The 134,000-nt window shown below is 38.0% G+C and overlaps 6 protein-coding genes across 11 annotated transcripts; 2 read left to right on the forward strand and 4 right to left on the reverse strand.

Annotated features, from left to right (window-relative positions):
- Window positions 1–9,294: 9,294 nt before the first annotated feature.
- Window positions 9,295–14,389, reverse strand: srd5a2a (steroid-5-alpha-reductase, alpha polypeptide 2a). 2 transcript variants are annotated; one of them, XM_067440947.1, is made up of 5 exons: window positions 13,955–14,389; window positions 12,819–12,873; window positions 11,087–11,188; window positions 9,911–10,061; window positions 9,295–9,564 (listed from the first exon to the last, which is right to left on the reverse strand). In XM_067440947.1, exons 1-5 carry the CDS (start codon window positions 14,372–14,374, stop codon window positions 9,498–9,500), a joined length of 795 nt encoding a protein of 264 aa, XP_067297048.1. In that variant the 5' UTR covers window positions 14,375–14,389; the 3' UTR covers window positions 9,295–9,497. The 2 variants fall into 2 exon arrangements, with proteins under 2 accessions (XP_067297048.1, XP_067297047.1); XM_067440946.1 differs by having other exon boundaries at window positions 12,710–12,873; window positions 13,955–14,313.
- Window positions 14,390–16,936: 2,547 nt separating this feature from the next.
- psen2 (presenilin 2) lies at window positions 16,937–32,692 on the forward strand. Its single transcript, XM_067440936.1, has 11 exons — window positions 16,937–17,089; window positions 18,060–18,224; window positions 22,653–22,861; window positions 24,989–25,130; window positions 25,263–25,330; window positions 27,647–27,867; window positions 29,003–29,101; window positions 29,199–29,249; window positions 29,374–29,493; window positions 30,087–30,202; window positions 32,056–32,692. Exons 2-11 carry the CDS (start codon window positions 18,093–18,095, stop codon window positions 32,209–32,211), a joined length of 1,314 nt encoding a protein of 437 aa, XP_067297037.1. The 5' UTR covers window positions 16,937–17,089; window positions 18,060–18,092; the 3' UTR covers window positions 32,212–32,692.
- Window positions 32,693–34,827: 2,135 nt separating this feature from the next.
- dpy30 (dpy-30 histone methyltransferase complex regulatory subunit) lies at window positions 34,828–39,407 on the reverse strand. Of its 2 annotated transcripts, XM_067440941.1 has the most exons (5): window positions 39,327–39,407; window positions 38,988–39,028; window positions 38,675–38,722; window positions 38,362–38,513; window positions 34,828–35,050 (listed from the first exon to the last, which is right to left on the reverse strand). In XM_067440941.1, exons 1-5 carry the CDS (start codon window positions 39,334–39,336, stop codon window positions 34,978–34,980), a joined length of 324 nt encoding a protein of 107 aa, XP_067297042.1. In that variant the 5' UTR covers window positions 39,337–39,407; the 3' UTR covers window positions 34,828–34,977. The 2 variants fall into 2 exon arrangements, with proteins under 2 accessions (XP_067297042.1, XP_067297043.1); XM_067440942.1 differs by lacking the exon at window positions 38,675–38,722 and having other exon boundaries at window positions 39,327–39,405.
- A 490-nt stretch (window positions 39,408–39,897) lies between these two features.
- On the forward strand, window positions 39,898–53,917 carry spast (spastin). Of its 2 annotated transcripts, XM_067440937.1 has the most exons (17): window positions 39,898–40,401; window positions 43,091–43,174; window positions 44,591–44,674; window positions 45,970–46,050; window positions 46,180–46,340; window positions 46,724–46,866; window positions 47,720–47,813; window positions 48,235–48,309; window positions 48,402–48,473; window positions 51,172–51,247; window positions 51,331–51,422; window positions 51,529–51,608; window positions 51,690–51,732; window positions 52,188–52,267; window positions 52,341–52,411; window positions 52,519–52,559; window positions 53,211–53,917. In XM_067440937.1, the coding sequence occupies exons 1-17, from the start codon at window positions 40,068–40,070 to the stop codon at window positions 53,331–53,333; spliced, it is 1,734 nt and encodes a 577-aa protein (XP_067297038.1). In that variant the 5' UTR covers window positions 39,898–40,067; the 3' UTR covers window positions 53,334–53,917. The 2 variants fall into 2 exon arrangements, with proteins under 2 accessions (XP_067297038.1, XP_067297039.1); XM_067440938.1 differs by lacking the exon at window positions 45,970–46,050.
- Window positions 53,918–54,734: 817 nt separating this feature from the next.
- Window positions 54,735–74,230, reverse strand: ugp2a (UDP-glucose pyrophosphorylase 2a). 2 transcript variants are annotated; one of them, XM_067440940.1, is made up of 10 exons: window positions 73,844–74,230; window positions 73,506–73,633; window positions 70,910–71,017; window positions 64,310–64,495; window positions 60,497–60,630; window positions 59,732–60,029; window positions 56,904–57,101; window positions 56,588–56,830; window positions 55,199–55,303; window positions 54,735–55,116 (listed from the first exon to the last, which is right to left on the reverse strand). In XM_067440940.1, exons 1-10 carry the CDS (start codon window positions 73,857–73,859, stop codon window positions 55,009–55,011), a joined length of 1,524 nt encoding a protein of 507 aa, XP_067297041.1. In that variant the 5' UTR covers window positions 73,860–74,230; the 3' UTR covers window positions 54,735–55,008. The 2 variants fall into 2 exon arrangements, with proteins under 2 accessions (XP_067297041.1, XP_067297040.1); XM_067440939.1 differs by having other exon boundaries at window positions 70,910–71,020.
- A 5,769-nt stretch (window positions 74,231–79,999) lies between these two features.
- On the reverse strand, window positions 80,000–91,614 carry mdh1aa (malate dehydrogenase 1Aa, NAD (soluble)). Of its 2 annotated transcripts, none has more exons than XM_067440943.1 (9): window positions 91,304–91,614; window positions 86,814–86,912; window positions 84,663–84,759; window positions 83,342–83,517; window positions 83,070–83,192; window positions 82,577–82,753; window positions 81,868–81,981; window positions 81,679–81,768; window positions 80,000–80,429 (listed from the first exon to the last, which is right to left on the reverse strand). In XM_067440943.1, the coding sequence occupies exons 1-9, from the start codon at window positions 91,355–91,357 to the stop codon at window positions 80,307–80,309; spliced, it is 1,053 nt and encodes a 350-aa protein (XP_067297044.1). In that variant the 5' UTR covers window positions 91,358–91,614; the 3' UTR covers window positions 80,000–80,306. The 2 variants fall into 2 exon arrangements, with proteins under 2 accessions (XP_067297044.1, XP_067297046.1); XM_067440945.1 differs by lacking the exon at window positions 91,304–91,614 and adding an exon at window positions 87,498–87,653.
- Between the last annotated feature and the right edge of the window lie 42,386 nt (window positions 91,615–134,000).

Genomic DNA, 134,000 nt, shown 5'->3' on the forward strand with positions numbered 1-134,000 from the left:
ACTATATTTTAAGGGACAGCTGCTCAGTTTGAAACCATGCTAGCATAGGCTATAGGATAGCCTACTACTCATGTATAGCATATAGTATACTACTCTAACTATTTCTGCTATAGAAAGATATGGTAAAAGTAGTATTAGTATACTCGCATTATCGTATACGGTTCCAAATTCACCAAGCCCTTAATGCCATAATGACTACAAGGACACTAACTCGTCCATGTAGGCTACTTGAGTAGGTAGGCCTACTTATTTTGAATAGCCTAAGTAATTAAGACCATTTTTAAAAAGTATATTTTATAGTTGCCTATGAATTTGTGTATGTATTCCTGATGTATTCAACATGCCCTAATTAACATCACGGGACATGGCCGGCGTCAGTTACATAACTTCACACATAGTAAAGTGTCCATTGTATGCATGCTAATCCCATAGGCTAATCCGGGGGCCTACTTTTCAGACTGTTTTATGAGCTGGCTACATTGACCGTAAAAAAATTCTGTGAATTCGGACATACTTATTTGGTCACTAGCCTACTTTTCGCCTACTATATGCGAAGTAACCTATAATCGTGTTTTCTAACACTAGCCTACATTTTGTGTAAATAAATCAAGCCCGGTATTATTACTAATAGAGTCGCCTGTTAAGGAAATGTATTAATTTATAATTCATCCTGAAGTATCTTTTTACAAATAAGTGCAAATTGCAATACAAAAAATGAAATAAATAAAAAACATTACTTTTAAATGGGGAAATTTGCCTAGTAATAGTTTTAGACAGGACAGTAATCAGGCTACCTAAGCCTCCATCGTCAGGACCCAAAATGGTGGCGTCGTGAATCAAAAAGCTGAAGGTGAGTGAGAAATTGTTGTAATCATGTGTGCATACTCGACACATAAACAGATATTTAATTGACAACCAGCGTATTAACTTCTAAACATGCCAAAGTAATAAATGAGACCGTTATACAACATTACTGCGTCTGAAGTTCAAGTGAGAGTATTAATTCACATATAGAGAAGAAGAGACCCGGGCAAGTTGTCACTGTAACTGTAGTGAATGTGAACTCAGCGGTATCTCTTCCCCACTGGGCTGGCATTGGTTTATTCATGTGTTTCGTGTCTTTTGGTGTCTATAGACATGAGTAAGCTCCGGAGTTTTTGGCATAACTATAAAGTGCTGATTGTTATGGGCTCTGGCCTTGGCTTGGTTCACTGGGGTTGGTACTCGATCAAATCCAATCCACTGCTGAAGAAGAGCAGGGAGGAGTATATTCCCGAGCCGGGCATCGTGTCGTACATCGCCCCGTCCCCGCCGCCTCTTCCTCCTCTGCCCGAGAAGAGCAGAAAGAGAGAGATCAAATCCAAGGAGTAACTGCAGCTGCTGCTCAAGGTGGGAATTGTTTTATGTTAAAGGGGTGGTTCCGTGTTTTTTTCTAGGCTTTATGTTTATGGGGCGCAGTATAACATGTATTATTACTTCTTCTTTTTTTTAAACGCCATATTTTTCTCATACTTGACCTTTATTCCACACCGCTGTCTCCACTGTGCTTTGAACGGCTCGTCTGCTTCCTGCTTCTATGAAGCCCATCCCTCCGAAAAACGCAATGGTCTTAGATTGGTTAGATGGCCAAATGTAGTTTCCTGTATTTTTATTGGCTGAAGTGCCAAGCACAGGTTGTCCAGAAACGCCGCACCCCTCACCATTACGGGCCGAAGTCACATCTGCGGAGACAGCGAGGGTTTATGATGTCACCAACCCAGGAAGAAGCTTGTTGTAGTCCAAACCGGACGTTTTTTTAGGCATTAAACTGCCGTAACTTTAAAAGACTATCTCAGTTTGCATAGAACTTTCAGCGCTGTAACTTTGCAGATACTGTTTATGCTCAAGCAGCAACATTACACACTCACTAAAGTTAAAAAAGTGAAATCGCATGCAGCCACCCCTTTAACTGATAGTTCAGCGAAAAATGAAAATTCTGTCATTATTTTCTTACTCTGTAAGGTGTTTCTTTCAGTACAACCTTGAGCTCTAACTGTCATTGTGCTGCAAAGATATTCTTTTCCATTCAAGCATGGTAACAAAGTCATACGGGTTTGGAAAGGAGTGAGCGAGTAAACGATGACAATTCATTTTAACTGGCTCATAGATAAGTGTGTGCAGTCTGTTATCAGTCACTGGGTTCATTTGTAGTTGTATACAAAAGAATATGAAATCACACAGTGCTCTTTCCTCTGATGAAGTGTGTGTGTGTGTGTGTGTGTGTTTGTGTTTGTGTGTGTGTGTGTGTTTACTCTTATCTGTGAAGATTACAAGATTTTCTTGATAACTTTAGTTTTGGTCAAAGTGTAGAGTGCAATTTTTATGATGCCACTTCCCTGTTTCTACAAGGCAGAATTCTCATAGCATGTCAAAACAACACACACACACACACACACACACACACACACACACACACACACACACACACACACACACACACACACACACACACTGGCCACTTTAAAAGGCACCCCTTGCTGGTACCGGTTTGAACACCTTTTGCTTTCAGAACTGCCTTAATTCTTCATGGCACAGATTCAACAAGGGGCTGGAAACATTCCTCAGAGATTTTGGTCTATACAGGTCCTTCTCAAAAAATTAGCATATTGTGATAAAGGTTCATTATTTTCCATAATGTAATGATAAAAATTAAACTTGCATATATTCTAGATTCATTACACACCAACTGAAATATTTCAGGTCTTTTATTGTTTTAATACTGATGATTTTGGCATACAGCTCATGAAAATCTCAAAAAATTAGCATATTTCATCCGACCAATAAAAGAAAAGTGTTTTTAATACAAAAAAAATTCAACCTTCAAATAATTATGTTCAGTTATGCACTCAATACTTGTCTGGGAATCCTTTTGCAGAAATGACAGCTTCAATGCGGCGTGGCATGGAGGCGATCAGCCTGTGGCACTGCTGAGGTGTTATGGAGGCCCAGGATGCTTCGATAGCGGCCTTAAGCTCATCCAGAGCGTTGGGTCTTGTGTCTCTCAACTTTCTCTTCACAATATCCCACAGATTCTCTATGGGGTTCAGGTCAGGAGAGTTGGCAAGCCAATTGAGCACAGTAAACCATTTACCAGTGGTTTTGGCACTGTGAGCAGGTGCCAGGTCGTGCTGAAAAACCAAATCTTCATCTCCATAAAGCCTTTCAGCAGATGGAAGCATGAAGTGCTCCAAAATCTCTAGGGGTGACCCCTAATAGTCGAAGATTCGATGCATCGATGTGCAGGACCGGATTCGACCACTGATCTCATGGTCGTATCTTCGCGGGTGTTATGAAACGAGGATTATAGCATTTTGGCAATATAGGTGTGCTCAATATTAGCGTTATAAAGACGTGTCGCGGCGCTGAGCGATCGCCCCTTTAAGGGCACTGGCATTCGACGCCTGTCCACGGCGATTAAATGAATATTTCCCTCAAATCGTGAATGTACATACTGATTTCACCCTGTGCTACAAGATACACTCATCGTGCAGCTCTTCTGTCAGAAGTCGATTCAAAATTGAGCTTGCGCGTATATAATGTTCACGTCTGCCTGGTGTGAGATCCCTGACACACGGCGCTGAGCTTCAGTCCGGTGTGCGACCCCCTTCAGGCACAATCGGCTTAAGAACGTGCATATAAACGCACTCAAAGTGTTCTTTTCCTCTCTAGGCAGGTATTTTTATTAGGTTTATTTGATGTTCTGTGTTTCGATCGCGGCTTTTAAATGTTATGAGAGAACGGTTAATTTACAAATGTGTAGTGTATAGTTTTGATCACTTTATCAAAAGTGGTGGCTGTGTGCCATGTGTAAAGTAAAATAAAATTGTCTTAGCCTCCTGCTGACTAGTGTCCTGCCCTTCCCAACCCGTTTATACCGTTTATTTTTTTCCTGTCTATGGTTTACACACACATAGATGATTCGACTATCGGTTGACCATAGAGAGAGATTCGAAAATTCTGATTTGAATGTGTAAATCCTTAGTCGGGGACACCCCTAAAAATCTCCTGATAGCGAGCTGCATTGACCCTGCCCTTGATAAAACACTGGACCAACACCAGCAGCTGACATGGCACCCCAGACCATCACTGACTGTGGGTACTTGACACTGGACTTCAGGCATTTTGGCATTTCCTTCTCCCCAGTCTTCCTCCAGACTCTGGCACCTTGATTTCCAAATGACATGCAAAATTTGCTTTCATCCAAAAAAAGTACTTTGGACCACTGAGCAACAGTCCAGTGCTGCTTCTCTGTAGCCCAAAAGTGTCTTGACCTGGGGAATGCGGCACCTGTAGCCCATTTCCTGCACACGCCTGTGCACGGTGGCTCTGGATGTTTCTACTCCAGATTCAGTCCACTGCTCCCGCAGGTCCCCCAAGGTCTGGAATCGGCCCTTCTCCTCAATATTCCTCAGGGTCCAGTCACCTCTTCTCGTTGTGCAGTGTTTTTTGCCACACTTTTTCCTTCCCACAGACTTCCCACTGCGGTGCCTTGATACAGCACTCTGGGAACAGCCTATTCGTTCAGAAATTTCTTTCTATGTCTTACACTCTCGCTTAAGGGTGTCAATGATGGCCTTCTGGACAGGGTCGGGTCGGCAGTCTTACCCATGATTGCGGTTTTGAGTAATGAACCAGGCTGGGAGTTTTTAAAAGCCTCAGGAATCTTTTGCAGGTGTTAGAGTTAATTAGTTGATTCAGATGATTAGGTTAATAGCTCGTTTAGAGAACCTTTTCATGATATGCTAATTTTTTGAGATTTTTGGGTTTTCATGAGCTGTATGCCAAAATCATCAGTATTAAAACAATAAAAGACTTGAAATATTTTAGTTGGTGTGCAATGAATCTAAATAAAATGTATGAAAGTTTAATTTTTATCATTACATTATGGAAAATAATGAACTTTTATCGCATATGCTAATTTTTTGAGAAGGACCTGTACTGTCATGATATCTTTACGCAGTGGCTGCATATTTTCAACTGCACATCCATGAAGCTAATCTCTCAATCACATCTTAAAGCTGCTATGTTGAACTGAGATCTGGTGGCTGTAAAGGCTGTTTGAGTTTAGAGAAATCACTGTCATGTTTGAGATGATTTGAGCTGTGATTTTCCATGTTATCCTGCTGGAAGTAGCCATCAGAAGATGATGCACTGTGGTCATAAGGGAAAGGAGATGGTCAGCAACGATGCTCAGATTGGCTATGGTGTTTAAACAATGCTCATTAGGTGTCCTAAGTGTGCCAATAAAATATCTCATCAACAGCCTGAAAAGTTGATACAAGGCAGTATCCATGCTTCATGTTGTTTACCCAACTACCTGAATGTCGCATCTGAAATCAAGTCTCATCAGACCAGGCAACATTTTTCCAATCTTCTATTGTTTAATTTTGGTGAGTCAGTGTGCACTACAGTGTGCGAACTGTAGCCTCAGTTTTTTCTTTCTTTCTCAGAAATACGTGATTATAGTCTCACAATTACGAGTTATAATGTAAGAATTGCGAGATATCAATTTACAATTTCGAGAGTCAATTGTGAGATTAAAAATGACCAAATTACGCAATTACCTTTTCCCCCTTCTTTTTTTAATTCTGTGGTGGAAGCAAGTTTCCATATTGAGTGTCATCTTTTGTGAACGACAAATCCATTCAGTTGATCAACTTGTTAATCATGTTCAGTAACAGGATGTCCAATCAGTGAAATGCTTCTTGACCAATGTTTGGAAAAGTTACTTTGAAAAGTAATGCATTACAATATTATGTTACTCCCTTAAAAAGTAAGTAATTGCTTTACTTAGTTACTTTTTAAGAGAAGTAATGAGTTACATTACTTTTGCATAAATTTTTCTCACCTGGGCTGGGCTTGTTTTTATCATAACAAAAAGTTCTATTCTGGGGGCAAATGTAAAGGCCTTTCTCAAATATAACATTTCCTTTCAAAAAAGGAAATGCAAATTCTTTAAAGTCTTCATGAACTCAAAATCTACCATATTTACTTTGTTTAGCACATATTACAGGTCTTAAGCTGGGTGCACACTGCGATTTTGCCCACGATTTAGCCGTCTGAGACAAATTTAGCAAATCCTAAAAGATTCCTCAGATCCTAGGCTAAAATCTGACGTCTTTGGTCGTCATGTTCACCGGCAGCCGATTAATGACCGCTGCGATCAAATTTTACCTCAGACGAAATTCTGGCAGTGTCAGAAGATTTGGCACAGAATTCTGCAGTGTGACTTCTCCTACGACAACAGTCAAATATCTCCGTTTTTCAAGACAAACTATGACCAAAACGAGTACTAGATATTTCTTTGTAGCCAGCATTTCAGTCCCGCGTGTAATGCAGCTCACTGTCACTGAACGCGTCATTTATTGATGATAGAAAACTCCGGACGAGTTTTCATGCGCGCGTCCGTTTTTAGCGTGCCTTCACTATCGTCCAGTCTGACATTAAAGGGGGGGTGAAACACTCAGTTTCAGTCAATCTTATGTCAATCTTGAGTACCTATAGAGTAGTATTGCATCCTTCATATCTCCGAAAAGTCTTTAGTTTTATCATATTTATAAAAGAAATATGGGCTGTACCGAGTCTTTCCGGAAAAAACCGAGCGCCTGGAGGCGTATCGTGTGGGCGGAGCTAAAGAATGACAAGCGGGCAAAGAGGTGACGTCCTCAAGCATGGAGAAGCCCATCTATCTCAGCTAATACAGATAATGATCCACAATCAAATCTGAGGGAGAAATAAATTGAACAGGAGAAACGGCAACAGCAGGACGTCCGTCTCTGTGGTATGTAAGTTACTGTATTTAATGGCCTCTCCACATTTCTGTGTCTTTACTCGCAGTGTATGAGGACATGATTCGGTTTATGGACTATTGTATGCGACTAAACCTTAGAAGTAGCAGAGAACAACAATGGAGTAACCGTTAGCGCATTTGAATGACGAAGCACGCGATAGTGTCGTTTACTGATGTTTACTCATGCGACGGTAGCCAATAGCAGAGACATTTGAAGCAGTTTAAGTTAACTCACCGTCGAAGCTTTATCGCTGGGACCGCTCCGTCAGAAACACACTTCTTTGGTATGATTTGGTAAAGTCCTGTGACAGCAGTGGCGTGTAAATCCATTTTGAGACACAACTGAAACGATGTTGTCAAGCTTCCCGTCATTTCTGCGTTCAAATCGGTTCAAATGCAGCGCTACCTTCCCGGAATGCTGTGCTGAGGCGTTGAAGTCGTTCGACGTCACCCATAGGAATAAAGTGGAGCGCGGCGCCGTTCACCGACGACTGGATCTGCAGCTGAGAGACTGTTTACAGCGTGCTCTAGTCACGCGCGCGCGCGCACCCTACCGGGAGAAGAGCCCGTACGGCCCATACAAGGACCTTCCGCTCTTATTAACGTCAAATAGACCCATACTCGAAAAAAACTCGCCGAAACTTGTGAGAAACCGGAAGGAGTATTTTTGACACAGAAATACTCCATCAAACGTCCAACATTAGTTTTTGAAACTTTGTCTATGTTTAGGATGGGAATCCAAGTCTTTAAAGGTGTAAAAAGCTCAGTATGCATGAAACAGCATTTCACCCCCCCTTTAATGCCAACTGAGATCTTACAGTGTGACATGGCTTACATCGGGGATCATGTTCGTACAGTCTGACAAGGGACATTCGCAAAGGATCTTGAAAAATCGCACAGTGTGCAGGACCCATTAGGGTGAACAATTAATCTGTCCAAGTTAATACACAAAAGTAGTTTGTCGCGGTAATCTTTAATCTAAATCTGAAAAGTGACTTCCGGTCTGGAAACGGCGTTCCTTCTCAGATGTCGGCAGTTTGACGGCTTAGGTTTGAAAATGTGTAACCGCTCCCCTCAAACCGTTAGTCTGCTATGAGCGAGATGGAGAGGAGGAGCGCTGAAGTAAAACCCTGCCCTCTATTCAATATCCCGTCTCATTTAGCAGCACTGAAGAAAACTCACTTGCTACTTCCGGTTGACTGGGACTTTAACACTTACTTTACCAAAAAAAACAAAAAAAAAGTAATTTTTGCTCCTGGTTTAGCTAAATCATCGAAGATTAGTCAGTACATTGGTCAATATAGTGAGACTAATGTATACAAATATTTGACTTATTTAGCATTTAATTATTGGAGGTTTACTTAGTATTCTGATTTTTTTTATTTCACCAATTTTATTCATTTTGAGGAATATTGAATATTTTTTGTGCTAGTGAGATGTGCAAATGCATGCTCACATTTATTCTAAAACTACAATAACTCATATTCACACACAACGTCTCTGCACTTCTGATTTCTGTTAACATGAGGACATGACAGCTGTCAGTCAGTAAATGGGATAAAAAAGTAACTTGCATTACTTATTTAAAAAGGTAACAGATATTTTGTTGTAAATTTAAAAGTAATGTTACTTTATTAGTTACTTGAAAAAAAAAATCAGATTACGTAACTCAAATTACTCAGTACCCCCAGGCGTGATTGACAGCCTGATATTAGTAGCATTTACACACAATTTCTCAAGAGTGATTAAAGAGCCTGGAAGCCATTGATTTTCAATAAAGCAACAGTGACTGCTGATATAACACAGAAGATAGCACCAAGCAGAAGATAACACTTTTATTGATTTAGCTTTTTCTTGCCTAACCTTCTCAATTGCATTTGCAGGTCCTGAGCTGCACCTCCTCTTCTGAAGACGTGTGTGTGTACAACAAGGATAGAGAAGATGAAAAACCAGAGCTGGCTTAGGAAGAACTGGTTTTGGGTTGCCGGTGGTGTGTTTGCTGGTATCCATTTTGGCACATGGCTCCTGCAGAAGGCCATGAAGAGTTCGGTGCGCACAGAGCGGCAGATCAAAAGCAAAACTGCTTCAGAGGAGTAACGGCAAATTATTTATGGGGCTTGTGTGTGGTTTATCACGGTTAATATAAGTGCTTTGTTGTGCTGTCTGTCTAGTTACAAATTAAAATTACACACTTTGGAAATCATTTGAAAGTAATTCAATTTTCAGTTTAATCTACCGCCATGAAGCATTTACTAAGGGTGCATTAGGCATATTATCAAACAGTATGCATATCGACCGCATTCAATGAAAGTTCAGTGAACTTTGAACAGCAGCTTTGCTCGGTTTGCGTTTCATGTTTGAGCACCAATGACATGACACAGAACACTCATTTATGACTTATATTGTTTTATGACAAGTTCATGCTCAAATGGGAATATGTATATAAATGACCATTCTTCACTATGTACAGATGTAAACAGAGATTTTTAATGGTGTATTTAAAAATAAATACAGACCTTCAGAAATGTCCACTCGTGTGAAATTTGTGTGAGCATGACATGCGTTAACAACATCAGCACGTGCGGTTCTTATTTAGCTTGCGGCGTAAACGTGTTTTCATGTGCTGGAAAGAAATTTTCCCATTTTTAAATGGTTTGTATGGCCGCTGTTACAGCAGAAAAGGGATCACAGCCTTTCTTGACTTTGGGTAATCTTTAAATTTCTCCAAGTAATACCTGTGAAGAAGACAAGCAGGCATTTACTTCCAGGTTGTTAGCATAAGATATAAACCTTCTATTATAATCCATAACTTAACTTTCTGTTCCAGATTCTGGACTGAATTAGTCATCTTTTAAATGTCAAGCTAATGTCATGTACTGTAACGAGTATAAATATTTAAGTTAAACTGTTTATAAATAAGTAATATAATCAATAGTTAAAATAAATGATAATAAAATACTATGATCAATAGCTGAAAGCAGATATCATTAGAAGGCAGCATTTTGGAACAGCCTTCACATCTGAGTGTGCAGGTGTAGGGCACTCATAGATTTGGGAAGAGTTTTGGAGTTGGTGGAGCACCTGTGATGGTGATAGGCTCGTGGCCCAATGGAGCAGATGGTGAACAGAGCGAAGGAGAAAGCAGGAAAGGACCAGCTAGCCACAGCGTATCCACACCATTCAACGATCTCCCCAAAGAAGTTTGCACCGGAGACCAACTCAAACAGTCCTCCTGAAGAAAACACAACTATTTACTTTACAACTGAATTAAGAAATACGGAGTTTCAGTTCATGCCTGGGTCATATTTAACTACAAAAGTAAATTCTGCGTATTAAAATATATAGATCGATCAGGCATAAAATTATGACCACTGTCCTAATATTGCGTTGGTCCCTTTTTTTTTGCTGCCAAAACAGCCCTGACCCGTTGAGGCATGGTCTCCACTAGACCCCTGAAGGTGTGCTGTGGTATCTGGCACCAAGATGTTAGGAGCAAATCCTTTAAGTTCTATAAGTTGCGAGGTGGGGCCTTTATGGATCGGACTTGTTTGTTCAGCACAACCACAGATGCTCGATTGGATTGAGATCTGGGGAATTTGGAGGCCAAGTCAAAACCTCAAACCATTTCTGGACCATTTTTGCTTTGTGGCAGGAGCATTATCTGCTGAAAGAGCCACAGCCACCAGGAATACCGTTTCCATGAAAGGCTGCACATGGTCTGCAGCAATGCTTAGGTAGGTGGAGCGTGTAAAAGTAACATCCACATGGATGGAGGACCCAAGGTTTCCCAGCAGAACATTGCCCAAAGCATCACACTGCCTCCGCCGGCTCGCTTTCTTCCCATAGTGCATCCTGGGGCCATGTGTTCCTCACGTAAGCGACACACACACGCACCTGGCCAGCCACGTGATGTAAAAGAAATGTGATCAGACCAGCCCACCTCAAATCCTTACTCTTGCCCATTTTTCCTGCTTGTAACATTAACTTTGAGGAAGAAATGTTTACTTGCTGTCTAAAATATCCCACCCACGTGCTGTGATGAAGAGATAATCAGTGTTTTCACTTCACCTGTCAGAGCTCATAAGTTTATATATATATATATATATATATATATATATATATATATATATATATATACATACATACAATAAAAGTTTGAAATATATTTCATATCTTTTTTCTTTCGTTTCAATTATTCTAAAATCAGTAGGGATCTTAAATCCCTAATAACTGAGCTCATCATAATCCAATACTGACCTCTAGGGATTTTATAGCTGACCTCTCCCGGTTTCCTCAAGTTTCGTAAAATATAGTCGCTGTGGATGTTGATGGCCATTCCAGAGAAAAACATCAACACACCTGGAAGGAACATTCATTTCATTTGAGTGTTTTTATGATTTGCAACCAATGAAACCACAGCATTAATTGATTCCATTCAAATTAATCACATATTTGATCAAAGAGATCGGTCACACTTTATATCAGGTTATATAAGGTTTACTTGCACAAAATGTTTGGTAGATTCGCTTATTGTGTTCATGTTGTATCACTGGATGCTTGTGCTGCTGTTGAGGTGGATGAAGTTAGGACAGGTTTGGAGTGGGTAGGTTTAAGTGTGGCTTTAGAGAGGGTTAAAGGAAGGGTCAATTATGTAATTATAGACGTAATTTTATGCAGGTATTGGTTATTTAATGTGTCATTGTTATAGTCTAATTATATATATATATATAAGTACTGTGTAATATTGTTTATATTTACAGGGTTAGGGTATGATTTGGGTTTGCTTGACGGTTAATTGCATGTACCGTAATTATGCATAATTGACTGTTATTTCTATGTAAAGTACATGTAATATCTTTAACAAGGACACTAAAATAAAGTGGGTAACACTTTATTTTAAGGTTCAGTTATTAACTATTAACTAGTTGCTTATTATCATGCATATTACTAGGATATTGGCTGTTTTTTAGAACTAATAAAGCATATATTAATGCCTTATTCTGCATGACCTTATTCTACATCCCTTAATCCAACCCAATACCTAAACCCAATAACCTAAACTACAAAAACTACCATACTAACTATTAATAAGCAGTGAATAAGGAGTTAATTGTGGCAAAATTCGTAGTTAATAGTGAATATGTGTTCCCCATACTAAAGTGTTACCATAAAGGGTTACTGTTTTTAAAAATATAACTTTATATATAAGTACAATGTAAAAATATGCATGCACACAATACATTTATATTATTAGAAGGGGTGGTTCCGTGTTTTTTTTCTAGGCTTGGTTGTGTTTATGGGGTGCAGTATAACATGTCTTAATACTAGTTTTTTCTTCTCTTTTTTTTAACGGTGTATTTTTCTTATATTTCACTTTTACTCCACAGCGCTGTCTCCACTGTCCTTTGAACGGTTTGTTTGCCTCCTGCTTCTATGAAGCCCATCCCTCTGAAAAACGCAATGGTCTTAGATTGGTTAGATGGCCAAATGTAGTTTCCTGTATTTTTATTGGCTGAAGTGCCAAGCACAGGTTGTCCAGAAACGCCGTTGTCACCATTACGGGCAGAAGTCACATCTGTGGAGACTAGCGAGGGTTAATGATGTCACCAACCCAGGAAGAAGCTCGTTGTAGTCCAAACCGGCCGTTTTTGTAGGCAATAAACTGCCGTAACTTTAAAAGACAATATCTCCGTTTGCACTGAACTTTCAGCGCTGTAACTTTGCAGATGCTGTTTATGCTCAAGCAGCAACACTACACACTCACTAAAGTTAAAAAAGTCAAATCGCATGCAACCACTCCTTAAAATTATTTCCTACAGTAGTTACAGACTTAATATAAAGTGGGACAGAGAGATCTAAGGGTCTATTAGGAGCTTGTACCAGTTATGAAGCGTGTGTCTCTGTGCCAGTCGGTGTGGTACTGAGTGCAGTGGAGCATGTAGTGACCCTGCAGATATCCATTCACAGAGCAGAAGATGACCGCACTCACCACAATGTGGAGAGGAGACGGTCTGCCTTTGGTCAGTAAGGAATACACAAAGGTCCTGCAGAACAGTAAAGAGTGTAAATGAAACAAGTGATTCTCTTTCATTTCAGCTGGGATGTGAATATACTCTATCATGCTGTATCAGCACAGAGTTGCAGGATATGTCTGCAGGCAAGTCTTATGGTAACTGATTTGATTTCATAAGATTTGCATGGTGGCATTTCCAGTAAATAAGATCTTGTCAGTATCTTTTTGTCAGAAATGTGGGTATATGTGGGCAATTAGCATGAGATTACGTTCCTGTTTAACTGAATGCAAGCATATTTCTGTTTAAGTGAATGTGAAATGGATTGCAAGTACAGTCCTGTTGAACTCAGACTGTCCAGATTATGTTTCAGTCACATACTGACTGCAATGGTTTCTTGGTATCAATGGTATCAAGTGTTGTTTCTTCAGCTCAAATCAGGATAAAAACTGTATTTTTACAAGTTAATGTAGATGTGTATTAGATTTTCTAAACTGTTTATTTATTAATCACGTTCATCTTCATGTAAAAGCAGCTGTAGTTAAATTGCTTTATGAGTAACAAATAATGTGAGTGCGATATTTGCCTTCACTGTGCATAGTTGCTCTGTTATGAGAAGTCAATTGACAAATGCTCACATGTGCCGTTACAAAACATTTTCCTTCCTGTTCTACTGAGCTGAAACTTTACTGAAAAAGAAAAGACTTCTGCCTGCACACCGTTATAAAAAAAACTGTCTAAAAAGACATGTACACATAACAGGGTTTAAAGAAATTAAATAGGCCTAACTGTTCTCTACTCACTGCATATTGTTCAAGAGTTTGTACTTAAAGTATTTTTAATGCACTATAAATGCGCCTTATAATGCATTGTATGATCTCATTGTTTGAGTACATTTGTGCAGGTCATCAAGTCATATGTCAGTTTGTGAAATAATGCTCAAAAAATAATTTACAGATCCTGCTTAACTGAAACTAGATTATGTTTCAGTAACATACTGGCCATCGGTGCTTCTCTTGAACATTTAAGGGCCTAGTCTGTATTCGAATATTTAGCTTGTTAGGGTATTGTTGATTTTAATGCTAATCTATATATGAAATGTGAGTGTTATTACCTTTGAAAGTAGTGCAAGCAAAAGGTCCAGAGCAGTAAATGTCTTCCTGTCCCTGGAAAGCTTTCTGTTGTCAAAAACAACAGCACAGGAACAAGGAATGATGGAAGTTCCTGAACAAACCAGCCTGCCCTGGCTGAGACCATCATCCCAGGGGATTTTGTGTCCACATAACGTCCGTATGGTGTGTGCGTGGTAATTTGCCGCAGGAGGTAAAGCAATCCACCGACTACAAAAGCCCAGCTGCAATAGTGAATAGTGTTTTCCTGGCAAAGCATTGCTTCTTCTGTTGTGTTTCTCAGTGCACTGCAGTGTGCTCTCCTCGGCTTTGAAGAAACCACCCTCATGTAAAACACTTGGGTCCCTCCCACCACATTTTATTGGCTCTGTATGTGCCTGAAATGTACAAGAGCAAATACACATCTCAAGTCAATCCCTCACGGCAGTCACTGTGAGCTGTCCTAAAGTGCTCCTGGATTTTTTAAAGAACTAATGAATTCCTCTGGCACTTTTAGGAGGTACAAAAAGGGTTAAAAAGCTGTCACTGGAGCAGAACCCAGACCCTTTCAAAATATTCCTACAATTTAGCAGTTTTACCCCATTTTCACAGAGCTGAGTCTAAACTAAAAGGCCTCTTTTAACTGCAAGTAACTTGCACTGATATATATTAAAGGGGTCCTTGATTATGAACATTTTTTAAAACTTAAGTTAGTGTGTAATGTTGCGGTTTGGGCATAAACAACATCTGCAAAGCTCGAAGTTCAAAGCACAGGGAGATACAGGGTACATTTTTGTTCCTCTAGGTCAGGGGTTGGCAAGTTCGGTCCTAGAGAGCGGATGTCCTGCAGAGTTTAGCTCCAACCCTACAAAAGCCACCACAGTATAATGCATTAAGTATGTCACCCTTGTTGAGATTCATATGCTGATTATCAATATCTGTGTGCGTCTAAACTTTGTTCCCCCTTAATTGTTTTTAAAAATCAATTTTCAGAATGTCTGATCTTGTGGCAGGAAAACACTGATGATGAATATTATTTATTTATATTTTTAGATGAGTTTAATCTAACATTTTCCTTCATGATCATTTTTGATTATGCTTCTTTTGATTTGAACAGATTATGTTTTGTTAACACTGTAGCAAAAAAAAAAAAACATAAACTCTCATAAAAAGCCAAGAGTCAAATTGTCCAACTAAAGGAAACACTGATCACCATATTTGCAATAAAACATTAACATCTAAACCTCTGCTAATTCTCATTAAGAGCTTTTATAGATTTCTTTCAGGGTTGGATCCAAACTCTGCAGGACAGTGTTGGTCAAAAAATATTTATGCAGTATAGAATACAAAGATTTACATAATACACAAACCAAACTAAACAAACAAAAACAACAAAATATGCCAGAGTATATACACTGTAAAAAAAATCCAACTTATGTTGTGCATGACAAATTCAGCTTTTAAAGTTTATTCAACTATTTAACATGAAAAAAAGTTGAGACAACTCAAACAAAGTTTATCAACTATTTGTCAACTATTATTAGTTGAGAAAACTCAAAAATGTTCTGCAGCTGGTTGCCTTATACTTTTAAGTTTCAACTTGTTTTTTTTCACAGTGTAAACCCTTGATCCATTAATCAAAAAAACTTTTTTTTTTATTTGTTATTAACAATGTTCTCCAAACTGGTGCAATAGTCCTTAGTCTCCTGAAGAAAATGAAGAAAATATGACTTGGATCCTGACCATTTCTTCTATATTGTGTAATTTTCCCAAAATAATAAAAAATTTGTACAATAAAAGTACAATTATTATTATTACTTTCATTGGAATAATACATATATGTAGGCTATATATATATATATATATATATATATATATATATATATATATATATATATATATATATATATATATATATATATATATATATATATATATATATATATATATATATATTGTTTAAATATAACATTTGTTTCAAAAATCACACGAATAATCAATATTTATAAACCTCTCTAACACACTTTTAGCTGGATATATACCATGTAAATGTTTAAATGTAACCTAAAAACTTTTACTTTATTATTTATGATGGCGTTGTTTAAATGGGACCAAATTAATGCAATACACCAAGCTTTATTCCAGTTTATATTTCAAAATATACTGGTCCACAATAAGCTTCTTTGAGTAACTGGTTCCTCTGTTATAATATTCCTAATATGTTTATTAGTACAACTACAACTGTGTTTCAGAACCAAAGAAAGTGTGACTTTTTTTTAATGTATTTATTTTTTTATTTTTTTATTGCATTTCAAACAAAGGCAATGTACAGTCAGAACTGCAAAACATACAAATAGAAACACAAAAACAGTCAGCCAGGGGGAGGCTAAACATTATATAAAAAAATATCAAAGGATTCACAAACAGATACAGTTTTAATTGCTTTCTTATTGTGGGAATGAAGGATAGTATTGATATATGTCTGCATTTCTTTTTCAAGAACCAAAAATAAAGGTTTGGTTTTATTGTACTTACTTTTATGAATATGGAATTTAGCAAAAATTAAAATTAAATATAGTATTCTTTCCTTTTATTTGATGGAATATTATTAAAACCAAATATAACATTTTCTAAACACAAAGAAAAAGTGGGGTCAATGTTGTCAATTATAAATCTGGACAAATCTTTCCAAAATTTTCTTACATGAATGCAATGCCAAAATAAATGAAATAAGGTTTCAGCCAATGTATTGCAAAAAGAACAGTTCAAATTAATATCCTTTTTAAATTTAACAAGAAAATGATTTACTGGGTAGTACCTGTGTAAGATTTTGAAACTTACTTCCTTTATTTTATTTACCAATAAATATTTGTTTGGTAAGGTCCAGATGTCCTTCCATAACAGACCTTCAATCAGTCTATTCCAATAAGCAATACAGTTTGGTCTGGTGAAGAAAGTGTGACTTGTTGTTGACACGAATGTGGACGGATGACGTCACGCGCTGGAGCGTCACGTGGGGTGGTCCGAATCAGCTGATCGGCTTCACTTCCTCATTGAATTTCGGGATGTTTTGACGGAGTCCTTCTGCAAAGAACACTGCTGGATCATCCTTCATGTAAATAAACACCGTCACATTAAAGGTATTTTAGTCTTCTCACCTGTACTATGTTATGGATGTTATTCTCCTCTTGATATGCAGAGAAACTGGGTTTCCAGACACATTAGGAGACGTTGGGAAATCATGGATCATGAATGCTTTCATACGCGGAACATTATTAGGACGTAACAGTGAGATGATTAAAAGCAGGACTGTAGCAGTAATTCACTAAGAAAAATTATATATTTATTTAATCTGTTTTTTGTTTTGTTGTTGTTGTTTTTAAAGATCCATGTTTTCTGAGGTTTTTTCAAGGCATAATCCACTTGCAGAAGTATTGTTATACTTTCACGATGGGAATGTCATATCACAATTTAGTAATAATTAGAGATGCAAACTAAGATATAGATACATATGGATATTATAAATCTATTTTCTTCTGCCTGTTGTATGAAATTGTTCATACTGAAGCTCCAATCTTTAATCCTTAAAGTAACAAGGGAAACCTGATACACCAGCACCATATCATTTACTGACTTACAGTTGACTTGTTACTATTGAAGATTTAAAAAAGGAAAATGTTGTATTTTTTTAATGTCCATTTATAATATCAGTTATCAGCCATAACATTAAAATATTTATTTGTGCATCTCTAAAACTCACATCTTAAAACAGTTCAATGCCTATTTTAATATTAAAATGTTTTAAATATTAAAATATTTTATTTTATATTTTAAATAAGCCCTGATTTAAAAGTAGCTGCTATTCTCAAAATACATTCTATACCGATATTGTTACTGAAATATTGTGCATTATATAATTAAAACAAAAGTACAATAATTTTCCTGTATATAACTGTGTTTGTGACGAATAAAAATCCTGTATAATATCATCTTATTCATATATACCACCATGATACTGTATACCATTACCATGATGCTGAGTTCCTCAAGAAAAAAAACAAGCTATGTTATTACTATGGTTTTTGAAAGCTGTCATGATGCATTTTTTAGCTCTGGGCATTTGGCTTCGGTCACATTCTCTTCATGAATACCTCGGACAGTGAAGAGGACTCTTACAACGAGAGGTCCGCTCTGGTCCAGTCCGAAAGCCCAACCATCCCCACGTACAACCAAGATCACGATGTGTCTCTGCCCCAGGAAACAGACACTAAACGAGTAAGTGGACCTGAGATCTCCCTACTGGCTTTTTATTAAAGTGTTAGACATGTTAGCTTAAAGAACTTAAGTTGCCGTGTGCCAGAATAGAGGTTTTACTTTGCATCTGATTTAAATAATATTTCAGTCATGACAGCTCTCTGAATAGTTTTAGCATGTTATTGAAAATGGCAATGTTAATTAGGCCGTGTGTCCACCAAAGCGTTTTTAGCCAGCTGAAAACGCTAGGCGCTCTGCTGAAAACGCCTTGATGTGAGCGCTTGAGAGTGGTTTTGGCAGGCAGTGTTTTTTTCCCCTCAGTTGAGACTCTTTGCTTGTTGTTATGATACGGAAAATCAGCGGAAGTCTTTCTAATTTCACAGGTAGTTTGTTCCAAGGTTATTATAGTTTTGCTTTTTTAAATTAGTTTTTATTTTATTATCGTTTTCAATTTTGCTAAAAATTTCAGTTTCGTTTTAGTTAGTTTTACAAATGGTTTTGCTAGTTTTAGTTTAGTTTTTATTTTGCAAATACATTTCTATTTAGTTTTTATTTATTTAGTTTCAGTTTTAGTTTTAGTAATTATAGTTTAGCAGAGTTACCATAATGAAGTGTAGAGACCAAATCAAGGTTTTTAATTTCAGCAAAGTTTAATTAACAGATTAGAGTTTAATCTTACTAAACATCCGTAAGTGAAATAACTTGATAAACGAGCATTATTGTTTAAACCCAGGACGGTCTTACAAAACATGCAGTAAAGTTGGGTCTTCACCTTTGAGCAAAAAAGCTTGAGTCAAACTATGACCTATACAGGATCTATCTTAAAGAACAAAATAGATGCAACGTAAAATATAAAAGTAAAAATTATAAATTCCAGACAAACTCACTCATAACAGATGAAATATTGTTAAACAATTAAATGCTTATTTTAATTTCTTCAGTAGTACAATGTAGGCTAGCAGTGTCTACACACTGTTTTGCTCTGTGTGTGTGTGTGTGTGTGTGTGCGTGTGTGCGTGTGTGTGTGTGTGTGTGTGTGTTTTTCTAGCCTGGTGAGGACTTCAACCTGAATGCACACAGACTCATGGGGACTCGTGTCACCGTGGGGACCTAAATTGAGGTCCCCATGGGTACAAAAGCTTATAAATCATACATAATGAGTTCTTTTGAAAATGTAAAAATGTAGAAAGTTTCCTGTGATGGGTAGGTTTAGGGGCAGGGGCAGTGTAGGGGGATAGAAAATATGCTTTGTATGGTATAAAAACTGTCTATATGGCAAGTCCCCACAAAGATAGCGCACCAGACATGTGTGTGTGTGTGTGCGTGTGTGTGTGTGTTTGTTGTGCTATAATTGTAAAGGGGACCAATATCCTCACTTATCTAGTAAAATATTATGATAACTGACTAGTAAGAACATTTGACTGGTCCTCACTAGTTAAAAAGGCTTATAAATCGGCCAAAACATGTTTTTATTTAAATCTAATGTTTTGCACGTTCTTGGGATGGGTAGGTGTAGGGATAGGAATTGAGTTAGGAGATATAAAATATCCTTAACCTGATATAAAATCAATGGAAGTCCATGCAATGTCCTCACTTATATAGTGAAACAAACCTGTGTGTGTGTGTGTATCCTGGCATTCCCTACTTTGTGCGGAAATGTCTCCACACAGATAATAATATTAGTAGTAGTAAATGATTATGATAACACCTTTGAGCCTGTCAATATTATGCAAACATGAAATCTCAAACGCACAGTAGGCTAGTAACGTTATTTGCTAATATAGTTGCTGACTTTTGCGCCTGCGTCTCTCGTTGTGTAAGAAACGGCATTCTAAAGCAGTGAGGTTAAAAGAAGTTCAACGTGCGTCTCATTACCTTGTGTTATTTCCCCTTTCACTGCCACGGACGCATTGATTCTTTGTGAACTCCCGTTTAGGACTGGCTATGTGTATACTGTCTGCACGCGTCCGTCACAGGACAGCGGTTCATCTCCTCCTCAGATCACTTCACGCGCACTAGCGCAATATACAGACACTCGCTCAACCGCCACAGTCAGATTTTCCACCACATTAAATAGGGCTTATTAACAACGAAAACGAATATTTATTTTTGCTAATTATTATTTTATTTCAGTTAGTTTTTTAGTAAGAGTAGTTAGTTTCGTTTAGTTTTAGTTTTTTATTTATTCAGATTTTTAAATTTTATTTCAGTTTACGAAAATGTTTTTTGACCAATAGTTTTAGTCTTAGTTTCAGTTTTCGTTTACGAAAATAACCTTGGTTTGTTCCTGTATTGATTCTATACAGTGGGGGAGGAAGTACTGAATCTCAGTACTTAAGTAAAAGTACAAGTAACCAGAAATATATTTACTTTAGTAAAAGTAAAATGTAAATGTAAAAAATGTAAAAAAAAAAATTCTCTTAATGTCTAATTCTAATAATTAAAAAGAAGAAAACAGTATGAGCGGTGGCATTTTAATTGAGTAAGTTTTGGGTTAATGTAATTGTTCTGACCATCTGTTGCCTAGTTTACATTCTGACTTACAATTCTGGTTATCTGCAAAGTTATCTGAAGCAACATTCTCATCAGCTTTGATGTATTTAAATCTTCATATTTATGATATTTTTACCTTTTATAAAGGGCATTTTCCCCTAATCTTATTAAATATAGGCTTTGCTTCAGCTTTCCCTTTATATTCTTAAATTTGATTAATAAATTAGATTAGAATAAGATACAATAGGGTTGTTACCAATCAAATTAAATAATTAACACTAAAAAATTACAACTGCACTAAATAATGCTATGAGATTGTTTTAACTAAAAAAAGTTAACTAAACCACCAGTAGATGGCGGCTGGTGAATCCTTATGAGAGTCATTGAGTCGATTCGTTCAAACGGCTGATTCGTTCATAAATGAGGCAGTCGTTTATGAATAGGGCATTGAATCTTTGATTCAGTAACGCACTGTTGCTGTGCAATACGTTATGGTTCGGATGTGGAAATCTGATCTTGGAAATATTTTCGCTGCTGAAATAGAGCAAAAGCAATAAAGCAATCAGTAAAATGTAAGTGACTTGATGTTAATTAATTGTTTATGGAACTGTCAAATGAAATCAGTGTCACATTTTCTGTCGTGATGGTATTCAGGAAAACTACACTCGTTGGTCGTGTCATGTGATTTTTTTTTAACTGTTATAAAATATAAAAACTAAACATTTTGAATGTTTAATATAGTATGTTACTGAGTTTCTTTGTGTGAGCGGGACTGATTTCCATTTCTCCTCAAGAGGCTGCGCGAGCCTCAACAGCAACCGTCAAATCATTAGCCTATAACGTACATTATATATTATTTTCCGGGCAAGCCTTAATCTCGAGCCCTGAAACTGATCAGAAAATGTAACGAAAATGTAACAAAACGTTGTAGAAATGTAGTGGAGTAGAAAGTAAAATATTTGCTGCAAAATGTAACGAAGTAAAAAGTATACACTATTTATTCTACTTAAGTAAAGTACAGATACGTGAAAAATGTACTTAAGTAAAGTAACAAAGTATTTGTACTTCGTTACTTCCACCACTGATAAAATTGCAGATATAATGTAAAGTATTTGCTCTGGCTCTTGTTCTAAATCATTTTGTTCCGTTATTATTGCTTGTTGTTATCTCTGATGACGACACGCAGAATGTGGCGGTTGGTCCGTGTTGTGTTTGTCCCGCCCCTCCTCCACTGTGATTGGACGGCTGAGTGAAGAGTGACAGTGATGAGTGCTGTGTTTTACTCAAAGTTGAACATTATTCAACTCTCGGGGATCGGTAAAAAACGCAGAATGCTCAGCATGTGAGCGTGAAATACTCGCTCAGCGCCTCGTTGCGCTCAAGGCGTTCTAAAAACGCGCAGCTCCCATTGAAAACAATTGAAAACGTCAGCCAGCTGCGTGAAAAAATGCTTTGGTGGACACACGGCCTTAATGTATTTGGGCTTGGACTAGATCTGCTACACTGGCGCTACTGCTAATAGATACATAGACTCGCTGACATGAGCATGTAAGATATGCTGCTGCTGCATAAATCATACATAAATCCTGTAGCTGATCTAGGCAGGTGGAGCTGGGGAGGTGGAGGGGTTGAGAGGAACGCAGATACAGGACTAGTTTACAGCAAACACTGAACCAGAGTATTTAAATGTTGAGCAAGCAATCTCATTGGCTGCAGGATCAGCAATGGCCAATCAGGCTTGTGCCATGTGTTAATGATGTGATTGCATGTAAAGGACCGATCCGCCTGCTCCATCGAGAGTGTCTTGACTGAACTATACATTTGCATGACTGAAGGCACGATTATGCTCAGTGGTTTTGTGGCAAATGCATTTTAGTGGACTTTGTTATTGTATACGACTTGCATGTATGCATCAACAAATGGCATTTTTCTCATCCGCATCTTTATTTCCCACAGCGACGGCCGGTCAGCTCAGGCTTGGACGAGCCCGTGCCGGTGGAGAGAGAGAGAGCGGCCACTCCTGACGGAGAGGAAGAGGAGCTGACCCTTAAATATGGCGCTAAGCATGTCATCATGCTCTTCATCCCCGTCACGCTCTGCATGGTGGTCGTCGTGGCAACAATCAAGTCTGTCAGTTTCTACACGGAGAAGAGTGGACAGCAGCTGTATGGGTTTTGTTACCTTAAGAAAAAAAAGAGAGAAAATTCTCCCTCATGTTTTATACCTGTAATATCTCTCTCTCTCTCTCTCTCTCTCTCTCTCTCTCTCTCTCTCTCTCTCTCTCTCTCTCTCTCTCTCTCTCTCTCTCTCTCTCTCTCTCTCTCTCTCCTTTTAAAGGTCCCATTCTTCACTTGTTTTCGAAGCTTTGATTATGTTTACAGTGTGCAATATAACATGAGTTCATGTTTCGCGTGTAAAAAAACACAGTATTTTTCACACAATTGACTTATCTGTACAGCGCTGTTTCCTCTGTCCTAAAAACGGCCTGATGATTTCCTTGTTCTATGAAGTCCCTCCTTCAGAAACACGTAACGAGTTCTGATTGGGCCAGCGCTTCCCGTGTTCTGATTGGATAGCAGCTTAGCGCACTTTCCCCGGAAAGGTCCCGCCTCTTACCATAACGGGGCGATGCACGCGCTGAATGTGCGCTCTTCTCCACGTGGGAGAGCAACGAGACCACGCCCCCTATTTTGCGTGTTCTTGTGGGCGGAGGAACAAACGGTTCTAGTGACGTCAGTCCTGAAGGAAGTGCAGCGGTGTAGTCCAAACCGGCCGCTCGCCGTAGGCTTTGAAAGGGAACTTCTGTTAAATAAAATATCTCGCTTGGCATTGAACTTTGAGCTTTATAATTTTACAGGTATTATTTATGCTCTAACAGCAACATTACACACTAACTAAAGTTTGAAAGACGGAATTGCGAAGAACGGGACCTTTAAATATTTCTTTCATATTTATAAAAAAATGTAAAGCATTTTTTTAAATATTGAAGAAATAAAATATGAAATACAAAGGAACATTTTCTATTTTTAAAGTATTTAAAAATATATTTTAAAGAAGTATTAAAAAAAACATTTCATCTGTAAAAAATATTTTTAAAAAGGGAATTTTAATTCAAAAAGAGATTTTCCTCTTTTTTATGTATTTAAAATAAAAATAAATAAATATTTAAATTATATCATAATATCAGCCATTTAGCAGTTATCCGCCCTAACATTATTATAACTATTGGTGAGCATTGAAAAGAGCATAACTTTTTTTAATGATAACAATTTAGTGACCATCTTAGCCACAGAAAAAGTATCTGCATCCAATATTAACTGATTTAGACAGATACATATGACAATAATTTTAAAGAAATGCTATTATTTGCCTATACCAATATTGTTACTGATATAATGAAAAAAGTATAATTTTTATGCGTACATTGTCTTTTATGTCATTAATGACTCTCCCTAATGTCGTTCCACACCCGTAAGACCTCCGTTCATCTTCAGACACAGTTTAAGATATTTTAGATTTAGTCCGAGAGCGTATCCAAGTGTATGCACACTATACTGTCCATGTCCAGAAAGGGAATAAAAACATCATCACAGTAGTCCATATGAGACATCAGTGGGTTAATTAGACTCTCTTGAAGCATCAAAAATACATTTTGGTCCAAAAATAACAAAAACTACGACTTTATTCAGCATTGTCTTCTCTTCCGTGTTCCTCAAATAAAGAATCAGAATCGCCAATGTTACGGGATTTCAACAGTTTGCCAGTTTGACACATGATCTGAATCATGAATCAATACGCTGATTCATAACCGTTTGAATCTTTATTTGAGGATTGAAAACAAATGCGGAAGAGAAGACAATGCTAAATAAAGTCGTAGTTTTTGTTATTTTTGGACCAAAATGTATTTTCGATGCTTCAAGAGATTCTAATTAACCCACTGATGTCTCATATGGACTACTCTGATGATGTTTTTATTCCCTTTCTGGACATGGACAGTATAGTGTGCATACACTTACATTCAAAGGACAGAAAACTCTCGGACTAAATCTAAAATATCTTAAACTGTGTTCTGAACATGAACGGAGGTCTTACGGGTGAGGAACGACATTAGGGCGAGTCATTAATGACATCAACTTCATTTTTGGGTGAACTAACCCTTTAAATTAAATATATAATATAATATTAATATGTTCTCATCAAATTGCTACGTAAATGATTTCTTATAGCAGGATGCATCACAAAAAAAGTAACAGATTAGAGGATTATTTTAAATTTTTGAATCAATTTTGCAGCATCTACACTCCATTCGAAGAGGATCCGAACTCTGTTGGTCAGAGGCTCCTGAACTCGCTCCTCAACACCATCGTCATGATCAGCGTCATTATCTTTATGACGATAATACTGGTGGTGCTTTATAAGTATCGCTGCTATAAAGTGAGTTCCTCCTTATTTTCTTAAACATTATATAACACTAATGAAGTTCTGAGCTTTTGATTGTGACTTGATGAAACACTAAAAATCATTGTATCTTCTGAGAGGTGTTTTTTGTTTTCTCTGTGTGTGCAGTTTATTCATGGCTGGCTGATTCTGTCGTCACTGATGTTGCTCTTCTGGTTCAGCTTCATGTATCTGGGGTGAGATTCTGCTGAGCTTTGCTTTCTTATCACATCTCTACTGTGTGTAACCCATCTCATACAGCAGCATGTGTCAATGCTGGGCAATATAGCTGAACAAAATTATGTCTCTGTAATTTTGGCCTTTCGATTGGGCTGCATGATTCATCACGATCACGTTTTCTGCTTCTCTCGATTACTAAAGCTTTCACGGCATGTGGTTATTAAGTTTCAAGTTGAATACACTTTAAATCTGCAGCGGCCAAATGGTACAAGTCGTGGCTCTCAGAAAATCAGAAGGAGTTTACACTTTTTAATTACACGTTTCTACAAGCATGTGAAGGCTTTTTACAGAGCAGAATCGTTAATTATGACATAGCGGGAACGCCCCGATATAAGAAGATATGTTAGGACCCCCACCAAAGAAGATGCATACCAATTTTCACGTTTATGGATCATATGGTTGCAGCGTTATAATGTTTTTTTTAGTTGTAGTACCCCATATAGTAGGATTTTTACGAAACTGGGTGTGTGTCCTCAGAAAATTCTGTTCTCTTTGTTACAAGTTTCATTAAGCTTGAATATTGCGTTCAGCAGGCATAGGTCAACTTGTAAAAGTGGAGGTTGCCTGACCAATAAATAACTTTGCAATGCTATAACAAAAACAAATTTACATTTTTTTGTTGTTGTTATGTTTTTGTATGACTTGACTCAATGATCCTGGGGGATTTTTCTATCCCTTTAGGCTCCAAAGTTGCGATCCAAAACAAAAATTGCACCACCTAGTGTCGGATGGGTGTGTGTCTGTGCTCCTGAGTAGCAGTGCACAGTTGGGACCATCCTGCAGTTTTTTGGGGTCTCTACGATTTACAGTCTCTGATGTCATTTTACTTTTAAAGGGTTAGATCACCCAAAAATGAAATTGATGTCATTAATGACTCTCCCTAATGTCGTTCCACACCCGTAAGACCTCATTACCATCATTAAGACCTCATGAAGAAGTTCATCTTCAGAACACAGTTTAAGATATTTTATATTTAGTCCGAGAGCGTATGCAAGTGTATGCACACTATACTGTCCATGTCCAGAAAGGGAATAAAAACATCATCACAGTAGTCCATATGTGACATCAGTTGGTTAATCAGAATCTCTTGAAGCATCGAAAATACATTTTGGTCCAAAAATAACAAAAACTACGACTTTATTCAGCATTGTCTTTTTTTGTGTGTTCCTCAAATAAAGATTCAAACGGTTATGAATCAGCGTATTGATTCATGATTTGAATCGCGTGTCAAACTGCCAAACTGCTAATCCGAATCATGAATCAATACGCTGATTCATAACCGTTTGAATCTTTATTTGAGGATTGAAAACAAACACGGAAGAGAAGACAATGCTGAATAAAGTCGTAGTTTTTGTTATTTTGGGAACAAAATGTATTTTTGATGCTTCAAGAGATTTTAATTAACCCACTGATGTCTCATATGGACTACTCTGATGATGTTTTTATTCCCTTTCTGGACATGGACAGTATAGTGTGCATACACTTGCATACGCTCTCGGACTAAATCTAAAATATCTTAAACTGTGTCTGAAGATGAACGGAGGTCTTACGGGTGTGGAACGACATTAGGGGGAGGAGTTAATGACATCAATTTTATTTTTGGGTGAACTAACCCTTTAAGGCAGAAAAATAAGGGAGAAGAAGAAAATCAATAGATGCCTGGACCCCTACATATGGGGCTCAGAATGAAAGGTTTAAATTTTTTATTTTACACTAAATGACTAAATAGTAATAAACAGCTATATTTACCTTCATGCATTTTTTACTACAGTATTTTAAAGCATGTAATATGATAGAGATTTCTAACATTTATGCATCAGGTGTGTCAGTTTGTGGTCCAGATCTTGTAGTGTCAGTGTAAGAGTCCAGCTCTCTGTAAAGTCTCCTCCAGCACGTCCCAAAGACTCTCAGTGAGTTTAAGCTCTGGACTCAGAGGAGACAATTCATGAGTGAAGATGATTCTTCATCCTCACAACCATTCCTTCAGTCTGAGCTGATGAATCTTGAGATTGTCATCCTGGAATATGGCCATGATGGGTCTTCCTACATGGATGTTTAAATGAAAAGCTGCACACTCCATCAATGAGGGTCAGAAGAACTGATGCCAAACATATAACGTGCTAGAGACATAATAATCACTGCAATAATGATCATCAATCACTGACTCTTAAGCATTTGCCTATTTAAATCCAAACAGTGTCTTTTATTTTGGCCGGGCAGTGTATCTTCCCAAATGTTACAGTAATGCTTTTGTCAAACCCTTTGCTTTTCAGAGAGGTGTTCAAAACATATAACATTGCCATGGACTACCCAACGTTAGTGATGATCATCTGGAATTTTGGGGTTGTGGGAATGATCTGCATCCACTGGAAAGGGCCGTTACGGCTGCAGCAGGCGTACCTCATTGTCATTAGTGCCCTCATGGCTCTCATCTTCATCAAATACCTGCCCGAATGGTCGGCATGGGTCATTCTGGGAGCCATCTCCATATATGGTACGTTAGCCTGAAGATTGATTGGCAGACCTCTAATGCTCTGCTTCTGCATTTGTTCTACAACATCTCCTTCTCTTTCTATACTGTGACTCTCATTCACATTTAAAAGAGATAGTATAATTCATCCTTCCCTCAGGTCATTTTGATCCAAAACTAATTTAAAATTAAAATAAAACATGAAATTGAGTGTTCACCAGAGTGGTCCAAGCCCTTGGGACTGCATTTGAGGAGTTTATGTGGTTGTAATTTAAAAAAAGTATCAAATCCTTCCCCCTTGGGTCAATTTGACCCCCTTAGGATTAAATGGATGGCAAGGAATTCTTCAGTATACATAGAAAATATAGCAAATGCTCAAAATTAAAACTATTTTATAATGTCTACATGTGCATCTGAATGCATACTGAAGAGATAAACTCAAGAACTGACTTAAGGACCCAACGGAGCAGCTCATTTGCTCCATATAGAGCTGTAGGGCCATCTAGGGGCCAAAGTCATGAAATATCATGTTATATTATTTGTTTTCCACAAGATGTCGGCAGAGACACACAAATGTACACAGTGTGAGACATTTTGAGCTGCGTTATGCATGTATTTGAGTTATTTTGAATATAATATATTATTTTGAATTGGATTTGTTACAGGTTGCGAGGGAAGAATGGAGGTTAAAGGGATAGTTCACCCAAAAATAAAACCTATCCTATCATCAGCTACTCGCCCTCATTTTGTTCCAAACCTGTAATCTCTTTCTTTTGTGGAACATTAAATATTTTTTTGAAGATTGTTGATCATTTTGGTTCCCATTGACTTCCATTGTATTGTTAGTCCATCCAGTGGCAGTCCATGGGAACTGAAACCTAAGTTCCCTAAGCTACCAAAATTCTTCAAGCTAAATATTGTATTTTATGTTCATACAGGTTTAGAATGACATGAGAGTGAGTAAAATATGCCAAATTATGAGTTTATTTTTTTTATTTTAAGATGAACTATTCCATTCTTAAAGGTACAGAACATAATTTCTGTAATAAATTAAACAAAAATTTGTGGTGCAAAAATTGCACTCTTGACATTTAATCATTGAAAATGCTCATATCTATGGGATTGGTGCACATGATAATAGCGTGTGTTTGTTTTCCAGATCTGGTAGCGGTCCTGAGTCCTAAAGGCCCTTTGAGGATGCTGGTTGAGACCGCTCAAGAAAGAAACGAGCCAATTTTCCCAGCGCTCATATACTCATGTATGTCCTAAAAACATCATCCCAGATGACCACATGTGTGCTCAGTTTAAGTCCAGTCAAGATGGGTCATGCACTAATAAAAGTTTCTCTTTCTCAGCTGCCATGGTTTGGATGGTTGGAATGGCTGATACTAGTAATCCAGATTTACGTGAGCTGCATTTTAGTTTTTTCTAGTATTTATAGTATTTTTATTGTGCTTTTACAGTGTAAAAAGTAGAATATAATACCCTGTGAACTAGATAATGGGGAATAAGTTGTTGTTGTCTTCTCAGCTGATGAAAGGCAGCGCGGTGAGGGCGGAGCCCGGGCACAGGAAGGGGTGGAGTCAGAGGATGAAGTGGCTCAGGGAGGGAGGCGACGCTATTCGGCAGAAGAAGACCTTGAGGAAGACCGTAAGTGGTTTCCACGTCAGGGTCATACAGATCTTATTCTTTGGTTGCAAGATACACTTTGGTTCTAGCCTGACTTGGTCATACTCAGTTCTAGTCAGAATATGAGTCTGATTCTGCTCCATTGGGCTGTGATTATGGGGCGTGTTTCAACCGAACCAGGAAAGACATCAATTGGATAGACCTACAACCAATCAGAGCAACGAAGTGACGCATTACTTTTGCTGTCAAACGTTTGATGACATGGATGATTACGTTACTGTTCATCATCTGTCCATCATCGTCTAAAGCCCGCCCTGATGATTTCATTGGTCCGAACAGTTTCTGTTCAGGCATAATTACTCCTCTATGGATCAAGTCCAGACCGAACCGCCCGATCTCAAATGTTGTGAGCGGGGCTGAGTACGGCTGGCATCCAGGCCACCTTGCTTCCAAAACTTGTAAATAGGGCTCATATGTACTGAATTCCTTATGACAATGAGGTGAACTAGTTTTAAAAAGACGTCCCATAAAATCAAGGCAAGCTTTACATACAGGTTTAATCATTTTTCTTTCTAATGCCGAGCTGAAATGCCTGTTGGTTGACTTTGACACAGGAGGGGTGAAGCTGGGTCTTGGAGACTTCATCTTCTACAGTGTCCTGGTGGGAAAGGCGGCGGCCACCGGAGGAGACTGGAACACCACACTGGCCTGTTTCGTGGCCATTCTCATTGTGAGTATTTCAACCATACTGTGAGCTTCATCAAGTACAGACTAACGTTCACTACTTTTCGGAAGTTTAGGGTTGATGCATAAAAATAAAATAAAAATCTAAAACACAGTAAAACCAGTAATATTGTAAAATATTATTATAATTTGAAATAAATATTTTACCAGTGATGCAAAGTTGTATTTTCAGCATCATTACTTCAGTCTTCAGTGTCACATCCTCCTTCAGAAATCATTCTAAGATGATGATTTGATGATTTATAATTTTGTGTTAACCGTGGTACATTTTTTCAGGATTTTTTGATGTATCGAAAAGTTCAAAAGAACAGCAATTCATTAAAATAGAAATCTTTAGTAACAATATAAATGCCTTTACTGTCACTTTTGATCAATTTAAAGTGTCCTTTCTGAATGAAAGTTTTCAAAAAACAAACAATCTTTTGTAAATACTGTAGTGAAAGTACAACTGTAAGGAATTACAGTTAAATGTGTCAGAAATATTTTTTAAAGTCACTTTTTAAAGTATCAAGCAAAGCTTTAAATTAAAAAGTAAATAGTAGTGTTTTATTAAAACACACAATTTAAAAAATATATTATATTATTTAGTGCTGTCAAATCAGTCGTGATGTTGAATGGCTGTAATAATGGCGAATATTGAAATAAAAATCCATTTACTAGAGAAATAAGTATCAGTAATACTGGCCTTCATTCATAGTGCTTATTAAAAAGCCACTAAAGGAGTACTTCAGCACTGGGAAGATGAATCTGTGTTTAAACTGGGTCATCAGTGTAGTAGAAATGTGAAATTATTTTTGAATTTGGTGCCTTCTAGATGGAGAAAAGACAGATTTTTTTTTTTTGTCTCATGGGGATGATACAACTGATACAGTATTCTGCTGATACAAAGCATTATGCTAATCGCGGAAGTAACCCTTTAATACCATTATTATTATTTTTAAATATAAAGTCTTTGTTCTTTCTACATTATTTTGTTATTTTTAATGTGAAAGTTTTACTATAGAAAAAACTATTATAAATTAATGTAATGTGCGATTAATCAGGATTAATTAGTTACTTTTTTAATCGTGTGTGTGTGTGTGTGTGTGTGTGTGTGTGTGTGTGTGTGTGTGTGTGTGTGTGTGTGAGACCTGGTAATCCCTACGTTATGGGGACAAAATGTCCCCACAAAGATGGCAATATCCGAAATCCTTGTCCTTGTGTGGACATTTTTAGGTCCCCATGAGGAAAACATCTTATAAATCATACAGAAGGAGTTTTTTTGAGAAAGTAAAAATGCAGAATGTTTCCTGTGATGGGTAGGATTAGGGGCAGGGGCAGCGTAGGGGGATAGGATGTCCAGTTTGTACAGTATGAAATCCATTACGCCTATGGAAAGTCCCCATAAAACATGGAAACACGACGTGTGTGTGTGTGTGTGTGAGTGTGTGAGTGTATATTTTATATACATACATTATATATTTACAAACTGATTCTAGATGCAATTAATTGATTTCACAGCACTAATTATATATATATATAAATATATATATATATATATATATATATATATATATATATATATATACATACAATATTTATAATTTAATCAGTATTGATAAAATAGTGTAATCTAATTAAACATTGGCTATCATACACATTATTTGTTTTACACATTATAGTTCCCATCAAACATTTGGAGTTGCTGCCTGTGTTGAATGCTCCAAATCACTTAGTGAGTTATGCTTACTAGTGAGTAAGACAGCTCACTAGGATTTGAAATGGAGCCTAAGATTTTGTTTTGGGTTTTGATCTCGAGTATTCAGATAACTGGTGAAAGTTACTGTTGTTGTTTTGTAGGGACTGTGCCTGACGCTCCTCCTGCTGGCCATTTACAAGAAGGCTCTGCCGGCTCTTCCCATCTCCATCACCTTCGGCCTGGTGTTCTACTTCTCCACGGACAATCTGGTTCGCCCCTTCATGGACAGCCTGGCAGCCCACCAGTACTATATCTGACAGAAACCCGCTGACACGAGAAGGACTTTATGCGAACATGATGAGTGCCCTTCAGTCATTATGTTTCAACGGGATTCAACTGTTTTTAGTTCTTATAATGCTGAGCTGGTTTCCGATATTTCTGAGACGCTCTCTGTGAGTGAGTGAACGTGTGAAATGCAAAGCAAGCGAACAGATATCAGTTTGATATGAGTTGTCATGCATCTTTGCACTGGCATTTTGGTTTTTATTGAGCAGCGACAGATTTGCTCTTTGGAATATACAGTAGTTTTACTAATTTTTTGTACTTCCTGAAAAGATAAATGACTTAGGAGTGAGACCAGCATCCAGACAGGTGACTTTTTCATGGTATATAATGAAAGAAAAGAATGCAGCTAGATTCAGCCCTAAGAGAGAAGCCTGTATATGTGGCCCACATGAAGCAGATGTTCTGTTACAGCATACACTGGTTACAGCATAATAAACTAATGTCACAAATAGAGGTTTCCTGCATACTTTCATTTTTGGAACCACTAACATTGTGGCAGGTAAAAAAAGCCAATGAAAGTGCATAATGTCGATCTATCATTTAATATATTTGTTGGTCCTAGATAGGGCTAGACAATATTATTTATATATATAATATATATTCACAATTTTGCTGCTGATATAAACTTAGTTTTTTAAAATGCTCCTTATTTGTCATTTACGATTACATTTCACTATGTTGCATTTTGGTATTAAGTTTTTGGTACTAGAAAACACCTACATTTTAAAAACATTTAACATTTTTGGATTGCTGAAAATGATCAGTACCAAACTGCAATTTTTGAAATGTTTTATGTAGCATAAAGTAAAACGTATAGGAAACGTTGAGAGTCTCTTTAAATAGCCTAAAAACCATCAATATTTTTTTTTAATATAAAAATAAAACCAAACCAAACTGCAACATTAGTAGAATGTTTTTGAAGTTTTTAGTGAAATTACAGTACAAATCCCTACAACTGAAGAGCATGGAAGTGTTAATGCAGAGATGCTTTATTAGCGTTTCATGTTTACTGCAGTAGAAAAAATGGCTGTTGAAAATATTTGTTCTTAAATATAAATACATATACACACACACACACACAGGTCAAAAATTGGGAACCATAAGAAAATAAATAAAAACATTTCAAATGTTTTTTAAAGAAGCCTCTTAATCCCACCAAGGCTGTACAGTAAATATTGTGAAATATTATTAAAATGTAAATTAACTGGTTTCTGTTAATATATTTTATAATATAAATTATTCCTGTGATCCAAATCAGAATTTTCAGCATTATGCCAATCGTCATTATATATATATATATATATATAGATTACTGCCAATTTTTCTACTGAAGTAAATATGATATAAATCATATAAATAAAAATATACATACAATATAGTAACATTTCATAATAGGGTCCCATTAATTGACATTAGTTAATACATTTCATAATATTAAACAATGAGCAATACATTTGTTACAATATTTATTAATATGTTAACAGTGAAACAATATTAACAGATACAGCTTTTCATTTTTAATAATGTATTAGGAAATGTTGAAATCAATATTAACACTAATATTAATAAATGATTTAGAAGAATTTTTCATTGTTTGTTAAAAATGATGAAGTGCTACTGAAATAAATTAATGTCAATATATAACTGGAATGTTAATCATCTCAAATGACTAAAATATTATAAAGTTGATGATTTTTATTTCCTAAGCTGTATCACCCAGCCTTAGTCCTGGAACAACATAGTTTTGATTATGTGGATGAATCGCACAATTGTAGGTGCCAGACAGTTTACAAATCCTTTGGTTTACATTTAATCTAGAAACTCTTGCAGGCAATGTCTCAGGCATTGAAAGAAATACACTGGGAATGTGAGCCTCTGCACTCCGTTTATATGTAGGTTTTCTTCTAGACCCATATCAGGTATGCCAGCTCATAGAAGTTGTTGGTGCCTTGCTTTGCTGTTTTTCTGTGCCGTCCAAATTGTGCATGTGATCTAGTGCTCTGAAGCTGCAATACGCTACTGAGACACGTGGACCCAGAAAGGTTCAGGTCAATAACAATGAATTTTTTTCCCCCAGCATCTTCAGTTTAACATCATACTAAATGTAAAGAGGAATCTATAATCACATATTAGCCTGAATTTTCCAAAACGTGTTGGTTGTAAAATGCCCTTTGTCAGCTGTTACCTGAATGAAACAAACCATTGTTTTTACACTGCTTTCATGGACATGGTGATTTCAGCTGCAGAGAAACACATCTGCGAGCGGTTTAGGGATATTTTTTTTGCATATTTGGAAAGTGTCTAATCTTTTTACAGAAGAAAGAAATTATATTTACAGATGACTTGTTTTCATATGTTCACAGGTAAATGGAATTTTTTTCCTCACTTGGTCTTGTTTGTTTTTGTCCTACACTGTGCTTTAGTGTCGTGTAATAAAATATCAAGCAAATAAAATGGGAATGAAGCCCAGCTGGATTTTTGTATCCACGTCTGCCACAGTTTGAATGTAAGTGTAAAATTGAGTGAGTGAGTGAGTGAGTGTGTGTGTTAAGTTTTAGCTGCCCAGAAAACCACACCATTGAAATGTACATCACTGCTTGAACATTTTATTAGAGTTAAAAAAAACTACAGTAACATTGGCAAACAAACAATGTGAAGAGCGTTACATTACATTTAAATTCACAACACAAAAAAACCCAAAAATGGAAATCCTAAGTCTTCCGCAGCACGCTGTGCCTTTAATTCCGTTCCTCAAACTGGGACTTGTTCTTCAGTAAGAATGCTGCTAAAAACTCGATGGGATTTGGAGGCCTGAAGGAAGATGGACAGTGAGATTAGATGCATGTTTTTAATTGATACAAGGAAGGCAATTTAATAGCAAATAGACTAAATATTTTTATTGTATATTCATATAATTTCATGATATAATTAGTCACTGTGTCTGAGGGCTAAATTTAAAAATGGCAGACGCTCTTTTGTAATTTCCCTTCTATTTTTTAGTGGCTTTCAAAAGGTTTCAGGCAGTGGTTCTCAACAAGAGGGGCTCAATATATCCACTTAAACTCCGTGGACCCTGTACAGGGACGGGAATGACATCGCCATGTACATACTTTCCATTTTAAATGTCTGTGGAGGAGCTATGAGGTCATATGTGGCACCATTTGAAAGCTCAGAGTCTCTACTTTCTGGAGATATGCATCACCATTTGATTGGCATTTGATTTACACAAAGTAATGTATTTACACTAAATTACTCTGGTGCCATTTGGCCTATCCAAATTGAAAAGCCTCCCATACACACATACAGTGGTCTAGGTTCAAAATGTTGGTGTCATTTTACAGAAGACCCTTTAAAGTTACATAAAACACTGCTAAAAGTGATAAACATGTAAGTATATGTTGTGTAAGCTGTTATAACCCCCCAAAAAATTAGGCGATTTTAATTTTTTTAAAATATAAATTCAGTTTTGATAGTGTGTAACTCAGGCCCTGTGTGCTCTAGGACCCTGCAGACACTTTTGGGCCGCTTCCAGCATGTATAAATAATTTAATGACACTGGGATATTGCATTTATGTCACTGTATATGGTGGTGGAGGGGGGGGGGGGGGGGGGGGGTCATCCCTTCAGACCTATATGAATAAATCTGGCATACAACATGACACAGACAAACTTCTTTTTTCTACTATTTTCTAGAGTTGAGTGGAAACAGCCCAAACTGTCTGCAGGGTCCTAGACCACACTCAGAAAAAAAAAATGTGCCTACTTTTTGGGGGGGGTTATTACAGCTTAGACAAAATATACTTACATGTTTATGACTTTAGCAGTGTTTTATGTAACTTCAAAGGTTTTGCTGTAAAATGACGGCAAAATTTTGAACCTAGACCACTGTATGTGTGAATGGGAAGCTTTTCAATTTGGGTAGGCCAAATCCAGAAGGAAATCCCAAAAAATGGCCCTGGAGTGTAAGAGGATATAAACCAAAATTCAGTATTAGTTGATAAAAGCAGTTATAAAAGCAATACAAAACCATGTAAGACTACAAGTCATCTGACCCTATGAATTACCCATATAGTTCAAGCCAGGGTTGCCAGGTCCGTGGTTTATCCCTACAACAAACTTTATTTGTAGCACCTCACATCCAATAATCACAAAGAGCTTTGTGCTTTGTTACTTCTCATAATAAACAAAGTCTCAAGCTTTCAAAATCTGTGCATTTTATCACAAAATTCAAACAATAAATGGTGTTTTGGCGCTCTTCAAATGTTAGTTCACCCCAAAATTTAAATTACCCCGTGATATACTCACCCTCAAGTCATACTAGGTTTATATGACGTTTTTCTTTCAGATGAATACAAATAAAGTCCTGGCTCTTCTAAGCGTTATAATGGCAGCGAATAGAGGACATGATTTTGAAGCCAAAAAAAGTGCATCCATTCATCATAAAAGTAATCTACAGAGCGCCATATTTAAAACATTATAAACTAAAACTTATGGATTTACGGCGAAAGAGCAACCCCTGACCTGATGTACAGATGAACATTAAAGCACAGAAGAAAAAAAACACCGGTCACTCACAAAAATTAGAAATCTAAAACGAGATTAGATCTAAGAGAAGGTTGAGTTTGTTGCCCTACCGTATTTGTTTTAACTGGCATCAAAATCATGGGCTAATCATGTCCTCTATTCACTGCCATTACAAAGCTTGGAAGAGCCAGGACATTTTTTGATTGTGTTTTTCTGAAAGAAGAATGTCATATAAACCTAGTATGGCTTGAGGGGGAGTAAATCATGCGATAATTTTAATTTTTGGGTGAACTAAACCTTTAAACGTAACGTGACAGATCTCTGTAGCGCCTCAGTTGAAGCGTCAGCGAGTTATTTTCCTCCAAGAAAAACATGCATGGACATCAGAAGATATGTTAAAATATACAGTAAAAACTTACTGAAATGTCTCATGTGATCACTTAATCAGTGTTTCAACCACGGAAAGGCTTCACTTAAACAGCTTGTGAGCAATACTTAACATTGCACCTCAGGAAAGTTTTCCAAAGTTCAATGTCATAAGTTAGTTATAAAAACACTACAGTAGAGTATTTACTGTTAACTATATTTGTATGCTTGAATGAATTTGTCATGAAGACAAGAGTCTACCTTATAGTTTTCTATTGCAACCTACCTTACATACCTTACTAGTGCAACTGAGTTGCAAACAAACATTTTAGTTTTTTTTATGAGTATAATTATAATATTTGCAAATAAGTAGCAGTCTTAAAGGGGTGGCTGCATGCGATTTCTCTTTTTTAACTTTAGTGAGTGTGTAGTGTTGCTGCTTGAGCATAAACAGCATCTGCAAAGTTACAGCGCTGAAAGTTCAGTGCAAACGGAGATATTGTCTTTTAAAGTTACGGCAGTTTATTGCCTAAAAAAACAGCCGGTTTGGACTACAACGAGCTTCTTCCTGGGTTGGTGACATCATTAACCCTCGCTAGTCTCCGCAGATGTGACTTCTGCCCGTAATGGTGAGGGGCGCGGCGTTTACGGACAACCTGTGCTTGGCACTTCAGCCAATAAAAATACAGGAAACTACATTTGGCCATCTAACCAATTCTAAGACCATTGCGTTTTTCAGAGGGATGGGCTTCATAGAAGCAGGAGGCAAACAAACCGTTCAAAGGACAGTGGAGACAGCGGTGTCGAATAAAGGTCAGATATTAAAAAAATAAGCCATTAAAAAAAAAAAAAAGAAGTATTAAGACATGTTATACTGCGCCCCATAAACACAACCAAGCCTAGAAGAAAAACACGGAACCACCCCTATAAAAAAAATGAAACTATCCACAAAAATCATGCGTGGAAATTTGTTATCAGTGCAGAAATTAAGTATTTCTGGATAACTGCTTAAGATTATTAAAAAAAACAACAACAAAAAAACAAAACAACAAGCATTAAAATAAGATAAAACAAAGAAAAAAATGTTTTTTTTTTTTTTTTTTTTTTTTTTTTACAAATTAGGGGTTTAAAGTTAGAAAGTTTGAGATCCACTGGTTTAAGGCAACCATAATCCACACAAAGGAACGCATATTTTACATCTGGAAAGGTTAGCAAGAAGCACTGATACAGACCTTTCCTTGGCCAGAACCGACAAGCCCTGCAGGAGAATAGGAACCACAGTCTGATCCAGATACGCTCGTGTAGGAAGCGTCTGGAGGGTCTGGGGGTCCACCTTCTGTTTGGTGACTTTTTCAGCGGTTGTTTTCTCATTCTCCACTATTCTCTAGAGGAACACACAGAAGCCTAGGAGTTACAATACAATCGCAGAACTAATCCTTTATTCACATTGCAACCAATTCAGAACTGTTTGTTAAACCAGACCGTCGATATAAATTTATCTTCCTCAAAGTTAAGCCTGTTAAAAGCAAAGTACTGATGTTGTACCTGGATGTTTTCAGTGAGGCCATATTCTGCATGAGGATTTTCTGGGACCTAACATAAACAAGAAACATCTTGTATATTGCTAATGGTCTAATCCTTGTTTTATTTCTCTATCTTATCCCTTTTTAATACATTGTGATTCGTTTATTCATTGCACAGCACTTTGGTCAACCTCGTTGTGTTTAAAAGTGCTCTATAAATGAACACTGATTGATTGATTTACATCAGCTGATCAAGACAAACTGACAAACTGCTTCACTTCAACTGAACCCAGAATGAAATGAAATATTGAATGAAAGTGTGTTATGATACTCACAGGAGTGTGTCCCTCCATGCTCTGCTCAGCATCAGTGTGTTCTGTTGGGATCAAAATTAAATTGCAGTAGTTAGTAAATAACAAGTTTAATAACTCATGGACAGCACTACATTACACACGAGTCGCGCATATGTTGATGAAAAGTCTTATAACGTTACTGTACTAGTGAATGGCGGGATTCAATGAGCCACTGCTCAGCGCCACCAATAACAAACAATCAAACGTTTGCAACTAACTTAAACTCTCCCTACAGTCTGTTAACATTGAAGATATATAAAAAATACAATTACACAATTCATGAGGGTAAAATACACCACAAAGCTCAGAAATAGCACTTACCGTCCGCCATAGTTTGTTGTTGGTTTCTACGCTGCTGGCGTTGCGCATGCGCAAAACAAACGCTTGAATGACGCGAGCGTAGTTCTAAAACAGGCGGGGCTTGTCGGCCCAACATCGCCTCTGATTGGTCAGGTACGATTGTTCTAAATTATTTTGACAATTTTCTGTGTATTTAATTGTGTACAGTGTTTCTCAGTCATTATTGAGATGTAAATAATTTCCTAACCGCTGCTAAAACAAAACGTTTATGGTGTGATCATGTGACAGCTGTTACGTTCACGCCGTTTTTGATTACGATATTTGTACAAATCTCCAATTAATGTAAACAAAGGTGTTTGAATTATTAATTATCATATCCATATTTACATAATGGCAAACGTTGCTGCTGTGAAAATGCTGTTTCGTTTACCAGTATTATATTTAACAATAGTATTTTTTATTTTATTTCTAAAAGCCTTTTACAATCATAGCTTCATAAAATCATGCTTTTTAGTTATTGCTTAAGGTCATGTATAAAATAAAAAGATAGAAAAAGTATGAAATTATAACATTTGTCGCCCAATGCCAGCGACGGGATATGGTCACGTCATTAGCGCGAGACCGTGTTCACCAAACACACAACACTGACTTCCGCGATCGATGCTGGCGAAAACAAACCGGAGAACCGACACCGCAGAGAAATACAACTCTTCTTTATCAAACACCCGGCCCATTATGGTATGGAGAGCCCGAATAGGGTGAATGAATTCTGGGGATAGAGCGAGACAAAGAGGATCCGCGCGTGCGGGACGACGCACCTGCGCACAGGTGTCTGACGGAACCGGCCGGAGTCCGCTGCTGGACCGGCTGCGCTCTTTTATCCGTACTCTCGTCTGGCTCCCGCTGTCCCTGCTGCGAGCTCTGCTCCTGCTCCTCTTGTGCCTGTACCGGCCGGTCCGCCGAACCATGGCGGCGGCAAGGGCCAAAGATCACGGCTCCGACGGCTCCGACGAGACCGGAGAGCTGATACGAAACTACCACAAACAGGCGTTCGAGTTCATTTCTTTGGCTCTGCAGATCGATGAGGATGATAAAGGTATCTGTTTTTATTACTATTCTATATGTGTGTCCATTTACAAATTATTAGCTTACCTAAGTAGTTTGGTCATGTACCGTGGGAATATAAATGTTTTAATAATTTACAATTATTCATTATGAATATATTATTATTATCATTATACAAGGTATTTATCTTTTAGTTATATTAATTTTATTATTTTTATGCACAGTATTTTCAACTGTTTGGGAGTGTTCCTGGTTCTCATTTGCTTGTAACACGTTATGTTGTCAATAAATATTGTTTTTATAGTACTTGCTATATTGTAAGGGAAACTTTTTGTGTGTGTTGTTCTTTAGAGACCCAGAAAAAGGCACTATTTATCTGATCCACTGAATGCCTGTCTGTCTGCCTGTCTTCCTGTCTGTCTGTCTGTCTGTCTGTCTGTCTGTCTGTCTGTCTGTCTGTCTGCCTGCCTGCCTGCCTGTCTGTCTTCCTGTCTGCCTGCCTGCCTGTCTGTCTGTCTGTCTGTCTGTCTGTCTGTCTGTCTGTCTGTCTTCCTTCCTGCCTGTCTGTCTGTCTGTCTGTCTGTCTGCCTTTCTGTCTGTCTTCCTGTCTGCCTGTCTTCCTTCCTGCCTGCCTGCCTGCCTTTCTGTCTGTCTTCCTGTCTGTCTGCCTGCCTGTCTGTCTGTCTGTCTTCCTGTCTGTCTGTCTGTCTGTCTGTCTGTCTGTCTGTCTGTCTGTCTGTCTGTCTGTCTGTCTGTCTGTCTGTCTGTCTGCCTGCCTGTCTGTCTGTCTTCCTGCCTGTCTGTCTGTCTGTCAGTCTGTGTGTCTGTCTGCCTGCCTGTCTGCCTGCCTGCCTGCCTGTCTGCCTGCCTGTCTGTCTAAAACTGTGAATACCATGGTATATGAGCACAGTAATCATTACAGTAGCATGGCATTACCATCTGATACCATCACCTTACCATGGTCTCGCCATGGGACTTTTTGTAAGACTGTCTTATGTTTGGTACTACATTCCAGCACTGTAAAGTAGATTTGGTGTTGGTTTTACTTTCACTTCATCAGTACAGAAGGATCCTGCAAATCAATAATCAAGAGAGAGGCTGGATAATGAACATTTAAATGCAAATTTATTTATTTATCCTGATATATTTTGTAATCATAGCAGGTGAGATGTACACCAAATTCCTTTATAGCCCCCCCCCCCCATAAAACATTATGTATTTGAATAGAGAGAGAGAGAGAGAGAGAGAGAGAGAGAGAGAGATTGATTGATGATTGTTGTTGTTGGTAGATTGTGCTAGTTCTTGCTGTTAAATATCTATCACTAATGTGACCGATAACTAGCTAACCAACATCTAACCCGGTTAACCTTGTCCCATCCAACTGGTAGCCCTGATTAACCCCTAAAATAGTTTGGACCCTCCACAATACGTGCTTAGACCTGCTTAGAAACCATATAAAACCTCCATAAACTCTGTAGTCATTCAGAATCTCCAACGGTTTCAGTTTGAAGTGCTTCGACTCTGGACCGAGGTGACTGATCTGAGATCAGGTGTTGGGCGCCAGTCATGATAACTCGAAGCGGTGTTTGCGGTCAGTAGAGCGCTTCAGAACACAGATCTGCTTGATCCCTGAGGTCAGTAGAGTTGAGGGGCCTGATTCAGGTTGACATGGATTGTCCTCATCAGCAGTCGGATGGAAAATGAGGCCGCGTGTACTGACACCGTTACAACCCAAAGCACTGGCTCAGCTCTGCATGCCTGTCCTTATTTATATCAATGCATCGTGTCTTTTCTTTAGGAGTTTTCACCCTGCATTTAACCCTGAGTTAACATGTCCTTAAACTGTTTTTTTTAACTTACGCATGTCATTTTTAAACTGGATTAGCACCATGCAATGTTTTTAGCAACAGATAGCCAATCATAAACGGCCTTAGGGTAAAATTGCAATAGTCTTTATACAAAAATAACTACGGTCAGAGATCGATGGTCGATACACTAGCATTCAAAAGTTCGGGGTCAGTAAGAATTTTTCTCAACAAAATGTATATTTTTATTAAGCAAGGACGCATTAAATGGATCAAAAGAGAGAGTAAAGACATTTATAATGTTACAAAGCATTTCTTTTTCAAATATCATGTGACATTTTATGCATAAATCAAAATTTTTCATGTGATTTATTGTGGCCTGGATCTGTTCCACTCATCATATGTTGTTTGTCGCTCTGTAGTCTCATCGTGTGCCAGCGGCATCAGTGTAAACAAAGAACTCTGTTCAATAGGTTCATCGGCTGTTTCTCAATCCCGTCATGCCCGGGGTCATGTGGTCGGGTCATGCGTGACTGTTAACACGTACTGTTTTATTTTAAGAGCATCTTTCCATTTTAAGGCTCCTCATAGAGCTTTAACTTATAGAATTGATGACAAAATACAGACAAAAAAATCTATTGTGAATAGTATCTGAATGTTTTGGGAAAGGGTTAGTTCACCCAAAAATGAAAATTCAGTTTTATTCGAAACAATAACAAATTTATTCGACAAGTTCTTGTGGCCTCTGACGTACTCACGAAACACCATGAAGTAATTAATGACAGAATTTCAATTTTTGGGTGAGCTAACCCTTTAAAACCCAGGCGTGTTTTAGGGTTTAATTATAAGTATTTTGTATGTGTAATCCCTGCAGGATGGAGAATGAGCCGTAATCTGTCTAACCTGTTGTTGTAGGTGATAAAGACAAGGCGGTGCAGTGGTACAGAAAAGGCATCGCTGAACTGGAGAAGGGCATCTGTATCCAGGTCACTGGAGCTGGTGAGATTATTCAGTCATATTGATTTCCGTTAGTGCGTAAACAAACTGTGTGATGTGTTTTAATTACATTAGCTTTTACTTCTTATTTCAAGATAGAGTGCAGCCAGTATTATTCTGCAACACAGCCATTTCATTGTTTCAACTATTTTAACAGTTTCCACAAAAATTATGATTGCAAGAGAGTATTAATTGTAATTTTGCTTCCAATGGGCATGTGTGTGCAGGTGCGTGATGTGTGTGTGTGTGTGTGTTTGTTTGTGTTTATTTGACCCTATTCTCTTTAATGTACACTTGTTCAAAAGTTTGAGGTCAGTAAGAAGTCTCTTCTACTCACAAAGGCTGCATTTATTGGGTCAAAATTCAGTAAAAAATATTACAATTTAAAATAATTGTTAAATGTAATTTATTCCTGTGATCAAAGCTGAATTTTCAGCATCATTCCTGCAGTTTTTAGTGTCACATGATCCTCCAGAAAATGTTGAAAACATTTTGGAAAATGTCTTCCAAAACTTTTTGAAAGGATTCTTTGATGGCATTTAATTTAAAATCTTTTATATCATTATAAATCTTTACTGTGAGTTTTGGTCAATTTAATGCATCCTTTCTAAATAAAGCTATTCATTTCTTTTTTTAAATCACCCAAAAATGTAACGTACTATATTATCATCATTTATTCACCATCATGCTGTTCCAAACTCATGTCACTTTCTTCTCTTCACAAATGTGACTTTTTGTGTGTGTGTGTGTGTGTGTGTGTGCAAAATATTCAGTCTTTTCTTTTTTTAAATAAATGACTATCAAAGTCTAAAATTAGTTTCATAGAATCATAGAATTGGCCCATATGACTTATGCAATGTTTCTAATGGCTACATTGTATTTAAAGGTGGGGTAAGTGCTTTCTGGTAACCGATGTTGATCTTTCAAATCACCAAGACAAACACGCCCCTATTTTGATAGCTCTGCCCCACACATACATACACGACGCAGGCCACGACTATGGCAGAATCTGCTGTGCCAGCCGGCCGAAGGCAAGTTATCATCAATAAGTGAAAGCAATGCGTGTTACTATAGTAATCCAGGTCAAATGTTCAATAAAAAAAGACATCCCTTCCATCCCAAAAACACACACACTGTTCTCATGAACAACTCAATAGCATTAACAAAAACATGACAACATTGTCTAGTTATCTAAACTAGAGCTACTTTCATAGTGCTTTATTTGTTTGCCTTTTACTTTCATTATATTCGTCTTGAATTCACCTTTTGTGTTAAATGGAAGAACAAAGAAAGTCAAACCGGTTTGGAAACAACATGAAGGTGGGGAAATGACATATTTTTCATATTTGTCTGAACTATCCCTTTAAGCCTAGATGTTTTTGTAGGACTTGATAGAAGGTCTTCATCTGGCTGTTTTAGGTGAGAAGGCAAACAGATCCAGAAAGCTTCAGGACAAAATGATCAGCAACCTCACCATGGCCAAAGACCGGCTGGAGCTTCTGGGTAAGCGGATACAGTGAGGTGACGAGGTGATGATTTGGGCTGCTGATTCATGAGCTCGATTAAGAGATGATGTCATGTGTTGTGCTTGTGCTCTCTGTCCTGTTCACCTCACACTCTTCTGTGAAAGCCAGTGGGACTGCTCAATGATTCATTTTATATTTGATCAGATAAGGTGAAGTGTTGGTTAATGTCGGTCCATTCACAGAAGGGTGAATGGACCAATGCGACGCTAGGGTGCATCTAGATTTCTAGGCTAGCATTCCACACTTTCTGTGTGTTTCTGCTTTGGTTCTGTGTGAATCTGTCAAGAAATGTACAGAACATTCCTCAACACACCTCAAAAACAAGGGGGAAAATTTTTTTTTTGCTCTAAGAATATGAAGTCTATTTTTTTTTTATCTCCCCCCCCCATCCGATGTGTAGGCTATAAATGTTGTGAAAAAATTGCCTAATAATATAGTATCACAGTAGTATTATAGTATTGCAGCAATGATATTGCACAGCACTAACATCATCTCCTCTGAGCTGCCTGCGGTCCGGGACTATGTCTGTCAGTGCTCGTCAAAACATTTAAGATGACCAATCAAAACAAAGTAGGCAAGCTTTATGTTCACTGAAGGTGCTGAGCGCTAATTCCAGCGCAACGCTTCAGTTAAATGGTCATACAGTGCGAGTCTGCGAGATAAGATGTAGCTAAACTAAGCATTTCATATTTGGTAGCTGTTTTAGGATTGAAATGTTAAAATCTTAAAATGCTCGTATGTAGATCAGAGAAATCAAAAATTCACTGTGTGCGCACGCAGTGGGTCTATAGGCAAAATAATTAAAGCACCTTTGTTTCCTGACCAATTATACGTTAGTAATCAGACAAATGTACACAACATGAAACAAGCACATTAGTGTATAGTTCTGTCACTAGAATTTGTGATTCGAACTTGGTGAAATTTGACTAGCCTGGCTACGGGCCTGATATATATATTTTATTTATATTTTTATTTATATATTTATATAACATATATATATATATATATGTTAAGTAGTCTCTTCATTTTTTCCCCAGAGCTATTAGAGTAATAAAAAGTAAAATGTGCATAATTGTCAGGAAATAATAAAATGGTAGTCTTTATTGTTGAATACATTTCTCTTCCTTTTTTTCTATTTTGAGGTGAAATGTGACCTGGACATGTCTTTCACCCTCTTATAACTTTCTGTTCTTCTTCATTATTTTCCTTTGACGGTTTTGGTTTTCGATGAAATCTCTCCCTCTCTCTGTTTCCTGTTCTGCAATCACAAAGGCAAATTGCGTTCAAAGTCCCCAGCAGAGGGCTGCTCTGATCACAGCAGCTTTTCTTTCTCCAATGGGAACCTGCGTCCAGGTGGGTGTTTTAGGGTTAGCGAGGGGATTCTGGGAGATGTGTGTGCTGCATAAGAAGGCGATCGGAAAGATTCTAGAGTGAGATTTCTGTTTATGTTAGAGTTTATGTTCATGTGTTTTGTTTTTGCAGGCAGTGGAGCAGTTTCCAAAAAGAAGGACACTCTCACAATCTCAAGTCACTCCCATCCGCGGGCCAAAAACCTTCCCAAATCTGGCCAGAACGCAACTGCCCTGCACCGCACGCCTTCAGCTGGTCACAGCGGCAGGATCGGTGCTCAGAACAACCAGAAGGTTCGTGTCGCAGGGGTCAGACTGCAGACTGCCGGCACATTGTAACCTCTTCTGGCCATGTGGCATTTTAAAGTGATAGTTCGCCCAAAAAATGAAATTTCCTGTTAATTTACTCACCCTCAGGCCATCCGAGATGTAGGTGACTTATTTTTCTTCAGTTGAAAATTGTTTTTTAGCTGAAACCATGGCCCTTGGTGATTGGTGAAGTCAATGGGTACCGTAATTTTAAGAGCCATGGGTATTGATTTTGTTTCGCCTGTATGTTAACATTAAATTCAAATTTTTGGGTGAACTAAGCCTTTAAGATTCTGTCTATGTAGGCAGCTCTCTATTTTTGGTACCGTGCACATGTGGATGAATGCTGTTGTCGTTTGGCTTTGTAGGGGCCCTCGGCAAAAGGTGTCAGACATAACGTGAAAGCCAGCAACACTGCCACCGCCTCACCTCAGAGGAAAAGAGACATGAAGAACTTAAAAAATGTGGACAGCAAACTGGCCAACCTCATCCTCAACGACATCGTAGACAGGTAGCATTAGTCCCATGATTGTCAGAAATTGTTTGCATATTAATTTAGAACAAAATATATAGGCCAATATTGCTGTTTATGCTATTATATTGATACATATAAATAATTAAATGCGAACATTCGAGGATAACGTTAGGGGACCGTTAGAGAATAACGTTAGGATAAAATTAGGGGAACATTATAGGATAACATTACGAGAATGATAGAATATAATGTTAGGGGAACTTTAGGATATAATGTTAGGGGATGCTAAAGGATAATGTAGGAGAATGTTAGAGAATAATGATAGGGGAATGTTAGAGGATATAACGTTACGGGAATGTTAGAGGATATAACGTTATGGGAATGTTAGGAGGGGTAATGTTAGGGGAACGTTAGAGGATTGACGTTAGAGGATAATGTTAAAATATAATGTTAAGGGAACATAAGAATATAACGTTAGGGGGTGCTAAAGGATAATTGAGAATAACATTAGGAGAACATTAGATTATAACATTAGGATATAACATTATGGGAAAGTTAGAATATAACGTTAGGGGATGCTAAAGGATAATTTAGGATAAACGTTACGGGAACGTTAGGTTAGAGGATATGTTAGAATATAATGTTAGGGGAATGTTAGAGGATAATGTTAGGAGAACATAAATATTATATATCATTTATGTAAATATAAGATATATTTTTTTACATATAGTTTCCACAAAACCTCTTTTTAACATTGATAATATGAAATGTTTCTTGACACCAAATCAGCATATTAAACAAATATCTAAAAAATATTAAGATAGTTTTCAAGATAATGGAAATGTTGATATTGAGACTGATGGTTTGTGTGGTTTTGTGTCTGTTTCAGTGGGGCAACGGTCCAGTTTAATGACATAGCAGGGCAGGATTTGGCGAAGCAAGCGCTGCAGGAAATCGTTATTCTGCCTGCTCTTCGTCCAGAGGTCTGTCTCCTCACCTGTACACATCTATATCCCCCCCAGACCCCTCCTCCACGTTTTAACTTGTCACTAAGGGAGAGTGCAATTTTTAAAAAAAGGATGGAAGTGGAAAGTTCTGCACAACAGGCACATTAAATCTCACAGATGCAGCCGGAGCATTTTCCATAATGACCAACACAATCTACCGGTTTGCGTCTGACGTGCTTTTTTTGTCTGTTAAATAATGGAGCAAACACCAGGAAATTGATGAGCATAAACCTTAGTAAATCACCTTGCATGATTTATTTAAATACTCCTCTCCCATAAATTTTGCATATGAAAGGGAAATGCATATGCAATAAGGTCAGCCGAAAAATAACTGCCCACTAGTATTGTTAAATTTATAATTTACTTGTCACATGTTCCTGTCTGCTAATCTTCACAGCTGTTCACTGGCCTCAGGGCTCCTGCCAGAGGGCTCCTGCTTTTCGGCCCACCTGGCAATGGGAAGACCATGCTGGTAAAATACAACAAAAAGTATTTTTTTTAGATGAATGTATGTTTGTATACCATAAGAACAGAACGATATTGATCTTTTCCATTTCCTCACAGGCGAAAGCGGTTGCGATGGAATCTAACGCTACGTTTTTCAACATCAGTGCTGCCAGTCTCACCTCCAAATATGTAAGTAATCACAAGATGTTGCATACACTTTAAAAAAAAAAATCAGGTTCACATCTAAATTTTTCAGTTGGCCAAATTGAATTTCTGTGAAATTCAATTAGGCCAAACGAAAAATGTATGAGGAAAATAAGTATTTGAACACCCTGCTATTTTGCAAGTTCTCCCACTTAGAAATCATGGAGGGGTCTGAAATTGTCATCGTAGGTGCATGTCCACTGTGAGAGACATAATCTATAAAAAAAATCCAGAAATCACAATGTATGATTTTTTAAAACTATTTGTATGATACAGCTGCAAATAAATATTTGACCATCTGAGAAAATCGATGTTAATATTTGGTAGAGTAGCCTTTGTTTGCAATTACAGAGGTCAAACGTTTCCTGTAGTTTTTCCACCAGGTTTGCACATACTGCAGGAGGGATTTTGGCCCACTCCTCCACACAGATCTTCTCTAGATCAGTCAGGTTTCTAGACTGTCGCTGAGACACACAGTTTGAGCTCCCTCCAAAGATTCTCTATTGGGTTTAGGTCTGGATACTGGCTAGGCCACGCCAGAACCTTGATATGCTTCTTACAGAGCCACTCCTTGGTTATCCTGGCTGTGTGCTTCGGGTTGTCATGTTGGAAGACCCAGCCTCGACACATCTTCAATGCTCTTACTGAGGGAAGGAGGTTGTTCCCCAAAATCTTGCAATGCATGGCCCCGGTCATCCTTTCCTTAATACAGTGCTATCGCCCTGTCCCATGTGCAGAAAAACACCCCCACAGCATGATGCTGCCACCCCCATGCTTCACAATAGGGATGGTGTTCTTGGGATGGTACCCTTCATTCTTCTTCCTCCTAACATGTTTAGTGGAATTATGACCAAAAAGTTCTATTTTGGTCTCATCTGACCACATGACTCCTCTGGATCATCCAAATGGTCACTGACAAACTTAAGACGGGCCTGGACATGTGCTGGTTTAAGCAGGGACCCTTCCGTCCCATGCATGATTTCAAACCATGACGTCTTAGTGTATTACCAACAGTAACCTTGGAAACGATGGTCCCAGCTCTTTTCATGTCATTGACCAGCTCCTCCCGTGTAGTTCTGGGATGATTTCACACCTTTCTTATGATCATTGAGACCCCACGGGGTGAGATCTTGCATGGAGCCCCAGTCCAAGGGAGATTGACAATCATGTTTAGCTTCTTCCATTTTCTAATGATTGCTCCAACAGTGGACCTTTTTTTACCAAGCTGCTTGGCAAATTCCCCGTAGCCCTTTCCAGCCTTGTGGAGGTGTACAATTTTGTCTCTAGTGTCTTTGGACAGCTCTTTGGTCTTGGCCATGTTAGTAGTTGGATTCTTACTCATTGTATGAGGTGGACAGGTGTCTTTATGCAGCTAAAGATCTCAAACAGGTGCATCTAATTTAGGATAATAAATGGAATGGATGTGGTCTTTGGTTAATTGCAGCTGTATCATACAAATATAGTTAAAAAAATCATACATTATGATTTCTGGATTCCCCCCCCCCCCCCCCCCCCCGAAATTGAAAAATACTTATTTTCCTCACTGTAGATGCGATCAGTCACTAGAAATTTTTCAATTGAAGACATTAATTTTTTTATAGCAGACAATATAAGTTTAAATTTGCCACATTTGGGGTGGTCCTCCTGATTAATAATCTGACCTGCTTTGGGGTCACCAATTTTAAAGCAACACCACGTTTTAAAAACAAATTCTTCAAACGTCTTGACATATAATCACAAAATTACTTGTAATCATTAACAGCATGTTTGGAAGTTACGTGAGAAGTTTGAGGACAGCGCCACCTAGCATTTCAAAGATATAATGCTATAGAAATATGCTATAATGTTTTCTTATTACATTTCTTGGTTTATTCAGATTCGGATATCACATTTGTCATTTTACAAAAATAATTTTTCACTCTTCCTACAAATCTTGTCCAGTTTTCTATAATTGTGGCTCAGATGATCTTTAGACTAGGCTGTACAGAAATATCCAAACTGATTTTTGGTATTCGCAACCATTACGGAGAAACGTTGTGTCCTGAGCTGAGCAGAATTGTTTCATTTGGTTCAACATTTTGACACTATGAACACCGACAAATTGCCACAAAATTTACTAGCGACCGTCAACAGCATGTCCGGAAGTAACGTTACATCATGAGAAGTCAGAAGACAGCGCCACATAGCCTTCAGAAGATATAAGGCTTCTTACCAAAATGCTGATAACGAATGAAAATATTATTGTACAAAATTAGTTTTCCTATCATTTTGGTTTATGCCAATTATGATGATATCCCATGTGTCTTTTTTTTTTATTAATTTGCTTGTCCAGCTTTTTGAAGTATATGAAAAACTGTTTTGTTTTTTTACTATTTCTCCCACAAATCTTTTTGTTCGAAATTGCCTCAGATGTTCTTCGATTCAAACCGTGCAGAAATGACCTGAAAGATTTGGTATTATAAAATGCGTTTGGTCGATCAGATCGTGTCCTTTGCAGCGTCTCGTGCATGACACAGCTTTCTAAAAACACGGCCCTCAAGTTAAAAGAAGTTTAATTTTTAGCGTCTCTTTCTCTATTTTTAATAGCAAAAAATCATTCTGTATGAACCAGCCAAAATAAAGTGTGCCTAGTCTTAAGAAACACTTATTCATGATTCATTTATGTTGTTGTGTGTGTGTTCAGGTGGGAGAGGGTGAGAAACTGGTTCGAGCTTTGTTTGCGGTTGCTAGGGAACTGCAGCCGTCAATCATCTTCATCGGTAAGAGCTGTCAGTCAGACTCATTGTTGCTTCATAACTTGTGTATTGCTGTAAATATGTCATTAATGATGATTTCGATGCAGATGAGATCGACAGTCTGCTGTGTGAGAGGAGAGAGGGCGAGCATGACGCAAGCAGAAGACTCAAAACAGAGTTTCTCATCGAGTTTGATGGAGTAAGTGTGTGTGTGTGCTTCTTATGGGCGAGTTTAACAGGTATTCAGATTCCCGATCACGGGTGACTGATGTGCGCGCGCGCGTGTGTGTGTGTGTGTGTTGTAGGTGCAGTCAGGAGGAGATGACCGTTTGTTAGTAATGGGAGCCACTAACAGACCTCAGGAGCTTGATGAGGCTGTTCTGAGGTACCTTTGACCTGTAATCTGACACTTTATCTCAAAGACTTCATAATTCTGCATCCTCTAATGGACTTGTGTTTCCCACAGGCGATTCGCTAAACGCATTTATGTGGCTTTACCTACAGAGGAGGTATTGTGTACGGTTTTCTCTCACTTCATGAGTGTGAATTTGAATTCAGTTGAACATTTCTATAATGCTGTCAAAGCATTTGTTGTAGACATCAATATTTTGCCACCCAGAATCAAAACGTCCACATTACTTTCAGATGACTTGTACAGATAACTAACGTTAGTGATACCAAAGTTTGGGAGAAGTTATTGTGGGAAATAAAATCTTGCTGAACCCAAACTTTTGAATAAAAATTAATTCTATCAGTGGAGTTTCATTTGTTGACTATGAAAATTGTATAGATTAAAAAAGTTTCTGTGTATGACATTGAGTAATTCAGGCTGAATTAACTGTACAGTTTTAACTGATTAGTGATAACTACAGGCAATAATTAGCGCTCTCTCTCTCTCTCTCTCTCTCTCTCTCTCTCTCTCTCTCTCTCTCTCTCTCTCTCTGTCTGTGTGTGTGTTTTTCAGACTCGTTTGGAGCTGCTCAAGAACCTCCTCAGTAAACACAGAAACCCTTTATCTCAGAAAGAGCTGAGTCAGTTAGCCAGGTAAAATCCAGCTTCATGTTTATGTCGAGTATGAGACTAATGACCGGTGTTTAAAAGAGTTTTATATTTTCAGGATGACTGAGGGTTACTCCGGCAGTGATCTGACCTCACTGGCTAAAGATGCTGCTCTTGGTCCGATACGAGGTATGATTGTGAGATACACCTATTTTATTCAGATGTCCTGCCAAGACATTTTGGTTTAAAGTTGGACATTATCTCAGATAATTGTGTCCTGTTCCTTTTAAACACAGAACTGAGGCCAGAACAAGTGAGGAACATATCACCCAGTGAGGTAGAGACATTTCACTTCTGAATATTAGTGTTATTTTAGTATTATTGAGATTCTATAATACTGTTTTTTTTTTTGCTTGTATAAAATATATATGAAATAAACTAAAAATAAAAAAAGTATTTTATATACACACATACATGCATACATTTTTAGTTTATTTCAGTACTATTAGTTATTAGTTTCTATGACTATTGGTTATTTTAATCAAAGTAAACTAAATGAGTATGGGAAATGTTGGCAACTAGCTGGTATTAAAATAAGTTTTTTTTTTAATTCAATTAACATTTATGTATTGTTTTAAATCTTTTAGATTTAGTTAATTGAACTATAAGAACCCTGATATTATTTCTTTTATTGAAGGGGTAGTTAACCCGGCCAATTATTTGGTGAAATTTTCACTATGTACAGTTTTGTTTTGTTTTTTATACACTAAAGTCAGCTAGTAGGCTGTTCATGCTGATCTTTCCATACAACAAAAATTATTATAATTTTTTAAAAGAAACTTTATATCCAAGATGAAAACTAAGCGCCACTTGCTGGATTAAACATGTTGCATCATGTGACAATGCAACATTCTACACTTGATACATTTACTTTTTTTTGAACGGATGTAAAGTTTCTCTCTCGTGTTCTGGTGTTTTTTTGGTTTAGATGAGGAACATCCGTTTTTCTGACTTTGTGGATTCGCTGAAGAGGATAAAGCGGAGTGTCAGTCCTCAAACTCTGGATCAGTACGTGCGCTGGAACAGAGAGTACGGCGACACAACTGTATGACACCAACACGCACGTGGACCTCCTGGTCCTCCAGAACTGGGAGGAAGTGGAATGTTTTTTTTATCTGGAATAAAAATGCTCTTTTCTATGACTTTACTTTCACATTTTAACCTGGTGACAGACGTTTGGAGCTCAATTCTTGACCGAATCACGCCCAGAGCTCGAGATCTCAGATGATGTGGACTGCAAAGCATTACAAAAGATTCTCTACAAAATCAAAAAACTTTTTAAAGTACAAAGTGTACCTTGATTGCTGTGTGAATTTGTTGATTGGTGTGTTTTGCGCCGTGTAACCGGATAAACTGAATTCCTGCTTGGCGTTGACAGGAAACAATGCGTGCTGAAGTCAATCACACGAGCTGAAGGATACTGGAGATGAAGGATTACATGATCTGTGATTCCTTTTCAGATGTGGATTGACATTGTATGTCAAAGTCTTCTCAAAGAACTAAAAACATGATATTGCTTAATATGAAAATGTTTTTCAAATATGCTGCACCTTTAATAATGTCAAATTTTAGGAGTGAGCCATTGGCCAATGAGTTGATTCATTACAGATTTATATAAAGATTGTGCTGACTTGAGTTGGTGTTGGTTTAAATCAAAAACACTTTTGAACTATTTAAAATGCATTACATTTATAGTAATGGAATATACTTTATTTTATAATATACTGTCACTTGCGCCATTTTCGACACTCCAAAAACAGTAACATTGTGAAGATCGAACACATTTCAATTTGTTTGCCGTAAAGTGAACAGATCTGTTTTTTAAAGGGACGTCTCCTGCGTCCATCCTCTGCCACTTCTGATATTCATCTTTAACCGAGTGAGCTACATAGCAGCAATCCAGCCTTGTTTGAATAAAGGGTTTCTGCCCATCTTAAAAAAGTCTTAAGTCGCCCTTACACAAATGAAGGCCTTAAATCAGGGCTTAAAGAGAGAAGTCTAAATTCATAGTTATGGCCTTAAATGTTGCATGCATTGTGTTTTTTTGCCCTGTTTTCCCAACTCAAGTATATTTGAGATGCAAATGTAAAATGAAGATACATTGAATAACAAAATGAAGCGAGTTTACGCTTAAAACGAGCAGATATCGGTCAATGTGTTTCCCTTTAAATTGAGTTTTTTTGAGCCTTTTGGCAGATATTTGTTCTTGTTTTAAGCAAAACTCACTTTTTGATTAATTTCACAGAAAACTAGACTGTCATTTTATATCTCCATCTTGATTTTAAAATAGACAAGAGCTCTGGACAACAAGACAAAGAAATGGAAAATGAAGGAGAACCACTTTTTTGCAGTCTGATCAAAAGACATATTCAGTAAAAGTTGTTCATATTGAGAGGAGAGGTATTTAAGCAAAATAAATTTGTAAAGTGAATGAAAAAGTAATGGATATCTGTTGAAAGTTGTATTTTCAAACTTCTTTACTTGGTCTTAAAAATGTCTTGGAAAAAGTCTTAAACTTGCATTCATAAACCCTGTGAATACACAGCCCTTCACTGTGTAACTCATTTACAGGGAATGATTGTTTTCTCATAGGCATTTAAGGCTAATCAGATGGACGGCTTTTTGATGGTCACACTCAAATCGGACACACATTTCCACACACACAGAAATGCCTAGGTGAAATATTGGACAGCTAATGTGGTTGTAGTTCGGTGGTTGTAAAGGTCTCAGTGGTCCAGGATGCGCAGGTTTCCTGAAACGATCTTGTTCTCTAGCATCGCTCCAGCCGGGATGTCGATTCTGTCTCCATGATTGGCAATAATGATAACCGTTCCCTGTTGTACAGAAATGAGTTACGATGTGTAAACACAATGCTTGTGAATGCTCACAAATGCCTACATCTGTATCCATCTGTACCTTGAGTGCGACTTGTTTTCCGAAGGTAACGTCCCCTGACACAGTGAGGTGATCCAGTTCCAGCATGTCTGGGATGCTTTCAAACCTTTTCAGGTAGTCTCGAACCTAGAAAGTTCAATTTCTTTTATGCTGATGTGCAGAGTATGCTATTACAAAGTAGGCCAAAAGGAATAGTTCATCGAAAAATGAAAATTACCCCATGATTTACTTTCCCTCAAGCCATCCTAGGTGTATATGACTCTTCTTTTAGACAAATAAATTCAGAGTTATATTAAAAAATGTCCTGGCTAATCTAAGCTTTATAATGGCAGTGAATGGGAGCCCAAAAAAGTGTATCCATCCATTATAAAAGTGCTCCACAGGGCTCCATTGGGTTTATAAAGGCCCTCTGAAGTAAATCGATGGATTTTAAGAAAAATATCAATATTTAACACGTTATGAAATAAAATATCTAGCTCGAGTCTAGACAGACCGCCTTCCATATTTAATTTACGGAAAAAAGTGCTCCCATTCAAGGCCATTATAACACTTGGATTAGCCAGGACATTTTTTTTAATAGTCATATACACCAAGGATGGCTTCAGGGTGAGTAAATCATGAACTTATTTTTATTTTGGGGTGAACTAACCCTTTAAAATAAAAATAGTACTTAATTACTAAAAGTTAAAGTAAATTGTATAGTCATTCTAAGCGCATTCTATAGGCTTCATCACAGCGAGTTGTTGCCCTGCTTACTTTTCATAAAGTTGACTGATGATGAACATGGAGATGAACTATGTAGACGTGTTAAATGTGTCTATTACTAATTATAATTAATAATTAATTAATAATAATTATTTAATGTACTAAATTGACAGCCGATTTCAAAACAAAACGGTTATGAGTCAGCGAATCGATTCATGATTCGGATCGCCAATGTCACATGATTTTTGCAGTTTGACACGTGATCCGAATCATGAATCGATTCGCTGATTCATAAAGTTTCTAAGCTTTGTTTTAAAATCGGCCCATCACTATATAAGTCATTATTTATTTTTTGCGCACAAACACTATTCTCATGGCTTCATAAGATGATTGTAGAGCTGCTGTAGTGAGATGGGCTTTGTATCGACGTCTTTAGTGCCTTTATGGGTCTTGAGAGAGGAAATGACATTGGTGTCAATGAAGGCCTTTCTGAGCCGTCAGATTTCAACACAAATATCTTCATATGTGTCTGAAGATAAACGGAGGTCTTATGGGTGTGGAGCGACATTAGGGTGAGTCATTAATGACTAAATTTTCATTTTGGGGTGAACTAACCCTTTAAAGTCAAGTGCTCTCCTCCTGTCAAAGTGGGCGGCCCTTGGCCAGAATAAGTGGCACAGTGTGACAGGCTGCCTCAGTGCTTACCTTGGTGAAGGAGCTGCCCAGCTTGACGTGAGGCGTTGAGGGGAACTCTCTCTTGGGGCTCATGGTCAGAGAGCCCGCGTCCATGCTGTACAGGTTGGACATGACCAGCAGGAGGTCAGAGGTGGTTTTGACAGGCAGGAAGCGGCTGCGGGGCACGTTAATGCCAAGCGCGTTTTCGAAGCTCTTCATAGCAGAGCCCACAGCCGTCTCCAACTGAATGACATTCAGACCGCCATCTAGAGTCTGGAGACAGAAGAGGAATCCCGTTTCATACACAAATGCCGATATGTGTTAATGAAGATGGTATGGTGTTCACCTTAGGGTTAACAATGATCTCCATGTCCATCGCGTTCTTTTCGTGAAGCCTTTTAATGGCCGGCAGGCTGATCCACAAGTTGTTGGTGTTGAAGATCTTGAACTTGGTGACGGATTTAAACTCGTCTACATGAGCTTTGGGCACCTGCGCGATCTCAAGCAGCCTGAGTTTACCATCATATTGTGTCAGTGTACCACCCTGAAACACACAACACCAAATGATTTGCATTAGCCAGTCAGCTTCAAGGACCTGATAATATACTCCCTCAGTTCTTTTTCGTTCTTGGCTTAGAGGTAAGTTTGAAACACTTTTGCAGCGTTATGCAGATAACAAACATCCCAAGCCATCCACATTTTCCTCACAATAGCAAAATTAACATGCAACAAAAATGACAGCTCTTAAGAAAGCATCATCATATCATAGCAATGTGGATATGTTTGCACAAGCTCAGCAATCCGGCTCTACAGTCAAGTCACGTCATTATAGCACTTTATAAAATAGATTGTTTAAAAGCAAGCAGCTTTACCGTATTAAACATGAGAAAACAACTTCAACTTTAACTTAAAAAATGCAGGTCTCCAGTGTGTTCATGCTTTTACTCACTTATATTTCAATATGCTACAATTAATTGCTTTAAAGCTACACTGTGTAACTGTTTTAGTTTATTCTTAGCTAAAAACACTTAGTTCTTTCAAAAATATATGTGCTCATTAATGTATATTTACTTCTTTCAAGTAATAAAGTATTCTCGTAAGTTTATAATATGCCGTTGAAAATACATACGGGTGAGGGGTTCGAATGCCGGTCGCCATGTTGCTCCTCCATCTTGAAAGTACTTTAGCCAAAGAGGGACATACCCGTAAATTCAAGCTTCGCCTTTCACATTTTAACACTTGATGGCACCGTGTCGAATGTGAAGAGGGGGACTGCCATGTTAATCTTGGACTTAATTGGCCACCGTCGGAATTGAGAAGAACAGAAACTATTATTCACTGGATGGTCATATACCTTCTCACAGCTAGATGGGGGAAAATATCACACAGTGTAGCTTTAAAGCAAGCAGCTTTTAAAGTAACAAAAAATAAAAAAACAGTCTGTCTCGCTTTTAATTACAATTACAGCTTTAATTTCTACTATAAAGTGTTGCCACCTGATAGTGTGGTCATGTTTTTACTTGCATCTGACTTAGACAGACTGAAAAGAAGAAATTAACCAGAGAAGATTAATTAAGATTAAAAGATTAATAAGGCAGAGCTGCAGAGCACAGCTATCTATTACCCAATGTTTACAAGTCAGAGCGAACTTTTCTAAAAAACTGGTTTAAAATCCAAAAATTAACTCCAAACAAACTTGATTTTGATTTTGTTCAACATGTCATTACACCAGTTTAACCAATGTCTTTTTGGACCTTGCTTTGTGCACTGGTGCGCAGTTATGCTGGAACAGGAAAGGGCTATCCCCAAACTGTTCCCACAAAGTTGGAAGCATGAAATTGTCTAAAATGTCTTGTAATGCTGAAGCATTAAGAATTTCTTTCACTGGAGCTAAGGCGCCAAGCTCAACCCCTTAAAAACCACCACACACCATAATCCCCCCTCCACCACACCTTACACTCGGCACAATGCAGTCAGGCAAGTATCGTTCTCCTGTCCAACCAAAACTTGTCCATGGGATTGCCAGACCGAGAAGCTTGATTCGACACTCCAGTATTCTCAACCCTGGTCCTCAAGGCCCACTGTCCTGCAGAGTTTAGCGTCAACCTTAATCAAACTCACCTGAACCAGCTAATTGAGCTCTTGAGGATAATCCTCTGCTGAGATCTTCAGAGATTAAATGTCTTTTATCTTCAGTTGATTTCATCTAAGGCTGTGGCTGAAGTCAGTTGTAGTTCTTGTGTTTCTCTTTCCATTGGTTCAATCACCCCTTAATTCATCTCTTAATAATCTCATTAACTTTAACACCACTTCAGTGTTATTTTAACTCTCTGTGGAGTGGGACCAAATACACTCTGAGCAGTGTTGATTTAACACTGGGGATTTTGCTGTGTAGAAAGCTACAGGCAGGTGAGTTTGATCAGGGTTGGAGCTAAACTCTGCAGGACAGTGAGCCTTGAGGACTAGGGTTGAGAACCCCTGCTCCAGAGAATACATCTACGGCTTTAGAGTCCAGTGGCAGTGTGCTTTACATCACTGCATCCGACGCTTTGCATTGCACTTGGTGATGTAAGGCTTGGATGAACTGCTCGGCCATGTAAACCCATTCCCTGAAGCGCTCTACGCACTGATCTTGAGCTAATCTGAAGGCCACAAGATGTTTGGAGGTCTATATTTATTGACTCTGCAGAAAGTTGGCGACTTCTGCACACTGTGCACCTCAGCATGCGCTGACCCCGCTCTGTGACTTTACGTGGCCTAACACTTCATGGCTGAGTTGCTGTTTTTTCCAATGGCTAACACTTTGTTATAACACCACTAACAGTTGACCGTGGACTATTTAGTAGTGAGGAAAATTCATGAATGAACCCCGCTTGAGTTCACTGAGCTCCTGAGAGCGACCCATTCTTCACAAATGTTTGTAGAAGTGTCTGTATGCCAAAGGACTTGGTTTTATACACCTGTGGCATGGAAGTGATTGGAACACCTGAATTCAGTCATTTAAGAGGGGTGTCACAACACTTTTGGCCAATTCTGTCATTTGTTCACCCTCGTGTCATTCGAAACAATACTGAACACATAAAATGAGGAATATTGAAGAATGTTCATGCTGCTCTGCTTTTGCGTTCTATATAATGAAAAGAGGAATATTCTTGGCATGGTAACAACACTCACCTTCACATCAGCTCGTGTCTTATCAGTGACCTCCATGACGAATTCGCAGCGTTTGCCACTGGCCTGGCTCACCAAGTGGTTCAAGATGTGCAGGTCCACCGTGGCGCCCAGATTATCAATGTTGGACACAAAAATGTACTCTTTCCCTTCAGCGATGAGCTTGTCCAGCAGGCCGGAGTTGTAAAAGCTGGCGTAGATGTCTCCGTGCCCAGGCGGGTACCAGGCTTCTTCATTCTCACCCTTCAGGCTCATGTTAGTGGCCACTGGTAACAAAGACTCCTTATTGATCCTGGGATACCTGTGAGGAGCAGAAAATAGACAAGTTGACAATCGACAAAGCAGTTAAAGCTGTGGCCTAGCAGTTAATCCTAAAATAATACCTAAATTATTGATTTTTATTGTGAAACCTAATGGGTGAATCAATCATGAAATAATAACACATTTGAAATAATAATTCATTATTGATGTTTTATGGTGAGAACGAATGTTCCTTAAAGCTGGCTGATATATTTTTTGCATATTTACAATATATTTAATATTTTTGGGGAAAACTGTATCTAAAAAAAACCCCACAGTGTCCTTATGTGAGCCATTAATTGATGTCTGCGTTTGCATGTTTTGTGTGCTTGACGTTAATTTGTATTATTTAAATCGCACTGAAATGCAAGTCGTTGCATGTTTCTGATGATAAAAAAACGGCACCTTTAATTCCAAAAAATACTGTAAGCGGATATTTCTCTCTGGCCTGAATAAGGATGCGCGTACCTGCTCTGGTTGAAGGTGTGTATCTTGACTCGGTGATGTGAGTACTTCTGCAAGATCTTCTTAGTGTCCTCATCTGTGTTAAAGGAATTCATCAGCACCAGGGGCACGTCTGCATTATACGACTTATTTAGATGCTGAAAGAGAGAGATTCACCTTTCATTCAACGCCAAAATTCTCCAGTTACTTTATTTTTGGTCACGTGAAACTGTTTTTATATTTTTATATAAATATGAATCTTACTATACAGGGAGTGCAGAATTATTAGGCAAGTTGTATTTTTGAGGATTAATTTTATTATTGAACAACAACCATGTTCTCAATGAACACAAAAAACTCAAAAAACTTATTAATATCAAAGCTGAATATTTTTGGAAGTTTTAGTTTTTAGTTTTAGCTATTTTAGGGGGATATCTGTGTGTGCAGGTGATATTAGGCAACTTAACAAAAAACAAATTTATACCCATTTCAATTATTTATTTTTACCAGTGAAACCAATATAACATCTCAACATTCACAAATATACATTTCTGACATTCAAAAACCAAACAAAAACAAATCCGTGACCAATATAGCCACCTTTCTTTGCAAGGACACTCAAAAGCCTGCCATCCATGGATTCTGTCAGTGTTTTGATCTGTTCACCATCAACATTGCGTGCAGCAGCAACCACAGCCTCCCAGACACTGTTCAGAGAGGTGTACTGTTTTCCCTCCTTGTAAATCGCACATTTGATGATGGACCACAGGTTCTCAATGGGGTTCAGATCAGGTGAACAAGGAGGTCATATCATTAGATTTTCTTCTTTTATACCCTTTTTTTGCCAGCCACGCTGTGGAGTACTTGGACGCGTGTGATGGAGCATTGTCCTGCATGAAAATCATGTTTTTCTTGAAGGATGCAGACTTCTTCCTGTACCACTGCTTGAAGAAGGTGTCTTCCAGAAACTGGCAATAGGACTGGGAGTTGAGCTTGACTCCATCCTCAACCCGAAAAGGCCCCACAAGCTCATCTTTGATGATACCAGCCCAAACCAGTACTCCACCTCCACCTTGCTGGAGTCTGAGTCGGACTGGAGCTCTCTGCCCTTTACCAATCCAGCCACGGGCCCATCCATCTGGCCCATCAAGACTCACTCTCATTTCATCAGTCCATAAAACCTTAGAAAAATCAGTCTTGAGATATTTCTTGGCCCAGTCTTGACGTTTCAGCTTGTGTGTCTTGTTCAGTGGTGGTCGACTTTCTGCCTTTCTTACCTTGGCCATGTCTCTGAGTATTGCACACCTTGTGCTTTTGGGCACTCCAGTGATGTTGCAGCTCTGAAATATGGCCAAACTGGTGGCAAGTGGCATCTTGGCAGCTGCACGCTTGACTTTTCTCAGTTCACGGGCAGTTATTTTGCGCCTTGGTTTTTCCACACGCTTCTTGCGACCCTGTTGACTATTTTGAATGAAACGCTTGATTGTTCGATGATCACGCTTCAGAAGCTTGGCTATTTTAAGACTGCTGCATCCCTCTGCAATATATCTCACTATTTTTGACTTTTCTGAGCCTGTCAAGTCCTTCTTATTTTGCCAAAGGAAAGAAAGTTGCCTAATAATTATGCACACCTGATATAGGGTGTTGATGTCATTAGACCACACCCCTTCTCATTACAGAGATGCACATCACCTAATATGCTTAATTGGTAGTAGGCTTTTCAGCCTATACAGCTTGGAGTAAGACAACATGCATAACGAGGATGATGTGGTCAAAATACTCATTTGCCTAATAATTCTGCACTCCCTGTATATGACCCTGGACCACAAAACCAATCATAAGTTGTAAAAGGTATATTTGTGGCAATAGCAAACAATACATTGTATGGGTCAAAATAACAGATTTTTTTTTTATGTCAAAAATAATTAGGATTTTAAGTAAAGATCATGTTCAGTAGTAATATGTGTTGCTAATGACTTCATTTGGACAACCTTAAGGGTGATTTTCTCAATATTTAGATTTTTTTTGCTGCACGCTCAGATCTAGATTTTCAAATAGTTGTATCTCAGCCAAATATAGTCATATCCTAACAAACATCAATGAAAAGCTTATTTATTCAACTTTCAGACTATGCATGAATCTCAGTTTCAAAAAATGTACCCTTATGACTGGTTTTGAGGTCCAGGGTCACATATGGGCATAAAGTCACTAAATTAAATTAGTCTAGTCTTCTCAAAACTGCGAGTAAAAATCTTAAAGAACGCAATGAATTGCTATGGTTGTTTGTGTGCAGGTTTATGTAGTATAAAAATAACTAATGTCATGTCAGAGCCAAGCACGGGTTGCCATTTCAATGTAAAATGTGTATCAGAAGTATTTTTCATACAGCATTTCTCACGATGTTACTATAAATTCGTTTGATTGTGGCATGTGGGGAAAAAAAACTGTTATTATGCAACTCTGGGGTAATTGGTCATTGACACAGAGGGAAACCTTCACCAAGGTCTGAAAATGCAAACAGGGTCTTACAACATCTTTTATTGATTGTCAATAAGCCAAAGAAATGTCTAAACCCATGTATTTGAAATAGTTGACAAATACACTGTTCCAAAGTTACACACAATTCAATTACAAATAAAATCTTAAAGAAATACTAAATTCTACATACAAAAAAAGTTTGGGCTGAGTAAGATTTCTTTTTAAAAAGGACCTATTATGCCCCTTTACAAAAGTCTTGATTTTGTTTGTTTATTTCTAATATAATTACTAGAGCCCAATTATTATTTTTCAAATATTCTCCATTATTGCAGCCCCTCTCTTCTCAGTCTGTCAGTAACGCTCTGTTCAGTTCCTGTCTCTATGAAGCCCCTCCTTCTGAAAGCGCCGTGTGCTTTGATTGGTCGGCTGGATCAGCGAGCTGTGTTTGGGAATTGCCACGCCCCTTAAAGGGTTAGTTCACCCAAAAATGAAATTGATGTCATTAATGACTCTCCCTAATGTCGTTCCACACCCGTAAGACCTCCGTTCATCTTCAGACACAGTTTAAGATATTTTAGATTTAATCCGAGAGCGTATGCAAGTGTATGCACACTATACTGTCCATCTCCAGAAAGGGAATAAAAACATCATCAAAGTAGTCCATATGAGACATCAGTGGGTTAATTAGACTCTCTTGAAGCATCGAAAATACATTTTGGTCCAAAAATAATAAAAACTACGACTTTATTCAGCATTGTCTTCTCTTCTGCGTTTGTTTTCAATCCTCAAATAAAGATTCAAACGGTTATGAATCAGTGAATGAATCAGGCCAATGTCACGTGATTTCAGGAGTTTGACACGCGATCCAAACTCCTTAAATTAACTATGTTCTGAAGATGAATGGAGGTCTTACAGGTGTGGAACGACATTAGGGTGAGTCATTAATGACATCAATTTCATTTTTGGGTGAACTAACCCTTTAAGAGAACAGTGAGATTCAACACAACTTATGCAGGCCACTTATGCCCCTTATTTTCTGCATATGCCTTGGGCGGGAATTATTTAAATGCTATTATTGTGACATGTTCGTTCCTGGAAGAAAACTCAAGACTACAATCGAGAATAACTTCCTTTGTCAATTGACTTTTTCAACTTTTTCATGCTCAAACAGCAAAATTGCTCAAACAGCAAAATTACACACTGAAGAAAGTTGAAAATGTAAATAAATAATTGTATTCAAAACTAGCAGTAAAAACTATTACAAAAGGTTTTTGAGTTAAGTGAACAACGTGACAATATCATCTCCAGTTTCTGCTGTTGATCAGTAATGCTCTTGTTATGAATAATGTGATGTAATACCTCAATCTGCTGTACAGTCAGGTCCAGGAAAGTGTTTTCATTCCGGACGCTGATGAGACTTTTGGGTCCTTTGCAGCCCATGCTGGTCCCCAAACCTCCATTGAGCTTCACCACAGCCAGTTTATTAAGGCTGGACGCCACATCAGCAGGAAGACCCTTCAACTTGATCTTCTCATAGGGCTGGATCTGTAGAATCAAGAGAAATAATGAGGGAGTGAAAGACATGTGTAAACCATATCATTTCTCCACTGAGCTTTATATTTATCAGCAACTAGGAAACACACAGATGTATTATTCATATTTTTTTATGGATAACGAAACCTTGTGTGGAGCGGAATGAAGATTATAATTATCTGAATTGTGCCACTTTACTTCTCACTTGATTACTGCATGCCAATAGTACAGTTTCAAGCCCCACTTTATATTAGGTGGCCTTAAGTACTATGTACTTACATAAAAAAAAGTACAATGTACTTACTGTGTTCAAATTGTATTGCAAACACTTTTGCTGATATTGAGGTGGGATACGGGTAGAGTAAGGGACAGGTGTGTTTTGTGGATAAGTTTAAGGGTAGGGTTAAGTGTAAGGGAAGTGTCAACTGTGTAATTACAAATGTAACTACAGAAATTAATTACAGACGTAATTACATGCAGGCATTTTTTAAAATGTAAGTACAATGTAAAAACATGTATGTACACAGTAAGTGTATTGTATCAAATGATTAATTACAATGTTAGTACATAGTAGTTAAAGCCACCTAATATAAAGTGGGTCCCAGTTTCATTAGAGCAAGTCCTTTTGAGGTTAACAGGATATAATCAGAGCGAAGATTTTGGGATGTATAAAATGACGTGAGAAAGACCTTTGACAGAAGTTTATTTCAGTTTTCAGTGCAGGGTTTATTTACTCCAGTCAAACAGAGCTGGCCTATTAAACTGACCTCCAAAAATCTCATATCTTGCAAAGGCATTAACCCCGAGATCATGACATGAAGAGCAGAACACTGTGAGAGACTGAAACCGAGACTTATGCATACAACGGCTCTAAATCTGCACACACATCCACCTCAGATGAACAAAGCATGAATTGAAAATTGTGTAAAGCCAGTCTTCCTACTGCAGTTTCATCACATCAGCAACTATTGAATTTATTTCACTGCTGTCAAGGCAAAAAAGGTCAAAGCTCAAAACTCAGTGCATCTGATTAAACTACAAGTTGCCATTTTATTTACTTTCCTTATGGTCCACTTAAAATGTTAGCATCAAAAATTATTCAAAATAAGTTAGATTTCTATGTTAAAGAAATATTATGCATTCAGGACCAGTTAAAGGGATAGTTCACCCAAAAATGAAAATTACCCCATTATTTATTCACCCTCAAGCCATCCTAGGTGTATATGACTTTCTTCTTTTAGACGAATACAATCTGACCCCTTAACTGTCACCTGCCCGTATACGGGCATTCTACATTTACTTCACTATATTACTATAAAATCCTAATTTAATCATGACAAACAATATATTGTTGGAAAGGTCTAACACTCCTAAAGAGATATGTGTCCATTGTTTTATGATACAAATTACATGATGACAGTAAAATAGTAATTTATGACGAGAGTGCCCCTCAAAAAAAAAAAAAAAAAAAAAAAATCTACATCATAACAGCAGTTGTAACCTTTAACTACTTTATAATGAAAATCTTTTCTTATCTTGACAAAACACATATCATTTGAAAGTTCTGAGTCTCAATGTTCCATATTTGGTGACTGTTTTATGATGATAGTGATATTTGGATAGAAATTTACAGGAAAATACATCAAATAAACAATCAATGGAAATTGAATGACACCCGGTGGCTATTTTTGGTATAGCGCCTAAACAAAATCTCATGGGGACTTCAATTTTTGTGATATCAACTTCAAATTTGGAACACAATTTGGTTAGACATATGGCTTTGATTTCATAGTAATTATAGAGTAAATTTTTTTTGTAAAATATTTATTTTACATAAAATAAAAATATTTAGTACTGTATTTTTCATTTTTAATATGTAAACTTCCATAACTTTTCTATTATTTTATAATTTAAAATGCTTTCACTTCAGCAATAATCTGCTGATTATCATATTTAAATCAAGATCAAACTTAAATCGTTTTGAACTGCAAGAAGTGTTACACTTTCTGCATAAGTTGAATACGGAGGGTCGTCTGCTGGAATATTAGATATTTCACTTTATAAAGTTTTAAATATGGATATTTTTCTTACAAAGACCCAACAATTCACTTCAGAAGGGCTTTATCAACCCTCCGGAGCCGTGTGGAGCACTTTTATAAAGGATGGATGCACTTTTTTGTGCTTCAAATTTTGGCCTCCCATTCCCTGCCATTATAAAGCTTGGATTAGCCAGGACAGTTTTTGATATAACTCAGATTGTGTTCAGACTGTGTCTGAAAGAAGAATGTCATATAAATCATTTTTGGTTGAACTAGTCTTTTAAGCTTAACTGACAGCATTTGTGGCATAATTCTGATTACCACAAAATTAACTTGCACCTAATTTCTTAACTTTTCTTTAAAAAAAATCAAAAATCTTGTTCACACTTATAATGGAAGTGAATGGTGCCAATTCATAAACGTTAAAGCTGGCATGAAACAGAAACTTTTCAACCCCATTGTGAAGTATAATCTAGTGAAACAGCTTCAAGAACAAGAAAAAGTGTTGGGCGGGGCTTGATTTTGTCTGCTTGGGAACTGATTGGATGGTTGTGGTTTGCTATTGGTGGATCTAATGTGAGTGACAGGTTGCTCCGCCCTCATCATCAGAGAAGAGGGTGCAAGAGGGAGGGGAAGATATTGTGATTAAAGATTATGAAGGCACATGAATTGAAAAAATAAAATGATGTGCACGAGTAAATCATTTATAATAATAATATACAGTATATAAAAAAATCAAGAAGTCAATTCTGATTTCATGGTGACTTTAAAATACTAACTGTATACTACTGCATGTTAAAATGATTTTACTGTGGAAAAATCACATCCTAAACATAGTATAAACTCTAAAATGACTAAGATGACGATGTAAACACTTTACAGCTCAAATAATACACCATTTTTAACAGAATAAATAATTTAAGTACTTATAAGCTTCACATTTCTGCATTCAAATTCTCCATAAATTGGTCCATTCACTTCCACTGTAGGTTTCACGCCGCAACTTATTTCTTTTAAATGAGGGATAAGGACAAAACACATTTATGCCACACTTTCTGGCGATTAACTATAACTGAACCAGGAATATTCCTTGAAATGTCAAAAGATGCTCTTTCTGGACTGGAGAGAAACGCATGAAAGATTTCCTATAACAGTACACAGCATCTATCAGTTTCTCTCAATATCACCCCTTTAAAAGAAGCATGATCAAGGTCAGGCCAAATCTAAGGTTTCAAACCACCTCGCTCCTGACTGAACGTCCGCCAATGCCACAAAACGTCATTTGAGAAAGTGGCACGCACACGCACACACACACACACACACACACACACACACACACACACACACACACACACACACACACACACACACACACACACACACACACACACACACTCTTTCATCTGACCGATCAAGCATCCAGCCAAGGAGAGCTTCCACGAATGGGGACTGAACTGGAACCATTGAGAATTGTGCTTTACGCCTCAGGGCTGATCTAGAAGCAGCCGTGATGTTTATTTCCTAATGGGTCTGATACGCGTCGATCTAATGGAGCTGATTTCAGATCAGCCTGCTTTACTGCGTGCTGTAACATGAGTTTCATAACGGCTGTGTGAAGAGAAATGTCAGCCAAGGTTGTGGGATGCTGGAAGTGCAGCGCTATTCATAGTTTAACCTTCAGTGTGGGGGCCATTTCTAGAGGGGCCGTGGGTTATTTGGGGAGGGTATCAACAGGGAAATGTCACTGACTTGATAAAGCACCCATACACAAGCACGTTTATCATGCTGCTGCTTTCCCTTTCTGTTCAGAGGTCCTGTGAATGTGGTGATAGGAAAGATGCAGGAGCACATGTATACGTAAAATAAAATGTAATATTTTATCATTTTGTTATAAAAAGGACATTTATTTAGAACAACTGCAGTTGGATTACATTAAATGTACAGCGGACAGGTTTATAACTCAAAATAAATTATTTAAAAAAGGGGGATGATTATATTCTTGTTTAAAAAAAATAAAATAATAATAATAATAATATATATATATATATATTGTATTATTATTAGTAGTATGTGTTGCTAAGGACTTCATTTGGACAACTTTAAAGGTGCTTTTCTCAATATTTAGATTTTTTTTTGCACCCTCAGATTCCAGATTTTCAAATAGTTGTATCTCGGCCAAACATCAATGAGAAGCTTATTTATTCAACTTTCAGACTATGTATGAATCTCAATTTCAAAAAATGTACTCTGATGACAGTTTTGAGGTCGGGGGTCACATATGGGCATTATATCAAACATAAAGTCACTAAATTAAATGAGTCTAGTCTTCTCCAAACTGCGAGTAATATTCTTAAAGGGGGGGTGAAACAGGGGGGTTTCAGTCAATCTCATGTCAATCTTGAGTACCTATAGAGTAGTATTGCATCCTTCATATCTCCAAAAAGTCTTTAGTTTTATCATATTTATAAAAGAAATATGGGCTGTACCGAGTCTTTCCGGAAAAAACCGAGCGCCTGGAGGCGTATCGTGTGGGCGGAGCTAAAGAATGATGAGCGCGCAAAGCGGTGACGTCCTCAAGCGTGGAGAAACCCATCTATCTCAGCTAATACAGATAATGATCCACAATCAAATCTGAGGCTGAAATAAATTGAACAGGAGAAACGGCAACATCAGGATGTCCGTCTCTGTGGTATGTACTGTATTTAGGGGCCTTTGTGTGCAGTTTATGAGGACATGATTCGGTTTATGGACTATTGTATGTGACTAGACCTTAGAGGTAGCAAGCAAAACGGTTTTGCACGTCAGAGTCAGACTAGTGTTATACAGAACAACAATGGAGTAACCGTTAGCGCATTTGAATGACGAAGCACGCGATCGTATCGTTTACTGATGTTTACTCATGCGACGGTAGCCAATAGCAGAGACATTTGAAGTTGATTTACTCACCGGCATCTTCCAAAGCAGGACCGCTCTGTCAAAAACACACTTCTTTGGTATGATTTGGTGAAGTCCTGTGACAGCAGTGACCGTGGAAATCCACTTTGCGACGCGACTGAAGCGATGCCTTGAAGCTTCTCGTCATTTCTGCGTTCAAATCGGTTCAAATGCAGCGCTGCCTTCCCGGAATGCTGTGCTGAAGCGTTGAAGTCGCTCGACGTCACCCATAGGAATAAAGTGGAGCGCGGCGCGCAACATAAGTGTTCACGGACGACTGGATCTGCACCTGAGAGACTGTTTACGGCGTGCATTTCCTCTCTCTCCCTCTAGTCACGCGCGCGCGCACCCTACCGGGAGAAGAGCCCATACGGCCCATACAAGGACCTTCCGCTCTATTTAACGTCAAGTAGACCCATACTCGAAAAAAACTCTCCGAAACTTGTGAGAAACCGGAAGGAGTATTTTTAACACTGAAATACTCCATCAAACGTCCAACATTAGTTTTTGAAACTTTGTCTATGTTTAGGATGGGAATCCAAGTCTTTAAAGGTGTAAAAAGCTCAGTATGCATGAAACAGCATTTCACCCCCCCTTTAAGGAACGCATAGAATTGCTATGGTTGTATTTTTTTTGTGTGTGTCTGTTCATAAAATATTACATTTGTTTCATTCATCATTAATATTAAAACATTTCTGTTAATTGAAATAAAGCTGAAATAAAAATAAATAGCAATATTAAAAAAGTAATATAATGAAAAAAGCACAATGAAATTACTAAAAATGAAACTAAAATTAAAAAAAAAAAAAAATACTAATTCAAAATATTAATAAAACTAAAACAACAATTGTAATAATATATGTAACATTGCTGAAACAATACCTGTTTTTATAATAATATTTTTTCTATATTTACAGTAGTGGCCAAAAGTGATGTTCAACCTTGGAAAATTGACATCTTCACTGTTTATTCAAATATAATTAAAAACGATAAAACTCTAGTAATTATATTGTGTAGTTGTGCTTGGAGTCGATTGTTTTATTTGTGATAATGCGATGAAACATGCAGAATTGTGTTATTATATATAATAATAATTCATAATAATAATATTATATACAGCTCTGGAAAAAATTAAGAGATTAGGAGATTAATTTTTTCCAGAGCTGTATATTTTTTACTTTTGGCTAGGCTGTCATACAAAGAAATTATAAACAGATTATGTTGAAGTAAATATATGCTTTTTCTTTTTGCATAGTCAAATCAAAACCTGTGTCTGTAGTTTGCCTTTTTTGCTAAATCATTTTGTCATATAAATACCGTAACCAAGTTTTTATAAAACCATTTTTTTTTTAGCATTTTTCCTTTATATTTTGATTGTAGGGTCCTCAGGACATCACTTTTGCCCACTACTGTACATCTCAATATCTCATGTTGAATTCCTCATGGGTCTCACCGAGTCTTCGGGCGGTCTCTGGATCTTGGCCCAGTCCACAGACGGTCCCTTCTCCTGAAGGAAGCGGTGAAAGAGCTTCTTGAAGCCCTCAAAGTCCTTCCTGGAGATCTGCTAGAGCACACACAAGCACATTACAGTACAATTTTGGTACATTTTTAACTAGAATGTTAAAATCTATATCCTGAATTTTAATATTCAATGTTTCAGGGCCACTAGTGAAGAAGAGTCTCCTGACAGGCAAACATATGTGAGGGTTTTGGGAATGGCTTTGTCGGCTTTCATCAGAACTATGAATAGAAATAAGATCTAGAAACTACCCTTGTCCCATTCACTGCCATTGCAAGTGCAGTACTGTACACAAATCTTTCCTTTGCTTTTACAAACTGAACACTACTCCATAGAGATTAACTTGTATTAAACCTGGAATAGTCATTGAATGGTTTATTAAATTAATAAAGTTAGAATATTAAATCTGAATATAACACTGAATCAACACATCATAGAGTTACGATTTCAAATGTGTAATTAATCAAATCCCTAATTACTCTGTACAACACTGTGCAGCATAAATGCATAATTAATACTCTCTTTTAACCTTTAGACTAAACCTGGTGCTGCATCATGGGACGACAAGCTGTAATTAAGGCACACTTCCTATGTTAGGTCACATTTTCTAATTAATAAGACTGCATGCCGAGTGCCATAACTGATCACATTATTAACAGCAGTTTCATTATGAATAAACATTTCAAACTAGGCTGAAAAAAAAAATACATTTCCAACTTGTGCACAAGACTTCAAATGAATCACTTCCAAAAAAAATTAATAAGCAAATATTAATGTTAATGAATGTCTTCTGATAGTTTTTATTTATTTAATATAAACAAATCGTTTAAAATGCATGTACCAAATTCTTTGAAATATATCATTTAAAAAATGTTATTCATATATTATTTTATAATATATTTTATGTTATATATTATTTGAATTTTGAAACATAAATTTCATATTTTCATTATTTGAAAACCTGAGCTAACCTTACAGTAATGTATACATGCATACAGATATAATATCTATATCTTACTTGTATTATAATAATTGGTTCATATTAGTCAGTATTTATTATAATTGGTAATAGATTTTTTAATTAATAAATAGTAATAATGTGTATGTGTAATATTTAATATGTAATATGTAAATATCAAAGTCTGTATGATTTGCACTTATAATATATTTTTGAAAAAATTAAAGAGATCCAGACCAACAAAAAATTGCAGCAAGTCGCGACGGTTACTATGGAAGCTTGTTTCCGCCACGGAATAGAACAATTAAAAAAAATTTTTTTTTTACATCACAATTCTTACTTTTTTGCTCACCTATGCGTTGGATATAATGTCGCAAATGTAAGAAATAAAAAAAATATCTTGCATTTCTTTTATATATATTGCATATATGCAATATCTTGCATTGCAACTTTTTTTATATCTCGCAATTCGCAAAGTTCTTTATATATAAACTTAGACTGACGTGGTCATACTCAGTTCTAGTCAGAATATGAGTCTGAAACTGCTCCATTGGGCTGTGATTATGGGGCGTGTTTCAACCCAACCAGGAAAGACATCAATTGGATAGACCAACAACCAATCAGTGCAACGAAGCGACGCATTACGTTAGTTGTCAAATGTCAACAGAGCTCAACTGCACTGTGTTGCCAAGTCCGCGTTTTTTTCCGCGGGTTGTTTTCTATGTGCGCGGGTTTAAGTGACTATTATGTGATATATAGAAATTTGCCTATATATCAACCTTGCCAAAATAACACACACGTTGTAAAAACTTGGCAACCCTGTCTGCACGCGATGGAATAAACGATTTTTGCTGATGTTGTAAAAAAAATAAAATAATTTATTGATACACAGAGTACTTACCAACATGATCATCATTTCTTAGAGAAATTGTGAAGGTGAATGCAGATACAAACAAGCTCTCCGTTTAGGATTCGAACAAATATAACCCAAGCCCCTTTGATGACGTGATGATTACGTTACTGTTGATCATCTGTCCGTCATCGTCTAAAGTTTTCATCGGTTTCATTTGTTCGAACAGTTTCTGTTTGGGGATAATTACTCTCTGTGGATCAAGGCCAGACCGAACCGCCCGACCTAAAAAAAATTGTGGGCGGGGCTAAGTTCGGCTGGCATCCAGGCTAATATAAACTCTAATTGTACGTTATAAAGTCCATTTCTGAGGGGAAAAAACAATGACACTTTTTCTCAGAAATGTGAGTTTATATCTCACAATTTTGACTTTATAATTCGCAAATGAGACTTTATATAAAGCAATTCTGATATAATTCTTGCAATTGTGAGGGGGGGAAAAAGCCAGATTTGCGAAATAAAAAAAAGTCGCAATTACCTTTTTTATTTTTTTATTCAGTGGCAGAAACAAGTTTCATAATACTGCTCCTTCTGCCCCAAGTCTAGCATGTTCCCATTCTGATATGTACACGCATGTGCAGGATTTGGGTACATGTGTTAGAAAGGACAAGGACAGAAGCGCCTCAGACGAGCGTATATTTTGCAGGACAGGTATATCTCACCTCGGCCTCCGGTGTCTTGGCGGTGGTCAGGAGCTTCTCCAGCTCTGTGTGCATTGAGTTCTCATGCTGCAATCTCAGCTTCTCCTGAAACTCAGCCATACCGGCATTAGGGCTGCTTCTATACAAATCTGACAGGCAAACACAAGGATAAGGCAACATTACTTACAGAATTACATGCTGTGATGACTTTGCAGTATGATATATCTTGTTCTACCATGGTTTTCGGTTCACTAAAGTACCATGAGTATCATGCAGATAATATAGGTCAATATCAGAGTAGCACTATTATCATCTAACACCACTGAACCACCACAGCAGGCTATGAAGAAACCACTTACCAGCAACAAAAGACATGATCAAGAACTTCTGACAGCTCCCAGATTAAAAATTATATCAATCCTAAATGGATTTCACCAGTCTAGAAAGATCCAAATCATCAACTGTTGTACAGTTCCTTCTGTTACACAATACTACAACAGCCTCAATGTAGCAATAAAACAAGATGCTTCGAGAACCTCCGATCAATTGAAAAAAGAAAAGCTAGAAAGTGTTGAAAACTGTGCAGATCCAGCTCGCAGCACGCCAACTCGAAGCGAACCCTGTGTACAGCCTGATCAGATGAGATTTGAGACAGATGCACACAGACCCATTCTCAGAGGACACCCGATCAGGGCTTTGTAACGCACTGCTGCAATGACCGGGGTGCGCAAAGAGAGAGAGAGAATGGCGCACGATTCTTTTAATAAACTCCAGCACTGCCTACCCGTCGCGTCACGGACTCTGGGGAAAATAAATAAGTACAGAAAAAAGTGAACAACTCTTGCAGGTACAGTATTTAATGTCCCAGTTTAATTATTAATCGCTTCACCATCACTTTGTCACGTGCAGAACGAACTGTCCGCTGTTGACACCTGGCATGCGTTCTGACTGAGGACGTTCGGACGTCTGTCTGTGCTCTAATGCTGGCGTTTTTTTAATTAGTTTTTTAAGAAAGATAATTGACTGAACATCTCTGTGGTTTCGTAAGTGAATCCGAGTTTCACTCTTGGGTTCATCTGCGCTGTAACTGTGGTGATTTTGGTTCACCGCAGTGACTCGAATCTTTTGAAATCGTTCAAATAAAACGTTCGTTCACTGACCCTTTCTGTGGGTAAAATTAACTGTTATTAAGTTAAACAAGGTCATCGTTTTTTTTCAAAATTTGTGTAATTTTAATTGTATTTGTGTCAGTTTTGTTCGTAATTCTTCTGCTTTCACTGTCTTTGTTGTGAACGCGAATTCTTGTTCAGATCACGTTCACACTCAAAACTGTTTCATGAAAGTGTTATTTTGTTATCGAGATATTTGTCGTTTTTTATTTCTATATTTTTTTATCATTTGTTTTATATTTATATCTCAAATTTTTTCCTCACAATTGCAAATTTATACCCGGTAAGAACTCAGTTATGAGTTTATACAATTTCAGTTAAACTGTTGTAGCTATAGTTTTGTGAGCTATAAACTCCCTGGGAAAAAAGTTTGAATTGTGAAATAAAAAGTTTCAACGACCTGTGTTTTATTCTTTTTGTAATGACAAATCTGCCGAAATAATATATAAATAAATACACGAAGAAATGTAAAAAATAAAATAATAAATGTGTATTTACACTTTAATTTCCTTATTTATGTAGGCCTATAATTCTTTTATCACTATATATATATATATATATATATATATATATATATATATATATATATATATATATATATATATATATATATATACTACTTAATTTATTTATACATCTTATTGATTTATATATGTATTTATGTCTACATTTATTTATTTATACATTTCTTTGTCCATATGTAGGATAATGTAATAAGGGGGGCATAATTTGTCTCAGGCATACCAATCGATCTCAAAGTGGCAAGGGCAGCACAAACTAACAATTCATTTTCAATAATTTGCTTAGAGCGCGAGATAAGGCAAGGATGCAGAAGTATAAATGGAAATCAACGTGTAGCCCGAGCCTTAAAGGCTGATTTATACTTCTGCGTCGGACCTGCACCGTAGCCGCTACGCCATGGGCTACACGTCGATTTTCATTTATACTTCTGCGTCCTTGTCCGCGTTGTCGTGCAATTGCACATGCAGAGGGAACATGTGTATCCCTGAGGGAGGGGTTCTGGCTGACCAATCACAGAGCTTGCAGTCCACTTAGAATTGACCCGTTGTTAAGTTTTTGGAGTCTAGTAGACAACCTAGTAGTCGTTGCTACGGCGTAGGCTACACAGCAGTGGTAGGAGGTTAGTCAAAATCTCACGATAAAATAACAATAAATACATTTCCCAAAATATATGGATTGGCTGTACACACGAAAATGGAAGATTGCCATTTTTAGATCTATCCACTCTGGGACCCGGTTTCAGAAAATATCGGATTCATGCTTGCAAAACGGCGCATCTGTGTGGACGCTGATACGGTACAAAATATATACGCATACAGCACTCCGTGTGGACAGGGAATTAGTTTGCCATTTTTTTGCTCTATAAAATAGTTTGTGTATAAATTGTGTCTATTGAACAGTTTTGAAATTTATTTGCATTGTGATCTGGAACAATTTTATTTGCAGGGGATGGTGGAGGGTTGTGGGGAAATCACAATGCCGGCTCAACATCTATCGGCCCAACCCAAATGCAGAGGTGGACCGTAACTCAGTACATTTACTTGAGTACTGTACTTAAGTACACTTTTTGAGTATCTGTACTTTACTGGAGTATTATTTTTTCTGGAAACTTATGACTTTTACTTCACTACATTTGAAACACAAATATCGTATTTTTTACTCCACTACATTTCTATCAAGGTCGAAAGTCGTTTCTGTTGCAGCTCTGAAAGTTGGTTGATGATTTTTTTCCTTCTTTAAAAGTTTTTTTGTTGTTGTTGTTTCAGGCAGTCTGTCGGGAATCACTCTTATAGGGTCATATACATTACCCCAACTTTTTTTGAACACTGATCTGTTCATAGCAAAACGGAAGAAGACGGTTCTTAGGCACAGTGTGTGCACCCATAGCCATACTTTGAAAGTATGTTTCAGTTTAAAAAAAAATCAAGATTAGTTTAGTTGGCATACACTTGGTGCATGTCTTATAAAATATTAAAACTATAAACCTCTGGGAGAAAGAATGGTAAAGTTGGGAGAACATCAGATGTGTATCAGTGTATTGGATCCGTGCATTCGGCTTTAAAGTGACAGCAGCTTTGTAAAGAGCTTTGTAACTTATATACAAGTATTTAAATTAGTTCAAGTTAGTCGTATGCTAGTACGTCAGATGGAGCATCACTGAATGCCTTAAACCATGATGACAGTGTGCATTTATACAACAATAATAAAATAATGCATTAGCATACAAAAGGAAATTTACTTTTATACTTAAGTACTTTTGAAAACAAATACTTCTGTACTTTTACTTGAGTAAAAATCTGTTTTTACAACTTTTACTTGTAACGGAGTAATATTTGACCAGTAGTACTTTTACTCAAGTAATAGAGTTGTGTACTTTGTCCACCTCTGCCCTAATGTCCGCAAAACAAGCCTGCAGTCTCCCTCTCAGATACTGAAGCTTTCGCGCATCGATCGCCCCCCGATGACCGGTCCCAGTATAGCCGCCCCTCTGTGTTTTTTAATGGACGCGAGGCAAACTAAACAATAAAATTACACTTTAGATATTTGTTCCCCAAAGTTAGTTTATGTCACTGAAGGCAGTTATCATCACGAAGATTTCATTTCAAGTGTTCGTTTTTAAAATAAGTTAAGTTTTAGTTCTTTATCTGATGCTTTAAAAACAGGGGGTGTGACATCATGATTGACAGCTGAGATCGACGTCTTTTCTGTAGCCCCTTTCACACTGCACGTCGGACCCGCAATATTCCCGGAACATTGCCGGGTCGCCTTCTGTGTGAAAGCAACCACGTCCCGGGATTGATTACCGAATTAAACCTGGGTCGGGGACCTAGTAATATTGCGGTATTCGACCCGGGACGAGCGCTGTGTGAACAAAAGCCGAAACTAATGCCGCAACGTGTACGTAGTTATCGTGCGACTCCTAGAGCTTGTTTTTCAATAATACAACCCTGCAGTGCCAGAAGAGCTAGTCGGTGTTTTAAACGCAGAGAGTGTTCGTATACAAAAGAAACTAAAATTAAACAAGCAGAAACGTGCGCAAACTGGACACAAGTCGAGACCACGGAGCTCCTTACTATCCGCTCTGAAGCTGAGATCGCTCGCCATTATACGTCACATCAGGATGTCACGTGTCAACTCAACACGGGACCGTTAAGCGTTGTGTGTGAAAGCGCAGTGTGAATGGACCAAATCTAGCGGCCCGGGAACAAATGCCGGGTCGCATTATCCGTGCATTTGTCGGAATCGCAGTGTGAAAGGGGCTTGAGTGAAGTTGTCAATGAGGCACTAACAGACTTTTTTCGGGATTTTTGGGAGCAGATTGGCGCTTTAGCTTTAATTTCTCCATTTCCATAACTGTTTATTTCACACCAACATAATTTATTGTTCTGCATCTGCGAGAGTGTGGGGGCGGGCTTTTGATATCGCAGTTGTACTTCCTGCTCTCTACTGCGCAGACTCGGTCCCAAGATGTCAGCGCCGTGCAGGCCGCCTGAAAGCTTCAAATATGGCAAGCGGAAACGGATGATGTCGAGTCGTCCATATTTTTTTACGGTCTATGCCGCAAACCTCTTGCAATTTGTTTGGTTTCACCACAAGATGTCACAAAGCTTCGACCTTGCCACTCTTGAGCTCAAATGCTATGTCTGTGATAAAACACGCCCCCTCATTACCATCCAGACAAAGAAATGTATAAATACATAAAGATATAGATTTTTGCATTTATTGAAAATGATGTATAAAACATCACATATTTATTTATAAATAAATGTAGAACAAAATAGTATACATAAGGAAATAAAAGCATAAATACACATTCATTTATTCGTTATTTTGGCAGCTTTAGCATTCCACTGGAAACAAGCTTCCATAAGGAGGCTACTTAAGTAAATTTACATTTGTTTTAGCACTTCGCGATTCTTCTGTTTTGTTTGAAGGCCCCCTTTAAAGGTCAACTGAACAATCACATTTGACTTATACAGCACACAACTATTGCAGGGGGAGTTGGCTTTTTCTGCTAATACAATCATAAATAACAGCTTCTGTCCATCCAAACACAGCAGAAGTCGTATAACGTCCGTTACGTCCCTTTCCAGTTGATAGGATTACATCTGCCATGAACTTTGCCCTACAAGTCGTCCAAGCTCGATGGCAAGCAAACACAAGCATACTGCCCACACAGATAGTGGTTTTGAGGGGTTGGGGGACTCTAATGCTCAAGCACATCTACACAGCAGACAGGCTTGCTTTGCCCATTTTCTGACAAGCCATGCGAGGATACTCACGTCCAGTGCACAACACGCTGCTTCATGGGCGGAAGTGTCGCAAGAAATCGGTGTGTGTGTATGATGTTTGCATTAGGGCCAATCAGAGCAGGGGGCGACGTGGCTTGACCAATCAAATAACAGCTGTTTAGTTTGGCGTTCGACAGAGAACAGCGCCATCTCTTGGTTATGGTTGTAAACAAACACACAATACAATTGTATTTTATCCGTGCTTTTATTTACTATATATATATATATATATATATATATATATATATATATATATATATATATATATATATATATATAAAAGTTTGACATAAAAATTCGAAATTGTGTCATAAGTAGCCTATGGAATGTAAAGTCGAAATTCTCATACCGAGCCATAATTATAACACACAAGGCAAATTTGACACACACACACACAAATCTAAATTTCGTATATAATTTTGATTTGATCACAATTGCAACCATTTGTGATTTCAAATTTTTGTCAGATTACTTTCTCATATCGTTAGCCTCATAGCATAATTGCCCAGATCATATTGACAAAATTACTGAGGCTGACGATAATTCTTTCTTCCGTCATAGTTGACGTCTCATAATGATTTTCTATGTCCTAATTTTGACTTTTCATCTCATAAATATGACTTAGTATGTCATAAATTTAAACTTTAGTCAATTTAGTTCACCAAAGCATGATTGTTTTTCTAATGTGGTGGAAATGACTTCCATAAGTTCACCAACCTTTTTGACCATTTTAATTTAAATTTCCCAGTCCGTCTTTATTATCTAACGATTTAATTACTTGCTATTATTTATAGTCATTGTAGTAATTTCCTATGACTCGCAGGCCATAAAAATAAGTTATTTCCAAGTTCTCTGTTATAAAAGTAATCTGGTCTGACTTGCCATCTACAATGAAACACGAGACTAATTATAGAAACTTTACTATGAAATGGAGCTAATATTCAAGTAGATTTTAATATTTATATATGGTTTAACATTTTGTTCATAGGTAGAGATGAGATGGACATGATCCCAAAAAAACAATTATCTGACATTAATTTTCCACATGGCCTTTTATTGTTGCATTACAGATGATTATCATTTTGGTCAGGACAACCATGTGCGTAACCGTTTTATAATTGGAAATGTTCTTCTTCAGGTGTTGTCCTGGACTCACCAAGCAGAGTAAATTACATTGCAAACGTTTCTTGTGAAGTTACACACACGCACGCACGCGTTTAGAGACATTAATATCCACACACACACACACGGTCAGCAGTGACATCTACAGGGCTTTAGAGTCGGGGATTTGGGGACTTTGAAAGGTCTAGCGGCTGCTGTGTTGTTTTGGAGACGTCGAGTCATGCTCCAAGGAAGGTGAGTGCCGTGTCTCTCTCATCTACCAGCTCAGCGGCAGTGGCGTCCATCTTACCGCGGGAAAAATCGTTGATGGCGAGTCCGTCAACCACCTTCCAGGTCTTGTTCTGTTGGGGTCAACATACAAAAAAAACATTAAAATTCTCAGTACTCTTATAAACCTTATACTTCTAAACTACAAAATGCTTTGATTTTATTTATTCAATATTTAAAGTGCCCCTATTATTCCATTTCTAAAGTTCCTAATTTTGTTTTGGTCTCTACAATAGGTTAACAAGTACACAAAATCAAGAAGAAGCACTTTAATTTTCTCATAATATACATTCAATGCAGCATCATGTCTTTTTTCACACAGCGTCTGAAATGGTTTGATAGAGATTTGGTCTCACTAAACTAGTGGTTCTCAAACATGTCCTGGAGGACCACTAGCCCTGCACATTTTGTATGTCTTCCTCGTCTATCACACCTGATTCAACACATGAGCTCATTAGGAGAGACTGAAAGATCTGAAATGGGTGTGTCAGATATAGGGAGACATACAAAATTTGCAGGGCTGGTGGTCCTCCAGGTCAAGTTTGAGAAACACTGCTCTAAACCACTCCTTTTAGAGAGCTATTCTGCTCTGATTGGTCAGATGGCCTGGTCTGTTGTGATTGGTCTACAGCTAACAGCTCTTATCAGAAATAAAAGTTGCACTGGCCCCGTCCCAAATGGCACACTTTATGTAGAATTTTGGTCTTGTGGACTTACAATGGCCGCTGCGTGTCCGTTAAGTCCACGAGACCGCAGGGTGTCCCATTTGTCATTTTAGGTCTTAGAAGGGTACTCGCGAGTGCCCCCTTTGTGACCGTTATGCAACGGACTTCTTCCCGGCAGTCAAATTGCGTTGTGAAAGTGCGGACTCAGGAAGACCGTGAGGGTTTAGGGTGCCATTTGTTATAGGGACATTACCATATCTGAATCTTACCATACTGGCTCTTCCTTAGCACTTGATACGAACAGAAACAATGGTTTCAGTGTTACCAAAACAATTAGAGACGGAGTCCTTTTGCAACAGCACATGTTGACATTCGAAAACAAACCAAAAATGTCCAGGACTCTGCTTGGTTTGAAAGGCAGCCAATGAAGAGCATAGGATGGCCTTATGCAAATTTGTTACAGACTAAAATAGGTTAATGCAGGAATTGTTCAGATTCAGTTCTTTCTTTTGGGAGACAAACACTCCATTTGTTGTGAAACTTTACAGACCTTTTACATTCACAAACAGCTATTACACAATGCAAGAAAGGCAATATAAAAAAAAAAAACATTGGACACTTTAAATTACAAAAATTAGAGCGTTCAGTGAAGACAAACCTTGATCGTAACAGGGAAGGAGTACATGAGGTCATCAGAAACTCCATAGGAATTACCAGAGGAGTAGACACCCATAGACACCCACTCACCCTGCTCAGAGACAGAATGATTTAGCATAAATAAACTCAATGGAAACACACAAAAAAAATTATGAAATGTTTTACTCTACTTTCATCTGTGCAAACTCACATCAGGAGTGCCGAACCAGATGTCCCTCATGTGGTCACAGATGGCTTTGGCAGCAGACATTGCGCTGGAGAGCTTCCTGGCCTTGATGACAGCTGCACCTCTCTGCTGCACCGTCTGCCAAACAGAAATGAAGAGACTCACACATGGGTAAATTAAAGCAAGAAGATACAAGAGGTCATGTATAAAGGTGCAGTCACAGCAGTTGTTGTAATGCATCACAGCACAATTGAATATTGTCAATAGTGCAGCGATGTATAAAGCACAGCTCACACAGATTCAAGCAGCTTTATGATGGTCAACAACACAGTGATTCTAACTTCTGGGGAATTTTTTTTGCCTAACCCTCTCTTGAAGCCAACAGGGAAAGAGATTTAAACTGCTTAGACTTAATTTATTGACTGGCTGCTAGAGAAAGGCTCCAAAAGGGAGTCATTGTTTTAGAACTCATTCGTTAAAATTATATGAAGCCTTAAAGTTCTTGAGTGACAGGTGGATTACCACTATGGTCGCGCTAGGCTGGCGTGGTTTATACTAGAAAAATTACACAGCAAATTTGGGCTTTTCTCCAAGAAATATAGGGGGCCTGAAATTAGATAGACAGACATGTCGTCCCTTAATGGGAATTTTTTTCCCAGACCGTCACAGTACTGTGCAAAAAAATAAATAAATAGTAATAATCTCACAAAGGTGGTTCAGATATTGGACTTACGGAGATGAAGTCCCCCTTTAGCCAGCTTTCGTCATTCACGGCGTCAAAGGCTGCCATCTCCTTCCCATGGTTGTTCACAATAGCGTGGTGCACATCTGGGTACTGAGTTGAGGAGTGATTTCCCCAGATAATCACATTCTTCACATTGTCAGAGGACACGCCAGCACGCATCGCCACCTACAGGCACAGAGGACAACTGCAGATGAGCAAGAGGCCTGTATGTGTGCAGGAAGAGCTAGAAGTTCCTCTAAATTGGCATATGAAATCACACCTCATCTACGTCAAAGTCTCTCTTAAGGTCTTAACTATTTTAGAGTACATAACTACAAATGGTTACTCTAGAACTAAGCTAGATGCAGGACACTGCCATGGAGACAAACAATAAGAAAAGCTCAGTTACCTGCATCTCTGGAAAGCACAAAGTTAGTTGAGATAGAGAACTTTAATAAAGCAGAACAACAACTGATGTTGAATGAGGCAGTGAGGTTCGGACCTGAGAGCGGGCCCTGTTATGGTCCAGACGGGTCAGGCAGGAGAAGTTCTCCTTGGGAATGGAGGGAGCAGATTTGGAAGCAATCAAACAGTTGGTGTTGGCTGGGTTCCCGACAACTAGCACCTGTGGAAAGAAAAGAAATTTAATGCCAGAACAGTGTACACCAAATACTGACAAGTGACAATTCAAAAAGTGTTCAATTATCACAATGCTGTCCAACATTAAATGGCTAGAAAACCTCATTATGGCTGCATTATGTTTCAGACTTTCACCTTGACGGTCTTCTTGGCGTACTTCTCCAGTGCTTCACCTTGGGTTTTAAAAATGGCCACGTTGGCCTTCAGTAGGTCCTTCCTTTCCATGCCCTCTTTTCTTGGCATAGAGCCCACCAAGATGGCAGCGTCAAGGTCCTTGAAGCCCACCTCAACCTTATCAGTAGGAATCACCTCTGTGAAGGGGGAAGACAGAAACAAAAGGACACAAAAAGAGTATCAGAGTAACATTTAGCTCAACAAAATTCCATTTCAAGTTCTTTACAAAAAGAAAAAGGAAAAAAAAAAAGTATGAACTTTACAGCTATTATTGCAAATTCCACATACATATATATTAGTAAAAAAAACATTTAACTAAAAGTACAATTATTTCTTGTTGAACTAATCGCCTATGGAAGCTTGCTTCTACCATATAAAATAAAACACGAGCAATTGGTAACTTTCTCTTATCACAGTTCTGACTTTTTCCTCACAATTTTGAGTTTATATCTTACATTTCTGAGAAAAGAAGCCAAGCTTGTGCATTATAAAGTCAGAGAAAAAAAAGTTGTGATATAAAGTCAGAACTGCAAATCGAAAAAAAAAAAAAAAAAAAGTCTGAATTGCGAGAAAAATCACAATTATCTTTTAAAATGTTTTATTCAGTAAATAAATTGGGACCGGAGGGAGAAAAAAAATTGTATTGAGAAAGCAAAGGAGAACGCATGTGACTGAACGATAAACTCACGTGAACTGCACATGCAAACATTTTAGCATCAGCAATGGGAAACACAGCCTCATTATGTACCAAGACTATAATTGCTCAGGAACGTGTGCTGACAATCTCCTTACACTTTCATCGCACATCACCATAAATCACTTATCAGGCTGTTGATATTTCCTGAAGTGGCTCATTTCACTGAAAATCTTCAGAACGACAGTTAGTAAAGATCTATTTATCAGAATGGACTTCAACCAAAGCACAACTTCTGTGATACAAGTTGTTCTTTGGCCTCCTCCTCCTCCCATTGTTGTGGCACCATCCCGTTTCCTATTGGTCGGTGACTATCCCACAGTGCGAGCCAATGAGGTCAGGCAGTGCTGGTTACACCTCCCAGCTCTTCAAACACTGTGTGCCACATGCTATTTTCTGCAAAGCCATTCTGCAGAGTCATGCTTGCACTTCTGCATTTTAATACATTCAAGATGTTGGCTATAAATAAACCAGGTTGCAGTGCAAAAAAGAAAAAAATCTCCAAGTGTCACTCAAGAGTCCGATGAAAGCAGTTCCATTGTGATGAAGTTCAAATTGCTTAAATGATCAAGAGAAGCAACCCCTCACCCCTCAGAAGAGGAAGAGCGCAATCCTGCAGTTCCATGACGACCCCATCCAGCACGGGCAGCATAGGCGTGATATCCAGAAGTACCAAGATGATTGGCTGACAGAGGCGGTACAGAGAAACAACATACATGTTACAATGCATCAGCCAGAAAACATGTTCGGAACAGAATACATGCAGCATGGTATACACTTTAGACAGCAGAATACACATTTTAGTACACTTCGTACATGTTTATTTACATATTTTATTTATTTTTTCTAATTATCTTGTCACTGTTTTGTTGTGTTTTGTGATATTGATTGTTGTATTAGTGTGTTTGTCTGTCTTATTGTATATTTTATATATATATATATATATATATATATATATATATATATATATATATATATATATATATATATATATATATATAGATAGTTTTTCCTTTTTTTTCTTTTATGTATAACATTTACCTGATAGGGGGTCTGCAAATGGAAATTAGCCTAAGGCTATAATGTGGCATATTTACATTTGTTTTAAATGTTCATTAATATGCATTGTTCCCCTTTCTTAAAAATAAATAAAATGTCATCTTTGCAAGCCAGGTTTCAAATAAATGAGTGAGAGGCATCTAGTATAGGTCAATGCACATGTTGACAAGCATAGCAGGAAGTAGTGTTCAGCTGATGTTGATACAACACCGATATGAAATACATGTGATAGAGTCTAAGCTACATGCATACACATAGAAATGACAAAACATTTACTCAATGTTCACGCAAGACTAAAATGTTTGAAAACAGGCTATTAATGTCTCTCTAAAGCAGAGGTCTTCAACCCTGCTCCTGGTGACCCACTGTCCTGAAAGGTTTATTTCTAACCAGCTTCAGCACACCTGCCTGTGTATTTTCAAGAAAATAATCCTAAAGGGCTTGATTCAAGTGATAGTTCACCCAAAAATGAAACTGATGTTTATCTGCTTACCCCCAGGGCATCCAACATGTAGGTGTGTTTGTTTCTTCAGTTGAACACAAATGAAGATTTATAACTCCAACCGTTGTTCGTATAATGCATGTCAATGGGGTCTAATTAGAATTTATTAAAATCTTCATGTGTGTTCTACTGAAGAAACAAACACACCTACATGTTGGATGCCCTGGGGGTAAGCAGATAAACATGACCGTTTCATTTTTGGGTGAACTATCCCTTTAAGGTTGGAGCTAAACTCTGCAGGACAGTGGGTCCCTAGGAGCAGGGTTGAAGACCTCTGCTCTAAATAGCACCTAACAATGGCAAAAATACATTTGCTTTTATACATGCAAGCTTGTTTTCACCAAGAAAACAAACAAAAAAATTATAAGTTTATAAAATTGCAAGTTTATTTCTTATGTTTAAATTTGTAATTGCGTAGCTATAAAGAAATTAGATAAACACGCAATTTGGACGTCTCGCAATTACAAGTTTATATCTCGCAATTTCTGCTTTTTTTCCACTTCCGAATTATAAACTCGCAATTGCAAGAAAATGTCAGAATTGTGAGCTTTTTCCCCTCAGAATTGGAAGTTATAACATGCAAGTTTCTCACAGTTCAAATGAAATATACACTCACAATTATGACTTTTATTGCAATTGAGAATTTCTTTTTCAGAACTGTGAGTTTACATCTTGCAAGTCAGAGAGAGAGAAGAAAAAAAGAAAAGAAAAAAAAAGTCAGAATCGTGAGCTTCCATATTTATCTCTCTAAACACCTAGTTACACTGTTGTTGCATTTTGCTGATAATCACTCGAATATTCATAAAGAATACTGTGTGTGTGTGTGTGTGTGTGTGTGTGTGTGTGTGTGTGTGTGTGTGTGTGTGTGTGTGTGTGTGTGTAGTGCAACAATTGTATTGGATGGTCAGAAACAAACATTAATCTGCTTCGATTGGTTTCTACAACAATCTCAAAATGACTCAACATCGGCTTTCAAGTGTTCCATGCAAACAATACATGCAGAAATAGTGCATTATTCTGAACACAAACAGACGTGCATCACAGAGGGACCAGAAGGCTCGCATATTTTAATCACACTCTTATATAACACAAAAGCATGGTTTAAAAATCCAGTTTGCTCCACTTGCAATTCCCCCCAGTGTCCCGTTACGCAATAAGACCGTCGGTCTCTGTCTCACCTGGTCCTTGCCGAACACATCTCCTTTAGCGATGCTGTACAGCAGAGAATAGGCGATCTGTCCGGCTGCGCCAGTCACCAGGACACGGATGGGTTCGGCCTGCAACACAACACAAAGTCAATGGCGACAGCATCATGACCTATTTATTGGAACAAAGGCCCAACGATCTGGGATGAGTCTCGATTTATAGTATACACCGCAGATTTGAGCATTAATCACACATAATTGTTTCATCGAATGGCAACTAATTTCTAATTATATCCTTAATGAATGAATGAAACTGTGATGCAACGGATGCTCCGGCCAACGCGACGCATGGTAACGTCACTATGTGCGCGAGATTGTAACTTAGCCGTACATTTCCAACTTGAAATATTTACAAATCAGACAAAACTGCGACAAAATAGCGCCAATGGGTACAAAAGATGGCACCTCTTATTAATTACACCCACCCCACAAACGCGGAAATGACAGTTAAACAGTTATAAAACGGATTCAAAATTAAATTAATCGTTGCCTGATCATAAATTCCACATTAATCCAGATATCAAAAATTAAATATCAACCCCAAAGTGTTTAAAAAAGCAATCTAACCCGCCACGCAATAGGCCAACAAAAACCATTGCGAACTTAAATTACGCTAAAAAATCGTGCAGGGCTAAAATGGAGGTATGAGAGTCTCACCATGTTTTGGGTTTAATTGTGCAGGTTGAGATGTGCGCCAAAGATGTGCTGCTCTGCCACTTAGACTGAACGGAGGGTCACCTCTACTCTTGTATGGAAATATATGTCATATGATTTCACAGGCACAGATACTCTGTACACTGGGATATGTAGTTGATTTCGCTGCTCTCCCCCACCAACCCGCTTGCAGAAAGAACTCATTTACCCATGAGAACCCGCGGTGGCGCCCTCCCATCCTACACGCCCCCTGCACTACCATATATGGAGCACAAGCGTTGGTAAACGTTTAAGGTCGAGTTTTGAAAACTCCTGTCGATTATGGTGTACGGTTCGGGTGCTTGATTGGTTCATAAACACAAATATGAACTATATATTAGGTGTGAAACATATTAGTTAAAGTTATGTCATTTGAATGAGCAGTTAAACAGAATAAGCATCTTTTACAGCATGATAAAGAGGACAATAATTAGGCTAGTTAAGTATATAGGCGTATAGCCATATGTCCTTTACAATAGACATTAAGAGGACGTGTGTGCTCTAACTAATAATAGTTATATTCTGCTCAAATGTTGACACGATAACTTTGTTGTCACCTTCAGATGACATTAAACAGCATAAGAGCCTCCTACACATTCTTGTGGCTTCTTTTAGCTCAACGTCCTATGAAGCAAAAAAAGCATTTGGGAACATCCTCAAATCATACAGGATAACATGATCAGCATTTTTGTTCAAGAGGTCAAATCCAATTCAGTAATCCTTGTCTATGCAGTTTTCACTTATTGTTATGCTTAATTTAAGAATTTGTAGGCCTATAAAAATAGAAGCACTCTTCTCTTTGGACCCGATTGAAATATATAACTAATAACTGAGCTTATTGTCAGTTCAGTTAGAATGAAATCATGCTTGTGCTCTCTGGAAGTTTGTGTGAAGAATCTAAAACTAGTTCCCCTTCTGTCAGCAGACACATTTCCGATGTGCACATATGATTGCAACTGTAAATTGCATTGCATTATGTTTCGCTCCATAATTAGAGTTTTGATCATAAAACTAAGCATTTTATTATAATCTTTAGAGTGACAACTGCATTTGTGCATGTCTGTTTGTCTGTTATACGGTAGTAAAAATCTAATTTATTTACATTATAAGCTATCAGAATTTAACTAAGCCTACTTTTTTGGCTAAATAAATACATTTCACATTTGATTAATATATTCAATATTTGAAATTATATAGCTTCAGTGTGTGTGTGTGTGTGTGTGTGAGAGAGAGAGATAGTAGAGAGTGTGTGTGTGTGTGTGTGTGTGTGTGTGTGTGTGTGTGTGTGTGTGTGTGTGTGTGTGTGTGTGTAGTAGTAGTAAAACCTGAGATCAACTACATTGTTCATTGTTCCCATACGGGCGGCAGTGGCTCAGTGGTTCATGTAGATTGTCTACAAACCGGAAGGTTGGTGGTTCAATCCCCGGTTCCACCTGACCAAGTGTCGAAGTGTCCATGAGCAAGACACCTAACCCCAGCTGCTCCCGACGAGCTGGATGGCGCCTTACATGGTTGACACCGCCGTCGGTGTATGAATGGGTGAATGTGAGGCAAAATGTAAAGCGCTTTGGATAAAAGCGCTATATAAATGCAGTCCATTTACCATTTACCATTTACATTGTTGGGACCAGCCAGCGGTCCCCACTTTTCAAAAGTCTTATAAATCATACAGGATGAGTTTTTTTGAGCAAGTAAAAATGCAGAATGTTTCCTGTGATGGGTAGGTTTAGGGGCAGGGGCAGGGGCTGGAGCAGTGTGTGTGTGTGTCTGTGTGTGTGTGTGTGGCAGTGGGATAGAATGTACAGTTTGTACAGTATAAAAATACTACGTCTATGGAGAGTTCCCACAAAGATAGTGGACCAGACAGTGTGTGTGTGTGTGAAGTCTAATGTATCAAATATGCAAACAAAACAAACCTTTTTTTACATTAAAAAAATTGTCTAAAGGTTCAAAAACCATTCAATTAAAAAATATTTTTTTTCAGACTATTATTTAATGTCAGGCTTTATAGGGTTAAACGTTGCAAAACCAAAATGATGGTGCTAAATATAAAGGGGAGGTCAGGACTTGATGACACAAGGGCTCAGCAAAAATGAAAATCGATACTTTTTCAAGTTTTAATCTTTCAGTTTTGCTAAAAAAAAGAGACTATAATTAACTATTTAATGGCGGGTTTCCATTGTGATCTTGAAGGCCATAACTTTCAAAAATTTGACATCCCCACCTGTACAGTATGTTGTCGCAAAAAGTCAACGAGCAATAAATAAACTGTAAAATGAAATGTGAAAACATAGAACAAGATGATAACTAAATGATGCATTTTACATAGTGTGATGGAAATATTTGATATAATGGCCTCAGAAGTGGTAAAAGGGTTATTTAACATGAAACTACAAAAAAACCTAGACTAAGGATGTTCAGGTCAAAGACCACCCAAAAAGGTCATGTGATAAAACATTACAAACCAATCCCCAGAACCAATCACAGTGAAGGAAACTTGAGTGACATTCATTTTCACTCCAGCTGTATTGTTTAAATGTACATGTTTCTTTCTGTTCAGGAGACTCGTTTGGTTGTTGTGACCAGTGAGCTCCCGGCCATGAATAAAACTTCATTTCAGCATGGAGTGGTGTCAGTATGCTACGAGGAATAGAAGTACTAAAGATTCTGCACTCAATAGATCACAGCAGAGACAGTGATCGTGTTGGAAGACTATAGAGACGTCCTCCAGGTGAGGCTGTAATACGAAAGTATTAAGGATCCTGCAGAGACCAGCATACGGCTGAGAAGGACGGTGACAGTGTATAGATGCTAAAGACCTGTGTGCTCATGTGTGTTTTGAGTAAACGCTAGTAGCTTCTCGACGGGACGCCATCACCTTACTTCGAGAGGCGAATTACCTCTAAGTATTGAAATTGTGTTAGATGTATTGGAGAAGGGGATTACCTCAAGATACTTTAGTTTTATAATAACAACTGGGAGTTGATTTGAATTGTCCGTGGTGAAGTCAGATATTCGTATTGGGAATTTCCACGACAATAGTCTCCCTCTGCGCTTCACTGGTGTGATCAGCATGGGTTTGGGTGTGTGTTTAAAACCCAGTACAGTGCTACAGATCAGCCATAGACTGATGCTGATATTTGCTCCTGTTTGGGACAGAGGTATACAGCCAAGTTAACATTACATAACACGCGCTGTTGGAAGGGTGGAGCGGGCATATGTGGATCCAGACCAGAGCGAGTGCTATCCATGGTGCTGGACTCTGCTTGCCAAAAGCATCATAAATTAATCATCAAAGAGGCCGTTGCCCTCCTGCCGTACTATAAGATTGCAAGGCGTGTATAATGAATGAAACTAATGCGGTTTCTTTTAAGCTGGACATTAGCTGGTCCAAGGTTTATACTTGGTCTAACATGGTTTACCAGATCCTAAAACTATAGTCTGCTATATCCAGCTATTTGTTACTGATCCAAGATGATCTGTCAAACTGGACCAGCTAATGACCCCTGGACCTTCTTGGACCAGCTATAAACACAGCCAGCACATTCCAAAACACAGCAACCATTTTAACAAGGAGTTTCCAGCATTACATCACTTGCTTTAAATATAAACTATCAGATATGGCGAATTATGCTTTAGCATACACGGTAAAGCGATAACCCCTTAGATACTACCTACATTTTAACGCATACTGATTGTGTTCAGAGAAAAAAAAGATCGTACGTTTATGGTGCATCTTACGCCCCCGTTGTCAAGGAGAGGCGTCTTACCTGCGCCGAAGCCGTGCGCACCACCAAGTACATAGCCGACAACAGGGTCAACATTTCGAAGCAGGTTGTCCCTCGAAGTGTCCTATGAAGTCCCGGAATACAAAGGTGTGTGTTTAGGGACGCGCTGAGACGCAGAGCGGTGTATGTGGTAACCTGAGCTCAAAGGCAGAGCGCGAGGCAGATACACGAGCCGCGTGCGCGTGGTGTTTTCACAGTCACCCTTCCACACCTTAATGAGCTTTGGGAGACGAAAATAGCTCGACATCGAGTAATCTTTCCGCCATTTCTGATCACAAGGCAAAATTAACGAGGTAGTGATGGAGCTGCGAAATTGGGGGGTGACGTCACGGTAGGATTGATGCTGCAACGCTGAGCTGAGTGAGGAAAAAAAAAAGCTTCAGCGGGACATGCTGCGGATTTCCAGACGAGGGGGACACTCGTTAACAGGACAAGTGCGTTTATAGCCTTAAACTTATATTATAGGCTAATAATGGCTAGATGTTTCATTGTGAGTTATTTATTTATTTAATGCAATATCAGGGATCAGGCTAATTGCGTTGCAGTACATTTTCACGTTCCCCCCAATCATGTCTTAAAGGAACAGTTCATCCAAAATCTGTATGACTTTCTTTCATGGAGCACAGAATAAGATATTTTGAAGAATGTTGGTAACCAAACCATGTATGGTTAAAAACACAGAGACATTTCTCCAAATATCTTCTGACTGTTATATTATGTAGGAAAAAAAAGGTCTGGACGGACATGAGGGCAAGAAAATTATGACAGCATTTTCATTTTTGGGTGAACTATCCCTGTAATATAATGTATACATTAAACTTTAAACTTGAAAATATACATTAAGGATGAAACCGCATGATTTTAAGATCATATTAAGTGAACAGAGGTTGCACTTTAAAAATGTCACTATAGCCTACTAAATTACTTCCAATATGAAAAACCCAAATTTAGCCTTACTAAAATACCCTCTAAAAAGGAATACAGTCCCTGACAAAAGTCTTGTCGCTTGTGTACAAATTGACCTAAAGTGCCGCTGAAATATATTTCTAATCAAGATTTTTTTACAAGAAATGGCTCATTTTAATCCCACCAGCTTTTGTGATAATGTTTAAGTGAAAAACTAAACTTTCAAAAAGTATTCTAATATTCACAGCTTGGTAAAGCCCATTGAGTCAATTTTTGCAAAGACATAAGTGTTGTCACCTTGTCATATGAGCTTCACCTGTGACTAATAATGGATCAATTAGGTCTCAAGTGTGTATAAAAAGAACCCCAGTACACTAGACCTTCACATCAACTGCAACTAGACCTCTGCAAACATGCCTAAGATTCACCCTGAGACTAAAGTTTTGATTATCAAGAGGCTGAAGACCAGATCCACTGCTGATGTGGCAGACACCTTCAATGTGTCTCAGCGTCAAGTACAGAGGATAAAAAAAGATTTGAAGAGACTGGAGACGTTTTTGACAAGCCCAGGTCAGGCAGACCCCACAAGACAACTGCTCAAGAGGACCGTTTGTTGGCTCGAAAATCCAAGGCCAGCCCATTTTCCACTGCAGCAGAGCTCCACGAGACCTGGTCACCTGAAGTCCCTGTGTCAACCAGAACAGTTTGTCGGATTCTGTCTCGAAATGGCCTCCATGGTCGAATCAGTGCCCAGAAGCCAGCACTAAACAAAAGACAATTGAAAAACCGTGTGGCATTTGCCAAGGCCCACAGCCTGCTAAAAGGATGGATGCTGGAAAAGTGGCAGAAGGTGGATTTTTCAGATGAATCTTCTGTTGAATTACACCACAGTCGCCGCAAATATTGCAGGAGACCTACTGGAGCCAGAATGGATCCGAGATTTACCCAGAAAACAGTGAAGTTTGGTGGCGGAAAAATCATGGTCTGGGGTTACATCCAGTATGGGGGTGTGCGAGAGATCTGCAGGGTGGAAGGCAACATCAATAGTCTAAAATACCAAGAAATCTTAGCTACCTCTTATATTCCCAACCATAAAAGAGGCCAAATTCTGCAGCGGGACGGTGCTCCATCGCATACTTCCATCTCCACATCAAAGTTCCTCAAGGCGAAGAAGATCAAGATGCTCCAGGATTGGCCAGCCCAGTCACCAGACATGAACATCATTGAGCATATGTGGGGTAGGATGAAAGAGGACACATGGAAGACGAAACCAAAGAATATTGATGAACTCTGGGAGGCATGCAAGACTGCTTTCTTAGCTATTCCTGATGACTTCATCAATAAATTGTATGAATCCTTGCCAAACCGCATGGATCCAGTCCTTCAAGCTCATGGAAGTCATACAAGATATTAAATTTGGATCTCACAGCACCACAACTTAATTTGCTGACATATTTTTGTATTTGCAGTAAATTTGTTCAATTTCTGTATAGGCGACAAAACTTTTGTCTTGCCAAAATTTGACCTTTCTGTCTTGATTAAATGATAAATATTTTTCTATGAAAATTATTTATTTCAGTGCATTAAACATCATTTGGGAGGGTTTTAGCTTTTCATATGAGCTATTTCTAACACCAATTAATTAATTAAAAGTCAGGTTAATATCAGGTATTTCTAGAAAATAGATAAGCGACAAGACTTTTGTCAGGGACTGTAGATCACCCAAAAATGATAATGATCCCAATAATTTACTTACACTCAAGCCATCCAAGGTGTATATTACATTCTTCTTTCAGCCAAACATCAAAACTATATTAAAAAATGTCCTGGCCCTTCCAAGCTTTATAATGGCAGTGAATGATAACTTCGATTTTGAAGCCCAAAAAACCACATCCGTCCATCATAAAAGTAATCCATACGACTTCTGGCTGAACTAAGCCTTTAATATCACTTTTCATACTGTCGGTTTTTTGTAATATTCCTTTAAAAAAAAGTAAAGTTTACTCTTTACTCTTTACTACAAAAGTTTTCTTTTGCAAGTTGTAGCACTCACAGTGAGTGTTTAAAGTGTTTAAAAGTAAAATGTTATTTTAGACATACATATTTAGTCTTGCCATCACACCAACATTAGCAACATTAGCAACATCCCTTGAATAAAGCAATGAATACCATACAAAAAATATTACCAATAACCTAAACACGGTTCTACTTTTAAGCGCAATGGTAACCACAAAAACATAAACATGACAGATTTTTTTTTAAATGTCAAAGATGATTGAACATGAAATATTATAAGCTCTTTGCCTTTACTGAAAAATGCATAAATAACAATTAATTCACACATTTATTCTAAATTCAGGCAAAAGCATGGGAACCACCGTTTCATTTAATGCAACAAAAATGATTTACGATTACAGCATTTTGTCATTCTTAGTTATTTAGGCTACCTTATTGGCGTTAATGAATCTGAAGTCTTGCACATAAAAAAATAAAACTTACTTCTGCATTGCAAAATAAGGTGGATATAGTGTAGGCCTATATACTGGACATAGTAGTCCTATATAATTAACTATGAATACAGAAATACTCAATATGTGGCATAGCTATGTTATAGTGAACACTGAACTTGTATAAGCACGCAGAAATGTGCATTTGTACACAGTAAACATACTTATTATATACATCGATCAGGAAAAACATTATGACCACCGTCCTAATATTGTGTTGGTCCCCCTTTTGCTGCCAAAACAGCCATTTTCTGACCCGTCGAGGCATGGACTCCACTAGACCCCTGAAGGTGTGCTGTGGTATCTGGCACCAAGATGTTAGCAGCAGATCCTTTAAGTCCTGTAAGTTGCGAGGTGGGGCCTCCATGGTTTGTTCAGCACATCCCACAAATGCTAGATAGGATTAAGATCTGGGAAATTTGGAGGCCAAGTCAACACCTCAAACTCGATGTTGTGCTCCTCAAACCATTCCTGAACCATATTTGCATTGTGGCAAGGCACACCAGGGAACATTGTTTCTATGAAAGCGTGTACATGGTCTGCAAAAATGCTCAGGTAAGCGGTACGTGTCTCAGTAACATCCACATGGATGCCCAAAGCATCACACTGCCTCCGCCGGCTTGCCTTCTTCCCATAGTGCATCCTGGGGCCATGTGTTCCCCAGGTAAGTGGCGCATACGCACCTGGCCATCCAGGTGATGTAAAAGAAAACATAATTAATCGGACCAGGTCACCTTCTTCCATTGCTCTGTGGTCCAGTTCTGATCCTCACTTGTCAACTGTTGGTGCTTTCAGCAGTAGGCAGGGCTCAACATGGGCACCCTGACTTGTCTGTAGCTATGCAGCCCCATACACAACAAACTGCGATGCACTGTGCCAGCCTTTGCTCCACATGTGCATCAATGAGCCTTGGCCACCCATGACCCTGTCGCCGCTTCTCCACCGTTCCTTCCCTGGAGCACTTTTGATAGACACTGACCACTGCAGACAGGGAACACCCCACAAGAGCTGCAGTTTTAGAGGTTGGTTTCCTTAAGCTTGCCCATTTTTCCTGCTTCTAACACATCAACTTTGAAAAAAAATGTTTACTTGCTGCCTAACGCCGCATTCACACGGGGCGTAGGCGTTAACGCTTGACGGAGGGCGTGGCTGAAGCTGGGTGCTGACGCGATCGTCATAGTGACAACAGCCAATCACATTAACTTGCCGCTTGGACCAAAACACAACACAAAAAAGCGCATTTTTTGGTTGTATGTGCGAGTGCGATTGCCCGTGTAGTTGTTGTCAGCGCACTGCACAGGTGCACGAAGCTGTTAAGTACATTAAATCCTGAAAAGGCGCCGACAGCGGGAAGAATATCACGTAGTGGTCCAGGAGCTGCGTCTGGATTTTCAACGGTCTATGGTCTGGATGGTTCACGGAGCAGTAATGAACGCAATTGGCTAGCGTCTGCTGTAGGATATTTGCATACGGCGATCTGATTGGATGACGCCTGCGCTGGCGCTTGAAAAGTTGAGAATTCTTCAACTTCTGCCGCTTGCAACGCGAGTGAAGCGCCGTGACGGAACCCACAATTCAGTTCGGCAACGGATGATGTCACCCATTCAAAGTAAATGGGAAGCGTTAACGCCTACGCCCCGTGTGAATGCGGCGTAATATATCCCACCCACTAACAGGTGCAGTGATGAAGAGATAATCAGCGTTATTCACGTCATAATGTTATGCCTGATCGGTGAATACTACAGCAATAGTAAGAGCAGTGGGCCACACGATGGAGGCAAAGTACCTTTCACAGAGCCACGTGATAGCCTGATAAACACGGCTGCACTACTTACATCCACCAGAAGAGGGCAGCGTAGCACGGCAATAAATGCATCTGAGTGACTTCTGTTTAACAGAAGGAATTACACTAAGAAGTTCTCAGGCCTGCATTCAACACTTGCCATTTGAAACACTATCATTTCACAGCCAAACAAACTTCTCTGAGCATGTTAAGCACGCGGTGTCAAATGATCTTTGAATCAGCCTGCCTGTGAAGAGAGACGGCATTCCTCACTCAGCACATCATTGACAAACAACTTGTGCTTGATTAAACAGCCAAGAGCCATTTTACACAAGTCATAACCTGACCTCCCAACACACTGTCCCACTCATTCACACGGCACTTTATTATCACCTGTCAGAAGTGTGAATGAGGAGCCATTTTAATGACCTATGTAATTTTGTCTGGACAGTACAGAACAAAAGTTTTGTCTGCTGTGACTGACAGTTTCAAGAAACAGAGAAGGACATCACTCATTCAGAGCGAAGACATCTCTCCTCTCTCTGGTTTCTCTTCTTCTGTCAGTCAATGAGAAATGGCCAGAAGAGAACTGGAAGAGCTATTTTCAATAGTTAATGGGTGTGAGTGACTTGTTCCTGTCCTCTCTCTGTAATTACACTAGCTGTGACAGGGGCTGTCAGGAGAAGATCAGAGCTGCAAGGCATGCTGGGAATGTAGGTTTATTTGCATATTTTAGGAATAGACTGTCATTGCATATGCTAAACAAAACAGAGAAAAATACTTATTTCAAAAAATTTAAATTATTATTTATTCTCCTTCATATTTGAATATTATTTATAATAATAATAATTATTATAATAATACATTTTATTTATAATGCACTTTATATTAAACAAAATCTCAAAGTGCTACAGAATTAAAAACAATCAAAAACAATAAATAAATAAGTAAATGAATAAAATAAAATAAATAAAACTGAAAAAATAAAGAAGTAACAAGAAAATTTAAAGCTCTGCTAAAAAGGTGGGTTTTAAGACCACGCTTAAAAGCATCTGAACTGTAAAAAATTATTTAGAAAAAAAGTTACCTGGTTGCCTTAAAATTTTGAGTTAATTAAAATTAGAATTTTGAGTTAATACAATGAACATTCTTTGAGATTTGACAACCTTTATTAAAATATTATTAAAAGATTTTGTAAGCATATTAGGTAATTGTGTGTGTTTTATTTCTAATGACACAGTGAAACATGCCAAATAGTGCTATTTTCATGATTTATTTATTTTATTTTTTTTGGTTCAGATACAAAAATATTTTGAGTTTCTATTTATTAAACAAATTTCCTTCATTGCATCAACTCAAATGTTTAATTTCAATGAACTCAAAATTTTAAGGCAACCAGGTTACTTACTTTTTTAAGTTAAACCAACAAAAAACAACAATTTTTTTTTTACAGTGTATAGTCTGTGGAGTCCGCAGGTGGTCAGGGAGAGCATTCCACAGACTGGGGGCTGCAGAGCAGAAGGCCCGATCTCCCATAGTACGGAGATTGGTCGAGGAAGTTTTAAGACGAAACAGAGAAACAGAGCGGAGGTTACGAGTGGCTGTTTGTGTGGTGAGGAGTTCCTTAAGATAGGAGGGAGCATCACCATGGATGCACTGGTGGGTAAGGAGAGAGATCTTGTACTCGATCCTGAACGACACAGAAAGCCAGTGGAGTGATTTTAGAATGGGGGTGATGTGGTCGTATTTGCGCACCCTCATGAGGATCCTAGCAGTACTGTTCTGAATACACTACAGGCTCTGGAGATTTTTGCTAGGGATGCCGATATGGAGCACATTGCAGTAGTCCAGCCTGGAGGAGATAAAGGCGTGGACAAGCTTCTCCACATCTGCCAATGTTAGAATGGGACGAAGTTTGGCAATGTTTCTGAGGTGGAAGAAGGAGGTCTTACACAGGTGATTGATGTGAGCTTCAAAAGTAAGCTGCGATTCCATTCTGACCCCCAGATTGGTGACTGAAGTGGAAAGTGGAATGACCTGACCAGAGAAAGCAATGCTGGTGATAACAGACTTCTGGACCTGAAGTGGAGTGCCGACTAGGATAGCTTCAGTCTTGGAGCTGTTTAGCTGCAGAAAGTTTTGCTTCATCCACGCCTTTATCTTATCCAGGCAAGTGATCAAAGTGGATGGTGTGAGGTCAGCAGGGGGAGATGAACTTGTCCTAAAGTAAAGTTGAGTGTCATCAGCATAGCAGTGAAAAGAAATCCCATGCCGGTTGATGAGACGGCCAAGGGGGAGCATGTAGAGGATGAACAGGGTGGGTCCGAGCACAGAGCCTTGAGGGACACCGCAGGTGACATTGTGTGACAGGGATGTAGCTTCTCCTAACGCAACATATTCAGTTCTCCCAGTGAGATAAGAAGAAAACCAGTTGTGGACCGAGTCAGAGAGACCGATGGTGGAATGTAAACGGTGAAGGAGGATGTTATGGTCAACTGTATCGAAAGCTGCAGTTAAGTCCAGGAGGATGAGAAGGGATGGGGAACCAGCATCTGCCGCCATCAATAGATCGTTTGTGACCCTGACCAAAGCTGTTTCTGTGCTGTGTCCTGAGCGGAAACCAGACTGAAATTTCTCATAAAGATTGTTATGCTCCAAATGGACCTGAAGCTGTGCAGCAACAACTTTTTCCAGCACCTTAGAGAGGTATGGGAGGTTGAAGATGGGCCTGTAGGCTCATAGGCTTGCCTATGAACAGTGAGTCCTGAGAGCTTGAGACGCCTCTCAAGTACACGCCCAACCGTCTTCATCTTCTGTAGTATTTATATGCTATTAATATTTATTAATAACCTTTTTTAGGATATTTTCAGTTTTCACACACATGCTTATTCATTTTTATGATATTTTCATTTCGGTTGTAGTTTTCAGCTATTTTATTTTAATTCCAATGCAGTGTTTCTCATTTCCATTTAAGTTTTTTTTTGAGTTTGTCATAAAATATGGCTTAATCAATTCCATATTTTAGTATTATTTATATACTATTTATTAGTTATATATTGAATTAGCTTTTACTTTACTTGTTTTGGTCATTTTGTGACATGCTTTTGAAATCATCACCCTTTATTCAAATATTATTAAGAATGTGTTAAAGATAAAGCATATTGTGTAGTTGTGCTTGGAGTCGATTGTTTTATTTGTTATAATGAGATGAAACATGCAAAATTGTACAGACATAATTTTGTGGCCAGGTACATACAAATTATGAACACATGCAAAAACAACAGAAAACCATTGGAATTTTAATATTCAATTAATCAATTGAATCAGCGTTTGCTTTTACCTGTGAGCTTTTTATTGTTTTTCCAATGGATTTGTTTTTTTTTTGCATAGTAAAATATAACCGGTAGCCATAATTCACCTGTTTTGTCTAATAATTTGGTCAGAAATATCACATAAAACAAATATCCCCTCCGGACATCACTTTTGCCTTTTCTGACTTTCTAATCCTGTTAAACTGATCATTCTCATGATTAAGACATATTTGCAAAACAGTTGAGTATGAGATTCAAATGCAACAAAATGGGATTTTCCTTCATTGGGTCTGAAGCTACTCCATGTGTGTGTGTGTGTGTGTGTCTTTGTGTGTGTGTTTTTTGGGCTGGTAATCCCTATACGTTATGGGGACAAAATGTTTCCACAAAGATGGCAATATCTGAAATCCTTGTCCTTGTAGGGACATGTTTAGGTCCCCATGAGGAAAACATCTTATAAATCATACAGGATGAGTTTTTTTTGAGAAAGTAAAAATGCAGAATGTTTCCTGTGATGGGTAGGTTTAGGGGCAGGGGCAGTGTAGGGGGATAGAAAATATGGTTTGTACAGTATAAAATCCATTACACCTATGGAAAGTCCCCATAAAACATGGAAACACTGCGTGTGTGTGTGTGTGTGTGTGTGTGTGTGTTATTATGGTCAGACTGTGTTTGCTGTAGGACAGTGCAGAACTGTGGGCATTCTCTCCTTGACACACACTTGAACCCTGAGCTTGTGATCAGACCTGTGATTGGTGGGTTTATCACGAGCTCTGCATGAGCGTGAAAAGCTGCCCCACGAGCTCTACGTGAGGTGTTTGTGCTGTGACCCGATGGCACTCGGTGTCTTGAACTTACACGGAACTGCACAACTTTTCAGCTCTCCTGCTTCAGCGCTGCTGTTTCCTGCTGCTACACAACGGCTTTTGCTACAAAGCCAAATCTCACTGTCTACATAGGCAGCATCCTACTCTAAATGGAAGCTCAGTACACTATTAATGCCATAAAATAACTATTTTTGGTTCCTTAAAAGATCCTTTCAGTGAACACTTCTTAAAGGAAACATTTTTTGGACGTAAAGAATATTTTAATAATCTAAAGAATCTAATGTCAAAGAAGCTTTTTTTTTTTTTTTTTAATGGAAAGATGCCGAGGATGTTAAATGTTCTTTAAAGGCCTGTTTACACCAAGAACGATAACGATAAAGATCGAAAATTTGTTCTAAATAAAAGAATAGCAGAGTCCACAACACAACTGTAACGGCACTGAGAAATTATATCACAGTCAGAATTTTTTTTTTCTAGCTGATGAACGCTAAAAACATCGACAGCCAATCAGAATCCATTCTGCTTTAAAGAGCTCAAGCATTTAAAGTGACAGACAACAAAAATGCAGCGTGTGCTCATTATGAGCAAAACAATAATGTGCATTAGTGTGGATGCTAATATAATTATCATTATAGTTATCTTTAATTGTTCTTGGTGTGAACGGGTCTATAGAGCCATAGATGGCAATAAAGAACCTATATTTTTAAAGTCCCAATGAAAATGAAAGTTTTTTGGCTTTACGTATGAATATGTTAGCCTTACTGTTATCTATTAGCTAGTGCACTGCTTCCATAGACAGTAAAAGAAATGGACAGAGCATTCCCAAAGACTTCAACGGCGAAAAATGAGGTAAATTAGAAGCACTCACTTCCTGATGGCTGAGCGAACTGCGCAGGCTCAGACTGAGCTTGACGACGTAGATGTGACGTGAGCCTCCTGTCTGACAGCTGTAGGTCTTCTAGTAGATGTGGAAAGTGAAAGCTGAATCACGTTGTTTAAATGTTTTGTCCCGTTGCTTTTGGCTCACTATGGGCTTCTCCCCATTCTTCGCCCTTGACTTTATCAGACTTTGTCTCCACGTCCCCCCGACTGTCTCATAGAAAGTAAAAGAATGTTTCTGAGCGTCTCCTCCTGTCTATACGGTAATTTTTCAACTGTGCGACAGAGTTTTGACGCAATCGTTAGCCTATTTTTACAAAAACAGCTTCTACGGGGCGATACACTGTAAAAAATTATATGTTCAATAAGTTATGACAACATATGTTTTTACATTGTTTTAACTCATCAAAATAAGTTAAGCAATGTTAAACTTGTTTTTATTAGTTATACAAGATGTAACTCATTTTTTAAAGTCAGCTTAACATAATTTAAGTTGAAATAACTTAAACATCCAAGTCGATTGTACTGCAAAAGTTCAAAATTTGCCCTTTTTTTTTACAGTGTAGTGTAAGATACAAGGTAATGGAGCCTTTTATGCATTGTCGTGTTTCTTTATAAATAAACAATGGACAAATGGAGTCTTTAAACGCCTCTGATGTAAAGTTATTCACTATCAAAGGGACTCAAAAATGAATGGCTTGGTTAGCAATGGCCGCCCCTATGGGTGGAACGCTTTCCGAGCGCTAGATTACCCCCTTTGACTGCTTCTCATCATATTTTCAATCCAATCAAATGCTTTTTAGAATCTGAAGCCCGCCCCTGCATTATAAATAGACGTTGAAGCTGTGACTGAAATCTGTCACTTGTTCACACAATTACTGTTTTCTATAAGGTGATTGGCACATAGTACACTATATAGGGGAAAAGGAACGCTTCAGACAGGATGTTTTCCATTGGGGTGAATGAAGTCTTGGCTCACACGCGAATCCCCCTCTACATACATACACATACACACACACACACACACACACACACACACTGCTCCGGTGCAGAGATACGATAGCACAGAGCAGATCATATGATCGAGTAGCCTGACGTGGTCATACTCAATTATAGTCAGAATATGAGTCTGAAACTGCTCCATTAGGCTGAGATTATGGGGCGTGTTTCAACCGAACCAGGAAAGACATCAATTGGACAGACCTACAACCAATCAGAGCAACGAAGCGACGCATTGTCAAATGTCAACAGAGCTCAACTACTGTGTTGCCAAGTCTGCGTTTTTTTCCGCGGTTGTTTTATATGTCCGCGGGTTGAAGCGACTATTATGTGATATATAGACCCATGAGTGTGAATTTTAGCAGGCAATCTTGCCAAAATAACACACATTTTACCCCCAAACGCCATTTTCCCCCCGGAGAACCCCCCGAGAAGCTCTTGTTTAGGGCTAGTAGTTGGCGGATTTTGTTGTAAAAACTTGGCAACCCTGTCTGCACACACGCTGGAATACACGATCTTTGCCGGTGTTGAAAAAAAAAAAAGACGTTTTTATTGATACACAGAGTACTTACCCAACATGATCATCATTTCAGAGAGAAATTATGAAGGTGAATGCATATACAAACAAGCTCTCCGTTTAGGATTCAAGTAAATATAATCCAAGCTCCTTTGATGACATGCATGATTATGTTACTGTTGATCATCTGTGCATCATCGTCTAAAGCCCGCCCTGATGATTTCATTGGTCCGAGCAGTTTCTGTTCGGGGATAATTGTATGGAGCGATGCAAGACCGAATTGCCCGACCTAAAAATGTTGTGGGCGGGGCTAAGTTCGGCTGGCATCCAGGCTAATGATCGAGTCAACGCAGACCACAAAACAAATCGGACCCGTTTGAATTCTGCACAGAATGCTGTTTTTTGCAATAGGGAGGAGACGAATAGGAGAAATAGTTAGAGATTTGGAAGAAACTGTGGCTTTAACAAGCTCAGAGGCTCTGGATATAAACTAAACGCTATTGGCTATCTAAAAAAAGGGGAGGAGCTGAATTTTATTAATACTTTTTGATGTTGAATGCATTATGAAGAAAAAACTTAGAAAAACAACGTCCATGTTTATTCTAGTTTAACATGCGCTTTTACATCACTTTTACTCAAGAGTTCATTGGAAGGTAATATGTGCGATGAGTATCTTAATGCGGGACAGACACACACACACACATTCCGACAGGGATTAACCAACAGAAGCAGGATTGCTATCTTCATCTGGATTATTGTTGAGAAGCTGATAAACCGATAAAACGAGACGCTCACGGAACAGAAGTAAATCATTCCTGGTTTTGTTTTGGATTGGATGTTTTTCGATATACTGCATCAGACACAACAGCTCTTACAGACATCTTGTCGTCTCAATGACAAGGTTGAAACAACGCACAAAGATCACAAAGGTTGAGGTGTAAATTTGATGGAAAATTTAAAAATTTCTGAAAAGCATAAAACTGACGTGTCAAAGTAATGAGCAAAAGTACTTGCAGAGTAAACAAACAATATATGATCAACATGTTTTTACAGTGAAAAAAATGACTTTGTGGTATGGTAAAATCTATTACATTAATTCATGTAATTATTATATTGTAAAATCAAGATTATGTTGGAACTATATATCTTAAGTAAAATTTACAGTCTATAATAATAATAATAATAGTAATAACTTAACTGAGAAAAAAAAGAGTACATTTTATCATATATTTATTTACAAATAATATTTAATGTTTTATAGTCACAGCACATTCACCTAAAAATATTAAGTACATTTTAATCTGAAAAGCAAAGTGCATTTGAAAATGCGCAAAGGTTTTTTTAATTTTTTTTTTTACAAAAGATCCCGCTTGTTCAGTGGTGGCAGAGACGGTCATTTTGGGATGTTGCTTTTATGTGGCTGACTTATTCTCAATAACTGAGTTTTAATCACAATAACGGTAGCTAAAGCTACATAAGCTCTTATATATTATTAGGGGTTCAAGCACGAAGTGCTGAAACCCTATTGTAATTGTACTGATTTTTTTAGGGGTTCAAGCACGAAGTGCTGAACACCTATTGTATTTGTGCTGATTTTTATTAGGGGTTCAAGCACGAAGTGCTGAACACCTATTGTATTTGTGCTGATTTTTATTATTAGGGGTTCAAGCACGAAGTGCTGAACACCTATTGTATTTGTGCTGATTTTTAGGGGTTCAAGCACGAAGTGCTGAACACCTATTGTATTTGTGCTGATTTTTATTATTATTATTATTATTAGGGGTTCAAGCACGAAGTGCTGAACACCTATTGTATTTGTACTGATTTTTATTATTATTATTCTGCCGTAAAACTCATCGTGCAGACCAAACCGTAAGGGCTAGAGACTTCAAACTTTGTCAATAGGTAGTCCAAAAATCGAGGAGAGGTTATCAAATTATGAGCCAGATTGGCCAATAGGTGGCGCTACAGCAACCAAAACCACGAAATGGCTCATAACTCTTAAACCGTTGATCTTAAGGGTCAAGTGTCTTATATCATTGGAAAGCTGAGACCTTGGCGAACAAAACGTATATCTCCGATTTCATTTCCGGTATGCAAATTTTTCCGCCATTTTGAATTTTGTCAAAAACCTACTTTTGCGAACTAGTCCCTGGTTTTTTGACAGATCGGAACCAAACCAGTGCCAAAATGTTCTCTCTAGTCTGAATATTAATAATTATCAAAAAAAAGTTTAAATTTTGACTCATGGACGAAAAGGGGCGTGGAAATGTACATTTAAGGCGGAGCCTATTTTACTAAAGAGGCTATAACTCAAGAACGAAATGAGATATATTCACCAAACTTGGTACGCATGTGTATGGGCTCATTCTGAGGTCAGGACAAAAAAAATGTGAAGATTGACCACTTGGTGGCGCTATAATGTGGAAAAAACATGAAATTAGCTATAACCACGCGACCGCTAGTCCGATTGACCTGAAAATTGGTATGCCGTGTCTTGGCCCAAGCTACCATGTATGTGTATGAGGACATTGGTGTGTCTCAAAAAACATGGCGGCCATAGACCAATGAATTTTGAGCACCTATTAGACAAGGTTAATGGAGGTTGAATGGAACGAAACTCAGTGGGCATGTTTGACTCATGGTCCTAGAGGTCTGTAAGAATTTTGAAAGAAATCGGCCACTAGTTGGTGCTAACGAGTTTTATGGCTCTGAAATCACGTGGTGTTGCACATATCCATGAAATATGCATATCATTTGATAGATCTCCTCATGATGAACAACTTTGCCTCTAGAACCATTGCTGTCAATCAAATTATTAATTAAATTTTTGTAATTATGTTAAAAACCTACTTTTGCAAACTAGTCCCTGGTTTTTTGCCCAATCAGAACCAAACCAGTCTAGGATAATTCTCTGGACTTTCTAGATTAATAATTATCAAAAAAAGTTGATTTTTTGCATTTGCATGGCTATAACAGGGCCATTTAGAAAAGAGGCGTGGCAAAATACGCTCAAAAGCCTATAAATCCTAAGGGAAAACTCAAAACTTCACGAAAATTGTTGGGTATATGTGGCATAACATGTTGAAGACGCATGCAAAGTTTCATGGAGATCGGAGTATAGGTGGCGCTATAAGTGTTAAAAAGCTTTGAAAACCATGTATTCCCTTTGGTGAATTGCCTGTATTGGCTATAAATGGTATTTTCCATCTCTGTAATCAGGTGGGGTTAAAACAGCCACATAATATGCATATATTATGATAGATGTTCTCATACTGAACAACTTTGCCTCAAGAACCAATACTGTCAATCAAATCTTTATTTAAATATTCACAACTATGTTAAAAACCTCGTTTTGCAAACTAGTCCTTGGTTTTTTTGCCTGATCGGAACCAAACCACAGCAGTATGATTCTCTGGACTCTCCTGATCAATAGTTGTCAAAAACATGTTGAACTTTACACTTTAGGTAGCTATAACAGGATCATTTGGAGAATAGGTGTGGTAAAACATGCTCAAAAGCCTATTAATCCTGAAAGAAAAATCAAAATTTCACAAAAATAGGTAGGCAAATGCAACATGTGACTCTAAAGAAGCATGCAACTTTTCATGGAGATCGGGCGTTAGATGCCTCTATAACAGTAAAAAAGGTGACAGTGCAAATGCGTATATGGCATATTACCTAAAATTGCCACCGGAGGCCAGCAGAGGACCAGTCATTGGTTCATTCTGTCCACTGAGCATAAACTTTAAAAAACATTATAATAGCATTTCAAATTATATTTTGTCAGTGTTACCAATTAATTTGTTCATTTGATTTATGTTTCACAAATAATTATTATATTACAATAAAAATAATGCCGGAAAATGTTTTAAAATGGGAAAACCTGGAATAAGCTAGTTGTTACCTATCATTTATTTCAAATATCTGTATCTTCAACAATATGTGCATGTGAGAAAAGCATGTTTGATTGCATTAACTTGGAAAATGTGCTCATTTAAAATGAAAATGAGTGGTGCTCTGCTGCCACCTGCTGGCTCATATAGTCATTTTGTCATACTATTTACTGATCATGTTCTATAATTCCTATTTAGACAATGTAAAGTCACTTTTACAACATTTACAATCACATTTTGTCAAAATAATTTATTTCAAATATATCTGCAACTAAATTAAAGTTTAAATGAGTTAACATGAAAAATGTGCCTATTACATATTCCTTACAATTACAATTACAAAACCACCAGAGGGCAGCAGAAGACCACTCATTGGTTCATTCTGCTCACAAAGCATATAAATAGACGTTTTAAAATCATTAAAATAATATTGCAAATAAAATGTTCTCAATGTTTACCAGTTTGATGTGTTTTTTTTAACAATAATATTACATTACAAATAAAATAACACCTGAAATTAAAGGGGAAAACAATGACTAAGCAATTTGTTATCTATCATTTATTTCAAATATCTATATAAGCATTATTTAATTTATTCATATGTAAAACAGAAGTGTGTGTGTGTGTGTGTGTGTGTGTGTGTGTGTGTGTGTGTGTGTGTGTGTGTGTGTGTGTGTCTGTCATGCTAGCAAACAGCATTTGCAACATGCTACACACGCTAGCAGTGATTAGTAAAGTGTTAAATCAGGCAAAGAACATAGTAAGAACTCTATAAACATTATAGTAACCATCTGTGACAACTAACAACTGACAAGCAACACCATAACAACCATCAAGAACAACCTAGCAACCACCTAGCAGCATGTTAATCCTGTTAGCAAAGTAAAATAGTAATTTTGTCATACTATTTATTAATATTGTTCTATAATTCATATTTGGACTTAATAAAGTCACTATTATAATATTTAAAATCACATTTTGCCATTTTATCACTTCATTTCACCTGATATCTCTCAAATTCATTCAGTGCTTAAAAACCTTTCATGCAAAAGGTGTCAAATGCTTAAAGACCTTAAATGGCTTGAACCCCGCTAAATGCTGCTCGCAGCTTTAATTATTATTATTATTATTATTATTATTATTATTCTGCCGTAAAACTCATCGTGCAGACCAAACCGTAAGGGCTAGAGACTTGAAACTTTGTCAATAGGTAGTCCAAAAATCGAGGAAAGGTTATCAAATTATGAGCCAGATTGGCCCATAGGTGGCGCTATAGCAATCAATTGCGCAAAATGGCTCATAACTCCTAAACCGTTTGGTCCACTCTCAAGTGTCTTATATCATTGGAAAGCTGAGACCTTGGCGAACAAAACGTATATCTCCGATTTCATTTCCGTCATGAAAATTTTTCCGCCATTTTGAATTTTGTCAAAAACCTACTTTTGCAAACTAGTCCCTGGTTTTTTGACATATCGAAACCAAACCAGTGCCAAAATGTTCTGTCTAGTCTGAATATCAATAATTATCAAAAAAAAGTTGAAATTTTGAATCATGAACGAAAAGGGGCGTGGAAATGTACATTTAAGGCGGAGCCTATTTTACTAAAGAGGCTATAACTCCAGCAAGAAATGAGATATCTTCACCAAACTTGGTACACATGTTTATGGGCTCAGTCTTTGGTCACGATAAAAAAATCGCGACGATTGGCCACTTGGTGGCGCTATAACATGGAAAAAACACAAAAAGGGCTATAACCACGCGACCGCTAGTCCGATTGACTTGAAAATTGGTAAGCAGTGTCTTGGCCCAAGGTACCATGTCTGTCTATGAGAACATTGGCGTATCTCAAAAAACATGGCCGCCATCGGCCAATGAAATTTGAGCACCTATTAGACAGGGTTAACGGAGGTCGATCGGAACAAAACTCAGTGGGCATGTTTGACTCATGGCCCTAGAGGTCTGTAAGAATTTTGAAAGAAATCGGCCACTAGTTGGCGCTAACGAGTTTTATGGCTCTGCAATCACATGGTGTTGCACACATCGGCAAAATATGCATATCATATGATAGATCTCCTCATGTTGAACAACTTTGCCTCTAGAACCATTGCTGTCAATCAAATCATTAAATAAATATTTGCAATTATGTTAAAAACCTACTTTTGCGAACTAGTCCCTGGTTTTTTGCCCAATCAGAACCAAACCAGTCTAGGACAATTCTCTGGACTCTCTAGATCAATAATTATCAAAAAAAGTTGATTTTTTGCATTTAGATGGCTATAAAAGGGCCATTTAGAAAAGAGGCGTGGCAAAATACACTCAAAAGCCTATAAATCCTAAGGGGAAACTCAAAACTTCACGAAAATTGTTGGGTATATGTGGCAGTTTATCACTTCATTTCACCTGATATCTCTCAAATTCATTCAGTGCTTAAAAGCCTTTCATGCAAAAGGTGTCAAATGCTTAAAAACCTTAAATAGCTTGAACCCCGCTAAATGCTGCTCGCAGCTTTAATTATTATTATTATTATTAGGGGTTCAAGCACGAAGTGCTGAAACCCTATTGTAATTGTACTGATTTTTATTATTATTATTCTGCCGTAAAACTCATCGTGCAGACCAAACCGTAAGAGCTAGAGACTTCAAACTTTGTCAATAGGTAGTCCAAAAATCGAGGAGAGGTTATCAAATTATGAGCCAGATTGGCCAATAGGTGGCGCTACAGCAACCAAAACCGCAAAAGGGCTCATAACTCCTAAACCGTTTGGTCCACACTCAAGTGTCTTATATCATTGGAAAACTGAGACCTTGTCGAACAAAACGTATATCTCCGATTTCATTTCCGGTATGCAAATTTTTCCGCCATTTTGAATTTTGTCAAAAACCTACTTTTGCGAACTAGTCCCTGGTTTTTTGACATATCGGAACCAAACTAGTGCCAAAATGTTCTGTCTAGTCTGAATATCAATAATTATCAAAAAAAAGTTGAAATTTTGTCTCATGGACGAAAGGGGCGTGGAAATGTACATTTAAGGCGGAGCCTTTTTTACTAAAGAGGCTATAACTCAAGAAGGAAATGAGATATCTTCACCAAACTTGGTACACATGTGTAGGGGCTCATTCTGAGGTCAGGATAAAAAAAAAGTGAAGATTGACCACTTGGTGGCGCTATAATGTGGAAAAAACATGAAAATAGCTATAACCACGCGACCGCTTGTCCGATTGACCTGAAAATTGGTATGCAGTGTCTTGGCCCAAGGTACCATGTATGTGTATGAGGACATTGGTGTATCTCAAAAAACATGGCCGCCATAGACCAATGAATTTTGAGCACCTACTAGACAAGGTTAATGGAGGCTGATCGGAACGAAACTCAGTGGGCATGTTTGACACATGGTCTTAGAGGTTTGTAAGAATTTTGAAAGAAATCGGCCACTAGTTGGCGCTAACGAGTTTTATGGCTCTGCAATCACGTGGTGTTGCACACATCGGCAAAATATGCATATCATATGATAGATCTCCTCATGTTGAACAACTTTGCCTCTGGAACCATTGCTGTCAATCAAATCATTAATTAAATTTTCGTAATTATGTTAAAAACCTACTTTTGCGAACTAGTCCCTGGTTTTTTACCCAATCAGAACCAAACCAGTCTAGGACAATTCTATAGACTCTCTAGGTCAATAATTATTGAAAAAAAGTTGAACTTTTGCATTTGGATGGCTATAACAGGGCCATTTAGAAAAGAGGCGTGGCAAAATACACTCAAAAGCCTATAAATCCTAAAGGGAAACTCAAAACTTCACGAAAATTGTTGGGTATATGTGGCATAACATGTTGAAGACACATGCAAAGTTTTATGGAGATCGGAATATAGGGGGCACTATAAGTGTTAAAAAGCTTGGGAAAGCATGTATTCCCTAGTGTGAATTGCCTGTATTGGCTGTAAATGGTTTTCCATCTTGTTAATCAGGTGGCGTTAAAACAGCCACATAATATGCATATATTATGATAGATCTTCTCATAGTGAACAACTTTGCCTCTATAACCAATACTGTCAATCAAATCTTTATTTAAATATTCACAATTATGTTAAAAACCTCTAGTCCTAGGTTTTTTGCCTGATCGGACCCAAACCACAGCAGTATGATTCTCTGGACTCTCCTGATCAATAGTTATCAAAAACATGTTGAACTTTACACTTTGGGGAGCTATAACAGGGTCATTTGGAGAATAGGTGTGGTAAAACATGCTCAAAAGCATATTAATACTGAACGAAAACTCAAAACTTCACAAAAATAGGTGGTGTGTGTGTGTGTGTGTGTGTGTGTGTGTGTGTGTGTGTGTGTGTGTCTCTGTCTGTCTGTCTGTCTGTCTGTCATGCTAGCAAACAGCACTTCCAACATGCTACACATGCTAGCAGTGATTAGCTAAGTGTTAAATCAGGCAAATAACATAGAACTCTATAAACATTATAGTAACCATCTGTGACAACTAACAACTGCCTAGCAACACCATAACAACCATCAAGAACAACCTAGCAACCACCTAGCAACATGTTTATCATGTTAGCAAAGTAAAATAGTAATATTGTCATACAATTGATTAATATTGTTCTATAATTCATATTTAGACTTTTTAAAGTCACTACTATAACATTTATAATCATATTTTGTCAGTTAATCATTTCATTTCACCTGATATCTCACAAATTCATTCAATGGTTAAAAACCTTCCATGCAAAAGGCGTCAAATGCTTAAAGACCTTAAATTGCTTGAACCCCGCTAAATGCTGCTCGCAGCTTTAATTATTATTATTATTATTCTGCCGTAAAACTCATCGTGCAGACCAAACCGTAAATGCTAGAGACTTCAAACTTTGTCAATAGGTAGTCCAAAAATCGAGGAGAGGTTATCAAATTATGAGCCAGATTGGCCAATAGGTGGCGCTACAGCAACCAAAAACGCGAAATGGCTCATAACTCCTAAACCGTTCATCCTAAGGGTCAAGTGTCTTATATCATTGGAAAGCTGAGACCATGACGAACAAAACGTATATCTCCGATTTCATTTCCGGTATGCAAATTTTTCCGCCATTTTGAATTTTGTCAAAAACCTACTTTTGCGAACTAGTCCCTGGTTTTTTGACATATCACAACCAAACCAGTGCCAAAATGTTCTCTCTAGTCGGAATATCAATAATTATCAAAAAAAAGTTGAAATTTTGACTCATGAACGAAAAGGGGCGTGGAAATGTACATTTAAGGCGGAGCCTATTTTACTAAAGAGGCTATAACTACAGCAAGAAATGAGATATCTTCACCAAACTTGGTACACATGTGTATGGGCTCAGTCTTTGGTCACGATAAAAAAATCGCGACGATTGGCCACTTGGTGGCGCTATAACATGGAAAAAACACAAAAAGGGCTATAACCACGCGACCGCTAGTCCGATTGACTGGAAAATTGGTATGCAATGTCTTGGCCCAAGGTACCATGTCTGTCTATGAGAACATTGGCGTATCTCAAAAAACATGGCCGCCATCGGCCAATGAAATTTGAGCACCTATTAGACAGGGTTAACGGAGGTCGATCGGAACAAAACTCAGTGGGCATGTTTAACTCATGGTCCTAGAGGTCTGTAAGAATTTTGAAAGAAATCGGCCACTAGCTGGCGCTAACGAGTTTTATGGCTCTGCAATCACGTGGCGTTGCACACATCTGCAAAATATGCATATCATATGATAGATCTTCTCATGTTGAACAACTTTGCCTCTAGAACCATTGCTGTCAATCAAATCATTAAATAAATATTTGCAATTATGTTAAAAACCTACTTTTGCGAACTAGTCCCTGGTTTTTTGCCCAATCAGAACCAAACCAGTCTAGGACAATTCTCTGGACTCTCTAGATCAATAATTATCAAAAAAAAGTTGATTTTTTTTGCATTTGGATGGCTATAAAAGGGCAATTTAGAAAAGAGGCGTGGCAAAATACACTCAAAAGCCTATAAATCCTAAGGGGAAACTCAAAACTTCACGAAAATTGTTGGGTATATGTGGCATAACATGTTGAAGACACATGCAAAGTTTTATGGAGATCGGAGTATAGGGGGCGCTATAAATGTTAAAAAGCTATGAAAACCATGTATTCCCTATGGTGAATTGCCTGTAAATTGTATTTTCCATCTCTGTAATCATGTGGGGTTAAAACAGCCACATAATATGCATATATTATGATAGATCTTCTCATACTGAACAACTTTGCCTCTAAAACCAATACTGTCAATCAAATCTTTATTTAAATATTCACAATTATGTTAAAAACCTCGTTTTGCAAACTAGTCCTAGGTTTTTTGCCTGATCGGAACCAAACCACAGCAGTATGATTCTCTGCACTCTCCTGATCAATTCATATTTAGACTTTATAAAGTCATTATTATAATATTTAAAATCACATTTTGTCAGTTTATCACTTCATTTCACCTGATATCTCTCAAATTCATTCAGTGCTTAAAAGCCTTTCATGCAAAAGGTGTCAAATGCTTAAAAACCTTAAATGGCTTGAACCCCGCTAAATGCTGCTCGCAGCTTTAATTATTATTATTATTATTATTATTATTATTCTGCCGTAAAACTCATCGTGCAGACCAAACCGTAAGGGCTAGAGACTTGAAACTTTGTCAATAGGTAGTCCAAAAATCGAGGAAAGGTTATCAAATTATGAGCCAGATTGGCCAATAGGTGGCGCTATAGCAATCAATTGCGCAAAAGGGCTCATAACTCCTAAACCGTTTGGTCCACACTCAAGTGTCTTATATCATTGGAAAGCTGAGACCTTGGCGAACAAAACGTATATCTCCGATTTCATTTCCGTCATGAAAATTTTTCCGCCATTTTGAATTTTGTCAAAAACCTACTTTTGCGAACTAGTCCCTGGTTTTTTGACATATCGAAACCAAACCAGTGCCAAAATGTTCTGTCTAGTCTGAATATCAATAATTATCAAAAAAAAGTTGAAATTTTGAATCATGAACGAAAAGGGGCGTGGAAATGTACATTTAAGGCGGAGCCTATTTTACTAAAGAGGCTATAACTCCAGCAAGAAATGAGATATATTCACCAAACTTGGTACACATGTTTATGGGCTCAGTCTTTGGTCACGATAAAAAAATCGCGACGATTGGCCACTTGGTGGCGCTATAACATGGAAAAAACACAAAAAGGGCTATAACCACGCGACCGCTAGTCCGATTGACTTGAAAATTGGTAAGCAGTGTCTTGGCCCAAGGTACCATGTCTGTCTATGAGAACATTGGCGTATCTCAAAAAACATGGCCGCCATCGGCCAATGAAATTTGAGCACCTATTAGACAGGGTTAACGGAGGTCGATCGGAACAAAACTCAGTGGGCATGTTTGACTCATGGTCCTAGAGGTCTGTAAGAATTTTGAAAGAAATCGGCCACTAGTTGGCGCTAACGAGTTTTATGGCTCTGCAATCACGTGGTGTTGCACACATCGGCAAAATATGCATATCATATGATAGATCTCCTCATGTTGAACAACTTTGCCTCTAGAACCATTGCTGTCAATCAAATCATTAAATAAATATTTGCAATTATGTTAAAAACCTACTTTTGCGAACTAGTCCCTGGTTTTTTACCCAATTGGAACCAAACCAGTCTAGGACAATTCTATAGACTCTCTAGGTCAATAATTATTGAAAAAAAGTTGAACTTTTGCATTCAGATGGCTATCACAGGGCCATTTAGAAAAGAGGCGTGGCAAAATACACTCAAAAGCCTATAAATCCTAAGGGGAAACTCAAAACTTCACGAAAATTATTGGGTATATGTGGCATAACATTTTGAAGACACATGCAAAGTTTTATGGAGATCGGAGTATAGGGGGCGCTATAAGTGTTAAAAAGCTTGGGAAACCATGTATTCCCTATGGTGAATTGCCTGTATTGGCTGTAAATGGTTTTCCATCTTGTTAATCGGGTGGCATTAAAACAGCCACATAATATGCATATATTATGATAGATCTTCTCATACTGAACAACTTTGCCTCTATAACCAATACTGTCAATCAAATCTTTATTTAAATATTCACAATTATGTTAAAAACCTCGTTTTGCAAACTAGTCCTAGGTTTTTTGCCTGATCGGAACCAAACCACAGCAGTATGATTCTCTGCACTCTCCTGATCAATTCATATTTAGACTTTATAACGTCATTATTATAATATTTAAAATCACATTTTGTCAGTTTATCACTTCATTTCACCTGATATCTCTCAAATTCATTCAGTGCTTAAAAGCCTTTCATGCAAAAGGTGTCAAATGCTTAAAAACCTTAAATGGCTTGAACCCCGCTAAATGCTGCTCGCAGCTTTAATTATTATTATTATTATTATTATTATTCTGCCGTAAAACTCATCGTGCAGACCAAACCGTAAATGCTAGAGACTTCAAACTTTGTCAATAGGTAGTCCAAAAATCGAGGAGAGGTTATCAAATTATGAGCCAGATTGGCCAAAAGGTGGCGCTACAGCAACCAAAAACGCGAAATGGCTCATAACTCCTAAACCGTTCATCCTAAGGGTCAAGTGTCTTATATCATTGGAAAGCTGAGACCTTGGCGAACAAAACGTATATCTCCGATTTCATTTCCGGTATGCAAATTTTTCCGCCATTTTGAATTTTGTCAAAAACCTACTTTTGCGAACTAGTCCCTGGTTTTTTGACATATCAGAACCAAACCAGTGCCAAAATGTTCTCTCTAGACTGAGTATCAATAATTATCAAAAAAAAGTTGAAATTTTGACTCATGAACGAAAAGGGGCGTGGAAATGTACATTTAAGGCGGAGCCTATTTTACTAAAGAGGCTATAACTCCAGCAAGAAATGAGATATCTTCACCAAACTTGGTACACATGTTTATGGGCTCAGTTTTTGGTCACGATAAAAAAATCGCGACGATTGGCCACTTGGTGGCGCTATAACATGGAAAAAACACAAAAAGAGCTATAACCACGCGACCGCTAGTCTGATTGACTTGAAAATTGGTAAGCAGTGTCTTGGCCCAAGGTACCATGTCTGTCTATGAGAACATTGGCGTATCTAAAAAAACATGGCCGCCATCGGCCAATGAAATTTGAGCACCTATTAGACAGGGTTAACGGAGGTCGACCAGAACGAAACTCAGTAGGCATGTTTGACTCATGGTCCTAGAGGTCTGTAAGAATTTTGAAAGAAATCGGCCACTAGTTGGCGCTAACGAGTTTTATGGCTCTGCAATCACGTGGTGTTGCACACATCGGCAAAATATGCATATCATATGATAGATCTCCTCATGTTGAACAACTTTGCCTATAGAACCATTTCGGTCAATCAAATTGTTAAATAAATATTTGCAATAATGTTAAAAACCTACTTTTGCGAACTAGTCCCTGTTTTTTTGCGCAATCAGAACCAAACCAGTCTAGGACAATTCTCTGGACTCTCTAGATCAATAATTATCAAAAAAAAGTTGATTTCTTGCATTTGGATGGCTATAACAGAGCCATTTAGAAAAGAGGCGTGGCAAAATACACTCAAAAGCCTATAAATCCTAAGAGGAAACTCAAAACTTCACGAAAATTGTTGGGTATATGTGGCATAACATGTTGAAGACACATGCAATGTTTTATGGAGATCGGAATATAGAGGGCGCTATAAGTGTTAAAAAGCTTTGAAAACCATGTATTCCCTATGGTGAATTGCCTGTAAATGGTATTTTCCATCTCTGTAATCAGGTGGGGTTAAAACAGCCACATAATATGCATATATTATGATAGATCTTCTCATACTGAACAACTTTGCCTCTAAACTAGTCCTAGGTTTTTTGCCTGATCGGAACCAAACCACAGCAGTATGATTCTCTGCACTCTCCTGATCAATTCATATTTAGACTTTATAAAGTCACTATTATAATATTTAAAATCACATTTTGTCAGTTTATCACTTCATTTCACCTGATATCTCTCAAATTCATTCAGTGCTTAAAAACCTTTCATGCAAAAGGCGTCAAATGCTTAAAGACCTTAAATGGCTTGAACCCCGCTAAATGCTGCTCGCAGCTTTAATTATTATTATTATTATTATTCTGCCGTAAAACTCATCGTGCAGACCAAACCGTAAGGGCTAGAGACTTGAAACTTTGTCAATAGGTAGTCCAAAAATCGAGGAAAGGTTATCAAATTATGAGCCAGATTGGCCAATAGGTGGCGCTATAGCAATCAATTGCGCAAAAGGGCTCATAACTCCTAAACCGTTTGGTCCACACCCAAGTGTCTTATATCATTGGAAAGCTGAGACCTTGGCGAACAAAACGTATATCTCCGATTTCATTTCCGTCATGAAAATTTTTCCGCCATTTTGAATTTTGTCAAAAACCTACTTTTGCGAACTAGTCCCTGGTTTTTTGACATATCGGAACCAAACCAGTGCCAAAATGTTCTGTCTAGTCTGAATATCAATAATTATCAAAAAAAAGTTGAAATTTTGAATCATGAACGAAAAGGGGTGTGGAAATGTACATTCAAGGCGGAGCCTATTTTACTAAAGAGGCTATAACTCCAGCAAGAAATGAGATATATTCACCAAACTTGGTACACATGTTTATGGGCTCAGTCTTTGGTCACGATAAAAAAATCGCGACGATTGGCCACTTGGTGGCGCTATAACATGGAAAAAACACAAAAAGGGCTATAACCACGCGACCGCTAGTCCGATTGACTTGAAAATTGGTAAGCAGTGTCTTGGCCCAAGGTACCATGTCTGTCTATGAGAACATTGGCGTATCTTAAAAAACATGGCCGCCATCGGCCAATGAAATTTGAGCACCTATTAGACAGGGTTAACGGAGGTCGATCGGAACAAAACTCAGTGGGCATGTTTAACTCATGGTCCTAGAGGTCTGTAAGAATTTTGAAAGAAATCGGCCACTAGTTGGCGCTAACGAGTTTTATGGCTCTGCAATCACGTGGTGTTGCACACATCGGCAAAATATGCATATCATATGATAGATCTCCTCATGCTGAACAACTTTGCCTCTAGAACCATTTTTGGCAATTAAATCGTTAGTTAAATATTTGCAATAATGTTAAAAACCTACTTTTGCGAACTAGTCCCTGGTTTTTTGCCCAATCAGAACCAAACCAGTCTAGGACAATTCTCTGGACTCTCTAGATCAATAATTATCAAAAAAAAGTTGATTTTTTGCATTTGGATGGCTATAACAGAGCCATTTAGAAAAGAGGTGTGGCAAAATACACTCAAAAGCCTATAAATCCTAAGGGGAAACTCAAAACTTCACGAAAATTGTTGGGTATATGTGGCATAACATGTTGAAGACACATGCAAAGTTTTATGGAGATCGGAGTATAGGGGGCGCTATAAGTGTTAAAAAGCTTTGAAAACCATGTATTCCCTCTGGTGAATTGCTTGTAAATTGTATTTTCCATCTCTGTAATCGCATATATTATGATAGATCTTCTCATACTGAACAACTTTGCCTCTATAACCAATACTGTCAATCAAATCTTTATTTAAATATTCACAATTATGTTAAAAACCTCGTTTTGCAAACTAGTCCTAGGTATTTTGCCTGATCGGAACCAAACCACAGCAGTATGATTTTCTGCACTCTCCTGATCAATTCATATTTAGACTTTATAAAGTCATTATTATAATATTTAAAATCACATTTTGTCAGTTTATCACTTCATTTCACCTGATATCTCTCAAATTCATTCAGTGCTTAAAAGCCTTTCATGCAAAAGGTGTCAAATGCTTAAAAACCTTAAATGGCTTGAACCCCGCTAAATGCTGCTTGCAGCTTTAATTATTATTATTATTATTATTATTATTATTAGGGGTTCAAGCATGAAATGCTGAAACCCTATTGTAATTGTACCGATTTTTAGGGGTTCAAGCACGAAGTGCTGAACACCTATTGTATTTGTGCTGATTTTTAGGGGTTCAAGCACGAAGTGCTGAACACCTATTGTATTTGTGCTGATTTTTATTATTAGGGGTTCAAGCACGAAGTGCTGAAACACTATTGTAATTGTTAGGGTTTTTATTATTATTATTATTCTCCCCTAAAACGCATCGTGCAGACCAAACCGTAAGAGCTAGAGACTTGACACTTTGCCACATGGTAGCCCAAAAATCGAGGAGAGCTTATCAAATTATGACCCCGATTGGCCAATAGGGGGCGCTACAGCAATCAAAAGCGCAAAATGGCTCATAACTCCTAAACCGTTTAGTCCACACTCAAGTGTCTTATATCATTGGAAAGCTGAGACCATGGCGAACAAAACGTATATCTCCGATTTTATTTCCGTCTGGAAAAATTTTCCGCCATTTTGAATTTTGTCGAAAAACTACTTTTGCAAACTAGTCCCTGGTTTTTTGACCAATCGGAACCAAACCAGTGCCAAAATGTTTTCTGTAGTCTGAAAATCAATATTCATTGAAAAAAAGTTGAAATTTCGATTCACGGAAGATAAGGGGATTCAAAATGGACGCTCAGGGCGGAGCCTATTTTACTAAAAAGACTATAACTCAATAATGAAATGAGATATCTCCACCAAACTTGGTACACATGTGTATGGGCTCAATTTGAGGTCACGATAAAAAAATCCCGACGATTGGCCACTTGGTGGCGCAATAATGTGAAAAAAACCTGCAAATAGCTATTACCATGCGACTGTTTCTCCGATTTACCTGAAAATTGGTATGCAGTGTCTTGGCCCAAGGTAGCATGTATGTTTCTGAGGATATTGGCGTATCTCAAAAAACATGGCCGCCATTGGCCAATGAAGTTTGAGCACCTATTAGACAAGGTTATCGGAGGCCGATCGGAACGAAACTCGGTGGGCATGTTTGACTCATGGTCCTAGAGGTCTGTAAGAATTTTGAAAGAAATCGGCCACTAGTTGGCGCTAACGAGTTTTATGGCTCTGTAATCACGTGGTGTTGCACACATCGGCAAAATATGCATATCATTTGATAGATCTCCTCATGCTGAACAACTTTGCCTCTAGAACCAGTGCTGTCAATCAAATCGTTAATTAAATATTTGCAATTATGTTAAAAACCTACTTTTGCAAACTAGTCCCTGTTTTTTTGCCCGACCGGAACAAAACCAGTCTAGTACAATTCTATAGACTCTCTAGATAAATATTCATTGAAAAAAAGTTGAACTTTTGCATTTGGATGGCTATAACAGGGCCAATTAGAAAAGAGGCGTGGCAAAATATACTCAAAAGCCTATAAATCCTAAGGGAAAACTCAAAACTTCACGAAAATTGTTGGGTATGTGTGGCATACCATGCTGATGAAGCATGCAACGTTTTACAAAGATCGGAGTATAGGTGGCGCTATAAGTGTTAAAAAGCTTTAAAAACCATGCATTTCCTATGGTAAATTGCCTATATTGGCTGTAAATGGACTTTTCCATCTATTATTTTAGTGTTTAAAATCTTGCTAAATAAAACTTAATGTCTTTAATTAGGGGTTCAAGCACGAAGTGCTGAAACACTATTGTAATTGTTAGGGTTTTTATTATTATTATTATTCTCCCCTAAAACGCATCGTGCAGACCAAACCGTAAGGGCTAGAGACTTGACACTTTGCCACATGGTAGCCCAAAAATCGAGGAGAGCTTATCAAATTATGACCCCGATTGGCCAATAGGGGGCGCTACAGCAATCAAAAGCGCGAAATGGCTCATAACTCCTAAACGGTTTAGTCCACACTCAAGTGCCTTATATCATTGGAAAGCTGAGACCATGGCGAACAAAACGTATATCTCCGATTTTATTTCCGTCTGGAAAAATTTTCCGCCATTTTGAATTTTGTCGAAAAACTACTTTTGCGAACTAGTCCCTGGTTTTTTGACCAATCGGAACCAAACCAGTGCCAAAATGTTTTCTGTAGTCTGAAAATCAATATTCATTGAAAAAAAGTTGAAATTTCGATTCACGGAAGATAAGGGGATTCAAAATGGACGCTCAGGGCGGAGCCTATTTTACTAAAAAGACTATAACTCAATAATGAAATGAGATATCTTCACCAAACTTGGTACACATGTGTATGGGGTCAATTTGAGGTCACGATAAAAAAATCGCGACGATTGGCCACTTGGTGGCGCAATAATGTGAAAAAAACCTGCAAATAGCTATAACCATGCGACTGCTACTCCGATTTACCTGAAAATTGGTATGCAGTGTCTTGGCCCAAGGTAGCATGTATGTCTCTGAGGATATTGGCGTATCTCAAAAAACATGGCCGCCATCGGCCAATGAAGTTTGAGCACCTATTAGACAAGGTTATCGGAGGCCGATCGGAACGAAACTCGGTGGGCATGTTTGACTCATGGTCCTAGAGGTCTGTAAGAATTTTGAAAGAAATCGGCCACTAGTTGGCGCTAACGAGTTTTATGGCTCTGTAATCACGTGGTGTTGCACACATCGGCAAAATATGCATATCATTTGATAGATCTCCTCATGCTGAACAACTTTGCCTCTAGAACCATTGCTGTCAATCAAATCGTTAATTAAATATTTGCAATTATGTTAAAAACCTACTTTTGCGAACTAGTCCCTGGTTTTTTGCCCGACCGGAACAAAACCAGTCTAGTACAATTCTATAGACTCTCTAGATAAATATTCATTGAAAAAAAGTTGAACTTTTGCATTTGAAAGGCTATAACAGGGCCAATTAGAAAAGAGGCGTGGCAAAATATACTCAAAAGCCTATAAATCCTAAGGGAATACTCAAAACTTCACGAAAATTGTTGGGTATGTGTGGCATACCATGCTAATGAAGCATGCAACGTTTTACAAAGATCGGAGTATAGGTGGCGCTATAAGTGTTAAAAAGCTTTAAAAACCATGCATTTCCTATGGTAAATTGCCCATATTGGCTGTAAATGGACTTTTCCATCTATTATTTTAGTGTTTAAAAGCTTGCTAAATAAAACTTAATGTCTTTAATGCCTATGTGCTTAAAAGGCCTTAAAGGCTTGAACCCCGCTAAATGCTGCTTGCAGCTTTAATTATTATTATTATTATTATTATTATTATTATTCTGCCGTAAAACTCATCGTGCAGACCAAACCGTAAATGCTAGAGACTTCAAACTTTGTCAATAGGTAGTCCAAAAATCGAGGAGAGGTTATCAAATTATGAGCCAGATTGGCCAATAGGTGGCGCTACAGCAACCAAAAACGCGAAATGGCTCATAACTCCTAAACCGTTCATCCTAAGGGTCAAGTGTCTTATATCATTGGAAAGCTGAGACCTTGGCGAACAAAACGTATATCTCCGATTTCATTTCCGGTATGCAAATTTTTCCGCCATTTTGAATTTTGTCAAAAACCTACTTTTGCAAACTAGTCCCTGGTTTTTTGACATATCAGAACCAAACCAGTGCCAAAATGTTCTCTCTAGACTGAGTATCAATAATTATCAAAAAAAAGTTGAAATTTTGACTCATGAACGAAAAGGGGCGTGGAAATGTACATTTAAGGCGGAGCCTATTTTACTAAAGAGGCTATAACTTCAGCAAGAAATGAGATATCATCACCAAACTTGGTACACATGTTTATGGGCTCAGTCTTTGGTCACTATAAAAAAATCGCGACGATTGGCCACTTGGTGGCGCTATAACATGGAAAAAACACAAAAAGGGCTATAACCACGCGACCGCTAGTCCGATTGACTTGAAAATTGGTAAGCAGTGTCTTGGCCCAAGGTACCATGTCTGGCTATGAGGACATTGGCGTATCTCAAAAAACATGGCCGCCATCGGCCAATGAAGTTTGAGCACCTATTAGACAGGGTTAACGGAGGTCGATCGGAACGAAACTCAGTAGGCATGTTTGACTCATGGTCCTAGAGGTCTGTAAGAATTTTGAAAGAAATCGGCCACTAGTTGGCGCTAACGAGTTTTATGGCTCTGCAATCACGTGGTGTTGCACACATCGGCAAAATATGCATATCATATGATAGATCTCCTCATGTTGAACAACTTTGCCTCAAGAACCATTGCTGTCAATCAAATCGTTAAATAAATATTTGCAATAATGTTAAAAACCTACTTTTGCGAACTAGTCCCTGGTTTTTTGCGCAATCACAATTAAACCAGTCTAGGACAATTCTCTGGACTCTCTAGATCAATAATTATCAAAAAAAAGTTGATTTTTTGCATTTGTATGGCTATAACAGGGCCATTTAGAAAAGAGGTGTGGCAAAATACACTCAAAAGCCTATAAATCCTAAGGGGAAACTCAAAACTTCACGAAAATTGTTGGGTATATGTGGCATAACATGTTGAAGACACATGCAAAGTTTTATGGAGATCGGAGTATAGGGGGCGCTATAAGTGTTAAAAAGCTTGGGAAACCATGTATTCCCTTTGGTGAATTGCCTGTATTGGCTGTAAATGGTTTTCCATCTTGTTAATCAGGTGGCGTTAAAACAGCCACATATTATGCATATATTATGATAGATCTTCTCATACTGAACAACTTTGCCTCTATAACCAATACTGTCAATCAAATCTTTATTTAAATATTCACAATTATGTTAAAAACCTCGTTTTGCAAACTAGTCCTTGGTTTTTTTGCCTGATCGGAACCAAACCACAGCAGTATGATTCTCTGGACTCTCCTGATCAATAGTTATCAAAAACATGTTGAACTTTACACTTTGGGTAGCTATAACAGGATCATTTGGAGAATAGGTGTGGTAAAACATGCTCAAAAGCATATTAATACTGAACGAAAACTCAAAACTTCACAAAAATAGGTGGTGTGTGTGTGTGTGTGTGTGTGTGTGTGTCTGTCTGTCTGTCTGTCTGTCTGTCATGCTAGCAAACAGCACTTCCAACATGCTACACATGCTAGCAGTGATTAGCTAAGTGTTAAATCAGGCAAAGAACATAGTAAGAACTCTATAAACATTATAGTAACCATCTGTGACAACTAACAACTGCCTAGCAACACCATAACAACCATCAAGAACAACCTAGCAACCACCTAGCAACATGTTTGTCATGTTAGCAAAGTAAAATAGTAATTTTGTCATACTGTTGATTAATATTGTTCTATAATTCATATTTAGACTTTATAAAGTCACTACTATAATATTTAAAATCACATTTTGTCAGTTTTTCACTTCATTTCACCTGATATCTCTCAAATTCATTCAGTGCTTAAAAACCTTTCATGCAAAAGGCGTCAAATGCTTAAAGACCTTAAATTGCTTGAACCCCGCTAAATGCTGCTCGCAGCTTTAATTATTATTATTATTATTATTATTATTATTATTATTATTCTGCCGTAAAACTCATCGTGCAGACCAAACCGTAAATGCTAGAGACTTCAAACTTTGTCAATAGGTAGTCCAAAAATCGAGGAGAGGTTATCAAATTATGAGCCAGATTGGCCAATAGGTGGCGCTACAGCAACCAAAAACGCGAAATGGCTCATAACTCCTAAACCGTTGCTCCTAAGGGTCAAGTGTCTTATATCATTGGAAAGCTGAGACCTTGTCGAACAAAACGTATATCTCCGATTTCATTTCCGGTATGCAAATTTTCCCGCCATTTTGAATTTTGTCAAAAACCTACTTTTGCAAACTAGTCCCTGGTTTTTTGACATATCAGATTCAAACCAGTGCCAAAATGTTCTCTCTAGTCTGACTATCAATAATTATCAAAAAAAAGTTGAAATTTTGACTCATGAACGAAAAGGGGCGTGGAAATGTACATTTAAGGCGGAGCCTATTTTACTAAAGAGGCTATAACTCCAGCAAGAAATTAGATATCTTCACCAAACTTGGTACACATGTGTATGGGCTCAGTCTTTGGTCACGATAAAAAAATCGCGACGATTGGCCACTTGGTGGCGCTATAACATGGAAAAAACACAAAAAGGGCTATAACCACGCGACCGCTAGTCCGATTGACTTGAAAATTGGTAAGCAGTGTCTTGGCCCAAGGCCCCATGTCTGTCTATGAGAACATTTGCGTATCTCAAAAAACATGGCCGCCATCGGCCAATGAAATTTGAGCACCTATTAGACAGGGTTAACGGAGGTCGATTGGAACGAAACTCAGTAGGCATGTTTGACTCATGGTCCTAGAGGTCTGTAAGAATTTTGAAAGAAATCGGCCACTAGTTGGCGCTAACGAGTTTTATGGCTCTGCAATCACGTGGTGTTGCACACATTGGCAAAATATGCATATCATATGATAGATCTCCTCATGTTGAACAACTTTGCCTCTAGAACTATTTCTGTCAATCAAATCGTTAAATAAATATTTGCAATAATGTTAAAAACCTACTTTTGCGAACTAGTCCCTGGTTTTTTGCCCAATCAGAACCAAACCAGTCTAGGACAATTCTCTGGACTCTCTAGATCAATAATTATCAAAAAAAAGTTGATTTCTTGCATTTGGATGGCTATAACAGGGCCATTTAGAAAAGAGGCATGGCAAAATACACTCAAAAGCCTATAAATCCTAAGGGGAAACTCAAAACTTCACGAAAATTGTTGGGTATATGTGGCATAACATGTTGAAGACACATGCAAAGTTTTATGGAGATCGGAGTATAGGGGGCGCTATAAGTGTTAAAAAGCTTTGAAAACCATGTATTCCCTATGGTAAATTGCCTGTAAATTGTATTTTCCATCTCTGTAATCAGGTGGGGTTAAAACAGCCACATAATATGCATATATTATGATAGATCTTCTCATACTGAACAACTTTGCCTCTATAACCAATACTGTCAATCAAATCTTTATTTAAATATTCACAATTATGTTAAAAACCTCGTTTTGCAAACTAGTCCTAGGTTTTTTGCCTGATCGGAACTAAACCACAGCAGTATGATTCTCTGCACTCTCCTGATCAATTCATATTTAGACTTTATAAAGTCACTATTATAATATTTCAAATCACATTTTGTCAGTTTTTCACTTCATTTCACCTGATATCTCTCAAATTCATTCAGTGCTTAAAAACCTTTCATGCAAAAGGCGTCAAATGCTTAAAGACCTTAAATTGCTTGAACCCCGCTAAATGCTGCTCGCAGCTTTAATTATTATTATTATTATTATTCTGCCGTAAAACTCATCGTGCAGACCAAACCGTAAGGCCTAGAGACTTGAAACTTTGTCAATAGGTAGTCCAAAAATCGAGGAGAGGTTCTCAAATTATGAGCCAGATTGGCCAATAGGTGGCGCTATAGCGCAAAAAACAAAAAAAAGTCACTATTTTGCTTATATCTCAAAAACCCATTGTCGCACAATCAAGTGTCTTACATCATTGGAATCCTTGGCTCAAGCCGAACAAAAAACATAGGAGGTATTTTATTTCCGGTATGCAAATTTTTCCGCCATTTTGAATTTTGTCAAAAACCTACTTTTGCGAACTAGTCCCTGGTTTTTTGACATATCAGAACCAAACCAGTGCCAAAATGTTCTGTCTGGTCTGAATATCAATAATTATCAAAAATATGTTGAAATTTTGACTCATGAACGAAAAGGGGCGTGGAAATGTACATTTAAGGCGGAGCCTATATTACTAAAGAGGCTATAACTCAAGAAGGAAATGAGATATCTTCACCAAACTTGGTACATATGTGTATGGACTCATTCTGAGGTTACGATAAAAAAAACGTGAAGATTGACCACTTGGTGGCGCTATAATGTGGAAAAAACATGATAATAGCTATAACCACGCGACCGCTAGTCCGATTGACCTGAGAATTGGTATGCAGTGTCTTGGCCCAAGGTACCATGTATGTCTATGAGGACATTGGTGTATCTCAAAAAACATGGCCGTCATAGACCAATGAATTTTGAGCACCTATTAGACAAGGTTAATGGAGGTTGATCAGAACGAAACTCAGTTGGCATGTTTGACTCATGGTCCTAGAGGTTTGTAAGAATTTTGAAAGACATCGGCCACTAGTTGGCGCTAACGAGTTTTATGGCTCTGAAATCACGTGGTGTTGCACATATCCATGAAATATGCATATCATATGATAGATCTCCTCATGGTGAACAACTTTGCCTCTAGAACCATTGCTGTCAATAAAATCATTAATTAAATTTTCGTAATTATGTTAAAAACCTACTTTTGCAAACTAGTCCCTGGTTTTTTACCCAATTGGAACCAAACCAGTCTAGGACAATTCTATAGACACTCCAGGTCAATAATTATTGAAAAAAAGTTGAACTTTTGCATTTGGATGGCTATAACAGGGCCATTTAGAAAAGAGGCGTGGCAAAATACACTCAAAAGCCTATAAATCCTAAGGGAAAACTCAAAACTTCACAGAAATTATTGGGTATATGTGGCATACAATGTTGAAGACACATGCAAAGTTTTATGGAGATCGGAGTATAGGGGGTGCTATAAGTGTTAAAAAGCTTTGAAAACCATGTATTCCTATGGTGAATTGCCTGTATTGGCTGTAAATGGTATTTTCCATCTCGTTAATCAGGTGGGGTTAAAACAGCCACATAATATGCATATATTATGATAGATCTTCTCATACTGAACAACTTTGCCTCTATAACCAATACTGTCAATCAAATCTTTATTTAAATATTCACAATTATGTTAAAAACCTTGTTTTGCAAACTAGTCCTTGGTTTTTCTTGCCTGATCGGAACCAAACCACAGCAGTATGATTCTCTGGACTCTCCTGATCAATAGTTATCAAAAACATGTTGACCTGTACACTTTGGGTAGCTATAAAAGGATCATTTAGAGAATAGCTGTGGTAAAACATGCTCAAAAGCATATTAATCCTGAACGAAAACTCAAAACTTCACAAAAATAGGTGGTGTGTGTGTGTGTGTGTGTGTGTGTGTGTGTGTGTGTGTGTGTGTGTGTGTCTCTGTCTGTCTGTTTGTCATTCGAGCAAACAGCACTTCCAACATGCTACACATGCAAACAGTGATTAGCTAAGTGTTAAATCAGGCAAAGAACATAGTAAGAACTCTATAAACATTATAGTAACCATCTGTGACAGCTAACAACTGCCTAGCAACACCATAACAACTATCAAGAACAACCTAGCAACCACCTAGCAACATGTTTATCATGTTAGCAAAGTAAAATAGTAATTTTGTCATACAATTGATTAATATTGTTCTATAATTCATATTTAGACTTTATAAAGTCACTAATATAATATTTATAATCATATTTTGTCAGTTAATCATTTCATTTCACCTGATATCTCTCAAATTCATTCAGTGCTTAAAAACCTTCCATGCAAAAGGCGTCAAATGCTTAAAGACCTTAAATGGCTTGAACCCCGCTAAATGCTGCTCGCAGCTTTAATTATTATTAGGGGTTCAAGCACGAAGTGCTGAAACCCTATTGTAATTGTACTGATTTTTATTATTATTATTATTATTATTATTCTCCGCTAAAACTCATCGTGCAGACCAAACCGTAAGAGCTGGAAATTTGAAACTTTGTCAGATGGTAGTACTCATGTTGGGGAGACCCTGAGAAGCTATGACCCCAATTGGCCCATAGGTGGCGCTATAGCAATCAATTGCGAGAAAAGGCTCATAACTCCTAAACCGTTTGGTCCACACTCAAGTGTCATATATCATTGGAAAGCTGAGTCCTTGGCGAACAAAATGTATATCTCAGATTTTATTTCCAGTATGCAAATTTTTCCGCCATTTTGAATTTTATTGAAAACCTACTTTTGCAAACTAGTCCCTGGTTTTTTGACCGATCGGAACCAAACCAGTGTCAAAATGTTCTCTGGTCTCTGTTTATCAATAGTTATCAAAAAAAAGTTGAAATTTCGATTCATTTATGCTAATTGGCTTCAAAATGGACGTTCAGGGCGGAGCCTATTTTACTAAAAAGGCTATAACTCAAGAAGGAAATGAGATATCGTCACCAAACTTGGTACACATGTATATCGGCTCAATTTGAGGTCACGATAAAAAAATCGCGATGATTGGCCACTTGGTGGCGCTATAATGTGAAAAAAACATGAAAAGGGCTCTAACCACGCGACCGCTAGTCCGATTGACCTGAAAATTGGTATGCAGTGTCTTGGTCCAAGGCCCCATGTACGTCTATGAGGACATTGGCGTATCTCAAAAAACATGGCCGCCATCGGCCAATGAAATTTGAGCACCTATTAGATGGGGTTAACAGAGGCCTATCGGAACGAAACTTGATGGGCATGTTTGACTCATGGTCCTAGAGGTCTGTAAGAATTTTGAAAGAAATCGGCCACTAGTTGGCGCTAACGAGTTTTATGGCTCTGAAATCACGTGTTTTTTCACGCATCCACAAAATATGCATATCATATGATAGATCTCCTCATGCTGAACAAATTTGCCTCTGGAATCATTGCTGTCAATCAAATCATTAATTAAATATTCACAATTATGTTAAAAACCTACTTTTGCAAACTAGTCCCTGGTTTTTTGACCGATCGGAACCAAACCAGTGTCAAAATGTTCTCTGGTCTCTGTTTATCAATAGTTATCGAAAAAAAGTTGAAATTTCAATTCAGTTTTGCTAATTGGCTTCAAAATGGACGTTCAGGGCGGAGCCTATTTTACTAAAAAGGCTATAACTCAAGAAAGAAATGAGATATCGTCACCAAACTTGGTACACATGTATATCGGCTCAATTTGAGGTCACGATAAAAATATTGCGACGATTGGCCACTTGGTGGCGCTATAATGTGAAAAAAACATGAAAAGGGCTATAACCACGCGATCGCTAGTTTAATTAACCTGAAAATTGGTAAGCAGACATTGGCGTATCTCAAAAAACATGGCCGCCATCGGCCAATGAAATTTGAGCACCTGTTAGACAAGGTTAACAGAGGCCGATCGGAACGAAACTTGGTGGGCATGTTTGACTCATGGTCCTAGAGGTCTGTAAGATTTTTGAAAGAAATCGGCCACTAGTTGGCGCTAACTCAAAAGGGAAGCTCAAAAAATCACGAAAATTGTTGGGTATATGTAGCATGACATGCTGATGAAGCATGAAAAGTTTTAAAGAGATCGGACTATAGGTGGCGCTATAACTGTTAAAAAGCTATAAAAACCATGCATTTTTTATGGTAAATTGCCTATATTGGCTGTAAATGGACTTTTCCATCTATTATTTCAGTGTTTAAAATCTTGCTAAATAAAACTTAATGTCTTTAATGCCTATGTGCTTAAAAGGCCTTAAATGCTTGAACCCCGCTAAATGCTGCTTGTTAGGGGTTCAAGCACGAAGTGCTGAAACCCTATTGTAATTGTACTGATTTTTAGGGGTTCAAGCACGAAGTGCTGAAACCCTATTGTAATTGTACTGATTTTTATTATTATTAGGGGTTCAAGCACGAAGTGCTGAAACCCTATTGTAATTGTACTGATTTTTATTATTATTATTATTATTCTCCGATAAAACGCGTTGTGCAGCCCAAACCGTAAGGGCTAGAGACTTGAAAATTTACCCGAAGGTAGTCCAAAAATCGAGGAGAGGTTATCAAAATATGAGCCCAATCGGCCAATAGGTGGCGCTATAGCGCAAAAAACCAAAAAAATTTACATTTGTGAGCTTTTCTCATAAACCGGTGGTCGTAGACTCGAATGATTTATACTTTTGAAATCCTTGGGCCAAGACGAAAAAACTGTAAGCGGGAATTTTTTTGTTTCGTCTTAAAATGTCCGCCATTTTGGAGTATGTCTGAAACCTATTTTTGAGAACTAGTCCCTGGTTTTTTGACCGATCGGAACCAAACCAGTGTCAAAATGTTCTCTGGTCGCTAATTATCAATAGTTATCAAAAAAAAGTTGAAATTTCGATTCATTTTTGCTAATTGGCTTCAAAATGGACGTTCAGGGCGGAGCCTATTTTGCTAAAAAGGCTATAACTCAAGAAGGAAATGAGATATCGTCACCAAACTTGGTACACATGTGTATCGGCTCAATTTGAGGTCACGATAAAAAAATTGCGACGATTGGCCACTTGGTGGCGCTATAATGTGACAAAAACATGAAAAGGGCTATAACCACGCGACCGCTAGTCCGATTGACTTGAAAATTGGTATGCAGTGTCTTGGTCCAAGGCCCCATGTATGTCTATGAGGACATTGGTGTATCTCAAAAAACATGGCCGCCATCAGCCAATGAATTTTGAGCACCTATTAGATGGGGTTAACAGAGGTTGATCGGAACGAAACTCATTGGACATGTTTGACTCATGGTCCTAGAGGTCTGTAAGAATTTTGAAAGAAATCGGCCACTAGTTGGCGCTAACCCAAAAGGGAAGCTCAAAAATTCACGAAAATTGTTGGGTATATGTGGCATGACATGCTGATGAAGCATGCAAAGTTTTAAAGAGATCGGACTATAGGTGGCGCTATAACTGTTAAAAAGCTTTAAAAACCATGCATTTCCTATGGTAAATTGCCTATATTGGCTGTGAATGGACTTTTCCATCTATTATTTCAGTGTTTAAAATCTTGCTAAATAAAACTTAATGTCTTTAATGCCTATGTGCTTTAAAGGCCTTAAAGGCTTGAACCCCGCTAAATGCTGCTTGCAGCTTTAATTATTATTATTATTATTCTCCGCTAAAACGCATCGTGCAGACCAAACCGTAAGAGCTGGAAATTTGAAACTTTGTCAGATGGTAGTACTCATGTTGGGGAGACCCTGAGAAGCTATGACCCCGATTGGCCCATAGGTGGCGCTATAGCAATCAATTGCGAGAAAAGGCTCATAACTCCTAAACCGTTTGGACCACACTCAAGTGTCATATATCATTGGAAAGCTGAGTCCTTGGCGAACAAAATGTATATCTCAGATTTTATTTCCAGTATGCAAATTTTTCCGCCATTTTGAATTTTATTGAAAACCTACTTTTGCAAACTAGTCCCTGGTTTTTTGACCGATCGGAACCAAACCAGTGTCAAAATGTTCTCTGGTATCTGTTTATCAATAGTTATCAAAAAAAAGTTGAAATTTCGATTCATTTATGCTAATTGGCTTCAAAATGGACGTTCAGGGCGGAGCCTATTTTACTAAAAAGGCTATAACTCAAGAAGGAAATGAGATATCGTCACCAAACTTGGTACACATGTATATCGGCTCAATTTGAGGTCACGATAAAAAAATCGCGATGATTGGCCACTTGGTGGCGCTATAATGCGAAAAAAACATGAAAAGGGCTGTAACCACGCGACCGCTAGTCCGATTGACCTGAAAATTGGTATGCAGTGTCTTGGTCCAAGGCCCCATGTACTTCTATGAGGACATTGGCGTATCTCAAAAAACATGGCCGCCATCGGCCAATGAAATTTGAGCACCTATTAGATGGGGTTAACAGAGGCCGATCAGAACGAAACTTGATGGGCATGTTTGACTCATGGTCCTAGAGGTCTGTAAGAATTTTGAAAGAAATCGGCCACTAGTTGGCGCTAACGAGTTTTATGGCTCTGAAATCACGTGTTTTTTCACGCATCCACAAAATATGCATATCATATGATAGATCTCCTTATGCTGAACAAATTTGCCTCTAGAACCATTGCTGTCAATCAAATCATTAATTAAATATTCACAATTATGTTAAAAACCTACTTTTGCAAACTAGTCCCTGGTTTTTCGACCGATCGGAACGAAACCAGTGTCAAAATGTTCTCTGGTCTCTGTTTATCAATAGTTATCGAAAAAAAGTTGAAATTTCAATTCATTTTTGCTAATTGGCTTCAAAATGGACGTTCAGGGCGGAGCCTATTTTACTAAAAAGGCTATAACTCAAGAAGGAAATGAGATATCGTCACCAAACTTGGTACACATGTATATCGGCTCAATTTGAGGTCACGATAAAAATATTGCGACGATTGGCCACTTGGTGGCGCTATAATGTGAAAAAAAACATGAAAAGGGCTATAACCACGCGATCGCTAGTCCAATTAAGCTGAAAATTGGTATGCAGACATTGGCGTATCTCAAAAAACATGGCCGCCATCGGCCAATGAAATTTGAGCACCTATTAGACAAGGTTAACAGAGGCCGATCGGAACGAAACTTGGTGGGCATGTTTGACTCATGGTCCTAGAGGTCTGTAAGATTTTTGAAAGAAATCGGCCACTAGTTGGCGCTAACTCAAAAGGGAAGCTCAAAAATTCACGAAAATTGTTGGGTATATGTAGCATGACATGCTGATGAAGCATGAAAAGTTTTAAAGAGATCGGACTATAGGTGGCGCTATAACTGTTAAAAAAGCTATAAAAACCATGCATTTTTTATGGTAAATTGCCTATATTGGCTGTAAATGGACGTTTCCATCTATTATTTCAGTGTTTAAATCAGCACTAGGTAACTTTTCAACCTTCATAATATATTTTTTAAGACTCTTGTGATGATAAATCGACTTACAATAGGTTGAATGACACGTCTGCCATAGCCTGATGGGGTCTGTATCGTTTTTAATCGTACTTTTAAACTTCGGGTTTCGGGTAGTAACCCGAGAAAAAGAAAAGAACTACAAAATTCGACTGCTTTACGGCATATACGTCACTTCCACCAACACACACACTTCCTTACATTCGGACGTGCGAGCCCAACTTTGTTCATCGGATAATATAGTCATGTCCGAAGCAGCAGAGACAAATAAGAAAGAAAAGGTTTTGTTGGAGGAAAGCAATAAGAGGAAATGAAAAAATGATGGGATTAAAAGCAGGACGAGAATCAGCATGTGACCAGCGTTTGCTCGTCGGCGTGAGCTGAAGGAGGCGCGCCCGACCGATGCTGTCATGCTTGTTACGGTGAGCTACCACTCAAACATTGAACTGAAGTATCATATAGATACTGTAAAACGGTAACCAATAGACTACTATAATGACGCTGGCTTGTAAACGTGAGTATCGTGATTATTTGGCGTTTGAAAAAAACAAAACCCATGAAATTATATTCATATGACATGCTGAAACATATGCCACT

Source organism: Pseudorasbora parva, chromosome 4 (genome assembly GCF_024679245.1).
Source record: "Pseudorasbora parva isolate DD20220531a chromosome 4, ASM2467924v1, whole genome shotgun sequence".
NCBI lineage: Eukaryota > Metazoa > Chordata > Actinopteri > Cypriniformes > Gobionidae > Pseudorasbora > Pseudorasbora parva.

Coding starts and splice junctions, on each gene's coding strand:
- srd5a2a (XM_067440946.1), bottom strand. CDS start 14,298: ATGAGGGTGGTTTCTTCAAAGCCGAGGAGAGCACACTGCAGTGCACTG. Junction 12,874..13,954: donor TGCTTGCACTACTTTCAAAG/GTAATAACACTC, acceptor ACTGTTCTGCAG/GACCTTTGTGTATTCCTTAC. Junction 10,062..11,086: donor CAGCTATAAAATCCCTAGAG/GTCAGTATTGGA, acceptor TGTTTTCTTCAG/GAGGACTGTTTGAGTTGGTC.
- psen2 (XM_067440936.1), top strand. CDS start 18,093: ATGAATACCTCGGACAGTGAAGAGGACTCTTACAACGAGAGGTCCGCT. Junction 18,225..22,652: donor AGGAAACAGACACTAAACGA/GTAAGTGGACCT, acceptor TATTTCCCACAG/CGACGGCCGGTCAGCTCAGG. Junction 29,102..29,198: donor CCCAGCGCTCATATACTCAT/GTATGTCCTAAA, acceptor TCTCTTTCTCAG/CTGCCATGGTTTGGATGGTT.
- dpy30 (XM_067440941.1), bottom strand. Junction 38,514..38,674: donor GCCTCACTGAAAACATCCAG/GTACAACATCAG, acceptor GTGTTCCTCTAG/AGAATAGTGGAGAATGAGAA. Junction 35,051..38,361: donor TCGGTTCTGGCCAAGGAAAG/GTCTGTATCAGT, acceptor ATCTTCCTTCAG/GCCTCCAAATCCCATCGAGT.
- spast (XM_067440937.1), top strand. CDS start 40,068: ATGAATTCTGGGGATAGAGCGAGACAAAGAGGATCCGCGCGTGCGGGA. Junction 43,175..44,590: donor TATCCAGGTCACTGGAGCTG/GTGAGATTATTC, acceptor TGGCTGTTTTAG/GTGAGAAGGCAAACAGATCC. Junction 46,051..46,179: donor CAATGGGAACCTGCGTCCAG/GTGGGTGTTTTA, acceptor TTGTTTTTGCAG/GCAGTGGAGCAGTTTCCAAA.
- ugp2a (XM_067440939.1), bottom strand. Junction 56,831..56,903: donor AGATCATTGTTAACCCTAAG/GTGAACACCATA, acceptor TTCTGTCTCCAG/ACTCTAGATGGCGGTCTGAA. Junction 55,117..55,198: donor GAAAACAAGTCGCACTCAAG/GTACAGATGGAT, acceptor TCTGTACAACAG/GGAACGGTTATCATTATTGC.
- mdh1aa (XM_067440943.1), bottom strand. CDS start 91,357: ATGTTGACCCTGTTGTCGGCTATGTACTTGGTGGTGCGCACGGCTTCG. Junction 86,913..91,303: donor TGCGCACGGCTTCGGCGCAG/GTAAGACGCCTC, acceptor GTTGTGTTGCAG/GCCGAACCCATCCGTGTCCT. Junction 83,518..84,662: donor CGCTCTTCCTCTTCTGAGGG/GTGAGGGGTTGC, acceptor CCCCCTTCACAG/AGGTGATTCCTACTGATAAG.